Raw genomic sequence first — 125,317 nt, 5'->3', positions numbered from 1 at the left:
GCCGTCTTGGCTCAGTGGATAGAGCGTCAGCCTGTGGACTGAAGGGTTCCGGGTTCAATTCTGATCAAGGGCATATGCCTGGGTTTCGGGCTCAATCCCCAGTAGGGGGCGTGCAGGAGGTGGCCAATCAATGATTCTCTCTCATCTTTGATGTTTCCTAGCCCCCCCCCTCCCCCTCTCCCTCTCCCTTCCTCCCTGAAATCAATAAAAATATTAAAAAATAAAATCTAGGTGCTGTTACTAGATGAAGGGATGTTAATTGCAAGTGGTATCTATTGCATGGTCCTATCGCTTCTCGGCCTTTTGGCTAAGATCAAGTGTCTATTGCATGGTCCAAGACTGAAAATGCCATGACTCCCTGCCTAATCCAGGCCCTGATGGAGTCCATATTATAGAGAGTGACAGTAAAGACCCTTATGTGCCCCCTAACGGTTATAAGGAAGGGTTATTCAGTTTCATTCATCCAACAAGTGGATATTGAATGTATATAGTACACCAGAAACTTTGCCACCTGATGGAAATACAAATTCCAATAAAGTACAATCCTTGCCCTCAAAGAGCTCCTGTGGGCAAGAACATTAACACAAAATTACAAGTTACTGTCCTACATATTCTAAAAGAGGTATGTAGAAAGTGCTGTGTAACATTTGTCTTGAATTATACTGGTCATTGAATGTACTTTTCTAGATCAATTCTACACTTTTCTAGATAAATTCTGAACTTATTTTTTCTAGATAAATTCTGAACTCACAAAGTACACTTAAATCTATTTCAAAATAGCAAAAACCTAGTCTTTTTCATGAGAATTATATTAAATAAACAGCCAGGTTTTAGGACCTAAAGTTCAAAGTCTATACTGTCACATCCTTGTTTCACTGTCAATCATCATTTAAGATGAGATGCATGAATGGCATTCTAAGACTGTGTGAAAGTTGACCTTGAAAGTAGTTCTTTTTTTTTCTTCTCCAAACAAAATAATAAATGCCTCAGGGAGATAACTGTCACACAGTCTTTGCCACAAGCAGCCAACAATTTGCAATCCCATCTGCCATTCAAAATTCTACAGAACTCCCCAGGAAAGACTCCTCCGGTAGTGCCAGGTAAAAGTACAAGTGGGGAGCAGAGGGTCATGTCAGCAGAAGAAAAAGCCTGGATGGACTTAACTAACAAAAGTGATTCATTCCTCCTAAATGTGTAACACCTTCAGAAAGCACAGGAAGTCGAATGAAATATAATTTTAAAAAAAAGAGGACTTTGTTCATGAGTGAAATTTGAGAGTATTCCTAACATGAACTCAAATCTGTTTTCTTTTTCCCCTTGACTAGAAATTCATGCAAGGTAGAAAGTGAACATTTAAGAAAGTTTTTTAAAACATGGAAACTACTCTTTACTTTCATTCAAGAAACACTTATTGAGTACCTACAGTGTGCCCCATGTCACATCAGGCAATGTTTATGCACAAAAATGAATGTTTCACAGTACTTGTCCTTGCCTCACTGTCTATGGGGGGAGATAAGGACATAAAAAAAAATAGTTACCGCATTATGTCATTCATGCTACAACAGGCTTTTGCAATGTGCTGGTAGAAAGAGGGAGGAGGGTTATGTTTAAGTGGAGGCTTCAAAGGTGCCCTGTAGTTTACTATGCTGATGAGGTCAAGGAGGGTTCGTGCAGCAGAGAGAAAGAAATGAAGGTATGAAGAGTATGTCATGAATAGGGAACTTCAGGAAGCTCACAGGGGCAGAGGGAAGTCATTGACAGCTTTTGAACAAGGGAGTGACCTGATCAAAAGTTGTGCCTCTGAAAAAATCCTTCTGGCGATGTTATGGAGGATTAGACTGGAGAAGGGAAGAGTTTGGAAGTAGGAACACCAGCGAGGGAACTCCTGTGGGCTTTGGGACATGAGGACAGACTAATCGAAGGCAATGAGGCTGGAGCAATGAGGGCACGGTGATTAGCTGCTAATACAGCAGAAATGACAGGACCTGGGGATGGGTGGAACGAGGTGAAGGAGAGGGAAATGTCGGCATGATTCCCAAGCTGGGCTGGCTTCAAAAGGCATGTGGTCTGTGCAGTCTCCCAGGGTTCTACTGACGCCATAGCGAAATCATTAATTTTTGAACAATGGGTCCCCTATACTCAATTTCATTTTGCACTGTGCCCTACAAATCCTATAGCCAGTCCTGTTTCCAGGTTCCTGCCTTGAGCTAAGCGGTGGATCGCAGTGCCAATAATTGAAATTGGAAACAGATGAACACATTCTGTTTCATGAGGGGTGAATGAAGAGATGAGTTCCGTTTTATAACACATGTCCTATGGGTCCTCAAAGTAGGGGTATTCAGTAGGCTGTAAGAAATTGAATGTAAATTCCAAACAAGGTACAAGCTAGAGTTACAGATGGGGGGAGGACCAAGGCCAAGGGGGTGGAGACCCTGGATGTGGATGCAAGTGTGCAGAGGGAAAAGAAGCTAGAGAGAGAACCCCGGGGAGCAGCAAAGTTTGAGGGATCAGAGAAGGGAAAGAGAAATGGAAGAGGAGGAGTCAGAGTCCTGTGGGAATTGTGTCCTGGAAGCCAAGGAAACAGGACTCTCGGGAAGGAGGGAGTGACCCCGTATAACATACACTGCAAAGGGATCCAAGAGGATAATGCCCATTGCATTTGGCAACTACTGAGACCACTGGTGAGCTGGAAGGCATTCGAATAGGAAGAAGGAAAAAGCAGAGGCAACAGTAAGTGCAGATGATCCTTCCAAGAACCTGGCTCTGAAGGCATAGGGAGGAAAGGAGGAGAGTAGAAGGTATGTAGGACAAAGGCAGGTTTGTGTGTGAGGACACTATTCTTCGGTGAGATGAGGGCACACACTTCCGGGACAGAAGCCCAAAAGATAAAGGTGGGGATAAAGATGGACAAATTCATAGATGGAGTGGGCAGAAGGTGAATGTCATACATGCTCCCCTCTGCACATATACATGCAAAAACAACAACAAAAACCAACAACACATCTCATTTCCTTAGCAGTGTTGTTTACTACTGAGTGAGGTCAGAGGGGCAGGGGGGCTTTAGCCGAGTGTTGAAGGTGAGGAACTCTTGACCCTTTGGAAAGGACACTGACCAGGGCCAGGAATAACTGCCATGTAGCCAGGAGGGCTCAGCTGCTGTGACAGCCGAGGCCAGTCTGGGGAAGGAGGAAGAGCCATGCTTGCAATCTGTATGGATGAAAACCTGGATGGGGGGGAAAGTTTTGCCCTTTAATATTTTTCTTTTCATGAAGCTCTGAAGACCCGGCATTGCAACCGTAGAGCCCCCACAACAGCACCTGCTTTCTCGGCGCTCTTGGGGCTGCCCAGCCAGCACCTAGGATCCTGAGTGAGTCAGAGGCTGCAGCAGGGCAAGTGCTGATTTGGTGAATAATTAATGCATCGCCGAGACCTGAGGCTCCTGCCTCCCTTGGTGGAAAGCATGTTTATAAACTCATAAAGTAGCTTACTGTATGGTCTAATGATTAAACTTTCCTGGGCTCTACTTCATTACAGCTAAGTTAAAAACTGACCAGCTGGCCACATAAACCTTCCTGGGGTGATTAATTAGAAAACAAGCAAAATCTCCTAACAGTTAGGAACTAACTGGACTAACAACTCATTCCAAGCACTTTTGCCCAGGGCGGGGGGGGGGGGGGGGGGGGGCGCGGGGTCAGGAAACCTTAAGCCTTGACTCCATCCATGAAGGCAGCAGAATTGGGCCAATTCAGGGAAAAGGTACCTCTCTTCCCTCTCCAACCCCCAGGCGATGAGTGAGCTTCCATTTACCCCTGTTTAACCAGACCGGTCACACGTGGTGTCATTTGAGAGCCTTCATTAAAGGCCCTCTCCCACCTCATCACGGCCCACGTGGTGCTTTAGTTAAAACTGTGGGGAAGTGCGTCTCCTGAGAGACCTCCAGCTCCGTGGCTGAATCATCCGTGTCAAGGTGAGATGGGTAAAGGCGTCGCTTAACAAAATTGTCCTTGGAGAAATCGGAGAGCCATCGTCTAGATATAGGTAAGGAGTACATTTAAAAAAAACCGAACCAGATGGGTGGCCACCTGGGCAGGTCCTGGGTAAATGTGTGCGCAAAGGCAGCGTCGTGAAGGGCAGTTTCCTTCCCTCGTACGAAGACAGATATCCCGCCTGGCCCCAGCTCAGTGATACCAACACCAGACGGGTCTCTTCTTTCTCAGGAATTAGCCTGACAAGTCGACCCTTTGCAAAGGTTTAACCCGCCTTTCTCCAAAGCTCGGTGCCAGAGTTAGTACCCTTTGGGCACCTTTAGTGACTCACCCCTTCCAAATGTAAATTGCACAAGTGCGCGGGAGGTCCCGACCACCTCCCCTCCCCCCCAGGCCTGGCGACCTGAACACCCACCTCCGGGGCCAGCCCGCGCGCGGCGCACCCCCTGCGCACACCCGGGGCGCACACCCGGCGGCAGTCCCGTCGCCCCTCACAGGGCACTGGACGGGCCCAAATCCTGCAGCGACCGCAGGCGCGTCCTTTAAAACAAAAGCGCCCCCGAAGGGTGGGACCGCACCCCCTCCTGGCCGAGCAGTGGCCTCCCGCTGCCCGCCCCCTCCGCGGGCTCGCAAATTGCGCATGAGCACAGGCGCCTCCCTCGGTTCCTCCCGAGGCTAAACTTTCTAATTCCCTTCTTTGGCTGAGGCTGCCGGCCGCCGGGAGAGCGCTCGCACCGCCGGGTGAGCTGAACAAAGTGGCTGCGCGATTTCCCCCTCCCCACCCCCTACCCCCCGCCCCCCGCTTCCGTGGGAGAGGCAGGAAATGGAAGGGCCCCTCTCCTCTGTCTGAACGTTTGCCTTTTCCCCCCACTCCACCTCTCCATAAAGGACCACGGGAAGACAGGGCAGGCGGCTCGGTGATCGCTCCTCCGCCGGGTCCCCTCGGCTCAAGGGACTGGACATGGGGCTGCTCCAGGTGCTCGCTTTCGGTGTCTTAGGTAATTCCGAGGAAACGGTGGGGGAAGGGGTGGGCTTGGAGGTGGGCGACGAACACCCCCTGGCCGTTTGACCCAGCTCCCAGGGCGCCTGGGGGATCGGGAGGGGCTGGAGTGGAGTGGAAATCATCCCCTAGCCCAGGGTTAAATGCCAGCGCCCTCGGCGGCGGCGGCTGAAGACGGCGCACGAGGATCATCGCCGACCCGCATCCCCTGGGCTCCGGGTCCAGGGCTGCCGGTCCCGTGGCCGCTGCGCGGGACTTTACACCTTCGGCGCGTCCCTGCTGGGGCTCTCCACCGCGGGGCAGGCGCCCCGGGGTGGCAGGGCCAGCCGCGGAGGGCTCCCCGGGAACCCATTTCCCAGGAAAGTGCCCCAGCTGAGCGCAGGCTTCATCCTGGGAACAGATTGGGGCCATGTGGCTTTCATTACCGGCGCTGTCTGCCCCCGGCTGGCGCCAGGAACAGCTGGACGCGGAGCTTCCCCGGAATGGCGAAGCGTTGAAGCCGCTCCAAAGCCTCAGGGATTGTCCGCTCGCCCCTTGCTGGGGGAAAGCGGGGTCCCCCGCGAGCCCGTCACCTCGCCCCTCAAACCAGGGGTCTTTTCGCATGCACGCACACACAGGCACACACTCTTCTGTGACCCCACGATCACAGATTTCCGCGCGCGCGCACACTCGCACTCACTGCGAGGATGCACGGGCTGCCACGTGCACGCGGGTTCACACACACTCCAGCGCAGATGCCCGCTTCTCTGTGCCTAAGTCCAGTCACATCGAAGTGGTGGGTTTGCACATCTATCTTTTGTGCCCGGGGCAGGTCAGGGTGGACGCGATGCCCTTGGCCGCTGGACAAACCTGGGACCGTGTGTGTTTTATACGGCTCCTCTCTACGTCCCTGCCTTCCCCACGCTCACCTCTCCATTGTGTGTCTTTTCTATGCATTCTGCTTTCATCTAAACCTACTCTATCTCTGCCCCTGCTTGTTCCTTTTGCTCGGGCTCGCTGCCTACTCCGAATCCCCCACCCCACCTCTCCGCCCCCCCCATCTGCCCCTTCCGCAGCCGTGTTCGGAATCCGAGTGCGCGCTCAAGAACCGGAGTTTAGCTACGGCTGCGCGGAGGGCAGTTGCTACCCAGCCACCGGGGACCTTCTCATCGGCAGGGCACAGCGGCTTTCGGTGACCTCGACGTGCGGGCTGCACACGCCCGAGCCTTACTGCATCGTTAGCCACCTCCAGGTGAGGGCGGAGAGCCTCCAGTCGCTCTGCGCGCACCTCCTCCAGTCCAGACCAAAGGGGCTGGCCCCGGGGACTCCACATCCTGCCAGCGATCCAGATAGGAAGCCCGGCCAGCCAGGGAGGCCCCGGATTCGGCTGGTAGCTCACCCTTTAGCCCCATCTCAGTTTGCACAGTTGCATCCGCCAAACATTTCCTGCCGCCACCGCTGCCGGCACAGGCATGATAGAAAGGCAGAGCTGCAGGCAGACCTGGCCCCTGCCCGGCGCCCTAAACCCAGGGGTTCCAGGAGTGAGTGAGTGGTTTAATCTTTCCCCTTTGGAAAATGTGTATAAAAAGTGGTTTACCCTCTTCTTTTCTTTCTGCTTTTTTTAAATAATGAGTAGTGATTTGGGATTTTCTATTTTTCAAACCTTGCACTTGGATGAAGGATAGTCCAGCACTTGACAGACACCTTGTAAGGTCTCTTCAGTCATCGGCCCTGATTTCCTCGCCTCATTTGGCGCTGTTCTCCCACCTACCTTTATTAGCTATCAGGTTCAGATGCGTTCTTTTTCAAAATGCGCTGGTTGCCATGGTACCGTGAGGACCTGCATGAAATTTCGGGGTGTTTTCTGTTTCTAAAAGTAGAACCAGATTTTAGATGTCAGAAGTCACATTTTTACAAAATCAAAACCAATTTTTAAAAGAACCAATTATTCAAAGTGTAAACTATCCAGAATGAGAATCCCTTTCCTCGATTTTTAAAAAGGAGACTGATAGCTTTGGTCTCTGGAGCAAGGAGAAAGTGAGTCTCACAGGTGGGGCCAGTTCCAAGTCAATTGCTCTAATTTTGGTCGCTCCACCCACCTGTACACCGGCCCTCCAGGAGCAGGACAGAGGGTGGCATGCCTTACAGCTTAGATTCTTTAGGCTGGAGCCGCCTTTCCACAGCAGAAGGAGAGCCCATTCTGGAGACCTGATAAATTAAACCAAAGGAATGTGGTAAAGTGGATTCCACTCTGCTTCCAGGTTTGTGCAGAGATGTCTAGACTGCTTCCTCCTGATTAAAAGGGAGGCTATAATTAACCTTTTTGTAAGTTCTGGTAATTGTTCTTCAGTATTTGTGTCCTTGACTACAAGTTAATGAAGGCAAATGTTACTTTTTCTATTATTGGCATATCAATTTTACCTAGAATCTTATGCCAACACTTATCTCAGAGGCCTGGACATCCTGTACATGAGTCCCCCGATTCTGAAACCAGCTTTGACCAGAAGGAGAATTGGACCATTTGTGTTGAAAGCAAGTAGCGCTGGACTCTGGTTCACATGACTACCCAAGAAATGGTGGCGTGCTCTCCACATATCAGAGCCCAAAGAAAGAGCCTGGGTGTGCACTTTTCTCAGGCATCTAGTGGGCGTAAACTTAAATGAGTCAGGAAGCTTATGTGTTTTGTTCAGGGTCTTATTGCATTCCTCACTTCTGCGCTCCGTAAGTTAGTTCATTAGTGCATCTTGCCAGGCTCTAAATCCTTTTGGGAGGAAGGAGATAAATTGTAAAAGTACAGTCAGTTGATATTGTCCTCATAGGAACATCACCCTTGCTTAAATGTTATTTGTAAGATGTGTGTGTGGGTCTCTATAGATTTCAGTCTCGGCATCATTTCCAGACTTAAGGTTAATTTGCATTTCAGAAAAATTAGGTAGAGAGCAGAGCCCCGTGTGGAGAAGGGAACGGTTGAGTTTGGCGCTTGATGATTTGCGGTGCTGGAGGACAAAGGGGGGGTTTTTGAACTTTCCTGACCCAATGCCAGAGTGGCTGTGGCCCCCATTTTGGGGAGAAGCAAAGTGAGAAGAGAGCAGTTGAAAGCTGCTCTAAAACCTAAAGTATGCCTCAATTCCAGTCCAGGTCCACTTCGCTGTTCTTTGAGTTGGTCACAGTTTATAGTGCTCCCAACACAGTAGGGCAGCCTGGTACCCCCTCCCCAGATATGCTGAGAAGTTGGTAGCCTGCAGGCCACCGCTACTGGTTCACAGCTTGGGCAGAGTAGAAGCTAAGAAATCTTATTCTGTAGTTCCTAAAGCTTCTTCAATACCTCTGCCTAATACTTGGTTTCTGCCTGATGTAGGTTTTAGGAAATAAGGGCCAAATTGTGTGTTTTTCCCCCCTTTCATTTTCTGTTTGCTTTATGTTAGCAAAAATTCTCTGAGACCTCTTCTGCATCTTCCTTGAAGACTAAGCTCCTCTAGCTATTTACTGAGATTAAGCCTTAAGCCTAGAAATTTCATTTTAATTACATTAATAGCTGGTGGGAACAATGCTTTCTTTTACTTTTGACCTTGAATTTGCAAGAGAGGAGGACATTTTCAGGAGAATTTCATACTCAGTAAATTGAAGTGAAAGGCATGTGATATGTCATTTAAGTAATTGTGGCACATTCATTTTTCTGGAAGCGAGCAGGTTTGATTTTTGTATTGTGGGCTTGATTTTTATTGTGTCAGAGAGAGAGAGAGAGAGAGAGAGAGAGAGAGAGAGAGAGAGAGAGGAAGATTGTTTCCTAGACTCATGAAACTCATTTTGCTTTTCAGGAGGACAAAAAATGCTTCATTTGCAATTCTCAAGATCCTTATCATGAGACCCTCAATCCTGACAGTCATCTCATTGAAAATGTGGTCACTACATTTGCTCCAAACCGCCTTAAGATTTGGTGGCAATCTGAAAATGGTATGTGGCTGGTGTGGGAACAAGCCTGTGGAATGTGATTGAAAGGGGTTTCCAGACTCCTGGGTGTTTATAATGACGATGGTTCCTCTGTCCTGTGAGCACGGCCTTTGACAGATGTACTGCCCGAAGCAACTTCTCATGCACTTCCTACCAGAGAGCAGTCTTTCATGCTAGACCAAAGAAATTCACAGTCCTCATTCTGAGAGGGCCTTTGGGGCGCGTGTGCAAGTGCTGAGGAGGGCGTGGGAAGGCCCTGTACTGTCGCAGGCCCTTCTTCTTCCACAAACATGTAGCATCTTTCATTTTGATCAATCCCAAGCCCCCACCACTATCACCACCTTCCTTCTATCGAAAGAAAACTTAGTAATAGTGCTATGAATAAGCATTGGGTGTGGCTTTTCAAAGACTTGGTCGACATGAATATACCCAAGTCAGTTTCCCCAGTGAGTGTGTCCCTTTCAATCCTTTGTCCCTTCTTTGCCTTTTGGATTTTGGTTTAATAAATTCATCAGATATACTGTTATTATTGCCGTGGAATTAAGCCAAAATTAGTTTTGCATTTGTTTCAAGCTTGAATGTGAACTTTGGGGAATAGAGGTAGAGTTATGATGTTCGTAATTCATTAGATTTAAAAAATAAAATTATGAGAGCCCTAACTGGTTTGGCTCAGTGGATAGAGTGTCGGCCTGCGGACTGAAGGGTCCCAGGTTCGATTCAGGTCAAGGGCCATGTACCTTGGTTGCGGGCACATCCCCAGTAGGGAGTGTTCAGGAGGCAGCTGATCGATGTTTCTAACTCTCTATCCCTTTCCCTTCCTCTCTGTAACAAATCAATAAAATATATATTTTTAAAAAATATGAGAAAGGGCTTTCAGAAATGAACCTGAGCCTGGCCATAGAAAGCATGGACACTACTAGATCTCATTATCACATGCCCTACACCTGAGAAGTTGGTGGATGCTGGCAGTCATTCATGATTCTGTAAAGAAGAACTCCTAGTGGACTTCCTCATCATCCACTATAAAATCCCACATGCATTCTAGAAGATTGTTGGTTTCGGAGGAGGGTTGGCTATTCACTGGTTGGCCTTAGGACGCCATCGGTTACCAGATTGATTGAGATAGACTGGTCCGCAGAGAGCATGCATCAGTCAGAGCCTCGTTAATTCTGCTGGGAGGATGTCTTGGTTGATAGATCAGGGTGAAAGAAGTTTCTGTAAATCTGTTCCTGAATCACAAAGGACTTCTGGAATAGCACAAGCTCAGGAGTAGACTGAGCATTTCCTGACTGCTCTCGTTCTTCCAGTGAAATGGAGAGACAGGGGAAGGATGCCTGAGTGTTAGAATGGGCACCGTTCCCATTTTAGGTGATAGACAGTAAAATAGTTCATCAAGGTCAGCAAAGATCTCATTTGCTAACATTCCATCTGAAAGGAAATGTCCAGAGCAGGTGCTGTAGTTCTAGAGGACGGTTTTTCTTGGTAACATCAGGAGTTTAAAAATTTCTACAGTTTTTATTTTGTGTTGCAAGGGAGGCCAAATGCCACAGAGGAGATGTTTCTCAGTTAGATTCCTCTGTCGCTCTGGCACAAGATTAGATGACACGAGACTGATGGAACGTGGTCTTCAGAAAGCCAGACTATTGTTACTGTCCCCTGTCATCTCTCTGTTGTCTGATAGGTGACAAGGAAGGACTTCCTTTGTAAATGTGATTTTTATCTGTTTTCTGTCCAAAATGAGCTTTACATGAAGGCATTAAATGATCAGTTGTCAGGCATAGAATCAGGCTCGGCATATACAGCTACTTTTAACTTACCCTCCAAGGTGATCCATTCCCAGGTCTGACAGAAATCAGATACACTGTGGAAGATGACCTTGTTTCTTTTCTCCATGGATTTTTCTTCCCATATTAAAAAACAAAACAAAACAAAACAGCTGTAGTGCTTTATTAGGTTATAAATCTAAAATGGAATGTGCTTTTAGGCCACACATTGCAGCACATGGTCTTATGTTGCAGAAATGGCACCAGTCTTGTTGGTATTTATGTTATTTCGTTATCTCTTCACTTTGAACACATATTGTGAGTTTTTAAAAGCCTGGGGAGAGGGGAGACATGTGGTTACTTGGCTAACATTTCATCTGAAAGGAAATGTCCAGAACAGGTTTATAATGTGGTTCTTTTTAAGAATTTAGATAAAGTTAGTATAACTATCATGTTTTTCTTTAACCTCCCAACTAACGCATATCCATCCCAGTGACCTCTTTCCCCTCCCCCCAGTTGACATGGTAGAGTTTCAGCATGAGAGTTTATTTCAAAAGTCCTGCTGGTTTCCTGAAAATACACCAGCGCCAGTGCCATGATTCATTCTGACACATTCCTGTCTTCTTGCACTTAAGGCTTCTTTTGCTCTGGAAGGTGGACCCCCAAAGCTCTCTGAAGTGTAGGAAAGCTGGAAAGGTCTCCTTTCCCAAACAGGCAGGGTCCTAGGGCTGGGGTGGCAGGCCTTTTCCATCTCTGGAGTTCCAGTGGTTTTTCAGTGTGTGAAAGCCGCTCTGATGGACCCTCGGGGCCTGGTGCAAAGGCTCATGTGTTTGTGCAGGCTCTCCCCGGGAAAGGGGAGATGTTAGTATTTGTCTGGGCTCGTTTGTTTACTGGACGGACCCTTTGTCTCTTTGGCATTGTTTTCCAGCTGTGGAAATGCATCCAAAGCCTTCTCCATCAGGGCTGGGCTTTTCTAAGTTGGAGTATGACTAACATATGTGGTAGATTCATTTCTTTTCCTAGAGAAAAGGGAGCATTTGTGTTTCTTCTGAAGGCGGGTTGTGCCCTTGCACTTTAGACTGCAAGCCCAGTCCCTGCTGTGCACAGGAAGCGCCCCTCTCCTTCCCCTTGGAGAGCCTCTTGGCTTAGAGGGCTGGGGGGATGTTTCCTAAGAAAAGATGTCCTTGATGCAGCAGGAGGCACGCTGCCAGATGCCTTATTCCCGGGAACAGATTCCACATGCTGAGCTCCAGAAGGGTGTGTGGGAGATGGAGGATCCTCGGACTTGGGCTTTACCACCTGAATTTTTTTAAAAAAATATATTTTTATTGATTTCAGAGAGGAAGGGAGAGAGAGAGAGAGAGGTAGAAACATCAATGATGAGAGAGAATCACTGATCGGCTGCCACCTACTGGGGATCGAGCCCACAACTCGGGCATGTGCCCTGACCGGGAATCGAACCGTGACCTCCTCCTGGTTCATAGGTTGATGCTCAACCACTGAGCCACGCCAGCCGGGCGGGGCAGAGACTTATTGTCATCTTGTCTGCACCTTCAGGTTAAGGTAAAAGGCAAAGAGGCTTTCTGTGAGAAGCATAAAGATAACTTAATGGGCCCTGACTGGTTTGGCTCAGTGGATAGAGCGTCAGCCTGCGGACTGAAGGGTCCCAGGTTCGATTCCAGTCAAGGGCATGTACCTTGGTTGCGGGCACATCCCCAGTAGGAGGGTGTGCAGGAGGCAGCTGATCGATGTTTCTCTCTCATCAGTGTTTCTAACTCTCTATTCCTCTCCCTTCCTCTCTGTAAAAAATCAATAAAATGTATTTTTAAAAAATAACTTAATGGTCTCAATTGTTCACAGATGTGCCTGTTTACCTTGCTGTTTCCTTTTTATTTAAAAATATCTATAGGCGTGGAAAATGTAACCATCCAACTGGATCTGGAAGCAGAATTCCATTTTACTCATCTCATAATGACCTTCAAGGTAAGGAATCCATAACTTTCTCACAAATGACACGTGAAAGCACCGTATATCCCCACTTTCAAAACAGATGCCTGCTGCGAATTGACCTAAATGGGCCCTTAAATATGATTGTTGCTATAAATTGGGATAGTTGAGCAGGTTTTTAAACACGGGCATGAATAACTATGCTTAAATACTCTACACAGCAATAAGGAGAGAAAGCCACTATTCTAAGGTGCTCCCGCTGTAAACTTTTAACTAGGTATCTTTTTCTTTCCCCAGGGAGAGAGAGGCAGCTCTGACTCTCCCAACCGCAATAAAACATCTGGAGAGTAACTCCCTGATCGCTTGTGTTGGTGATTTAGTGCTGAGTTTGGTAACTGGAAAGGAAGTGTATTATCTTTCGTTTCCAAGGTTTTGCAGAATTTGTGGGAACAGTGTACAGTTCCTCATGAAATGTGCAGGCCTTCTTAAGCGCGGATTTTCTCATTCTTTTTCTTTTCGAGATGTAAAATGACTCCGGGACCAGGGAATGCCTCTGTACAAAGTCCCTTTGTTTCCTCCTCAGCAGCTGCCTGGAAATGACAGACTTCACATGGCTTAGAGTACATGTTGGTTCACACAAAACCCATAATTTACTTATTACTTCTCCGATTAAAATCACCTGTGAATAGTTTTCAGTGGGAGTCGGGGGCCTTATCTACCCCCCTCTCGGGTTCGGAGAAGGTGCCAGGGTAGATTGACCGTGTGGGCAGGTGGCCATGGAAGTCTCGCTTGTGTCCTCTACTGAAGCCGGGCAGGCGGGGGCAGGGGCGGGCGAGGAGGTCAGAATGTGACCGGGAGGTACTGGGCTGCTCATTCGCTGCTGTTACTGCTGACCCTTTACACTGTGACACCTGATATCGCGAGGGTGGGGAGGGCTTCCACTAAACACCTTCTTCACTTACTCCTTGTCCCTTCATTGATCACACACTCAACCTGGCAGTTGAAATGAACACTCAGCTATGCATGAGGGTATTGCCTTCATGTTATGTGACACCTGAGTATACTCAGTCATCTTTATTAATGTTTATGGTCCTATCTTTTACTTTGGAGGAGGCTTCTGTTTACATACATGGGTAGCTCTGAGATTTTTTTGTTATCTAAAAGTCCTTGGGGCACGTATTCTGTAGTTGAAACTCGTTCAAGTGAACCCAGTGGGCCAAGGATGAAATTCTGCACCACAGTGCAGAAGGTCAAATGGAGGAGGTGGTGATTTCATAACTGAGATGTGAAGAATGGGTGCAAGTTGTCAGACTTTATGAGAGAGAACTCATCCTTTTGGTTCTAGCTCGTGTGTAAACAGCAACATCTATGTGGCGCTGGACAAACTTGGGTGTGAATCCCCATTCTGCCCCTTCCTGGCATGTGTGGCCAGAGCTTTGGCTTCCCCCTTGGTAAAGTGGAACAGTAACAACACCTGTGTTATGAGGTTGTGTGACATACCCCTCTGTTCCGGTTATAGGGGTAATCTTGCTCCCCGGGCCCATCGTGGAAATGTGATCACTTGTATATGTGCTAACGCTTGGCACATAATTGCTCTAATTTACTGATAAGTGAATAAGTGAATGAAACCAGCCATCTTGTGTTTGTGAGAAACTGGTCCAGGCTTCATGGGATTTTGAAAAAAAAATTTTTTTAATTGATTTTTAGAGAGAGAGAGGAAGAGAGAGGGAGAAAGAGAGAGAAACATCGACATGAGTGAAACATCGAGCAACTGCCTCCTACACAACATCTACTGTAGATGGAGATCTGAAACCCGGGCATGTGCCCTGACCAGGAATCGAACTGGCACCCTTTCAGTGCACGGGCTGATGCCCAACCAACTGAGCCATCCTGGCCAGGGCTTTATAAAGGTAGAGGAGTTACTGCCTACCCAGAGCTTCCAGGCTTCTAGGGAAGAAACATACTTACAAATAACTTCTAATACAAGACAGAATATGCCAGCTGCCATAGCAGAAGTTCAGATCATGTACATTAGCATGGAGGCGTGGGAGAGTAACTTGAGCCTGGGATAGGAGAGAAAGCCTCATGGGGAGAGGACTGGGGCTGCCCTGGACCTGGGCCAGGGGGAATGAGCAGGATTTCAGTGGGAGGAGGTGGGAGCAAAGCCCTTCTGGGCAGAGGAAACAGCCTGAGAACAAGGCCCTGCTGGTGGGACTCTCCTGGCCAGGCTTGTTCAGCACGTACAGTGTCGATTTGCTGTGGGCCGTGAGGGGAGGAAGGGAAGTAAGATGACAGAAGGACCTCGATTCCTTGCTGAGGAATGTGAACTTCATAGGAAATAGGGAACAATTGACAAGGAATTGAGAACTGTGTTTCAGGGAGGGAGTCGAGCGGATATGTAAAGGAGAGCCTGGGACAATCTTGGGCTTCTTGTTGAGGTCATTGTTGAGGAAGGGCTGACTGACGAGAGGGCTGGTGTCCACACACAGGCTGTCTGTGACCCTCAGGTAGGAGGGAGCCGCCTCCTGCAGCCCAGAGGTCTTGGGAAGCATTCTGGGAAGCTTTCCTGATCACACATATCCCGTTGCCCCTGCTACTCCTGCCTCTGAGAATCATCGCCCAGAGGTGGAGCCCGTTTTCTAAGAAAGTCAGTTGGACCCCTTAGAATCAAAGGTCACTCAAACCATGACTTGGAGAAAGATGAGCTGAGCAGTGGAAGGAAGGGTAAGGAAAGGGCTGAATCAAAGATTACTCAGATCTCAACTAGAGGGTAGTGGCACTGTTAACAATGGTGAGGACAGGAAGCGTGTGAGGATGAAGAATACACGTCACTCTTAATCGTGTTTGCCATGGAGATGGCCGGTTGCTAAGCGGATTGCTAGCAACATTTATTTAGCATATACTCGGTGTGTTTTTGCCTATAGCCAGATGTTTTCAAACGCACAGCTCTCTTATTTAGTATAAATTCAGAGGCAACTGTGCAGCAGTGTGAGGCCTGAAGAGGTTGGTGACTAAGCAGAGAGCGTGGAAAGGCTTCCGTTCTGTAGGTGAAATGTGTTGTTCTCGTTTCCAGCAGCTTCTTAACTCCACAGGAAATTGGATAATCCGTCGGTGGCCCTTTGGGACTCAGAAATTTCCAGAAGGGAGGGAGAAGGAAGCCTCGCCAGGACTGGCTATGAGGCTTTTCCTCTCTGCTCCCTTATGACACAGACATCAGGCTGGTCTGTCCCCACACATCACCACCCAGGAGCTGTTCTCATGGGGAGTGTGCCCTGGTTCAGTTAGCCATTGGGGTTTCCCCCGTTACTTTAAAATTCTAATAAAGTATCATTTTTTTAATATTCCTGAATAGGTTAAAAAAAAAAAAAGGACTTGAACAACTAGTTGAATAAATTAAAGACTGTCAGAATGTGACCTTCATTATCGGACACTCGTCTCCTCTTATCCGTGGAAAAGACAACCAGGATTAAGAGAGGCAAGAGGAGGCCTGGGAATGTGCCTTTAGTTGTCGCCCAGATTTCTGTTGGGCATTGGTTTTAATTCAGAAGTGTCTGTCTGCAAGGTCCGCTTCACTTCCTCCATTGGAACCTGACTTCACGTCCCAGAATGCGCTTACATGTTCATCAGTGTTGAAGCCTTTGCCTACTTTCAATGCTCATTCTAATTCATCTCTTATTTCCGGTTGACCTTGTTCACCACACCCCCCTAAACCTCTGTCCTGCCTCAGTTTCCAGGATTTCTATCTTCTCTTTCCTTCTTCTCTAACATCCATTTTCAGTCTTCTATTATGCTACTGAGGCAGAAAGATAGGTTTGGTCTTCATTCAGCTTGGATTTGAATCTAAGCTCTGACGATAGCTAGCAAGTCAGTTGATATCTCTGAGCCTCAGTTTCCTCATCCATAAGACAAATGTGTTGTGAGGCCAAAGTAGTTCCCTAGGACTGCCATCCAAAGCACCACACACTGGGTGGCTTAGACTAGAGGTCGCCAACCGCTGGTCTGTGGACCACTGTGGTCCGTGAGGTCCGAAAGATTGGCAACCGCTATCTTAGACAACAGTCCCAGGTCAAGGTGTCAGCAGAGTTGGTTTCTTCTGTGGCCTTTTCTTTCCTTGACTTACAGATGGCTGTCTTCTCCTTGTGTCTGCACATGGCCTTACCTCTATACATGTCTGTAGCCTAATTTCTTCTTATAAGATCACCAGTCGCAGTGGATGAGGGCCTACTGTAATGGCCTCATTTCACGTTACTTATGCCTTTAAAGACCCTACCTCCAAGTACAGTCACAGTGTGAGATCCTGGGGGTTAGGTCTTCTTAAGAATTTTGGGAAGATACAATTCAGTCCATAACAGAAGGTTAAATGAAATAATTAAAGTTCAAAGCACCCCTCTCCTTCCTTGTCTAGCCCTTTGCTGATGGATTTTCCTGGAGCACTGCCCGGCTCTCTTTTATCTTGCTCATTTTTTGTTGTTGTTGTTTTGTTTTTAGAGGGAGAGAGAGAAACATGAACTGGCTGCCCCCTTCATTTCTCTTCCCCCTCCCCGCCCCCACCCTCACACCACCACCACCACCACCACCACCACCACCACCACCACCACCACCGGCATCAAGCCTGCAACCAGGCATGTGCCCTGACCAGGAATTCAACCAGCAACCTTTTGGTGCACAGGTCGACACTCAACCAACTGAGCCACACCGGCCAGGGCTTGCCCATTGCTTTGTGGGGAGAAATTATTTCTGTGGAGGTTTCAAATATTGTATGTATACAGTGTTTCCCAAATCCATGTTTCACGCTCCATCCTTGCAGCTGTGTGGCAGACCACTGTTTTCAATTGTCGAGTGGGCGTCGTCATGTGGATGCCTCACACGTCATTAGTCCAAAACGAAATGCTTTCACATCTCTTCTGTGTCTTTGTTATTAGCAGCACAGTCCCCACAGCTACTTAAGCTCAGGTGCCTGTGTTTCTTTCCTCTCCATCCCTTTGCACTGAAACCTAATTGATCCCCAAGTGCAATTCAGTATATTTTACTTTCACTACATTTTCAGTAGTCAATCCCATCCCTTTATCTGTATTCAAACTGTAAGGCTTGAGTTAAGACCTTCATCTTTTTTCTGTCTCTTGGTTTCCTTGTCTCATTTCATTTCCGTGTCCAGTATCTCTGCCACAGAGTTATTTTTCTGAAGTGCAATCTGATCAGTTCATTTTGTCCAGTTAAATCTGTTGCCCTTTTATTGCATAAAGATAAAGGAAACCCCTTAGCATGGCAAACAAATTCCTTCCTACTCTGCCCTCTTCACCCCTTTGAAGTGTACAGTTCAGTTGCATTAGGTATAGTCACAACCTTGTGTAAGTATCACCACTATCTATTTCCAGAACTTTTCATCACCCCAAATAGAAACTCTACCCATTAAGCAGTAACTCCTTATTGACCCCTCCCTACAACCCCTGGAAACCTCTAACCTATTTCTGTGTACTTGCCTATTCAAGACATTTCATGTAAGTGAAATATTTGTTCTTTTGTGCCTGGCTAATTTCACTTACTATAATGTTTTCAAGGCTCATTTGTGCTGTAGGAAATATCAGAATTTCAGTCCTTTTAATGGCCGAACAATATTCCATTGTATGTATATTGTTTTTATTTATTCATTTGTAGGTGAACATTTGAGTTGTTTCTACTTTTTGGCTGTTGTGAATAATGCTGCTATGAATGTTCATGTACACATACCGGTCCAAGTCCCTGTTTTCAGTTCTTTTGGGTGTATAGCTAAGGAGTGGATTCCCCAGATTCCTGAGTTAGTAATTCCTTCCTCTTGTTTTCCCAAAGCACACCACATGTGACTCTACTGTGGTGTTTGATGTATTGTGTTGTAAATGATTTATATCTATTTTGGTACCTCATTGGACCGTCTACAGCATATAGACCAGTGTGTGGTACTGAGCAGTAGTCATTACACAGCTGTTGAATAATTAAATGAAAGATGGAAAGAATAAGCACTCATACTAACCAGTCATCTTATGGGCCTGGTGACTAAATGTATCAAAACTTGTTGGCTATTAAGGCCTGTTTATAATCAGCTTCTAAAGAGAAACAGCTTACTAGTCTTGGTAGGGTGGGAGAAAGTGCAAAATTTAGAGGCTAGACACTTTCCTTGCAAGAAGAGGTTCCGTGGAACAGCTTGAAGTACTTGAAGTCCAGCTATTTATTGTCTGCAATACCAGCCACAAGCATTCATGGTTGTGGCACACAGTTGAGTGTTATTTTCATTTGAGATTAAAAAAAACAACAACAGAAAAACATCAAATGAGTCTTTCCCACCCTGCCTTTAGACATTCCGCCCAGCCGCGATGCTGATAGAACGATCGTCGGACTTTGGGAAAACCTGGGGCGTGTACAGATACTTCGCTTATGACTGTGAGAGCTCATTTCCGGGCGTCTCCACGGGCCCCATGAAGAACGTCGATGATATAATTTGTGATTCCCGATATTCTGACATTGAACCCTCAACAGAAGGAGAGGTTTGTTTGCCCTTTTTTGGTATTACATTCTACTTGCAAATCTAGTTTTTGATCATTGCAGAAATACCAATTACTCTTCTCTCTATTTTTAGGTGATATTTCGGGCTTTAGATCCTGCGTTCAAAATAGATGATCCTTATAGTCCAAGGATACAGAGTAAGCTTGTTTTCAGATAAAAGTTTGATGGAAAATAGCAATCATGGAAGAACTCTTAGCCAGAGCACTGCTACCCAGAATCTAAATATACAGTGCTAAATCCACCCTCTTCATTTCTTTTCTTCTCTGCACAACCCTACCAGAAACTCGAAATGGGCAGTAATCAAAGTCCTCGTGGATGGGTAATACATTTTGATAAGAGTAAAAGACTGATGTCATAATACTCAAGCAGTTATGCTTGTCCTAATACCTTACTTATTTTGCTCAGTGTAATATATGTTTACTAGTATGTGTGTGTGAGCACACACGCACACTCACATTAAGTTGCTGTAACGAAGTGTCCCAAAAATACAGTGGCTCAAGTAAATGGAAGGTTATTTCTCTCTGACAAAACCACCCAGAGGGATTTTCAGAGAAGAGGTGCTCAATTGCCACATGTAGGCTCACTACATAAAAGACAGACTGACATCCGGTTAAATCTGACTTGCAGATAAACAGTGAATTATTTTTTTCGTATAACTATGTCCTATGTAATATCTGTGACTAGCACAAGTATACCCCATAGTATAACTATGTCCCATGTGATATTTGGGACATATTTATACTAAAAAATGATGGCTTGTCTGAAATTCAATTTAACTGAGCATCTTGTGTCTTTATTGCTAAATCTGGGAACCCTAGCCAGTAGGTCACCCAGGTTCCCAGGTGCCTTCCGTCTTATTCTATCTGTCCGCATGGTTAGAACTGAACCAATGGCTTTGTCCCAACCTGTGGGAGGGGAAGAAGTGAAAGGCAAGTGACACAGAAGCTATTATCACTTCTGTTCACATCTCATTGGCCACAATTGGTCACATGACTATACTGCAGGCTATGCTGCAGAACAACTCTAGCTAGATGGCCATGCGCTCTCACACTCTTGACTAGGGCTTTTATGTCAAAGGGAGAAAAGAAAGAATAGCGAAATCAGAAGTCTCAGCCACGTTCAATATGTTCAATGAGGTGAGGGTTGTATTTCCATTTTACAGCTGAGTAAACTGAAGCTCAGAGAGAGAGGTGACATTAATGTCAGATCCTAAACCCCTAAGTTAGGACTCTCAGTTCAGAGCTCTTGGCAGCATTCAGTAACCATGCTTACGATTTTTTCAGAATTACCTTAAGATCTTTTGGGAGGCAGAATATGCACTAATTACAAGGATGGGCTTTGGAATGAGACAGATTTGGGTTTCAGTCCCAGTGCCAGTGTATTATAGCTTTGTGACCTAGGGCAAGTCATTTGCTTAAAACTTTTTAAAGCTTCTGTTTTTTTCATCTGTAAATGGAGAGAGTAATATTGACTTTAGGGTTGTTAGGGAGGGAAAATGAGTTCCTGTACATAAATCACCTACCAACATGCCTGACGCATAGAAAGTGTTCGGTAGGTTGAAGCTGCGCTGCTACTGTTGTTGCTGTCAGCGGTGGCTTAGGTCTTGTGTAGACCTGGTCCCCGGTCAGCATGAAAGGGGGGTATGGGGGGGGGCTCTGAGCTGCATACAGGCAGGTAGTGGGGCAGGGCAAGCCTTATCTCCCAGCTGGGCATGGCCTGTTTAACCACGCGGAGCCCCCAGCCTGAAGCACGGAGAAGGAGAATGGAAGCAGTCCAGGGGACATTGCCAGGAGACTGCTGTTTCCCCACTTAACTTAATTTCACTGTGGCCCAGACTGTCTCTGATCTGCAATTTGCTCTTTCATTCTGCTGTAAAACAAATATTTCGTGGCACGTCCAGCCCTGTGCGATTTCTGAGTGAGCTCTGTGAGGCCTGCCCTCCCTGCTCTCAAAGTCCAGCTGTGAGAAATGTCCGCCTGGGCTCCTATGACCCCTCACCCCACCCCCAGGCCCCAATGCCATGTCCCTAGAAGGACTCACGGTCTACTCCTTTTTAGGTGAAACTTGTGGGACTTGGGGAACGTGTTGCCATTATAATTCTGTTGTCTTCTGTTGTAAAATGGCATCAGAAAACCTATTTCTAGATCGAAGAAGCATCCATTTTAGCTGTTCATGCTTTTGATTTACTTTGTAATCAAGGGAACAATCGCTCTTTGGTTGTTTCTATTGTTGAGACCTTTGAGACTCACTTCACAAGTGATTTTTGCCTCTTGGAACAGCAGTCAATGCGAGACTCAGTTGTTGTAAAATATGGCAGGAGAGTGGAGGGGAGTGTATGGGCTTCCACAAAGATCAGTTCAAGGGTTTCTAAATACTCCAGCTGCTCTTCAAGTTTGTTGTTTGGCCTCGTCAATGGGCGCTTGTGCTCTTTCTATGTAGGAGCATTTGTGCAGGAGGAAATGTTGGCATTCATAAATTCCATTCGGTTCCTCTGTTTAGTTTTTGATTTTACAAAGAGCCCAACTTTAATGCATGGAGTCATGGACTTTCTCTTTACACCCATGGCTCCTCTATCGTTTCTATTGTAAGCTATGCATATATTATAAGTATTTAAAATTGTACTTAAGCTTTGAAAGTATCTGATGCGCTGGGCCAATTCCCTGTTGCCTTGTGTTGTAAATTAGAAGCCTGGGGGCGGGGAAATAAGGCTGCATCAGCAGAAATGAAAGTAAAGCTTAGGAGCAGTTTCAGGCTACAGAGCTAAGAAGGGGGGCAGATGGAACAATCAATCTGGTGGTGTCCACTGTAGCAAGAGCGACTTTAGTAATTAATGAAAACACTGATCAGAAGGTGGAATGGCTCTTGGTTTATAAAGTTACTGTAGAATGCAACTGGCTGCCCAGCTTCTGTAATCAGCATAGATCTATAGACCCAGGAAAAAGAAGATAAAATAAGAGAGATTGAGAAAAAAACCATTTGCCCCATCATGCTAATACTAAGCTCCTTTATCCTTCTGCCACTGTATTTTGTTGGTAAGTTTGTATTGTAAAACTAGGACAAAGAAACTTATAGATCGTCATGTTGCTTCAAAACTTGGTTGAGATATTCTGTACCTGGAATGTGGTTATCCTATAGTGTTAAATCTATTTTAGTAACTTGGAATACATCTAAATGGTGGGGAATTTCAGATAGTATTTACCTCTCCAGAAATAAATACAGAAATACAGGGTACGGGAAAAGTAGGTTTACAGTTGTGAGTACGCAAAACACAGAGTTTATACTTGTATTGTTATTTATTAACTAGAGGCCCAGTGCACAAATTCATGCCCGGGTGAGGTCCCTCGGCCTGTCTGGCGATCCAGGATGGCCAGGGGGAGGGACCGTGGGAGGTTGACTGGCATGGGAAGTTGGCTGTGGGAGAGCACTGATCACCAGGGGCCAGCTCCTCCGTTGAGCGTATGCATCATCAGTGTGCATCATAGCAACTGTGATCATCAGTGTGCATCATAGCAACTGGTCGTTCAGTCAACCGGTTGTAAAGGTCACTTTAGGCTTTTATATATATATATATATAGATTATTGTACTATTTCCTATATGAACAACTGCAAACCTACTTTTGCCCCACCCTGTATGTTTCTTCCTAACTACCTTACACTGATGTTAATGAGAAATTGGGTGCTTTGATAAACCCTTTCCCACCTGGATGGAATTTTCTGATTTTGAGACTGGCACTGGGTGCTACAGGAACCAGATGGCATTGCAGTAGTTAGATTACTGTGTGCCCGTGGGTTCTGACAGTCATGCCACCTCAGTCATAAATGTCTCCGCTCTTCCATTCTTCCCGAAACATCAATCTGCACACAAATCCGTCACAGAGTAAACTTTCTCATTAAACTAATGGGAAGGCTGTAGGCTGTCTGTCTTCCAGCGACTGTCCCATCGTGTTACACTTTACTATCATGATCATCGAGATCAGACAAGGAGGGTAAACTTGACACAAGCCATTTTAGTTTGTCATGCCTTGCGGAGAAGAGAAATGATGTGTAGCTGCAAAAGAAATCTTGCCTGTTTGATCAGACGTTTCATCTGCTTGGTGTCCTTCATAGATCTCTTAAAAATCACCAACTTGAGAATCAAGTTTGTGAAACTACATACTTTGGGAGATAACCTTTTGGATTCCAGGATGGAAATCCGGGAGAAGTACTACTATGCAGTTTATGATATGGTGGTTCGAGGAAATTGCTTCTGCTACGGCCATGCCAGCGAATGTGCCCCTGTGGATGGAGTCGACGAAGAGGTGGAAGGAATGGTAAGCAAATGCTCCGTGCGGGTTTCTGCTTACACAGGTGAATCTGAAGAAAATGGAAGCTGGACTTCCCATGAGCCTTTCACGTTTTCTAGGGGTTTTATTTTTTCCAGACTTACAATGAGGCCTTTGCAGCGTAGTTGATTTTCCCTTTGCTGACTTTCTTGGACTTTGAGGATGTGAGGACTGCTCATAGACACTGCATTCATTTTTGGAGATTGTTGCTACGGGCTGATACTACAGTAGATACTTTAATCAACAAATATTAAAATGTTCTCTAAATAACAATACACCTTCCTTTACTTTAGGGGAGGTTAAAAATCACAAGCATTCCAGTCTTTATGCTAGAAGGCAGAAATTGATCCCAGTCTAAAGAAACTGGAAATTTGAACCTAGAACCACAGAATATCATTTAGGAATTAAATGGACTTTGTTTCTTTATATCTTCTAGTTTCATCCTTTTCCCCTGTGTTCTTATATCATGTACTTTTAAAAACTGGGGATTTTGGTGATTTGCAAAATGGATTAAGATAGAGTGTTTTACCAGTTTTCTAAGTACAATTATAATTCTTGTAGACCCAGATGATGTTAAAGCCAGACAGGATTTATTAAACCAACTGTCCTTATTAGAGGAGAACAGGCACTGAGTTTGCCAGAGGGCCCTACATAAGTATGTGACAGATGGAGATTCAAACCGAGTCTGCCCCTGGGTCCCTTCCTTCCAGATGGAGGCTGGGTCTTGACGGCTTTCTGTTTGCCTTCTCAAAGCTTATTAGTCCCATCGAACAAGGTGCAGGGTTGAGTGCACTTGACCGTCTAAAACTTGTCTTCCCTTCACTCTCGTGAGAAGTTGTTGCATAAAGTTGACTTTTTAACGGAGCCTAGAGGGAGGACTTATCCTAATCTGGTTTCGACATCAGAGAACCCTGTCAAGATTATATTTACTTTCGCTGTAGCCTTTTGGGTGTGTAGCTAATGTCTTGCAGTCATGTCACTGTCATGCATCTCGCAATGCATTGGACTGTTTGTTCAGAAACTGTAGAGTCCTGTGGTATGTACTTTGGAGCTATTTTTCAGCCTGTGTGAAATCACCTTGTAATGACATGATATTAGTCTTCTGCTAACTGCATTCCTGTCAGAGTGGGTGCAGGGTGGACCTGTCTGTCCTGTTCCCGAATTCCATTCTGCAGAGACTAGTGTTAAGGTGAGATGCCCGCCTGCATACATGCCATTTGGTAGGCTAGGAGAACTTACGGTTTATGTGCCTTGCAGTGACACAATGCAAAATAGTGCATCATGGGCCCTCATAAAGCAAAATAATGTGTATGTTTTTTCTGAGTTTTTATATTTCCTTTCTTAAAGGAAAAAAAAATGTAAGAGGAAGAATGTAAATGTAAAATAATTGGTTGAAAAAAGTTTAAGTGCTGTGCCAGAAGTAAAAAAAACAAAACAAGCAAACAAATATCTTTCATACGGCATAAGTGGCAAAACTTGCAGTAATGTGAGTTGTTCCCAAGTGGTGTGTATAATTTAATTCTCCATTACAACTTTTGTTGATTTCTATCATAATACATTTTTTTAACTCATAAGTAACTACAGTGGGGCCTTGACTTACGAGTGTCCCAACTAACGAGTCTTTTGAGATACCAGCTGTCTCTCGGCTGATTTTTTGCATTGACTAGGTCTCGGAATCAATTAAACTCGTAAGTCAAGTCCCCACTGTAGTTTTTTGGTTTTTAAAATATTCTTAAGTTACTATTTTCCTTCATCTGGGTTTTTCCATTGATACTTTAATAAAATATGTATTGAGTTTCCATTATGTAGTAGGAACAGTTCCTAGAGACGAGTGCTATAGCCATCAACAAAATAGATGGAACTCACCGTGGGGAGGAACCAAATAAAAACAAACCCGCACTGTGGTGCACTAGAGCTTAGAAGTGGTATGAAAAGGGGTTTATATTTTCCATTGATGGTGGAAAAATCTAGCCATTGGCATACCTCTTACTCTGCTCTTTCCTGTTTTTACAACTTTCAAGGTTCATGGCCACTGCATGTGCAGGCATAATACCAAGGGCTTGAACTGTGAACTGTGCATGGACTTCTACCATGATTTACCGTGGAGACCAGCCGAAGGTCGAAACAGCCATGCCTGTAAAAGTAAGTCTCAGCCAGAGGGACATTTTGAGTCAATTCAGACACCAGTATCCATCTTTTGGTAAGAGAGAAGGTGATAGTACACTATTTTGAAAAAAGAAAAAAAAGAAAAGAAAAGTTACTACCCTTTTCCCAGCTTTACCCTGATACCCTTAGGAGACCAATATTCACCCAGTTAAATTAATAAATTACTATTTACTGAGCAGCACCTAGGTGTTTAGCAAATTCAGTAGAAGACGAAGATGTTGTCCCTGACATTGTACCTACCTGTTTTGAAGGCAAGATGCCCAGGAGAGAAAAATGAAAGAAAAGTCTGGCCTGGTAGATGATTAAGGTTGGGCCATGGAGTAGAATGTTTGGCCTTGTTTCTTTGCCAGCCCAGCTGCAGCCTCTGGTTTCCTTCCATCCATCCATCCATCCATCCATCCCAGTGGGATTCTCTGGGCAGAGGTGTTTGCACACCACCACCCTTCTAACCCCACACGCAGTGATTCCCATATACTGTCCTCCCCTCCGGAGCGTGTCTGCCTCTGCCCCCACTGAGAAGGGCTGTTCTAGAAGTTCGGAAAGCAGTGCGGGCTGGAGTGGTCCAGGTTTTGTTAGTAATACACCCCAGCTGTCCCTGGGTGAATAGTTAAGATTGTTTGGATCCGTGGTTCTTAACCTTGGCTGCACATTAGAATCACCTGGGAATCTTTTTAAAATCCTGATTTCTGGGCCTCATCCTCTGGAAATTCTGTTTCTTTGTTATGGGGTGGGGCTACAACATTAGTAACAAAGAAACAGAATTTCCGGAGGAATAGGCCCAGAAATCAGGATTTTAAAAAGATTCCCAGGTGATTCTAATGTGCAGCCAAGGTTGAGAACCACTGGTTTAGATAACAAGCAGAAGGGGAGGGGAGAAGGTGGGAGGGAGTTAAGATAAGGAGAACAACATTTAGCACAAGGCCCCAGGGACATCTGGTGACCACCACAGCATCTAGGCTGGGAAATGATTCGAAGGTTTTATTCAACCAATGTATCAAGGGCAACATTCTGCTGGGCACGGAGCAGACATCAGCAGATAAGACACCTTCTCTGTCTCCAGGACATGTGTGATGGGGAGAGATGAGGCTAGAACAGTGATGGCGAACCTTTTGAGCTCGGTGTGTCAGCATTTTGAAAAACCCTAACTTAACTCTGGAGCCGTGTCACATATAGAAATTTTTTGATATTTGCAACCATAGTAAAACAAAGACTTACATTTTTGATATTTATTTTATATATTTAAATGCCATTTAACAAAGAAAAATCAACCAAAAAAAAAATGAGTTCGCGTGTCACCTCTGACACGCGTGTCATAGGTTCGCCATCACTGGGCTAGAATGTAAAGCCCCGTGAGGGCCACGCTGAGTTAAGCTTCACTGTGAGATGATAAGAGGGATCCAGGGGGATTGTTGATCGTGAGAGTGAGAAGATTATGATGAAAGCCGGCTTGGACCAGGATGACTGCCGAGTAGGCTAGAGGAGGAACAGACTGCCCTGAAGCCGGCTAGCTGGCTGCTCAGCAGACCTCAGTTCTCACTAAGGAGCCTGGCCTGGGGTGGGGGTGAGAGTGGGGAGGAAGTGAATCAGGCCTTCAGACCATGTTCCTCAAAGCTGGCGGCCCGCACAGGCTGTGCCAGGAACATGTTGCCTAGAAAATCCTCTGGGGCGATTGACGTCTTCCCATCCCACCCCGAGCGGGACCCAAAGGGGCCCTCCAGGCAGTGACAGCCTTCCTGCCAAGAAGCCCCCACGGGGACTTTCCCCCAAAGGTTTTCAACGTTTTGTAGCCCATTGTCTTCCAAGGAGGGCAGGTTGTTGAGTTTCTTTCCTAAAGTCCACACTTTGAAGGTTCCAGCTTGACACGGGATTTCAGGTGACGCAGCGGTGGGTATGTCCTTTCCACCACAGCGCCTTCTGGCTTGTTGCTGTTTTGCCTGAACTTCATCCCTAGTTTCCACAATGAGGTTCCTTCCTGCCACCCCCACCCTCCATTGGTCAACAGACTTCAAAAGGCTTCACTTGACATTGGTCTTGTCACGCAGAGTGTAACTGCAACGAACATTCCAGCTCATGCCACTTTGACATGGCAGTCTTCTTGGCCACTGGGAACGTCAGTGGAGGAGTGTGTGACGACTGTCAGCACAACACAATGGGGCGCAGCTGTGAGCAGTGCAAACCCTTTTACTATCAGCACCCGGAGAGAGATGTCCGAGATCCTAACTTCTGTGAACGTAAGTGGGGACAGGCCTTGGGGTGGGGCCTGTCGGGCTCGGTTTGAACAGTGTGGTAGTCACCATCCTTCTGTAGGAACTCATCGTATGGGCATGAGACTCAGCCTTATTTTATCTGCTGCATAGGATGCCAGGAGTGGAATTTACTTGGTAGTAAAGTAAAGCCTTCTTTAGTCTATTTTTGTGACATTTGAAGGACAAGGGGAATATATGTACTTATACAAACACACGTTGTGTAACCTGGTGCTTTTCATTCTTGCTAGAATGTACCTGTGACCCGGCTGGCTCTCAGAATGAGGGAATCTGTGACAGTTACACGGATTTTTCTGCTGGGCTCATTGCTGGTCAGTGTCGGTGTAAATTATACGTGGAAGGAGAACATTGTGATATTTGCAAAGAAGGCTTCTATGGCTTAAGTGCCGAAGATCCATTTGGTTGCCAATGTAAGTACATTCATTTAAAAGTTTGGGAGTTCTCATGTGTGCATAAGTCCCAGACTCCTTTGCAATTCTAAATCCAGACTCCTGCTTCGGACTCGCTTGGTTTATGTTTCTTTACTTCGTTTTATCTTCAATAAAGCTTGCGCTTGCAATCCTCTGGGAACAATCCCTGGCGCGAATCCTTGTGACTCTGAGAGTGGTTACTGCTACTGTAAGCGTCTGGTGACAGGACAGCATTGTGACCAGTGTGTGGTAGGTAAAGCCTCATTGCATTGGGTGGGTAGTTTGTGAATATGACATGTTTTAATAGAGAATGCTTTTCCCTATTGTAGATTCTGTCATCACCCTTATATGTAAAGGTTACATGAGTAGATACTTCACAAAAGAGGAACTACTAAGGAATAAATTTTTTTTAATCCTCACCTGAGGAACATCAATGTGAGAGAGACACATCGACTACGAAGGAATAATTTTGACAAGCTGTTCACCATCACTCTCGGAATTGTAAAAGAAAACCTCAGTGAAATGCCATTTTTACAGACAAAATTAATACAAGTTTTAAAAAATGGGAGTGCTGACTAACACAGACAAAATGAAGGGCTGGTACTCATATGCTGCTGATAGAAATGCAAATTGGCTATAATTTTTGAAAATTTGGAGCTAAGTATCAATAGCCTGTAGAAATGCACATATTCTTTGACCCAGTAATCACACTTCTGGGTATTGATCCTAAAGAAAGAATCAGAAAATTGGACAAAGAGGGATTCACCAGAGGACTCATAGTATCTTTAAGATTATTTTTCTATTACAGTTGACATACAATATTATATTAATTTCAGGTGTATAACATAGTGATTAGATATTATGTATCTAATGAAGTGATCATCCAATAAATCATTGCATCTTTCATTAATCACAGCAAAAAACTTAGAAGCAACAGTGGGGAGAAATAGTTAAGTAAATTTGGGGGCTTCCATACAGTGTGATATTTGGTTGCCACTGAAAATAACCGCAACATGAGGAAATGCTTATGGTGGTATAAAAATAAAACAAAACAAAACCTCATGATATGAGTGGTATCTTGATTATGTAGAAAACAATTCATCAAGGAAAACAAAATCTGGCAGGAAATATACCCAAAAGTTCATCATCCTGAATTCCAGGTGGAATAATTATGAGAGTAATTTTTAAAAATCATCCTATATCTCTTACAACATTTTTGTGATTGCTTTTATAATTTGGGAGAAGAAATACTACTGAACCCAAGCTATATGATCACTAAATACGCATATTGCATATATCCTAGCATATTCTTAAAGTAAATTTCTGGAAGTCTGAATTAAATGGTGAGCCCGGTTTTTATCTGCTCATTAGGAAGCATGCATATGTTGAGGCATAAGAGTTCTTTACCCCTCTCTGGATTCTGTCCCATTTCTTTCCATCTCCAGTGGTTCCAGGACTCTGGGATCGCCTCACCTTTCAGTTGTGAAAATAGTCCTTGCTTTTTAGGCTATGTTTCCACATAAACAAATCCCTGAAAAACTTTCTTTATGGAGTTTATGACAGACCGAACTTAAGAAAAATTTAAAGGCCTGCCAAACATTTGCCAAAACTCTCTTACTGCCAGAGTAATTCTATTGAAGAAAATCGGCATCTTTGCTACCTTCTCGTGGCGATTGGCTATTTGCAGGGCAAAGAAACTACTCTCATCTGGGGCTATCGTGTGATTATGTGTAACCCTCTCTGACCCCTGTAACCTGCAGCCTGGGTGTCCTTATTTCAGAATACTTGTGCTCCTTTCTTTTGTAGACTTTCTTCTTTCCCGGTGCAAATGAACGCTCGGTGGAACAGCCAGAACACGCCATAACTTGTTTCTTGCTGAGTCTATTGTGTAGTTACAGGAACCCACCTTTAGATGTCTAATCTTTTGTTCTGCAGCCAGAGCACTGGGGCTTGAGCAACGATTTGGATGGATGTCGACCTTGTGACTGTGACTTTGGAGGAGCCCTGAACAGTAGGTGAGTGGGGCTGCACTTACACGGTCGTCCTCAGTCACCCCGGGAAGCCCTCCCGACCCCCAGGAGGAGTGACATCATCCTCTGAAGGAGATCTTCAGGAGTGTGTTCACCTTTGGTTTGAATGCCTGATCATTACTTTCCCTGTGGTCTCAGTGCTTTCAAAGACGTATTCGTTCCAAGAGTTAGCTTTGAAACCTTATAATACGTTTATGTTTCTTGGTTTGAATAGTGTTGATGTTCCTTGTTTTTGTGCTTTCCCTTTACAGTATTTTTTAAATGATGGAAACAGTGTATGCCCACTATACTAATAAAAGGGCAATGTGCTAATTAGACCAGATAGACCAGACGTCTTCTGGACGTCCTTCCAGACAAAGCCGCGGTGGCGGAGGCTGAGGCCGAGGCAGTTAGGGGCAATCAGTCTGGCAGGGGAGCAAGTTAGGGGCGATCAGGCAGGCAGGCAGGCAGGCAGAGGGGTTAGGGGCAATCAGGCAGGCAGGTAGACAGGCAGGCGAGTAGTTAGGAGCCAGTGGTCCTGGATTGCGAGAGGGATGTCCTACTGCCAGTTTAGGCCCAATCCCTGCACAAGGATTGGAGAGGGTGCAGGCCGAGCTGGGGGACCCCCCCCCCAACACCCCAATGCACAAATTTCATGCACTGGGCCTCTAGTAGTTCTAAAAAATTCAAACAATTCTGACAGCTATCCTGTCCTTTCTCTCCTCAAGTTCCATTACCTAGTAGTGCCACTGTTAACAGTTTCTTGTATTTCTGTAGACATCAATAATAGTGCTCAGAAAATGTGTTAAAAATTACAATTTCTTTCTTCTCATTTCTTTTAAAATAACATGTTAGGTTTTATTTTTTAAGAGACAAGTACAAAGAAAAAAAGCCCATGATTTCCCACTTCACGTTACTGACATTTTTTGAAAATCAAAGCAATAGATGTTATGTACACAATTGCACAACTTGCTTTTTTATCTAGAGATCTTTTTTCATATCAGCATGTGTTTATCTACCCCCATCATGTGAAAGTGCGATGATTTATTTACTTCCAGTCTTTTTGCTTTTTAAGTATGTTTCAGTGAATAGTCTTGTAGATATATTTTGATGAATGTAGATATAGCTATAGATTAGGCTCCTAATGATGGAACTTCGAAGTCAATGTGGATGTACATTTTTTATTTTAATAGAATGTCAGGTTGTTCTGCAGACAGATTGTGCTGATTTATTTTTCTACAAACCAGTTACAAAAGTACCCTTTTCTCTATTCCCACCAGCAGTTGGCATCATCATTTTATTTTTCACCAACCCATAAGATGAAAAATGAACTCCCATTTTGATTTGTGTAAAGAATCATTTCATTTTATTTTATTCAGCTTCCAAGCCTATTAATGAAAATGACATGTAATACCTTTTAGTTACTTAAATACATTGGTATTCCTTGAATAGAGGAGACATGAAGCTCTACCAGAAATTAATCATAATACACATTTGGCAAGATGTTGAATTTCTGGGCGTTTAATGAACCACCTTGGAGTCGAAGAGAGTTTTGGTCTCCGTTGGTTACAGGATCAGATTCAGAACATCTGGTAAAGATAGGGTGAGTGGCTGCTGAGAGAACAGGCAGATGTTTCCTTGGCCCTGAACTTTCCCAGAGAGAACATGCTGAATTCATTGAGCAAGCTTTATGTACTCATAAATTGACTCTTTTACAAGATTATTTCTCAACACCATGGAAGTCTGCTGGGAGGGAATGGGATTCCAGGCAGCAAGAGCGTGTTCTGTTTGGCCTGTGTTTGGGTCTGTCCTATTCCAGAACGCTTAGCAAACGCAGCACAGCGTGTATGTAGCCCTCTGGAACTCCGGTACTGGGTGTCTATTCTTCGAAAACCTCCAGAAGGGAGGAAGCAAGGATAATTCCATAAAAGCTGGAAGGAAAGACCAACTACTTGCCTGCTTATGGAACCACTTCTCTGGCTTTCCTTTGTGACTCCCAGAACATGCACTGATTCCTTTAGTGACTTATTCCTCAGTTCCAAACTGTCATCACACCTCGAACACTCCTCGAGTAGGTGAAAATGGCACCCATAATTTTCCAAATTATGTCATAAACTCAGGAATGTCCTATGTTCCTTTACCCTAAATGGTTTCTATTTCTTCCACTCCCTTCCTCTTTTTCTCTATTGTACACACGTTTCCTGTCTCTGAATCCACCCATACACAACCCCTGAGCTGCCCCTCCCGTCTCCTGCAAAAAAAAAATGTATACTAGTGAAAACCAGAGTGTGCTAATCAAGAGAGTTTGTGAAGCAGATGTTTTAGTGAAAATTTTAAGGCAGGTAATTTGATCTCTCTAACATGATTCATGAGGCACTCTATCTTTTGGCATGAGTGATGGGAAAAAGAACCTTTCGCGTTGCCTCTGGTCCTGCAGTGTTTTGTCGAGATCCTTTTCCAAGTTGGCTCCCAGGGGACTTTCTCTAAGGACCCTCGTGGGAGTGGTTGAGGCCCAGTCTTTGAAGCACAGGTTCCACTTGGAGAATGCTTGGGGCATAGCAGATTCTCAGGAAATACTTGCGAAATGAATGGTTTGTTGCAACCACTCATCAGTATCTTCTCTCTGATAATATTCCTTTACCTCACCTTGGACACATAGTAGGTATTGATTAAATGTCGATTGACTTAAAGAATTTGAGAAACAAAATATTTTTAAAATATAAAAACTACGTATGTGCCCCCGAGAAGAAGGCAGTATCTAAATGTGATCCCAAACATGCCTTAGTTACTTTGGCCAGGGACTGAACTAAGTGTAAAAATCATGTGAAGTGGAAAAACTTTTAAAACGTTTTGTATAATGAGCCAAAAGGATTCTTGGAGAACAATAAAAGCTTAGTAATCCGGGTCTATTATGTTGACAGCTAATCTGGACTTTTGAATATTTTTAAGCAGTAAGACCTAATTAATATGAATAATATAACCTAAGCCAGGTTAACGAAGTTTTGTCTACCAGATAACCTGCTTTAATGGATAAATAAGAATGGTTGCTAGGTAAATGCTACTTATAAATGCTTTAAAAAAAACTTTTAAAAATGTAAACACCTTTGTATCCTTCCTCAAAATCATTTCGTCAATTAATTTATGACTGATATCTGGCTTGAAGACTTCTAACTCCTAGACCGAAGTCCCCTGCCCTCACTTGGTCATTCAACAACACATTACTTCTGCATCTCTTTTCGCACTTATTTTAGTTGGCTATGTATTATAGCTGTTTGTATTCGAAAGGTCTCTTTAGACAGGAATTGCGTCTTTCTTGTTCTTGAATCTCCCTTTGTACCCAGCACAGTGGGCCTTGTAGGTGCTCAATAAATGAGGAAATGAACTTTCTTATACTTTGAAACAAGAGCAGAAATTAATATATGTTTTCATCAATATATTGAGTGGGCATCTAACCCTTTGTTAATTCTAGGTAGTTGGACATAAAAGGATCGCAGAGGACAGCTCCTTCCCCTTAAGAAAGTATCCTACTTTGGATAAAATGAGTAGTGCTGACTGCTAATCAATGTAGAACCAACTCTTATTTGTAATCAGAATGATGGAGGAGAAATCAGTGTTGAACCGTGGTGGTTCTCATGAATGATCTTGTTATACTTTCACTTTTCTCCCAGTTTCTCAGTAATAGAAAAAAGTTAAAACTGTACAGTCTTTGCTCTGCTCCACACTATTTAAATGAAATAGAATGTTCCTTCCAATTAAACAAGTTGCTAATTTCCGTATTTATGAGAAACTTTTGTTGACTAAAATGAAGATTTCGGTAGGGCCATGTTCCTATCTTAAGGCTCTAAAGGAAAATGTGTTTCCTGCTGACCAGAGTTGTTGGCAGAATTCAGTTGCTTTGGGATGAGGTTTCGTCTTCCTGCTGGCTCCCAGCTCCCAGAGGCTGCCCACATCCCTTGACTCATGGCCTTCTCCTTTCGTCCTCAAAGCCAACAACTGTGAGTCAAATGATTCTCATGTCACAACGTTTACCCGCTTTTCTGCTTTCTTCTTCCACTTGGAAGAACTCATGTGATTAGATTGGGCCCATCCCAAGGTCCTTAACCTTAATCACATCAGCAAAGTCCCTTGAGCTCTGTGAGGTAACATACCCACAGATTCTGGGGATCAGGCCATGGACATCTTTTGGAGTCATTAATCTCCTACCGTAAGTCCTGACTTATTTCATCTTATCTTACATCCTTATTCTACCTTACTGATCCAAATGAATTAAATCTGTATCTAGTTACGGGGAAATTTGTGGGGTTAACATACAAACTTTTAAATGTACCATTTCTATCCAATATGATTTTTCCTTGAACACAGGGAAGGATAATTACACGTAATAAATCTTTTGTCTCACTATGGAGGAGATAGCATTTGAGCTTGGCTTTTTTTTAAAAATTTTTTATTGATTACGTTATTACATATGTGTCCTTACCCCCCACATTACCCCCCACCCCACCCCCTCTTCTGAGCTTGGCTTTTTAAAAAATGAGTGAGATTTGAGGGGTGTAACAAGTGGGCAGGAAAGCCTTCTAGCTGTGAGGAAGAAGACTGCTGAAGGCACGGAGAGGGAGTGAGTGTGGCAAGGTCCAGATCTGGTCTGATCTTGACCATCTCTGCTCACATTCCTCCATTAGCCTCTTTGCTCCTGTCGTTCCTGTCCTCTGTCTGTCTGTCAAGATCCTCTGCGACCTTCAGAGCCACCTCTTTCATGATGCTGCCCTTAATCAGATGAGCAGTGCCTGCCTCTAAGCCCACAGTACTTAGCTTGTAGCTCTATATAGGTACTTAGAGCGTTTTTATTTGCTGTATTGGTCAATTGCTTTATTTTTTTAGTCTCCCAAATTAAAAGGTAATTTCTTTAAGGACAAGGACCATCCCCCCTCCCTCCCCATTTTCCTTTCTCATTATTTAGCCAGAAATAATGGACTTTACCAAGGAAGTAAGGATTGATTCAGAAGAACGTTGACAATGGACCAAAATGTGAGAGTATTAACACCAGCAAGCATAGCCTCCAGGACCAATATTTGCTCAGTAAATATTTGTGGAAGAGTATGAGGAGTGTGGCTGATCTGAAATTAAAAGGCGGGCACCAGAGAAAGAAGTGTGGGAAGATTGGTTTGGCAGTGTAGACAGGATGGACTGGGCAGGGGCAGAGAAGAGCTTAAGAGGTCAGTGTGGAAGGTTGCTAGAGTAGCAGGTATAGAAAGATGACATACTGGGCTAGGAGAGTGGCAGTGACAATGAGCAGAAACTGAGTGGAGAAACATCTTGAAATAAGACTTGGATATTGGGGATAAAGAAAAGGGAAGGTTATGTCTCACCTAAAACATCAGAAGAATTTTAAATCTGCTGACAGAAATAGCAGAGCTGAATGTAAGAAATCGGTGGGAGAGGCGACGAGCAGGTGGGGACAAGATGAATTAGAGATGACCGCTGGGCAAACCATGGAAATGTCCCGTTCATGGCTGGACGTGCACACCCAGAGCACGGCTGAATGAATGCCGAGAGCTGTAGGTGTGAGGGCCATCTGCTCTGGGGCAGGTAAAGCCACAAGAGTGAGTTCGCTAAGGAGTGAGTGTGGGATGGGAGTCGTGCCTCGCAGTGGCAACAGTTCAGGTCTGTGGACACAAAGAGGAGTGAGTGCCAGGGCTGCTGTTGAGGGAATTCCTTTCACCTGGTCGGGTTCTCCTGCGCTGTTTCTTCTTTAGAACTGGATGCAGGTAAGAGGCCACACCAGGGGTCTGCCCACTGGCCTTGTCCTCAGCTTTATTTGCTTATTTTCTAGTGATGGCATTGAAGACTCAGTTCTTTTCTTCGGGGGTTCGTGTTTTGGACATATGTTCCCTTGGTCATCAACTAGGCAGGAACTAAAGATTTTGTTTTGTCCATAGGAGGTAGCGTTTGGTGCCTGGGTTTTTGGCAGTGGCTTTTGTTGGTGGACTGGGCCAAAAGAGGGCTAGGTCCTAATTGGAACAAGCTTTTCTCCTCCGGGAATCGGCTACGGGACGTTAAGTGTTCATATTCCCGCAGGGTGAAAACGACTCACATGATATACAGAAGAAGACTTCGTTTGGACTTAGAGACTTGGTGTAAAATGAACTTTGGGATGAGAAAAAAAATAACGACGTCTGGGAATGGGTTTAAAGTAATCGTTTCAAACCACATGACTTTAATGAAGTAAAAATGAATGTGTATAATCTGGTTTTACCATGTACACAAAGTCATGGTACTAAGGAGAAAGACAGGCGTAGGCTGAGAACAAAAATGAATAAATTATAGTTCATCCCGAGGCCTTTATTACCTAAAAGGGTAATGGACTAATTTTTTTAAAATTGTATTATTACAGTAAATCTCCTATTCTTTTTCCGTTTGTTTGTTTTTAAAATTCAGAACTCCTGTCCTTCATGCATTTGTCTGTTGAGCAGGGGTTTGAGTGTGCTCAGCCCTGGGCCAGGCCCTACGGGGTGGCTGGGGTGAATAAGGCACAGACCAGGCCCTCAAGGAGTTTGCAGTCCAGGAGGGGGTTAGATAGGTCTGCCAATAATTATACTACAGAGAGAAGGCCATAAATGCCTTAACGGTACAGCCAAGGAATAATGGAAGCCTCAGGGAGCACCAGTGGAGAATGTAGGAGGAGGGAACCAAACAAAACTTCATGAAAGTTGAGCTGGGCTTTGAAAAATAAGTAGGATTTGAAGACACAGGGCCTCAACTTTAATGAACACCTGCCGTGTCACAGCTTTGCTGTAGATGTTGTAGATACATCCTTCCTTCTGCAAGGAGGTGGTGGCATGAAAGAGAAGGTGTTGCATTTGATGGAGTGGGATGAGGGTCAGGGAGTGCCACAGCAGGAGCCCTTGGTGAATCTGGAAAGAGTAGGTGGACCTTTGCCGGTGAGTCAGGGAGAAGGGCGTCCCAGGCTGGAAGAACAGCATAAGCAAAGGCAGGAGGTCCCGAGTCCCCCGGCACATTTGAGAGGTTGTAAGCAGCTCAGGGTGGGGGAGCGGAGGGGAGAGATGAGGCTGGAAAGGTAGAGATGGCAGATTGTGGAAGTCCCGTGGCACCTCCCCAGGCCACTGTAGCCAGGAAGTGGCAGCAGTTCATGCATCTTGGAGAGGTGCACTTGGGCAGCTCTGGGGCAGTGGCTTAGGTTGGGAAGTTGGAAGATTGGCAGCAAGGATACCAGTTAGAAGACCGTATTTGCTTTTCCTGTGAGTGAGAGAAGGAAGAAAGGCATGGAGCAGCCCATGGAAAGGGGAAGAGACGCACCAGATGCAGGAGGCGAATTCGCAGAAGCTGGTTCCTGACTGATATGAAGAAGGAATCCAGAGAGTAGTTTCCAGGTCTCTGACTTGGTTGACTCAGTGGTGGTGTTTCCCCGAGTAGAGAGCGTGGGAGGCATTGAGTGCTGTCCTTGTGAGTGCTGCCAGTCTCTGGGACAGCTAAGTCAGAACTGTCCTCCTAGGAGTTGGGTCTAAGGCCCAGGAGAGGGGTTGCAGCTGAAAATTAGGAAAGCAATCTAAGCAGCAAGAGAAGAAAAAAAAAATCTAAACAGGAACATTTGTTATATCTTATAGAAAACCCCAAGATGGTGTGGACAGGGCATAGTGAAGACAGGGCAGGGGAGGTAAACGTGGAAGACCAGGTCATGCGGAGCTTGGGATTAACCCCGGAAGATGGTTTTTCCAAGTACTTATTTTCCAAAGGAAATAAGAAAATCCCACCTGAATCTCGCACCCCACTTAGTGTTTAATGGCAGATGTACAACCACATCCAGTGGGTTCCCCTGTAAGAGGCGAGCGCGCTGACCCGCTCTGCTCCTTCCCAGCTGCTCCACGGAGTCGGGCCAGTGCATGTGTCGGCCCCACATGATCGGACGTCAGTGCAACGAAGTGGAGTCAGGCTACTACTTCACCACCTTGGATCACTACATCTACGAAGCAGAAGAAGCCAACTTTGGGCCCGTAAGTAGCGGGGTGCTTGGCAGGTCGGTGAAGCGGCGTTTGGAAGCAGTGACGGCGTGTACACATTTTGTCAACAAACCAGAAGTATTTTTCCGGTGAGCCCAAAGTAAGGATCAGGCCCATACGAACTTGGGAACAGTCATGTTTAAAGCCAAATAAATAGGTGGCTCGCAGACACCCCGAGACATTCACTAGTAAGGCCTGTGGTGTCTGCGGGTGATTCTGTGTGCGTTTTCTTCTTCCCATCTTCTTTCCACTTGCGCTGCACAGTTGCTGTTGATCTGCTGTATGAGTACTCAGAGAGGACATTGTTTCCATTTTCTGTTGCTGTGGAATAAGCCGTTAGCATGTCGTGGCTTAGCCGTGTGTCTGGCACTTTGGCTTGGGTGGCTGAAGCCGCTGGTGGCTGGCTGGGCGATTTTCTCTGCATGACCTCTCCATGCAGCTGTCTCACGCCTCCTCACAGCACGATGGAGGCAGGATAGTGAGACTTTTTACATGGCGCCTGGCTTCCAAGGAGGAGGAAACAGAACTATCAGGTCTCTTAAAGCCTGGGCCCCGAAGACCCAGTGTCATTTTCTTGCCTTTTTTTTGATCACCTCATAAGGCTAGACCAGATCTGAGGATGAGATAACGTAGGTCCTAAAGCCACACACACACACACACACACACAGGGAATGCAGGACTTCTTTGGAGATGACTAATCACAGGCACCATGTCACCCTGTGAACAAATCCAAATGTGTGTTGAGTTAAGCAGCTCAACTTGGTCAGTTCTCAGCCTCAGTGACAGTCACAGTGAACTCATCTGTAGTGAGCATTCCTGATTCTCTCGTTTCCTCACTTGTCCTTGGTGCTTGAAACAAATGTCAATGAGAAAGACAAATAGAAATAAATCCGCTAAATATTGGACTGACGTAGAAAATTGGGAAATGCCTTGTGACTCCTAGACTGGCTCACAGCAACATGTAGGATGTTCTCTTTCCTTCCTTTATGCTCATCCCACCGGTTATATCACAGAAGGTCTGTCTTAGGCCTTTGAGTCCCGCCTCCAATATCCCAAGACTACCTCAACCACAAAACTAAAAAGCCAATTTGCTGTTTATATATTAAACATTTTATAGGCTACTGGGAAAATGTGACTACAACAAATAGGCATAATAATACAGTTTTGCACCTTTGGGTGACTTCAGATTACTTTGTTATATTCCATTGAACTGCACGGCAAGTAAAGCATAAAGACTGTCTGCTTGTCCCCAGGGGGTCACCATCGTGGAGCGGCAGTACGTGCAGGACCGGATTCCCTCCTGGACCGGAGCGGGCTTCGTCCAAGTGCCTGAAGGGGCTTATTTGGAGTTTGTCATTGACAACATACCCTACTCCATGGAGTATGAAATCCTAATTCGCTACGAGCCACAGGTAAACCCCCCATGAATTATTGGGGATGGGGAGGATATTGGTAGAGAAGTCTTTCCTCTAATGGACACTGTTTTTGTGAAATTTGGAGGTTATACTGGAATAGAGGAGAACTTCTCTCTGACTTTCTAGCCTCCAGGGAAGTGAAAATGTACAGTTTTCTTGAATTCAATTTCAGGAGCATTTAGCAATCTCTCGTCAGGCACCTAACTTTGCTGAGAACTGAGGTGGCGGCAAGAGTGTACCAGGTCCTGTCCTTGCCCTCAGGGCCTGCACTTCCCAGGCACAGACACAGGCCCCTAACTGCAAGGTCAGAATGAGAGCCTCTCAGCTGGAGGCTGGGCCAGGGCTGCCTAGAAACAGACGCAGGCCTTGCCTTCAACATAGATGACATTCTGACACGAGGAAGTCCGGAATAGCGTGAGCAGCGGAGAGGAGAGTTTTGAGAGTCATCCCACATAGCTGGGTGTGAGGGAAATGGTCAGGCTGCTGGTGGGAAAGATGCTAGCACCAGTGAATGAACTTGGGCTCTCTATGAAGAGGAAGCTATTGAAGGTTTTGAGCAGGGGATTGCCATGATCTGACCTGTGTTTTAACGTGGGTGGGAAGGGACGCTGGGAGATGCAGGGAGAGCAGTTGGGGAGCTGTTTCAGGTCCAGGTGAAAAGGGATTAGGGCTGGAACGGGGGTGATAGCAGAGGAAGTGGTAAAGAGGGAAGAGAAACGCAAGCAAGAGTTCTCCAGTGAAACTTGGCAGAGGTCTGTATAAACAGGAGCAGTGGGCCAGGGACGATGGTCCTTTTGATTGGTTGTTTCTCCTTCTAGCTCCCTGACCAATGGGAAAAGGCTGTCATCACAGTGCAGCGACCCGGGAAGATTCCAACCAGCAGCCGGTGTGGTAACACAGTTCCTGATGACGACAACCAGGTGGTGTCCTTGTCGCCTGGGTCGAGGTCAGTGTGACAGCGGTTTGCAGCTCAATAGGACCAATATGCAAAGTAAATATTTTCTCCATTTTTCGGCATCGTGCCTTGTGCGTTGTACAGTTACCATGCCAGGGTGGAAGGCAAACACTGACTGTTGACTTGCTTGCTTCGGAAAGAGCTGCGTAGCGCTCTGACTGACCGACCGGATACTTAAAGGTTGACTTTTGTTGCTGTCTCTTGATCTGGGGCAGGTACGTCGTCCTCCCGCGCCCCGTGTGCTTTGAGAAGGGCGTGAACTACACAGTCAGGCTGGAGCTGCCCCAGTACACCACCTCCGATAGCGGTGTGGAGAGTCCCTACACGTTTATCGATTCAGTAAGTGCAGGGCTGTTTCCGACACGCGCAGGGAAGGCTGGGCGGGAAGTGCTCATCTTCCCCGGAGGGTTGGTGGAGGGGTCGTGCTGAGAGCCTAGGCACAGTCATCTTTCTACCTCCAAGGATGCTTTGCTTATTTATCTTAGTAACACCCCTCCTCTGGCCCTAGTTGAGTGGCTCAGTTGTTTGGGCATCATCCTGTGCACCCAAAGGTTGCTGGTTCGATTCCCCTTCAGGGCATATACCTGACTTGTGGATTTGATCCCAATCGGAGCACATGTGGAAGGAAACAGATCAGTGTTTCTCTCTCCCTTTCTCCCTTCCTCTCTCTAAGCATGTCCTCAATGAGGATTTAAAACAAAACAAAACAAAACAAAAACTCCACCCTCTGATTCTTTCTGAAAATATGAAATGTCTTAAAAATGACACTTCAGCCCTAACCGGTCTGGCTCAGTGGATAGAGCATTGGCCTGCGGACTGAAGGGTCCCGGGTTCGATTCCGGTCGGGGGCATGTACCTTGGTTGCGGGGACACGCCCAGTGGGGGGTGAGCAGGAGGCAGCTGATCGGTGTTTCTCTCCCATCGATGTTTCTGGCTCTCTATCCCTCTCCCTTCCTCTCTGTAAAAAAATCAATAAAAAATATTTTTTTTAAAAAATGACACTTCAAAAACCATCAATCTAAACTCTTTCTGGCAGGAAGATTTTAAGAACGGGAAGGCTTATGGAAAGAATGGAACTTTTCCTTTTCAAGAGTCAAAGGAGCATCTGGGTTTTCATGTTTACTTGCTTTCCCTGTGGCCGCGGGGCACCAGTGGACGACACTTTGCTGATCTCGTTTCTTCACAGCTTGTCCTCATGCCGTTCTGCCAGTCACTGGACATCTTCACCGTGGGCGGTTCAGGGGATGGGCCTGTCACCAACGGCGCCTGGGAAATCTTTCAGAGATACCGATGTCTGGAGAACAGCAGAAGCGTTGTGAAAACGCCGATGACTGACGTTTGCAGGAACATAATCTTTAGCATTTCTGCGCTGATACACCAGACAGGCTTGGGTAGGTGTTAGCACAGCTGCTTCTGCCCTTCTTTCTTGAGAGCCAAGAGTACACCTGGCATCGTGAGGTACGTGGGAAAGCACGCCGTATAGATACCTGTGAGGCAGTCAGCACAGGAAAAATCGTGTCTCAACATTTGTTCGCCTTTAGCCGGTTTGGCTCCCTGGCCCGGTTGGGGCACGTGCGGGAGGCAACCAGTCGATGTGTCTCTCTCACATCATTGTTTCTCTCTCTGTGTCCGTCCCCCTCCCTTCCACTGTCCCTAAAAATCAATGGAAAAATATCCTTGGTTGAGGATGGACAACAACAAAAAATAGTTGTATTTTTTTTTTAAAAGAATATTTCAGTGATAAAGCCCCATTGCAAATGCAATCAATATTCAAGACACACACGTGGGCGGCAGGAGGCTGCAGCGTGTCCACGGGCAGGGTGGGCCGCTGGGACGGGGTCAGAGGAGCAGTGCAGAACTGAAATTTGGTTTTCTCTTTGAAAGGTCGGACCATCTCCCAGAGGTCCCTGGGCCTTGGTCTTAAGGTCCTGTGATGTTTAAGCTTTGAAGGAGAGAAAACCTTAATGGCCTCTTCCTAGAAAAACGGCTTGTGTCTGCCAGCTCTGTGTGTCCTGTGGCTTCCCTCCTGCTCATCACAGGGATGAGATTGGTTTCCGTGGGAATTCTGAGTCAGCCCAGGGAGTCAGGGAGGAAGGACCAGAGAGAGCCCCAGGGAAGGGACAGGCCAAGTCGGAGCCGGGGGTGACAAGCTGCCCCCTTTGTGGGGGGGGCCGCCGCTGTGTCCCAGGTGGTGACCTCGGTTTCCCCTGCAGCTTGTGAGTGCGACCCGCAGGGCTCCTTAAGCTCCGTCTGCGACCCCAACGGGGGCCAGTGCCAGTGCCGGCCGAACGTGGTTGGAAGAACCTGCGACAGATGTGCTCCTGGAACCTTCGGCTTTGGCCCCAGTGGCTGCAAACGTAGGTTAACCTGACCGTAAGGTCCTCGTCCAGATGACCTGGCAAACCCTGGCGTGGTTGCCCCCCGCCTCGGAGGCACTGCTTCCCTCTGGGAGTCGGTCCCGGGCGCCCGTGGGCATCCTCGGGAGCTGACATGACGGGTGTGTTGGCACGGGATGAGTTTCTCAGGGTGCCTCCCCGCTTGCGTGTCTCTCCAGCATGCGACTGCGACCCGCAGGGGTCTGTCAGTGCTTTCTGCGACCCCGTCACTGGCCAGTGCCACTGCTTCCCGGGGGTGTACGCGCGGCAGTGTGACCGGTGCCTGCCCGGGTACTGGGGCTTCCCGAGCTGCCAGCCCTGCCAGTGCAACGGCCACGCCGACGACTGCGACGCGGTGACGGGGGAGTGCCTGAGCTGCCAGGACTACACCACGGGTCATCACTGCGAAAGGTACGTGGACGCGCCTCTGGGAAGTAAAGGGAACAGAGATCATGTTTGGCCGAGTCAACATCTTCGGGAAACCACAGAAGGAACCTCACCAGGCTCCAGATGGCTCGGTCGTTTCTGAACACGTCAGGATTTTCTAGGAACTCGGTCATTCGCCGAGTGCCTCTCTGGTTTACACCTTCTGTGTGCCAGGCAGGCATTGTCCGGGGCTGGGACGCGGCCGGCGGGCATCTGCCCTCTTGGAGGGGCGTCCTGGAGGCCGCCGTAGATCTGTGCGGAAATCACCTCTGTCCCAGCAGATTCTGGCGGAGGATGAGAATTGTGAAATGTTGATGCCTAACTTCAGGCAAACTGGAGACCCAATCCAAATGGGATGAGTCATTTGAAATAGCTGTGTGTTGTGTGTGTGTGTTCTAAAACATTTTATGTAGCGATAGTTTCCAGGAGACCGGCCCACATAAAATGTGCAAAAGTAGATCTGCTCTGCAGTCAGCAGATGTGAATGGGAGAGTTGTTACGGACGCAAAGCACTGCACTGGGTGTAATAGGCATGGGACGTAAACGTGCTTCTAATAACATTACAGCCCTGCGCGCTCGATAAGAAATAGTCCCTATGAGAGAATGACATGCTGACTTAACTGTTCATCACTAATTAAGAAAGGCAGACGTGCTATTAGAACCTGCCTTTTTTTTTAGTACTGGTCTTCACCCTCCATGTCAATAAATTTTCTCTTTTAATATCCGTCCACTCTATATGGGATTTTTGTTTTTAAAATTTCAGCAAGTCGCCTCAGTCAGTGCAAAAGTCGCTCATCACACGAAAGAGAAATTGTTAGTAAAAATGAATATGTGATTAACTTATGGCATGAAGGCGTGCATGGAAGCCAGTGTGTGGCTCTTGGCTCTGTGCTAGAGGATATTCAAGAATTGGTGGTTCCAGCGATTACTTCTTTGAGTAAAAATTACTCCTTCCAACCACAAAACTGTTGTAAAATGCTATAAGGAAAGAATTATACAAGATTGGAAGAAAGAAATTAGTATATTGGTGTCCTCTTTTGTTTTCTGCATTAAGTTTCCTATTATTTTTTCAATGGGAGATAGAAAATGAATTAGAGAAAATGAGACAGATGAGAAAATCAGATTATGAGGGGAGCACAGTCAACAAAGGTGGTGTCCACATGCCGATTCGCGATCAGCACACTGTGTAATGTCTTTGCAAGAGCATCCCGTGAGAATGGCTTGGTTTATATTTCCGACTGTTCTTGGATTTACTTGTAAAGCGTTTTGATTTCTTGCTGGACAACGAGAGAGTGTAGGAGGAGGAAAGATATTTAGCCCTAGTTTGGATGACAAAACTTTATTAAGTAATTTACTTCTTGCTTGAGCCGATTTCTCATCATTCTTTTCCTCTTCCAAGATAATTAGTATCAAGCCCATGAATTTAAAAAGAAGCTCCAGGCTCAGATTGTCCCCGACGTGGGAAGTGGAGGGGGAGCCAGGAAATGGACACTCCGTTTCTGTCATTATGTATTTGGGTTTATTTCACCTAGAAAGCTTTCTCAAAACCCAGTGTATGAAATTGCTCCACCACCACCAATTCCCCCAGCACATGGTTAATTTCCTTTGAACAGCTTTTCCCTTCTATTTCTTCATCTTCCCCCACTCCCGTTTAAAAAATAGTACCTCTGCCTCAAAAAAAGAGAAAAAAAAAATATATATATATGAAAAACAGACTGAATCGGAAATCCTTAGACCTGAGTTCCAGGCCCTGTCCTGCCTCTGACCTGCTTTATTACCTTGGAGGAGTGATCTCACTTTTCCAAGTATCCAGCTTTCTGTTCGTGAATAACTAGGTTGGATTGGATGATCTTCAAATTCCTTTACGCTCTTAGGTTATAGGAAGTAAGCAAGTAACCTAAACTCCATTCATATTGAGAAGCAGCATGACATAGTCCAAGAATTCTTGCTGAAAGCCAGGAGGCTGGATTCAAATCCTGGCTCGTTACTAACGAGTTGTGTAAGCCTTGCAAATCAGTTAACCGCCAAGGGCTCCTTATCTGCGAGGAGAGGAGATGGGACGTAGGAGTTGATAAATAACATTCCTCACCCCTGACCAACTTTGAAACCACCTGAGAGTGCAGCTAGAACGCTTCCTTATCAGCTCTGTTTCTGGTAAAGGCTGGGTTGCAGAACATCCACCGTGTGCTAGCTAGCATGTCACCCTCTCAGGCAGAGGCAGAGGCAGAGGCCGACAACCACAGGTCCCCCCACCCCTTCCTCAGACTCGGTGCAAGGAGGGAGCTGACCAGAATGCTCAGGGCAGGCGGGCCGCTGATGGGACAGTGGGGTGCACATGGGGAGATAAGACCTCACCTCTTTCCCTGGGAAGGAGGTAGGGAGGGTCCCGGTGAGGCCAGGGGTGGCACCCTAATGCAATGGCCCTGCAAGTGTGAAACCAGACCAGCAGTGTTGGGCATTACCTGGGACCACCTGAGTCAGAAACGGGAGAAGCCCACCAGTCTGAGTTATAACAAGCCCTTCCGGGGGATTCTGATTAGAACTAACATTTGAGAACCACTGTTCCATTGGGAAGTGTGTTCACAAACAGAGAATGCAGCTTCTAAGACGTTTTCTTGTAGCAGGTTTCTTACAAGTCTGGTTCAGGGCCCTCTCTCTTTTGTGACTGATGTAGGTGCTTGGCGGGTTACTATGGCGACCCCATCATTGGGTCAGGAGATCACTGCCGCCCTTGTCCCTGCCCAGACGGTCCCGACAGCGGACGCCAGTTTGCCAGTAGCTGCTATCAAGATCCTGTCACTTTACAGCTCGAGTGTGTCTGTAACCCTGGGTACATTGGTAAGTCATGTAGAAACTCCTGAAGGAAGAGAGGTGTCTTCTATGAGTTAGTTGTTAATGAAGGAAATAGATGAAGAATGAGCCCATCCTTCATTACCAGGGAAGGGAATCTGAAAAGATACTCTTTTCTTGTTTGGCACGTGCGATAGAGTTGTTGTTGAGTCTCGATGATGATAATGTTACAGTATCGAGCGGGAGAGCAAGCTCATTTGAATCCATAAACAAATCCCTGTGAACACTTTAATTTACATTTGACCTCTCCCTTCCCTTGGCCAGCTCCAAGCAGAAGACTCTCAAAGGAGTGATGTGGCCAATGGACGGACAGAAGGAAGAAAAGAATATCATGTAGGGGTTCCCCAGGGCACCGAGTCAGCCAACGCTAGATCCCTTCTTCTTGTTGGTTATACTTACATCATCTGTCAACACTCAAGGAGTGTAGCGAGTTGTGAAAATAAACTCCCTTTTATTTCACACTTGATCCCATGCTTTCAAATACTAGTTACCCTTATCCACAGCTCAGTAAACATTTACCTGTGGTTTCAGGATTTCTTCGGGAATTTGGTCGTCATGAAGGACCCCATTTTTCAGGTTGCTCAGGCAGGAGCAGTGATTTTTCAGGCAATACAATCCTTGGATTAGGATTTAACACCAAGCTAAGCGTTACCCGTTAGATCATTAATTTAGCTCCTAAGCTGCTCGATTCCTGGGCCGTGAGAAGCTAAAGGCCCCTGTGCCGGAACTCCTCCAGGTGTCCATGCCCCCTGTGGCCTCTGAGCCAGGCTGCAGCAGTGTTACTTACAGAAGCCTGGCTTTCCCCCCTAGGATGCGGGAGGGACCCCCGAGCTGGGTGATCAGTGCGGCGAGGAGCACAGCCTGGCCGACTCCCGGCAGGAATGTGGATGGACTGGGCCTTTGTGTCCGCAGGCTAAAGTATTGCGCTTGGTTTCATTGAACAATAGGCTCCAGATGCGAGGACTGTGCCCCGGGCTTCTTCGGCAATCCCTCTGATGTTGGAGGGGCGTGTCGGCCTTGCCACTGTCACCACAACATTGACACGACCGACCCAGACGCCTGTGACAGGGAGACTGGGAGGTGCCTCAGGTGCCTGTACCACACGGAAGGGGAGCACTGCCAGCGCTGCCGCTTCGGCTACTACGGGGACGCCCTCCAGCAGGACTGTCGGAGTAAGATGTGCATTCGTTGTGTCGCTTACTGGGAGGGTTTCCGCTTTCTTCTTCCTGGGGGATCCCCTTCTTCTGGTGTTTCTTTGCTTTGGGAATACACTTGTCCCTTGTTCAGAGAGGTAAAAGCCCTCGTTTGGCAAAAGAAAGATGAGCCTGATCTTTTTTTTTCTTTCTATCTTTTCTTTATACCCTCATTTCCTAGCAGAACTGAAGTCTCAAGGTATGACTCAGTACCTGAGAGAGACAACCAAGAGGAAAACCTGTGTAGCTGATCCATGCCATCCAATAAAGTGTATTGATTTTATCCAGGTGCTGCCCAGGAAGCTGCTGGTTGGCTAGGACTTGGAGATCCTCGATGCCCACTCTGGTCCATGCCTTGTCTGCCAGGGATGGACAGAGCCTCCGGGGTTGAGGAAAAGAAAGAACCACCTCTAACGCTTCTCTTTCAGAACTTTCTTATTTCTCTCTTACCGAGATCAGGGAGCATTGCCTGCTGTTCCTGTGCACAGCCCCAGGCCCCGTCTTTGTTTATGCAAACACGTGTGGAATGTTGAGGACCTGCAGGGCTGGATTCCTTCAAGTCTTACTAGCTTAAGGGCTCCTATCTGCTGTCTCACACATCCATTACTGCCAGCTCCCTGCCAAGAGTTTGAAATCATTAAATGTCTCAGTTCCCACGGCATATTTTTTTATTATTTCTAGTTAAATCCTCAATTTAACAGTGGTTCACCAGCAGCTTATTAAATGTGCTAGCATTTTGAAAATTCTGCTAGACAGAGCGTGCCGCGGTGCACGTCTGCCTGGGGAACGTCAGGACTGTGCAGAACAGAACATCCTCCGAACCTCTGAAGAGCAATAGCTGGAGTTCCTTGTGTGTTTGTGGTGTTTCTGGTTTTTTTACCACCTCCATTCTTTTCACTGCTTCTTTGCATTTCCAGGTTGCAGCCTGGAGAGGGAACGTCTTAGCCCTTGGGAGGTGGCTAGCTCACTTGCGTTGCCTGTGGAGTTTATGAACGTGACTGTGAGTCAGTCTGGTCGTGCTCTTTTCCAGAGTGTGTCTGCAACTCCCTGGGCACCGTGCAGGACTACTGTAACAGCTCCGACTGCCAGTGCGACAAAACCACCGGCCAGTGTCCGTGTCTTCCCAATGTGGTCGGGCAGAACTGTGACCGCTGTGCCCCCAATACCTGGCAGCTGGCCAGCGGGACTGGGTGTGACCCATGCAACTGTGATGCGGCTCATTCCTTCGGGCCGTCCTGTAATGAGGTGAGGTGCTGTGGGGGGCGGGCGGGGAGGCCTCAGGGCTGAGGAAAGATGCCTTTATGAATCCAGGGGACCGCTGTTTGGTGCCTTTGTCCCAGTTAGAGAGAGGAAGGCTCCTTCCCAGTGGCCCCGGCCTTTCTTGCTGCAGGACCCACAGCTTGGCAAACACAGCACAGACTGCCTGTCAGCCGTCACTTGTTCCCCTCGGCTGGGGCATCACCATACCTGGAGGCCCCATGTGATGCAGCCGTAGCCTTTTAATAGAGCCCCCCCCCCCCCCCGGCACCCACATTAGAAGGTCCCTGGCTGCTGGATCAGACTGCTTCCTTAGCCATATAGCCCTGGCAGCACTGTCAGAGCTGCTCAGGGACACACCCTCGGGAAGGAAAGGAGGGCTGCCCCGGCAGGTGAGCCCAGGGGCCTGTCCGTGAGGTGAAGAAGCATGTAAATGAGATGTGATGTGCTCGGGGCCTTTCCGACCTCAGCACAGGGGCAGCTAGCTGCTAGCCCCTGGCACCCGGGACAGAAGTAGGACTCCCTCTCCAGTCAGGGTGTGGAGGCCTCGGGCCAGCTGCTCAGTCCCATTCCCCTAACTGGCAGCCGGGAAAGAGAGTGTGACCATGTGCCCTGCAGCCCGCTGACAGAGACCTGTTTCTGGCTGCAGTTCACAGGGCAGTGCCAGTGCATGCCTGGCTTTGGGGGACGCACCTGCAGCGAGTGCCAGGAGCTCTTCTGGGGAGACCCCAACGTGGAGTGCCGAGGTAAGGCCGCGGCGTTCCCGGGCTGGCGTTTGCTCAGAGTGGAGGGAACAGCTTTGCGTAAACTCTAAAGTGCAGTGCAAATTAAGTTGTCGATACAAACTCTATGTTTAATGACAAAATGAATTCACGCTCATTGGTTTAAAAATCTAACAACCTGGCCCTGTGGAAGTGTGGGTAGTGAAAAATGGACCTGCTGTGTTCCTCCTTAAAATGCTTGTTTGTCTCTGCAGAGACACACACACACACACACACACACACACACACACACACACACACGTATCACAGATACACAAAATTCCTTCTTAAAATGCTTTTCTGCAAAATGCTTATAGCAGCCGTGTATTTCGATAAACTGGTAAACCCTCAGCATTTGTGCCATGTGCAGCGTCCCCGCGACGGGGAACTGCAGGGCACAGTCACGGGCGCCTTCTTGCACAGCAAGGCAAGCAGGACAGGAGCTCCAGGTCTGTCGATGTGAATAAAGCCCAGACTCCTACCAAAGCTTCTGGTAGAATAGGACTGGGAGAGAGAGCCTGACATCTTGTTAAGAAAAGAAACCTGTTAAAATCCTATGAATCATTAGGATTGCTCAAGTCTTATGCTGTGGCAATATATATTTTTTTGACCTGCCAGATTACTTTTCAGATATGGGAGTAAAAACATTTACAGAAAAGATTTTAAAAGATTGTGTCTGTTCTGTTTTCCTATTTGCTTTTCTTCCCTGTGTTTTAAGTTTACAACTATAGATAAACATCTTCCGTAGTTTCATACTTGTTCTTTGATATCTTTTCTTCGTTACATATCTGAAATTCTAGGTCCCTGTTGGACTCTAAATTTAAAAATTATCTTTTTCTTTCTTTTCTTTTTTTTAATTTACAGAATACTTTATTGGTTTCTGTAATCAAACCCAGGTAGATTAAGACCTTGCATATTTAATACAGTGTATTATCCCTGTACAAGTGGAAAAAAAATTGTTTAACGTATCAACTTTTTCTTTTTTGGGTGCAACCGTAGTGAGAAAGTTAGCAGTCCATTCAGTTTCCTCCTACCAAAGGTCACAAGCCCAGATACCATGTGTTCTTTAAGTCACCCACGGTTCCTGAACAGCAGGGACATTTCAAACAGTGGACAAGACCAGAACAAAGGGCATATGACTTGTGTCTCCAATTGAGGCTTAGCCAGAAGGACTTGGACCAACATCTTAAGTTAGGTTAGGGTTTGTTCCACAAAGGACATGATGTTTGCTGTGTCAACAAACAAGTGCTTTTTCATTCATCGGTCCTCGGCCCAGATGTTGGTTTTAATGGGAGCTGATTCTCTCACTACGATTCAATGCCCAGGACATGCCGCGCACCACGTGCGCCAAGATATCTCCTGCAAGGAAAACCCTGCTTGGAATCTGGTTTCCCCAGAGTTCTAACCGCTATTCTGCTACACCCCTCAATCTTGTAATGGCCCTAAGGTCCCAGCGGCTTGATTTCCCCCAGATAATGGCTCTATCATTGCTCATAGCCTGATTTTATTAGCATGTGTCACTGGGAAAATTGCGTTGGCTGCCAAAGCGTTCTGACCTTTCGCTCCATCTCAGCTCAGTTCACATAAAAAGCCTGTGACCGGAGCCAGAGTCCACCAGAGAATGGTCCATTTAGTACTTGGATCTTTACCCTTTATCTTTAAAGTCTTGGCTCTCAATCTGCCAGAAAAATGGTGGCGTAGGAACAGTATCAGTTTTATTTGGGTCAAAAGTTGATGATGCTTTGGAAACTTTGCAAAGAGCGAAAGCAACGAACTGTTTGCCAAACTCGTTGTCTTACCCAGAAAAAAGGTCAGTCCGTTACATAAGAAACTTGGGGCCCAGATGCCTCTGACACCCTGTGGAGGAAGCTCTTGGTTCACAAAGCGTCCAGCGGGAGTGAGAAGTGACTTAACCCCGGGCAGGCCCCGCCGCCGCGGAGCCCTGTGCCGGGAGGCAGTAGGAGCAGGACGAGGGCAGGGACCAAAAATGCAGAAGCGGATGGAGTCGGGGCTCTCCGTGCGCTGGGATGTCGTCACAAAGGGTAATGGGAGGACAAGAACTTGAAGGGACTGGCCCCCCACTGATCGGCAGGGACCAGAACGGTTATCGTTGGAAATCAGAGGGAACTATGAGAGAAGAATGCGACCCCTTTTCTCACATTACGTAGCGAATCGCCGAGTTGTCTTCAACTGCAGATCTTCCAGTCGAACAGGGCACGGATTTAGACTCTGTGGTGCCACCTCAGTCACAATAACCTTATAGAAAGCTGAGGCCCTCGCTAAGCATTCTCCTCGTGGGGAAGAAATGCCGTGACGTAAAAGACAAATCAGTAGAGGCTCCAGCATATAAATTGTTGAATGATCCTATTGTCCGGGCGGGTTGAGGCGCTTGGCCGATCGCGCCCAGTCTGAACAAGCCCACCACTGTGCTGGGGTGGAGGGAACGCGCCCGCCCTCGCTGACCGTGTCAGAGACGACCTCAGCCTGCAGCTCTGCGCGGCCCCTCGGAGTCCACGGGTCACACGAGGAATCTCTCTGTGGACTCGGAGCAAAGAGTCGCGCGTCTTGGGAAAGGCCCGTGTTCCTTCAACCCGGGCAAGCGGGAAATGTGGGCCAGAGGTGGGACGCTCTGGGCAGTGGCCGTCATGCTTGTGGCTCACTTCACATGGTTTTAGTAGAAAAATTAAGTCTGTTTCTTTGGCCGGGCATAAATTTTTAGAATGCTTGCATTCCTTTCTCAGCCTGGGATTCATTTACAACCCCTTTATTCTTTATTTATTGTCAGTGTGACTCAGGAAATCAGATTTAATTCGGTTCTTTAGAGAATCACCATACTCTTGTTAGGAGAGGGAAGGGTTGTCTTACATAATTCTGGTCACAGGGCATGGTCCCTGAAGAGCTGGGCTGTGCCAGAGGCAGGCAAACCATGGCCATGTGCCAAGTACAGCTAACTGTCTGTCAGTCAGGTTTCATTGGGCAGAGCTGTGCCCATGTGCTACGAATTGTCCAGCGCTGCCTTCACGCTGCAATGCCAGAGCTGAATAGTGTGACGGAGACCAACTGGCCTGCAAAGACTAAATATTTACTATCTGGGCCTTGATAGAAAAAGTTTGCTTACCCCTGGACCAGACGGCCAGCTTCCTTCTGCAGGTGAAGTCGTAGTCACTCTCCAATTTTCATTCCAAAACCGAAGTTATATTACTGAGGCTAAAACGGAGGCGGGGCTGACAGAGGGAGAGGAGGATGTAAAGCAAAAACCAACACATTTAAGAGATTGAAAATTTTAGATTTCCTGCCCTTACAGTAGAATGGAAATGCCGAGGTAAAGTGTCAGTAAGCCTTTGGGCATGATACCTGGAGTCCCATGTCACTTTGGGACAAGGCGGCTGGCAGAAAAGAATGGACCTGTTTCCTGGTGGTTGGATGTAGCACCTTCCCTGGCCCTGGTGGGTTTGTTTCGGAAGGAAAGGTCGAGAACCAACACAGCCCTAAGCGCGGCCCACTCGGCCTGCAGGGCGTGGACACACGAGACAAGCTGCCACCTGAACCGAGGCGCTTGCAGGCTCTCTGGGGAAACGGGGCAAAGTCGTGCAATGGCAGGAGCAAGAAACCTGTGGCAGAGACCTTTTTACCTGTCAGAGAGGCAAGACCAGCAGGAGCTAAAGTCGTCGGGGAAGGTTTCATAGAAAAGGTCAGCTCTAGTCATTTACGGAGCATTTGCCGTGTGCTGAGCACTTTTAGGGATATGGGATGCAAATTCTTGATTTTATCCTTAAAACAATTTGTGAGTGAAATGTAATCTCCGTTTCACAGTCTAGAGCTCTCTCAGGCTCAGAGAGGTTAAGTGATTTGCCCAAAGACAAATGCAAGTGAGGACCTGCTGTGATATTTAGAGAGAGAGAATTGTTGCTCTGGCTAAAGGACCGTAAGGACAGCATGTAGCAGCAAGACTGGGGTGGGAGGGGTGCCCTCAGGAAACGGTTTCACTGGACAGAGTCATGGAGAGATTCGGTTTCACCAGATTGTGAAAAGCCTTGTATACCAAGCCATTGAGGCGGACTTCCTTCAGTGGGCAGAGGAGGGCTGGAGAAGTGAGGAAGGATATAAAAAGCAGAAAGATTATACCTACTGACAAAGAGGTCCATTGGTTGTTTCCCATTCTCGCATTGACTTACTAGGGGTTTTTCCCCCCCAGGCCTCAGTATCTATTAAATGGTGCAATACTCTTCATTTACCTACCTTTCAGAGAGCCTGTTTGAAATGATAAGAAAACAGTAAAAGTGGAGGAAATCTACTGACCCCATCACCAAGAATATATTTACAGAGGAAGGTGGAATTCTTATGGCCCATTAAAAATGACTGTCTCATTTTTGAAGTGCTATTCTTCATCATCCTGCGTTGTTCACTTTTGCTATACACTCTCTCCTCCTTTCCAAGAGGAAGTTTTTGATCCTCTGCCCCCAAATCCCATTTCTTAAAGCAAGGCTGAGCTACAGGGCCCACCTGGTCGCCTCTCGCTTTCCCTCGAGAGAGGAGAAAATCCGCTGGCGCTCATCCGAGATGGTCTGCACTGCTGCAATGTTATAGGTGCCCGTGAGTGTAAGAGATGACTGGAGGGTCTCCTTCATAGTTTGTGTCCGTGAAGTTTTAAATTGTCAGGTGAGAACCAACCTTTCCACTTCAGTCAAAAAATACTCTTGGGGTGTCTTTTTACCCGGTTGGAGAAGCAATTCTGGAACAACAGGCAGGGAAGGAAGCACACGTCCTCAGGAGCATTAGCCGTTTCCCAGCTGCAATTTGAAATTAAAACCTTATGCATGTTAGACATTTGGTATCTTTTCAGAGAGAGATCAGAATCAGTTTTTCATTGATGAAACTGCAATCCAGCCATCTGTGAAATTTGACTCTCTACTTTTCAATTGAAGGAAAGGAATGTTGATCAGTTCAGCCGAACTGGTCCTTGCCTACTGGAAATAGCTGAATTCCTGCCTGCCCTTCAGAATACTGCTCTTAAAGGGACAGGATCCAGAGATCGGCAGGAACAAGAATAGGTGTCACCAAAATTAGATGGCGTATGGGAAAAGAACGTGGCTGCTTTTTTCAAGTTATGTAGTTAATTGCCAAAAATGTCCAGTGAAATCATTTGTTGAACAGGATTTTAGACCTCCTGTTGCCACCTTGTTAGCAATATGTTCATGGAAAGACTTAAACCATAGCCAGGTATCCTCCTTATGGGGAAAAAACATCGTTATGTAAAAGACAAATGAGGAAAACCTTAATGGAAGTGCACTTGCCTTTATTTTTTTAAATCCTCACCCAAGGATATGTATATTTTTTTTAGTTGATTTTTAAAGAGACAGGAAAAGAGAAACATCAAAGTGAGAAACGTTAATCAGTTGCCTCCCTAACACGCCCCAACCGGGGATCTAGTCCACAACCTAGGTATGTTCCCTGACCAGGAGCAGAGCTCGCAACCTTTTGGTGCCCGGGCCAACACTCTAACCACTGGGCAACACCGGCCAGGGCTATGACCACTCTTTTTTCTCTTCATCCAATGGAAATGTGATCAAGAAACACTTTGAGCAGGAGACCACCTGGTGCTTACACGGACACAGAAGGTAATAGTAATAAAAGGCATTTACTGAGTGCCTACTGTGAGTCAGCCCTCCCCGGAAGCACTTTAGAATTAAGTTATCTCATCCTGAAAGCAATCCTATGAGTTAGGTATACTCATGGCTCCTTTTTTACAGATAAAGAAACTGTGACTCAGTTTCCTTGCCACCCAGGGTCACATTGCTGGGGTGTGGGGATGGCAGGGTTCACAACCAGGCAGTGGAGCCCACAGGCTGTGCTCTGGCCACGACACTGTACTGCGCAAACTTGCCACTCCAGCACTTGGGTATAGTTGGCTAAAAAGGCAATGAAAACAACCAATAATATAAGGCAGGATGTAGGGAGAGTCAGATGCAAGGTCCCAGGCCGCAAACACATCTCTCTGGGTTTGGAGGATAGAGGTGCTGTGAGCAGCTCTCAGGACGTCAGTGAGACTGGGTCTAGACCAGTGATGGTGAACCTATGACACGGGTGTCAGAGGTGACATGCGAACTCATTTTTTTGGTTGATTTTTCTTTGTTAAATGGCATTTAAATATATAAAATAAATATCAAAAACGTAAGTTTTTGTTTTACTATGGTTGCAAATATTAAAAAATGTCTACATGTGACACGGCACCAGAGTTAAGTTAGGGTTTTTCAAAATGCTGACATGCCGAGCTCAAAAGGTTCGCCATCATTGGACGCTAGGCAGTGGTTCTCAACCTGTGGGTCGTGACCATCGGAAAACACATATAGTATATCATATATTTACATTACGATTCGTAACAGTAGCAAAATTATAGTTATGAAGTAGCAGCGAAAATAATTTTATGGTTGGGGGTCACCACAACATGAGGAACTGTATTAAAGGGTCGCAGCATTAGGAAGGTTGAGAACCACTGCTAGAGGATGTTTCAATTAGGGAGTCTTTCAGAGGCAAGTCATAGCTTTGGCCCAAGAAGATTTTATAAAGGCATCTGAGAGAGTATGGGTGTGTTGTGCTGTGGTCACCGTTGACATTTTAGGAGGATTATTTTCTTTTATAGAGGCGTATAAATGTCCCTCGAATGCCTGTACCAGAAATGAGGTCAGGGCCTCATTTGGCAAAGACAACAACTCCAGTTTGCAAGTTAACCCTGTGCTCGGTGCTGAGAATGGAAATAGGGCCCTGGAATCCTGTCTAGTTATGGAAATAAGACATTCGGGTTGCTTTTCATTAATCCACACCTTTTCCCAGAAAGGATTTAAGGCCAGAGATCAGATGTGTGCACAGGTTTTTTGTTATTTAAATTCTATGCAAATACTCGGAAATGTCAAGTGTTGACACAAAAATAAGCGTTTCACCTGAGATTTGAGACTGTAAGCCAGGGGTCAGTGGCACAGGCGTTGTGACGAGTAATCTCAGCCACCGTCCACTGGCCAGGCCCACCAGTCTTCCTCGGCACCATCAGGCTCTGCCTAAGGTGCAGCCCTCCCAGCCAGGGAAAGGTGCAACTGGAGTGGCTTCCATCACTGACCTCTCAAGAGCCTGTGCTGTGAGTAGTCATCACAGTGGCAGCTCCCACAAGTTAGATTGTACTTAGTAGAAAGCCTGTGAACTAGATTCTTAGGATTCCCGTGATTTGTTTCAGATTTAGTTTCCTTTTTATCGAGTTCATTGCATTTCGCCAAGTATTCACCATTCTGTTTCGTTACCAGGTAGGGCGAGGTGTTAGGAGCTGCTCTTCCGTGTTGTATCTTAGGCCAGATGCCTCCTGGCATCAGGAAGTCACCTGACTTGTCTGTCCTGATAGGGTCTAAGGAAGTCCCAGTAAGAGGGAGGCAGAGGCAGGACAGAGCCTAAGAGCACAGACTCTTGAGTTGCAAAGGGCTAAATCTGAACCCCAGTTCAGCCATTTCCTTGCTGTAAGACCTGAGGCAGGTCACCCAACCCACAGGGTTATTGTGAGGGTTCAATGTGACAATGCATGTAAACCATTTCTACAGAGCCCACACAGTAAGCATAACCTTAAAAAATGTGGCAGCAAACCCGTTGCAAAAAAGCCATAATCTACTTTTAAAACTTCTCCACAGAGGGACCGATTTCAAATTATCATGGGAGAGGGCAAAGAAGTGATTCAACACAATGCACCAAGGCCTACCAGGGGTGGAAAGCAGTGGCCACTACCCCCCACTGCACACACAGCTACAATTCATTGGGCATAACTGTCCTTTTTAAATACAGCTTCCGCCCGGCCGGTGTAGCTCAGTGGTTGAGCATTGATCTAATCACATGCCTGGATTACGGACTTGATCCCCAGAAGGGTCTTGCAGGAGGCAACCAATCAATGATTCTCTCTCATTGATGTCTCTCTCTCTCTATCTCCCTCCCTCTCTGAAACCAATAAAAATATATTTAATACTAAAGGCAAAAACAAAGTGCACTATTTACTGTTATGTTACAAAGTGGTCAGCAAGGACTGAGGTAATGCAGGTTTTGGAGGACGCCGCTGCGGTCTCTCCAGGAAAGCTATGGTCATGGATGATTGCCGCTGTGACGGTGACTGAGGGTTCTGAATGCCAAACCTCGTCCCTGGGGTCTGTGACCTAGTAGATCAGCTAGCACTGCTCTTTCCCTTCTAGCCTGTGACTGTGACCCCCGGGGTATTGAGACGCCACAGTGTGACCAGTCCACCGGCCAGTGTGTCTGCGTCGAGGGTGTCGAGGGTCCGCGCTGTGACAAGTGCACTCGAGGGTACTCGGGGGTCTTCCCTGACTGCACACCCTGCCACCAGTGCTTTGCTGTTTGGGACGTGATCATCGCTGAGTTGACCAACAGGACCCAGAAGTTCCTGGAGAAAGCCAAGGCCTTGAAGATCAGTGGTGTGATCGGGCCTTACCAGGAGACTGTGGACTCGGTGGAGAAGAAAGTCAATGAGATCAGAGACATCCTGGCCCAGAACCCAGCTGCGGAGCCGCTGAAAAACATTGGCAGTCTCTTTGAGGAAGCAGAGTAAGTAGTGAATGAGCGTGCGTGAGAGGTCAGTGTTGTTTCAGAGCTGGCTTGGCGTGGGGCTTCCATCAGAGGCACGGCTAGTCCTGTGAGTGAAAGCAGATGCTGGGCCATTCACTTCCCGGCAGTCTCTACTCTGGGCCTTGGGTGTGTGCACGTTGGCACATCACTGGGGACCCAAACTGTGGAAGCTGCAGTATAGAACGTGCATGTGATACTCAGCGTTCCTCCTTGCAAATGGTGCTCTAAGGCAGCTGCACGGCAAGAACACTGGTTTCGGAGACAAAGGACCCCTGAGGAGTCAGCCCGGTTACTTGCTAGGCTGTGAATTTGAATGACTCACCTGTTCCTGAGCTGCTTTTCTCCTCTGTGGAGGAGGGAAGAATAATGTTTGCCTTTACCTTACAGAGTAGCAAAAAGAGTGATCTCTGAAATGGTTAATGTAATTGCAGAAATCATTATAAATATACATCATTTTATATGTTTTGCAACTACCAGGGAAATTCCATTGCCACAGATAAGACTGTTATTTCCGCTGCCCAGCCTTTGGTCCCCTGGAACAGTGCTTCATTCATCCAATTATAACAATTCCCTGCAGTGAAAGATCCTCCTCGTAGCCCTCTGGGTAATCACCTCTCTGACGGGGAGTTTATTTTGCCGGTGGAAGCAGAGAGCTGCGTGGTGCCAACTCCGCAGGGTCCATGCTTCTCCTCGCCATCTCTCTCCCGCTCTGAAACGTTCCAACTACCTCTGCCAAAAAGGACCCCCAAAACCAGCACAGTAAGATCTGGGCTGAGGAACAAAACAGGAAAGGGCAGGAAGCATTTGTTTCCCCAAATGCTGTTTTTTTTTACTGCAGATTTCACCATTTGGTGAGAGCAAAGGGAATGTTTCATAGCTAAATCCTATACATTGAAGTGATTTTACATTAGGACAAAACGACAGTAACGTTTTTTTTTATGGGACTTTAATCAGCATCGCTAAGAAGCCAGATGGACTTTTCATCTCGCCGCTACCTGTGAGTAGCAGGCAGGGAACAGCTGACGTTAGCTCATGGACCTGGTAGAAGGTCCTTCCTAGGCCTTCTACATTCAAAGTCCCTTGATGTCAAACCTCAGGTTTTGTGTCCAAGACCATGTGGTTGACCGGGCTGTTAGGAAATGTCCATGTGGGGCGGTAATGCCTTTACTGAGGAATTTTGCCTCGGGAAAAGGCTGGAGCAGCCCAGCCTCCTAACGTAGCGATGGGTTTTAGAAGGCTGTGTGCTGAGTGCAAGCCCATTAGGAAATGATTCTTGGCCTTGGTCTCATGCAGCTGAGGAAGAACGAAAAACGGTGGTGCCCTTCAGCCTGTCAGAGGAGCGTTCACATTCCCGAAGCAGCTGTTTTACCCTCACTAGTCAATTCACGGATAGATTGTAAGCACCTCGGGGAAACTGGTTTCATGAATCTTTTCTCAACACAATATACAAGGATGCAAGTTTCAGGTTCCAAAGTGGCATTATTTAAAAATGTGCAATGTTAGATTTTTAACTGTCACATTGTATGAGACTTACGAAATAAAAGCCTTCTGCCAATCAGCAGATTGGTAGTAAGAGCAAAGACTGAAAAACTGTAATAGCCTGGGGGAAACAGTCATTGGGCTTATAAAATGTAATTGAACCTAACAAATCCATTTAAGTGCTTTTTCTCTGAATTGGGCTATGGCATCTCAGCCTTAAATTCCATTATTTTCTAATGGCCCCCAACCTTTCAGCATCTCTACATTTTCCCAGTTTTTCATACTATTATATCCCTGAAAAGACAATTATATTCAATTGGTGACTCAGTAATACCCAGCGCTAAGCTCGTCTCCTCAAAGATTACCTTTTTTGTGATGTATGTGCACGTACACTGTTTATATATAAGTAGGTGCGTCACGTACAGCTTTGAAGCTGTGAAGATACAGAATGAAATGCTGTGAAAGCTAAATGTTGATCATATTTCATTCTCCGTAGATACTGCCTTCTTTCTCCTGTCAAACGAAAGGGTTGCTTGTTGGTGGAAGGAGGAGGCTCCTTCGCTGGGCCCTTGCCTAAGGGGGGGCCGTGTGGAAGGCAGGGTGGCTCCTGCTGTCTCCCTGTGGGCTCTGGGGCTTTTGTCCTGCATGTCCCATCTTGAAGGAGGTCCCTGAGGTTGGATCAGAGCATTTCCGGGGGTTGGCTGGGAGGCATACTTCTACGCTTGGAGTCCCTTAGTCTCTCGAGTTTGAGAGACTGTATGGACTTGAAGCTGCTCACCCACTGAACTGGGACTCCTCACTCTGGGCACGTGCTCATGTTACAGCAGAGGTTCGGCACCCTTCACATGGCCCACCCGCCACCGCACAGCTCAGCGGTGCTTCTGTTTTCCTTCAAAGTCCTTGAAGAAAGAAAACTGTTGGATGTCATACAGTCTCTTAACGATAAGGGGAATAAAACCAGAATTTAGAAATAAATTGTTACCAACTCCTGACCTGGTTTGAAATCACCGTATTAGAAAATGTAAAAAGGTTTATTTTACTTGGATAAACTTACCCTTCTCTTTGCAGGAAACTAACCAAAGATGTTACGGAAAAGATGGCTCAAGTAGAAGTGAAATTATCTGACACAGATTCACAAAGAAACAGCACAGCCCAAGAACTGGACTCTCTCCAGGCAGAAGCAGAGAGCCTGGACACCACAGTGAAAGAACTTGCTGAGCAACTGGAATTCATCAAAAACTCAGATATTCGAGGTGAGAGTTTTCCGTGCAAGCACGCAATCCTGGACAGGGATTTAACCCTCTGTGAAACCTCTTTCATACAGTACTTCCAGAAAAAAAAAAAAAATTAAGCGCCTTCTAACAATGTTAAAGCTTTTCCTCATTGTCTCTGAACCAAATGAGGACTGAAGTCTCCATTTTACAAATGTGGGACCTGGGCCACAGAGAGACTGAGGCCCAGCAGAGGTCCCAGGGAGTACACAGCGGTCGCTTCATTAGAATGGCATTCGTTTCCTGATTTTTTTCAGTTAGTGGTTTAACCTCCTGGGCTTCTCTTGGAAAGAGGCTCTGGAGTAGTTAAGAAATTAAGTTGATACTTAAGAATGTTGGTTAGTCAGGAAATAATTTTGGCCAGTCCTTCATTTACTGTTGTCATCGTATGGTCTAAATAGGACCACCCCCAAAAAAGCAAAAGGAAGTAGAAATATGTCAAGTCACACTATCCATGCTGTTTAATACGTGATCACTTATTGTTGGGCTGGGTCCTTAATAAAGCCCCACCCCCAAAAAAGCAAAAGGAAGTAGAAATATGTCAAGTCACACTATCCATGCTGTTTAATACGTGATCACTTATTGTTGGGCTGGGTCCTTAAAGCCAAGACAGCCCTGCTTTATGTATACAGGACTAGCCCTGCGAGTGCATCTGACTGAGAAAGGGGGAAATTAGTGGGAAACGTAATCTGCAGGCTGCCTGGCGCCAGCTGTTTAGAAAGACCTGGATGCTGCCTGTATAGAAGCAATTCAGCGGGGTGACTTAATTTTTCATTCAGATGTTCAGCGTCCTCCAGAGCCAGAGTAGGAGGCTTAATGAAACAGTCTATTCATTGACCATGACAGAAAAGTTATCTTTCTCAATGAAGATTTTATTTCTTGCATTTTATAACAAACCATACAGTACCTTTAGGCTGGAAGACACCACAGATAGACATTGCTTAATGAGATTGAGTACAAGGGGATTCACTGTGGGCAATTGGATTTCGTGCCCTAGGCGCCCTGGATAGCATCACCAAGTATTTCCAGATGTCCCTAGAGGCAGAGAAGAGGGTGAACGCCTCCACCACAGACCCCAACAGCACGGTGGAGCAGTCGGAGCTCACCAGAGAAAGCGTGGAACACTTGATGATGGAGCAGGAGTCCCAGTTCCGGGAAAAACAAGAGGAGCAGGCCCGTCTTCTGGACGAACTGGCAGGCAAACTGCAAAGTCTAGACCTTTCAGCCGCTGCCGAAATGGTAAGGGTTAGGGGCGTGGCCTCAAAGCCGTGGTGCTACCAGAGGAGGAAAGCACCCTGCTTAGTCTTTGATATTGTTCTCTTTGCAAAGGAACCAGGAGGGCCCATCTCTGAGCACCAGTGTGGGCGCCATGACTGAACCAGATTAAAGCAAGGCTCTGCTTCGAATCTTCCTTCTCTCCAAGGGGTCTCTCTGTGGAACACCCAGAGAACCAGGCCTGCGCTCACGTACTGTGACTTATTTAAACTTGATCCTTTTCATGCTGTAGACATTTCTTTTTTACTTGGTTCTGATTTGAAGTGCAAACTCCATTTCGGTAGAGCAATTCAGAATCATTCTGGGATTTCCTAAAAAAAAAAAAATTTAGAGGGAGCTAAAGAATTTTTTCCATGGGTGTTCATTAAAATGTTCCTTTGTTCCAGTAACTTTACCTGGTGAAGATTAACCCTGAGACCCGCCTAGAAAGATTGCATTTTCCAGAAGCTTTTAAACAGTAACTCTGGAGCCAAATGAAATTGAGTAGTGACTTTGATGAAAATCAGGCTGAAGGCCAAAAAAAGCCAAAGGGAGCCTGTTTCTTCCTCCTGATTCCTTATTGTTTTTCATGGATGAGTAGCTATCAGAGAATTTGGAGGGTACTTTTTGTACAGACTTTTATTTCCTAAGGCTTATGCTCTCTTAGCTTAGAAATAGGGTCAGTGAAGAGAGGAAGGTAAGTGCCTAGAAAGCTGTGAGAGCTCAGACCATTTGTTTTGTCTTAGTGATGGTCCCCTTTCCTCCATGCCTGTCCCCCCCCCCCACCCCTTCTCTGAAATGGACAAAAACACTGTGCTGTAGTGTGACTAATTTAATTGATGTCTACAATATATACTCATTATTTCATCTAGTGCAAACAGGGACTAAGTAATCCTGTCACTATTTAATAGAAAACGGAGGCCTAGAGCAATGTGTAAATTGCACCTAGTGGGAGACAAAGTTGTTATATGTAAGCATGAAATGCCAGTTCTTTCGATCTTCTTTGCTTTCAGTATTCCTTACAAATTCTAATAAAAACCCACTAATCACAAAAAATCCGCAAACTAAAATGAAAAGCAGCTAAGCATGCTAAAGGATGTTTGCTTTGCATCAGAGAAAGTTTCTTGGGAGTGGGTGGCGGTGGCAGGCTCCTCTGGCCATCTGAATGGGCACCCTTCCCTGTGCTGGCTTTTCCACGTGGTGAGCTAGCTACCTAGGGATTAGCCAGCCTCTTCTGGTCTCTCATGGTATGTGTTGGTCTTAGTTAATTATTCTATGAGAACTCCATACCGCCACTTCCTGTCCAGGGAGATTTTTGTACCTTTGTGTTTTTTCAAGTGCCTTCAGTTCTTTGTCTTTGTGTCTCTTTAGCTAGACCCGTGCTGGTTTTCCATGCCTGCCCTGTCTGTTGAAATAAAACAGATCTAATGTGCTGTCAGATTGTTTTTAGAAAGCATCTCTGAGATCTTATGCTGCTCTGCTTAAAGCTGTGCTCGGTAGCACACAGAATAAATTTTATTTCTGCAGTTTTTTATGTGCTGTAAACCAGATACATGAAAGATTCATTTTGAGAGACAATGGGGTTGTAATTATCACAAAATTATTAAAGAGTTGATTTTATTTATTAAAAAAACTTTCTTACCTCTTAAAAAGAATACTTTCTGCCCTGGGCAGTGTGGCTCAGTTGGTTGGAGCGTTCTCCCATACACTGAAAGATCACGGGTTTGATTCCCAGTCAGGGCACATACCTAGGTTGCGGTTCAATCCCGTGAAGGTGTGCATGAGAGACAACTGAAACATTCGTTTCCCACATCAATGTTTCCGACTCCTCCCTCTCACCTCCCCTCTATCTTTAAAATTAATTTCCTTGTTTGGGAATATTCTGTTAACTGCTTTTCCCTGCAGTAAATCTTTTGCTTCTTTTTAGACCAAGCATTTTCTACGAAAGCTCTAAATACAATGTTCTTCCTTCTCAGCCCTTTACATCATATAGCAAACTTGTAATTTACCAAGTTGCCATGTCTATGCCATGACCAAGCTCTGATCTTTGGAGATTTTTGGTAGATAAGGAAGGAGGAAAGTCTATGGAGTGTTGCTTATTTGGAAGAGTTACATCCATCTTGGTTTCTAGTTTTCTCTCCCTCTCACATCTGGAATGTTCCCCCATGTCCCCTGCTTAAATCCTACCAGCGAATATCCTTCCCAACCACAACAACTATAGTCCTCAGTAGTCTCTCCTCTGCCTGCTGTCCTTCGTACTTAACTGCATCTGACCTATTCTTGGCTGCTTTATGATCCTGTCTTCCTAACTAGATGAGAAGCTACTAAAAGGCTAGGTAACAGGCCTTTTGTGTCAACCTGTTCACCAGGACATTTAACATGGCACGAGTTTACAGAAGGTTCTCAATACCTGGGTTTTTGTGTGCTCTTCTTTTAATCAAACTAGTTAGAGTACAGGGGTAGCATTCAGTGGCTCTCGGATTGGCGGGCTTCAATCTGAGAGAGCAGATAACGTTTGCACCCTGCACAGAGCCCAGCTGGTATTCCAGTTCATTAGGGCAGAAGGTACTGATGAGGGTCATAAATTTTTGTTGTTTCCTTGCAAAAAAAGCAGGTTAGTTTATTCCCTAAACTCTCTGTTCCTCTCTCCATCCTGCACCCTCGCTGAGGACCACCTACAGACTCTCTGGGGCCACCCAGGCCCTGCCCAGCTGTTACGCTGCAGCACACTCACTGTCTGAACCTCACTCTCTTGGCTTGTTGCAGACCTGTGGCACGCCTCCAGGGGCCTCCTGCTCCGAGACGGAATGTGGTGGCCCCAACTGCAGAACTGACGAAGGACAGAAGAAGTGCGGGGGGCCTGGCTGTGGTGGTCTGGTCACTGCTGCACACAGCGCCTGGCAGAAGGCCATGGACTTTGACCGAGACATCCTGAGTGCCCTGGCTGAGGTGGAACAGCTCTCCAAGATGGTAATTCAGCGGACAGCCTCGGTCTTTACTGTTTGTTTGCTTTCAGTGTGGAGTGGAAGGTCTGAAAAGGAGAAACCAATTCAAAGTGCTGACTATTAAAAAAAAAAAGGGCATTTCACACCACGTATGAAAGTGCAAGTTTTTGCAAGATCAGGGAAATAGATATTTAAGAATTTGCTTTCTTCTCATGACAATAATGTGAGATAACCATGTTACTTACCATGGGTGCAGGGTTATGAATACATCCAGCTGCACTACAAAAATTCTCTACTAAGCAACCAAGCATTTATTCTTCTGAAGTGATACATGAAGTCTTAAGTTCATATCAACTGAAGTATGTATGTGGGTACCTGAGAAAAAGACTAAGGAACATTTATAGGCCACCAAATGTTTTGAAGGAGTTAAAAACAACTAGGAAAAAATTAAGATGCTGGCCCTACCTACATGAGAATACTATATAGGAATCTTATACCAAGTATTCAGTATATAATACGGTTAAATGGGAGATACTTGTTTCAAAAAGTCATGATTCCAAATGCTAGTTTTTCAACATCATTTTTTGGACCGTTTATAAAATTCTAGTTTGCTTAGAAAGAATGAAGTTGTTCCCTGGGTAATTTATTCCTCATGTTTAGGTCTCTGAAGCGAAACTAAGGGCAGATGAGGCAAAACAGAATGCTCAAGATGTTCTGTTGAAAACCAATGCTACCAAAGAAAAAGTGGACCAGAGCAATGAGGACCTGCGAAATCTGATCAAGCAGATCAGAGACTTTTTGATGCGTAAGGAATTTTTTCATTTTACTTTTAGATATTTCTTCCTATCTTGGAATATAAAAGTATTCTATAAGAGTATGTGTTTGGGAGGCCATAATTCAAATCTGCAGAGAAAATCAGTTTCTGGTGGGAAATAAGATTTCCAAATTTAAAAATGTTTCCATTTCTTAAGTTTATCTATGTGTATGTCAATAATCTTGTCTGATTTTAGGCAGATACAGACACACCTGATACCCAAGTAGCAAATCAAAAAGTGAGAGCAAATCATACACTGTAAGAACTGAATTTGAAAATTGTTAGCGATTACATATAACGTCATTAGAACCTTAACTTGAAATAGTTTATTTTGGCATTGCCCCCAAAGCCTTGTAATGCTTTTATTTACAGGATATTAGACCTATGGTTAGACAGTTCTGTACCTTAAGTGTTTTGTAAAGAAAATCTTGAGAATTTGTGGTCTAGCACGTAAGTATTGCTGTCAATTTGAGGGTTATCAGTAAGTATAGTTTTGGCTACAAGTTACAGAAAACTCTCAACGGAAATGGAATTAATAAAAAAAGATGTATAACATAACTTCAATAGTAGGATAGCTCTATGGTTCAAAGACCCATGTACTTTTTATCTTTTCTGCTCTACCATTTTAAGCACATCAGCTTTGTTCTCAGCCTCGCTGCTCATTGGTTACAAGGTGGCTGCCAAAGTTTCAGACTTCATATAAAGACACTGTGATATCTAATGGAAGACAAGACCACCTGTCCCTTTTGTAGCATCTTTTTTAAAGGAATAAAGTATTCACCAGAACCCTCTGAGCAGTCATCTCCATAAATCTCACTGGCCAGAAATGAGTCCCATGCATAATGGTCACTGGCAAATGGAATGGAACTACCATATTTGTTTGGCAGACTCATTAGAATTTATGTGAACATGGCTCACTCATAGGGTTGCCAGGCTTTGGAACCAACTGAAGGGCACAAAACACACACAATCAGGATTTAATAACTCTGACTTGATAAGCTTACCTTACCTTAGAGGTAGGTGCTCGAACCAAATCAGTATTTTGTTAGCAAGGAAGAAGGGGAAATGGCTAATAAAGAAAGCTAACAGTACTTACTAAAGATACCGCATGGAATATTCTGTAGAAGTTTTCATTCAATGACATATTTTCCTATACTTAAAATCTTAGGGGTCCATTTTTATGTTTAGTTTTTTAAAAGGGTTAAAGCTTAACCTGTTGTTTTTTTTACCTCTTTTCACATTTGACATTTGAAATTCCTTGGCTTCTGATAGATATGCCAGGCTGATTCTCTTGCTTCTTTGTCTGGATTTTTTTCTTTCTGTAGTTTCCTGAATCCACATCAATTACTAGGAATAGCAAGTATTTATATTTGCATTTATAGTAGTTTCCTACCTAATTTTTCAACCTCAATTGAAATTTTTCATTGCCTGTTAGGATCAAGTCCCATCTTTCTACCCTGGCCTCTGTATCTTCTACAATCTTAATCATTCACACCACTCAACTTTCACATATCACTCTGCCCACACTTCAAAGATGTCCTTTCTTCTTTCAAATACTGTTATCTTCCAAAACCTGATGGGCTCCTCAATCTCCACAAAGACCTCCCTGACTCCCAGACCGCAGCACATTCGTTATCCTTTGTTGTCTGCATTACTTTCTCACGTGTACAGATCTGATCTCCCGACACAAAGAGATTATAAAATCTTAAACAGGAAGTTTTGTCTTGGTACCATAGTAGATGACCATTAAGTGGTTGAATAAGTGAACCATATATGATTTTCATCTCTTTACGGGAACATCTTTGCTTTTAACAGAGGATGGTGCCGATTTGGACAGCATTGAAGCAGTTGCTAATGAAGTATTGAAAATGGAGATGCCTAGCACCCCAGAGCAGTTACAGAACTTGACTGAAGATATTCGTGAACGAGTTGAAAGCCTTTCTCAAGTGGAGGTTATTCTACAGCAAAGTGCTGCTGACGTTGCCAGGGCTGAGATGCTGCTAGAAGAAGCTAAAAGAGCCAGGTATCTGAAGACACTAACAGCATCTGGGGCGGCTTACTCTGTGTGTCTAGGCTGGAGTAAAAGAAGTAATTAACCAACAGAAATTTCTGAGTCTCTCTGGGTCATTTCAGGAAGGCTGCTCTTTAAATGTTTTTTTCTGGAAGAAGTACTCTTTTCATGTTCACATATAATACAGTCTCATTCTTTTACTCAGCAAAAGTGCAACAAGCGTTAAAGTCACTGCAGACATGGTAAAGGAAGCTCTGGAAGAAGCAGAAAAGGCCCAGATCGCAGCAGAGAAGGCAATTAAACAAGCAGATGAAGACATCCAAGGGACCCAGAACCTGCTAACTTCGGTAAGATACCAGTCATTATTATATGTAGGTGAAAGCACTCGCATGTACTCTTTTATCCAAAAGGGCCTTTGATACTTAGGAAATCCTTATAATTGAACATTAAGGATTCCTTTCACTTGAATAAAAATCTGAACTATTTCCTTAGCACAGATGCTAACAGTGACGTGTTTTCAAAGACGAAAAAGGACTCTGACAACACTGGAACATTAAGCCCCCTTCATATTCACTTCCCCAAAAAGCTTAAAATAAGTTTCCTGTTCCTTCAAGAGATCCCATAGAGTCCATTCCGCAGTATGAAGTATGGTATTAATTTCAAGGTCCATTGTTAGAAAACCCCTGCTATTATGAAGCAGCCCCAAAGCAACTACATGGTTAACACCCATCTTAAGATTTATGAGGTGATCATTAGTAAAATTCTACTAGTTTTGAAAAGGACTGGAAAGCAACAAAGTGTCAAAATGACAGTTTCCAATGTCCATTCTAGAGGAACCTAAGAGATCTTAACATAAACAATCTTGTGTTCAAAATGCATGGGAAACATGTTTTATAAGTAAAACTAGAGGCCTGGTGCATGAAATTCATGCGGGGGGGGGGGGTCCCCTCAGCTTGGGGGGGTCCCCTCAGCCTGGCCTGTGCCTTCTCCCTCTTGCAGTCCGGGACCCCTCGGGGGGTGGGGATCGGGCCGGCAGACATCCCCCACGCAGTCTCGGGGCTCTTCACTCCCTACCACCTGCCACTGCACTCACCAGCCGTGAGCCCGGCTTCTGGCTGAGCAGCCCTCCCCCTGTGGGAGTGCATTGACCACCAGGGGGCAGCTCCTACTTTCAGCATCTGCCCCCTGGTGGTCAGTGCACATCATAGTAACTGGTCGTTACGCTGTTTGATCAATTTTCATGTTAGGGTTTTATTATATACAATACTCTTAGAGACAACCAGATAACAAAGAATTTTTCACATGCATTTAATGCTTTATTGTAAAAATCCTCTCAAAGTAATACAAACATAGTTCTTTTTTAATCAGTTCTCTAAGCAAATTTTTCCTTCCAATTTTAGGAATGTTCATTTTTTATAAAACCAGGTGAAGGAAGTTGGTGACTCACCTAATCCTTCCCCATTTTTAAGATTAGATGCTCCTAGTACTACCAGCCATCTCAGGCTAACCGCCCTTAATGATTATTAATACCTGGGAGATGGTTTATTCAAACTGCCTTCCTGCCATTAGTTGATACAAACCTCTATTGCTCTCAGTTAAGACAGGCCCGGCAGTTTAGCCGCCACTTCCTCTTAAACTGTGAGCACCAATAAAGCCTTTTCTTGAGGCTACATGTTCAAATTTAGAAAATTATGTTCTAACACTATAATTATTTTTCAGTATGATAACATGAACAATATTTCAATTTTTTTTTAAATTACTGTTTTGAAAAGCAAGTTAAAATATTAATCAAATTTTAGGTGAGTTGTATTTGCCTTAATGATGCATGTTAATAAGGGAATGGGGGGGACAATAAGTGTTTTAGGTTAGTGGCAAGAAATTAAGACAACTATGCTAATGAAAAGCTTGTCAGAACCAATTCACTCATCTATCTATGTGAGGCTAATGTGCTGAGTGTCCAAACGTCCCACCGGTCACTATGAGGTGCACTGACTACCAGAGGGCAGATGCTCAGCACAGGAGCTGCTGAGCTGCAGTGGTTCTTGGGTGACGCACCCCAGAACCAGAGAGGAGGGATCCCGATTCCTCACCCGGTTGCGCGATTCCACCTTCGGCTGTGGATTATGTTGTTGCTGAGGCACTGTCAGCCCCGAATCTGGTTTACTGCACACTTGCATTTGTGTTCCACACCCTGTACGACAGCAACTTTGCAGAGTGCCCTCTCGCACGCCAGGACCCCTCAGGGGGTGTCAGAGTTGGTTTCAGCCCATAACCTGCAGGTCAGGCCGAGGGACCCTACCGGCCGGAGGGACCCTGCTCACTCCGCAGACACTGGGGAGGGACCACAGGAGGTTGGCTCCAAGGCGTGTCCAACCTGTCTTGCCCAGTCGCACCAGCCACCTTCTAATTAATTTTCTTTCAATGTGCAGGAATCTGTGCACCGGGTCGCTAGTAAAACTATAAAGCTTATCTCCTATGCATTATAACTACTCTAAGAATTTTATTTTTATTTTTAACTTTTTAAAAAAATAATTCTTTATTGTTCAGATTATTACAGTTGTTCCTCTTTTTTACCCCCCATAGCTCCCCTTCACCCGGTTCCCACCCATTGCCCTCATCCATAGGTGTAAGACTTTTGTCCAATCTCTTACTCTACCCCCCACACCATTTCCCCCCCGAGAATTGTCAGTCCACTCCCTTTCTATGCCCCTGATTCTATTATATTTACCAGTTTATTCTGTTCTTCAGATTTTTTTATTCGATTTTTAGATTCACTTGTTGATATGTATTTGTTGTCACTTTGTTCATAATTTTTATCTTTACCTTTTTCTTCCTCTTCTTAGAGAATACCCTTCAGCATTTCATATAATACTGGTTTGGTGGTGATGAACTCCATTAGCTTTTTCTTGTCTGTGAAGCTCTTTATCATTCAGAATTGAAGGTCAGATAGCTTTGCTGGGTAGAGTAATCTTGGTTGTAGGTTCTTGCTATTCATCACTTTGACTATTTCTTGCCACTTCCTTCTGGCCTGCATAGTTTCTGTTGAGGAATCAACTGATAGTCGTATGGGTACTCCCTTGTAGGTAATTAACTGTTTTTCTCTTGCGGCTTTTAATATTGTCTTTTGCCCTTGGCATTTCAATTATGAGGTGTCTTGGTGTGGTCCTCTTTAGATTCCTCTTGTTTGGGGTTCTCTGCGCTTTCTGGACTTGTAGGTCTATTTCTTTCACCAGGGAGGGGAAGTTTTCTGTCATTATTTCTTCAAATAGGTTTTCAATATCTTGCTCTCTCTCTTTTTCTGGCACCCCCATAATTCAGATGTTGGTACGCTTGAAGTGGTCCCAGAGGCTCCTCACACTATCTTCACATTTTTGGATTTATTTTTTTTTGCTTTTCCGGTTGGTTGTTTTTTGCTTCTTTATATTTCAAATCTTTTGACTTGATCCTCTCTTCTGCTGTTGGATCTCTGTATATTATTCTTTACTTCAGTCACTGTATGCTTAATTTCTGATTGGTCCTTTTTTTTTTTAAATATATTTTTTATTGATTTTTTACAGAGAGGAAGGGAGAGAGATAGAGAGTTAGAAACATCGATGAGAGAGAAACATCGATCAGCTGCCTCCTGCACATCTCCCACTGGGGATATGCCCGCAACCCAGGTACATGCCCTTGACCGGAATCGAACCTGGGACCCTTCAGTCCGCAGGCCAACGCTCTATCCACTGAGCCAAACCGGTTTCGGCTGATTGGTCCTTTTTCATATCCCTGAGGGTCTCACTAAATTTCTCAGAGGTTTCTAGAAGATTCTTGAGTAACCTTATAACCATGGTTTTGAACTCTATATCCAGTATTTTGCTTTCATCCATTTCTTTCATTTGTGACTTCTTTGTCGCTGCATTTTGGCTGCTTCCCTGTGTTTGTTTCTATGTCCTGGTTAGCTGCTAAGTCTCCTTGAGTTGATAGACTAGCCTTGTGTGGTTGGTATCCTATAGGGCCCAGTGGCTCAGCCTCCCCAGTCACCTGAGGTGGATGCTCTTGGTGCACCCCTTTGTGGGATGTTTGCGCAGTCCTGTTGTAGTTAGCCCTTGATTGCTGTTGGTATCACTGGGAGGAATTGACCTCCAGGCCAACTGGCTGTGGTGACCAGCTGTGTCTACACTGGAAGATCTGTTGTGCAGGAGACACCCTTATGGGGCAGGACTTGCTTCAGTAGGGCTTTGGTGCTCACTGAGTCTGCCCTTGAGTGTGTCTCTTATGGATGTGAAGAGTTGTAATCCATTATCATCTCCAAGGAGGTGCAAGGTCAGCCACTGTCTGGGGCCACCCAGCAGGAGCTACAGAGACATCTGCAGATGCCTCCTTTTTGTATGGGGTTTGGAAGTGCCCAGACGAGGCCCAGCTGTGAAGCAAGGCCATTGCTGCTGCCAGGTAGTGGACCTTCTTTTGTAATCTCTAGAGTTCTCTGACCCAGCTGCAGTTTGTTTTAGGCGAAAGAACAGGCTATTCATATGCAAAAGCCGATGCACACAGCTTGGGTGGGTTGTAAATTGGGTGGGGTGGGGTCTCTGGGAATCACCAGGGCAGAGCAAACAGCAATGGCTGCCCTGAACTGGAGAAGTCCCTGGTTCTCCGCGCCCCACACAGGAACAATGATTACTGCAAGCACCTCTAAGAGTAAGCCGCCCTCACGTTTCTGCCCCAATGCCAGACAGTCTAGTTTCTCCCCGTGTGTCTGGGTCCCCCCAAGTCTCGCCTGTAACTGGAGTTCAAAGCAAGTGGGAGCTTGTATCTCCCTCCCAGTTTAAAGAACAGCACATCCGCCCTAACAGGTTTGGCTCAGTGGATACAGCGTCGGCCTGCAGACTGAAGAGTCCCAGGTTCGATTCCGGTAAAGGGCATGTACCTTGGTTGCAGGCACATCCCCAGTAGGGGGTGTGCAGGAGGCAGCTGATAGATGTTTCTCTCTCATCGATGTTTCTAACTTCTCTATCCCTCTCCCTTCCTCTGTAAAAAAATAAAATATATTTTAAAAAATAAAAAAAATAAAAATAATACAATAAAGAACAGCACATCGCCGAAACCGGTTTGGCTCAGTGGATAGAGCGTCGGCTTGCGGACTGAAGGGTCCCAGGTTCGATTCCGGTCAGGGGCATGTGCCTGGGTTGCGGGCACATCCCCAGTGGGAGATGCGCAGGAGGCAGCTGATCGATGTTTCTCTCTCATCGATGTTTCTAACTATCTCTCTCCCTTCCTCTCTGTAAAAAATCAATAAAATATTAAAAAAAAAAAAAAGAACAGCACATCCAGGTGCCAGCACTTTCCGCGTCTCTGCACCTCTTACCGGTCTCAATGCACTTTCTTCACTTCTCTAGTTGTAGAATTTCCACTCAGCCAGCTTTCCCGCGGTTCTGGGTGGTAGTTGTTCTGCCGTTTAGTTGTAATTTTGATGTGGTTGTGAGAGGCAGCATATATAGGTGATTACCTATGCCGCCATCTTGGTTTATCCGCCTCTAAGAATTTTTCTAAGTTGATTAATAGATAAACTTTTAGGTTAAGAATCATTTGGTTTGAAATACAAATTTTAGTTTCACTATGGCATTATTATTACTCAGAGATAATCCTATGGAAATAGACCCATCCTTAAGAATCATTTCTAAGAAAAAGGGAGTGCTGAGTGAAACTGGTTTTTCTATCTATCATGGGCCAGATTGCTTACTTTTGGCTTGTCTTAAAAAAAAATTTAAAAAAATCAATGTTTATTCATTATACTTTGAAAAGAAATCAAATGTGGATTTTTCGCCCGTTGCCCAGATGATGTGTTTCCCCTAACTTTATTTACAGCTCCCATTTCCCAATCCTATCAGTAATTGTGCAGTCTTAACATTCCTGGTCTCTATGTCTTCAGTAATTAACTTTACAGGTAGTTTCTGAAGTGCCATAAACTCCATTACTAGAGTTTCCTTTCAAGTTGATAGAAAAAAATAAAGGTGACTGGAAGTTATAATTTCCCCACAAACATCTGGCAGTTTATGTGGAAATCCCTCTTCTCACATCTGTTTATTTGTGCTCATTGGCCAACATTTACAGATGTCCTTAAAGTGCTTCTCAACACATCAAGCTGCCTGGGGTGGTTCTTACCCTAAGGAGAAACTTCATGTGCATTTCAGCCTAGATCACCAGAAGTACCAAAGAATATAGTTAACACATTGTATGCGGGAAACGTATTTATACGTTTTACGTTGACTGGTAGTAGAGCGTGGGACACGTATTAATATGTTTTTTATAGACTAGCGGTAGAATGCAGGTAACGTATAAATACGTTTATTTTTATACTTTTTTATTGCTCTAAAGGGATGCTAACATGCAGATATACGAATTCCAAAGGACAAAATTTGGGTCTCTAACACATACAATGGTAAATTATGTATGTACTTCCAGGTATAACGGTAATCAATCTATTCAACTGCAAAAATGGCCCACGCCACCTGTTAAACCGCGATAAAATGTGTTAACATGAGATGTGTCAAACACCATTTAAAGTTGGGCACTTTACTATGCTTCCTTAAATTTATATTTTCTTTTTAATAATTACTTCTTTTCGTCTAGAAAAAGATGGCATAGCAGTCTTTTAAATCTTCCTAGTAACTTATGTTCATAGCACTTCCTACCACCTCTTAGGTTAATGGCTTGCTGAATGACTGACATTGTATTTTTAGATTGAGTCTGAAACAGCAGCTTCTGAGGAAACCTTATTCAACGCCTCCCAGCGCATCAGCGAGCTGGAAAGGAATATGGAGGAACTTAAGCGGAAGGCAGCGCAGAACTCTGGGGAGGCAGAATACATTGAAAAAGTAGTCTATGCTGTGAAACAGAGTGCCGAAGACGTTAAAAAGGCAAGTACATCTCTGTCGCTTCATGGCTGTGTTGGTCAAGGAGCAACTAGTCTCACTGCCTTCCTTGGTATTAAGGAACACAGCCCTAATATGGTTAGTCATCAGAAACTTCCAAATGACCTGTCCCAACACAGCAGTCTTTAAAGACACAGATGGAAAAGAATGGAAGTGGATACGAAAAGTATCCAATAAGCGTGACCTAGATCCTCAAATCCAGACGTAGACAGGGTTTGGAAAAATGAAATTAACGTAGGGGTGGAAGTCTTAAAACAAGCATATTGAGCATCTATTTCTGTATTTCAATCAGGAAGATCTTTATGGCATACAGCAATTACCTGGCCACTTGAGAAATCATTAAAGAGTTCACAACAGAGACCAGCTAGTAGGAGGGGAACCAACATCTCACCCCTTCCACACTCATTTTGAATTAAACCCTCCTTCTCGTGCTTCTCACTGGAAGGTACTCTAATTTTGCAGAGAAAATCTCACATGACCCAATTTTTTCACCAAGAAGCCAAGTAATTTATTTCTAAATTGCCTGGGTTTTATTTCCAAGGAACCCTTTTAAACTTTTGGGGAGAATGTTCACACTGTAGGGAGTTATAACTAAAATTAATTTCAAGACTTTTCTTGAAATTACTTTGGCTTTGGGGTGGGAACTTGTGTCTCCCTCCCAGTTTGAAGAAGAGCACATCCAGGTGCCAGCTCTTACCGGTCTCAATGCTCTTTCTTCACTTCTCTAGTTGTAGAATTTACACTCTACCCTATACCTCTTGGGTCAGGGAAAAGAACAAAACAATAAGAAAATTTCACTTCCACGTCTTTCTTTTCCACTCGTTTCCTGCAGTTCTGAGAGCATAAATTTCCCAAATAATCTTCTTACAGATCATTTTGCATACATGACATTGATTACAATAAATAGGAACAAAACCCCTTGGCGTGAAATTCCTATTAACAATGGTTATTGTTCAAAGTGTTTCTCAAAAGAATCACTTGTAACCATCTTTCCAAACCTACACCAATTTCTCCTCTCAACCACCCACATATGCTATCATCTCACCCTTCCTTTAATTAAACCTGTCTTTTCCCCAATTTCTTAGTAACAAGTCTCTACAAACCCTAAATTAGTCAAGAATCCAGATGGCCCGCCTTCCATTTCTTCAAAATGAGCCCTTTTTGAAATTTAAATGTTTAGATCTCAGCACATCTACTTTTGAGAAACTCCTACTCTCTCTACAATGTCTCCATAGAAAAGTGCTAATCAGCAGGAGAGGGCTTAGCCCTAGAGACCTGTTAAAACTCCAAAATATTTTTAAAAGTTATGGCAATATTGTATGTAATTCCACTGTTTCAAGATTAAGTTTTCAATTGTTTACCACTGAATAGCTTGAAGCCTGAGCCCCCCTGGATGGGGGCCCTTAATCCAGAATGCTTGCTGTCCAAGCTAATACCTATGTGACCCAAGCTTGCCACAATTACACTACTGTTCTTATATGTAATTACTGACACTAACATTATCACTTTGTTGTGTCTAAATGTGGGACTGTAGACTCTGGATGGTGAACTTGATGAAAAATATAAGAAAGTAGAAAATTTAATTGCCAAAAAAACCGAAGAGTCGGCTGATGCCAGAAGGAAAGCTGAAATGCTACAAAATGAAGCAAAAACACTTTTGGCTCAAGCAAACAGCAAGCTTCAGCTCCTGAAAGGTAGGTCTGTTCACCTAGGTTCATGCTTTCACAAAGCATTTTTAAATAAATACATTAATAGTTTTTTATTTAAAAGGTGAAAATCCATTCACTTTGTCTCAGGCACTTAATAAAACCTTATAAGCAAAGATAATTATTAGGTTTTGAGATCATCACAGTATAAATTGCTCAGACTTTTTCTTTTTCTCTCACAGATTTAGAAAGAAAATATGAGGACAATCAAAAATATTTAGAAGATAAAGCTCAAGAATTAGAAAGACTAGAAGGAGAAGTCCGTTCACTCCTGAAGGATATAAGCCAGAAAGTTACTATTTACAGCACCTGCTTGTAATGAAGGAGGAAGGGCTATAAGACAGCTGAGGTGACCAAAGTAAAATAACTACATTTAAAAACTGACTTACTGATCTTCAAAGTAAAACTCATGGCCTATTTAATGTTCTTAATCACCACATTTTGTATGGAGTTTAATAAAGTATAGTGCTTTTGTATAAATATGTTTAGTATATTTCTTAAATTGTTACTTTTACTGATTTTAGTGTTCATGAATCCCTTGAACAAAGAATGTTATTTTCACTGTAAAGATGGATTTATAAACAAGTTGATTGCCTCCATGGAGCCCAATGTCTGTTGTCTATAAACAAGCTATTAGTAAGTCAATATCCTCCATAAATCCACCCCAACCACCTCCCAGGCTAGAGCTGGAGCTACTTGCACCATTTCAGTGGTTGCTTAGCTGCTCCAATCTCCAAAACTCCCACAGTATTCCTTGCTCTAGGAAAAAGAACAAAAAGCAATTTTTAGAAAACTCTGGCTTTTAGGTATTACCACCTAGAACAGGTTCGGGGTTGCTCTGGGGAAGGTTTAAATTAAAGCGGGCCAGAGTTTAGAAAGTACAGAATGAGACCGAAATTTCTCAGCTTTTATATTGTATTTTAACTCACAAACTACAGATTCTTTGCTAAGATCTGTAGGTGAGGCCAAAACAATCATATGACAAAGAAAATAACGGGAATACAATTGTCAAGCCTTTGTCAACTTTATAGCTGAGCTAGCTGGGTAACAGGCCAAGCCCTGGTTTTCTCACACATTCTTCAACCACCATTCTGTGTACTACTTACCCACCCACACAGCTAACACAGCTGCATTTGAAGCTGGGCCTGAACAAAAGTTATGTAAACAGCTGTAATTTAAACAATAAGGCAACTTCCCTTTGGTGCGAGGCAGTTATTTGTCACTTTAAGAAAGTGGTCATACCGCATCACCTACTAGAGAAACTATTTTTCCCCTATGTATTTTAAAATAGACACTGTCACTACTTCCCCCATACAGCTAACCAACCAAAGATCTCACATTGAAACTACGAATTTTAATCAGCTTAATGAACTGGACAATGAGCTCAGCCCCACCTTTCACAAGCCAAGAAAGTATTTCAAACTTATAAAACAAATTTTAAATGTTCACTTACTGTTTACTCAGGCCCACCCCAATAAATTTGCATTCCCATATTGAATGGGAATCTTTAAAGTTGAATTTAACTATTACTTTGTGTCTCTCTATAGCTAGGACTTCATATTAAATTGTATTTCAGTATTCTCTAATTAGAAACTTTTTTCCCTAGAGTTTGAGGTTTAAATAAACTACAGATTTGTTCACATAATATTGGGATTTCAAAAAAATGGCAAATAGCATATATCTGACCAACACTCTTGCTGATAACTGCAAACTCTACACAAAATGTGTTTTTCCACCCTAAAGATATTAGAGATTAACCAAGCAGGCAGAGGGGAGTTGACACTGAAGAAAGATCAACATTGTATGAAATTCCCATTTTTAACAATTTTTCACTTGAGGGGAGATCCCAATAAGTGGCAACTTTTAGGCAGAAGCCAAGTTTTACTGGTTCAAGACTAGGAGGACAGAATTTAGGGCAACCAAAGTAGCTGAAATATGAAGGAGGGAAACACCAGAAAAGCAAGAGGCACAGGAGAGGACCCCCAAATTGTGCCCAATCTCTGGCTGACCAGATAACTATACATGCAATGAACAGTCAGTCGGGTGAAGGTAAAACACCCGAATAGAGATCTCGGGCAGCTGTCCCCCACAAAGACAAATTTGGAGTAGAGTTCAGCCAAGTTAACTGCCCACTGAAACAAAAAATCACTATTTTTAAGTATGTAACAGAATCCAGAATCTTTACATAGTATCATTCATAAGAATCGTGTACAATCCAGGATCACTGGACCTAAGAAAAAGGAAAACATGACCCATATATAATATGATTAAAACCTGAAAAATACTAAAGTTTCTCTTTTTAGCTATGATCAACTGATGGTATTGCATTCTATACAGCTTTCTGCTGATAAATTATATTCTCCCAACGTTTCCTTAAGACTAATATAACCTTTAAATTTTAATCAAATGAATATCTAGTTTGCCTATTCCTAGTATTTGAAGACAGCTTATTTTCCTCTTTAAATTCATGCTATCCCAAATTGGAGAACTATTTAATCTAAAATGATTCTTAAATTTAGCAAAAGCCTATTTGTCATTTAACACCATTAAATATTTCAAGAAAGGCCATCTTAAATATTTACCAATAAATAAAATTTTATAACTTTAAAGAAACAGTTTACACTTTAAAGAAACAGTCATTTACCCAGCCAAGAACACAATGAAAATCTACATAGGAAAAGACACATTAAAGATTCGCTTACATTGTTTCTCCAAAAGTACAAGCTAAACAGTTTGTAGGTATCACCAAAAAAGGTGGAAGGGTAATGACCTTTTAAATGTCTTAATACTACAATGTGGGGGAAAGGTACATCAAGTTTGTAAGAGCTACTAGTGGCCTGGTGCACGAAATTTGTGCACAGGGGTGAGGGTGGGGGTGGTCCCTCAGCCGGCCTGCACCATCTCCAATCTGGGACCCCTCAGGGGATGTCTGACTGCCAGTTTAGGGATCAGGCCTAAACCGACAGTGGGACATCCCTCTTGCAATCCAGGACTGCTGGCTCCTAACAGCTCGCCTGCCTGGCTAAACACCCCTAACCACTCTGCCTGCTGGCCTGATAACCCCCAACTGCCTCCGCCTGCTGGCCTGCTCGTCCCCAACTGCCCCCCCCTCACCACCACCAGCCTGCTTGACCTCAACTGCAACCCCCTGCTGGCCTGTTCGCCCCCAACTGCCCCTCCTCCGCTGGCCTGCTTACCCCCAACTCCCCCCACCCTGCTGACCTGCTCACCCCTAACAGCCCCCTTGCCGGCCTGATTGCCCCCAATTGCCGCCCCCTCCACCAGCCTGATCGCCCCCAACTGCCACCCCTTCTAGCCAGCCTGCTCGGCCCTAACCACCACCATGGCTTTGTCCAGAAGGTCTCCCAGTCTAATTAGCATATTACCCCTTTATTAGTATAGATAATAAAGAAAATAAGCCCTGGTCAGGTGGCACAGTCAGTTGGAGTGTTGTCATATATACCAAAATATTGCCAGTTTGATTCCCTGTCAGGGCACATACCTAGATCGCGGGTTCAATCCCAGGTCAGGGTGCATATTGGAGGCAACTGATCAATGTTTCCTTCTCTCTCTCTAAAAATAAAAAATTACAAACATATCCTTGGGTGAGAATTTAAAACAAAAAATTAAGCTTACAATGGAATACAGTATGGATGGACCTGGAGATTTATTATGCTAAACAAAATAAGCCAGTCGGAGAAAGACAAGTATCACATGATCTCACTTATATGTGGAATCTAATGAACAAAATAAACTGATGAACTAAATAGGTCCAGAGACATGAATGTATGGAACAGACTGACAGAACTCAGAATGAAGGGGTGATGGGGATGGAAAGAGGTAAACCGAAGAAATTATATGCATAGTCCATGGACATAAACAATAGGGCAGTGAAGGCCAGGGGTGGGGCAGGAGCCAGGTGGAGGGGGGTAAAGGTTAGGGAGAGAGTGAATGGAAGACATCTATAATAATCTCAACAATAAAAATAAATTTTTTAAAAAAGTAGTAAGAATGCACAAGAAGTAGTCATAAAAGAACTCAGATTATCTTGATATCCACTCAATAAATGAATATTTAAGAAATGTTTATTTTCATATCTTCATTCCCCATTATAATACATGAGTGGCTATTTAACATTTGAATACCTCCTAAATATGGTTAACTATATACTTCAGACTACAGACTTCGATGGTAGTTTAAAAATCTAAACACATAAATTCTACCTCTAAACTGCAAGAATTTCGGTATTAAATAAACCAAGTGAGAGACAATCATTTTTTATTTACATGAGTTCAGTTTATACATATTTAAATCTTATTTTAATGACTGACTCTTATGTCCAATACTGAAAACCAAGTTTAAAATAACTTGATCACCTTGCTTCAAACATACTTTCACATACCATACTCCAGCTCCATCCATGTAATAAGTAAATCCAACTTTACTATACCAGGGATAAAAGCTAGTTAACAAATTCACTGAGGTTGAACCTTATACAAACAGCATGGAAATATGCGTTAAAAAATCTTCCAGAGTGCTACTATAAGTAGCATTTCTTTTGCAATATTAATGTACTAAAGCAAAATATTAAATTTATTTAAAATGTAGCTATGACATTATTCCATTCTGTTCAAACCTGTTAAATACCTTCCAAAAGTTTCATAATTCAGTCCTAGAATTTCTTGGAGCTGTGAGCATATCCTGTTCAGAAATGTGATCTCTTAAACACTCTCAGGAAATTTCAGAAAAATATAATCTTCAAATTTAAAAGTTGATTGGTTTGCCAAATGATGCAGCCAGGTTTGCTTCTCTAAAAGCTTCTGATAAGGTCTGCAAGAGGAGAAATTTAATATTAAAAATCAAGGACTTATGTCAGAAGAAAATAGAGTAGCTATTAATTCCGTTATGTTGTTAATAATTACCGGATGTGCATGACAGACTCTAGCTATATCTTCACAGGATGCTCCATATTCCAATGCAAGAGCAGCTTCATTTACCATTTCACCAGCACCCTTTAAAGTAGTAAGACAAAAGTAATTTTATTTCCATGGCAAAAACAACTACACACTAAAGGAAGATGAGTTGTAAGAGCAGTTAACTAACTTCTTCCACTCACTCAGGAAAAGCTTAACAGAAAAAGGTGGCACAGAAGTCAAGAACTTGGACTCTGGATTCAAATTATATCACTTACTACCTCAACTACTCACAGACTACTTCATTACATTTATTTGCCTCAAAAATGGGAATAGCAAATTCCTACCTCATAGAGTTATGAAAATTGAAGTTAATACATGTATTTAGGAAAGATTACAGAGTAGGAATTCAAATGTTCTACTTTCATTACTGTTACATCAGATACCTAGGGGGAGGGCATGCTTCAGATTTAGTGGTAGGGAAAGGTAACACAAGCTGAGACGCGAACAATAAAGGAGCCAATCACACAAAGTAGAGGCAGAGCATTCTAAGCAAAGGGTATTACTATAAACACAAAGTTCTAACCAGGAAAAAAATTTGACCTCTTATGAAATCAAGAGAAAGTCCAAAAAGGAAAAGTAGAAAGAGATGAAGCAGAAAGGTAGGCAGGATCAGATTCAGGGAGGATTTGTAAGTCTTCAGTTGAAAAGAAACTTGGTGAGTTTGAAGCAGGCATATGGTGCATGTTTTAAAAGAATAATTAGCCCAGCCAGCATGGCTCAGTGGTTGAGTGTTGACCTATGAACCAGGAAGTCACAGTTCGATTCCCGGTCAGGGCACATGCTCAAGTTGCTGGCTCAATCCCCAGTGTGGGGTGTGCAGGAGGCAGTAGATCAATGATTCTCTCTCATCCTTGATGTCCCTATCTCTCTCTCCCTCTCCCTTCCTCTCTGACATCAATAAAAATATATTTTTAAAAGAAAGACTGTTCTAAAAGAATAATCATGGCTGCAGTGTGGAAAGTATATGATACGGTGGGCAAAACTGTGAGGGTGATGCTGGTACCTTGCTAGAAATGGTGCACAAAGAAGCCATATTCAAACTTTACTGGTAAATACAACCTCAGAATGTAAACACTTGGTGGTTTTAAATCAATCTACTAAATAGCAATGCTTTCCAAAAACCCTAATGAAATTTCTGGTTTTACAATACTCACTGGTCCTAGAATATGTGCTCCCAATACTCTGTCTGTTGATTTGTGCCCAAGAATCTTCACCATGCCATCTGTGTCAGCATTTGTCTTAGCTCTGCTGTTAGCAGCAAATGGGAATTTCCCAATTTTGTACTCAATACCCTGTGAAAGACAGAAAAATGACAACCTACATAAACTCTGAAAAAGTTTATTCCCATTGGTGAAACCATCCACCATTTGTTCAGAAAATAAATGCCAAGAAAGTAATTTTTCACAGAACATACAGAAGGAAATACCAAAAGACTTGTTAATGAGATATATTTTGGTATAAACACAAGCAAATGCCAATTTCAATCCATCTGTGTATATGTCAAAGCCAAAATGAAAAGCTCTAGAATTACTAGTTTTGGAATTCAGGCAAGTAAATGATCTCCTTCATGATACTAAGGGAAAAATATATAAACTAAAAGTATAATGTTCTACATAGTAATTAAAACACATTAATATATTAATAACTCTCAGCCACCAGTAGCATAACTCAATTCACACACACTGGAGTAAAGCTACCCTAGTGCAGTATTACCTCTTCCTTCAACTGCTCTTCTGATTTGCCAACCCAAGCCACTTCAGGGTGTGTGTAAATCACTGATGGTACACAATTGTAGTCAATGTGCACAGCACCACCAGCCATTCCTTCAACACAGATAATGCCTTCATCCTCTGCTTTGTGAGCCAGCATTGGACCAGCCACCACATCACCAATAGCATAGATACTACAACACAGATCAAAAGAAAGAGTAAACTTCTGAAAGCACAGATACTTATGCCATGTTCACAAAATCTTAAGTTCTAGTTATTAAGTCACCCAAAAATATATTAAATTCAGCTCTTTAAATATCAAAGTTTGGGTTCTAATTTTCAGTAATGAAATTAATTATTTTGCTTTCACATATAATTTACTATTTTTCCCCAAAGCCAATGCAATTTTAAAAAATATTTTTTATTGATTTTTAACAGAGAGGAAGGGAGAGGGATAGAGAGTTAGAAACATCGATGACAGAGAAACATCGATCAGCTGCCTCCTGCACAGCCCCCACTGGGGATGTGCCCGCAACCCAGGTACATGCTCCTGACCAGAATCGAACCTGGGACCCCTCGGTCCACAGGCCGACGCTCTATCCACTGAGCCAAATCAGCATTTTTAAGCATGACAGAAGTCTTATTTTCAAAGTAGTGTTTGACATAAACTTCAAAATTATTGAAAATGCAGTTAATTATGCAACTTACTTTGGAATTTTAGTCTGGAATCTGGAATTGATTGGAATTCTACCTCTAGGGTCTAGTTCGATGCCAAGCTCTTCTAGACCCAAATTCTGCGTAAAAGGTCGTCGGCCAATGCAAACCAAGAGTACATCACAAGTGATAACTTCAGCTTTACCACCAGCAGCAGCTTCAATACTAGATAATGAACAGTGTTACAACTGTTAAACACACTTCTACATAAATAGCTGATAGACTTGGAAATTTTAAGACCAGACAGTTCTCAAGTATTGATGACACTTCTAATAGTGTAAGTTTATTTTATTATAATTATGACACAGGGTCAGACGATGAAAAAATATACATATTCCCTTGAGGTCTATCATTAAAATCTTAAAAAAAACAGACAGTATAACACAGGTTAAGAAAATAGATCTTATAGTAAAAAAGATCCAAGTATAAGCAGTGACTCTGACACTAATTGTGTGACCATAGGCAAGTTATTAAGTTATAAAAGTGTTTAATAAATAGAGTGCCAGGCACATAGTAAATCTAGTTAATAATGATTTCCCTACATACCAGTCTAAAAATATTGAATTCATTTTACTGAGTCTTGTGAGCTTAAATTTTCTGAATGTATACTATGAAAAAGAATCTACACTAATCATTGTAACAATGATTACAATGAGAACACTGAATTATTTTCTACCATCTTCTTAATTATGAATTTCAATAGACTGATTTAACAATACTGAGTTATACTAAGCAATAAAATGGTTTTATATTATAAAATAACCTAAAATTATAAAATACTGAAAGGTTGATAATTTTTCTTAAAGAAAAAGATGAGGATATCATCAAAATCAAATGTAGCATACTTACGAAACATCAATGTTTCCATCTGACTTCTTGGTAGCCCCAGTAACTTTTGTATTCAATTTAAATTTAAATCCTTGCTTTTGAAGGATGCGTTGAAAGTTTTTAGATATCTCCATATCAATTCCAATTCCACCAACATGACCCAAAAATTCAACTGCTGTCACATCTGCACCAAGTCTTTGCCAAACCGAACCCTGCAAATAACAATAAAAAAATCATGAATAAAGATTTCTAGAGCAAATGTTTACTGAATTATCTTAAATAATTTATTACAAGATTATTTTCTTTGTTATTATGTTCCTATTAGAGGCTCTGAGCTTTAACACTGTGGTATTTATAACTTTATATATTCACTCTATTCACTCAACGTTTATTGAACACCTACCATATGCTAGGCTTATATCCCGGTAGAGGAGAAAAATAAATAAAATTCATAAAGAAGATGGTAAAGTGCTATGAGAAAAATAAAGGAGGAAGTAGAGCTAGGACTATTGAAAGGAAAGGAATTGCAATTTTATTTTATTTATTTATTTTTTTAAATATATTTTATTGATTTTTTACAGAGAGGAACGGAGAGAGATAGTTAGAAACATCGATGAGAGAGAAACATCGATCAGCTGCCTCCCGCACATCCCCCACTGGGGAAGTGCCCGCAACCCAGGTACATGCCCCCAACCGGAATCGAACCGGGGACCTTTCAGTCCGCAGGCCGACGCTCCATCCGCTGAGCCAAACCAGCTTTGGCAGGAATTGCAATTTTAAATAGTATGACTGGAGAAGGCTTCACTAGCAGTGACATTTGCCCAAAGACTGGAAGAGAAGGAATGAACTATACAGGCAACTGGTCCAGAGAGGAACAAGTGAGAAGAAAGGCCCCATGAGGGGGAAGAAGTACCTCCTAATGCTACTAATTTCTAACGCTTGAGAAATATTAATACTACCTCTTAATGCTATTAATTTCTAACGCTTAAAAAATATTTTATTTTCTCAATAGAGAAATGTTTACTTTTTCATTGAAGTTATAATTTAAACTTAATGCTGGTTTTTTAAAGAAAATTTTAAGCCCTAACCTGTTTCGCTCAGTGAATAGAGCGTTGGCCTGTGGACTGAAAGGTCCCAGGTTCAATTCCGGTCAAGGGCACATGCCCGGGTTGCAGGCTTGATCCCCAGTAGGGGGCATGCAGGAGGCAGCCAATCAATGATTCTCCATCATCATTAATGTTTTTCTCTCTCTCTCTCCTCCCCTCCCTTCCTCTCTGAAATCAATAAAAATATCTACACTAATAAAAGAGAAACATGCAAATTGGTGTCACTCTGCTATGCCCACCAGCCAATCAGGATGAGTATGCAAATTAACCCAACAAAGATGGCAGTTAATTTGCATATGAAGGCTCGGAGCGAAGACTGGACAACTGAAGACTAAAGAGGCTTGGCTTCTCTGCTGTGGCCGGAGCAAAGGCCTGGGTCCCGGGTTCCAGAGGAAAACCAGTGCCAGCAGCCAGGGGAAGGAAGGCCTATTGAGCGAATTTCTTTGTGCAATGGGCCTCTAGTTATTTTATAAAAAGAACATTTTAACAATTGTAACTTCTGAATAATTATATGTAAAACAAGCAAGAGGACGTAAATAACAAGCATATATAACGATTAACTCAAAATAGATCCGGAACCTAAATGTAAAACATAGAACTATAAAACTTCTAGTTTGTGATCTTGAGTAACACTAATACTTCTTAGCTACTACAACAAAAGCACAATCCATAAAAGGGAAAAAATGTATAGAAAGTAACATCTTACAAAATTAAAAACTCTTCAAAAGACAATATTAAGAACACAAAAGAGGCCGAAACTGGTTTGGCTCAGTGGATGGAGCGTCAGCCTGCAGACTGAGGGGTCCCGGGTTCGATTCTGGTCAGGGGCATGTACCTGGGTTGCGGGAATGTCCCCAGTGGGAGATGTGCAGGAGGCAGCTGATCAATGTTTCTCTCTCGTCGATGTTTCTGGCTCTCTATCTCTCTCCCTTCCTCTCTGTGGAAAATCAATGAAATATATTTAAAAGAAAAAAAAAAAGAAAAAGAAAAGAACACAAAAGAGGACAATGACATCAGCATCACAGAGTGAGTTGGTTTTTGCCCTTAAAGTTACAAGTTGGACAACTATAATTCAACAAATGATTGATTCCCTGCTCAACACACAAACATGTCTGAGAGATCCATGCATCAAGCCAATGAAGGTGGATGTAGTAGAACGAGCATGGAAGGTAGGAGGGAGAAAAACAGACTGGGCTGCAGATGCAGTTGAGTGTCTGCCACAGCCCCAGCTTATGCAGCAGAAGTCAGGCTGCAGCCCTAGCACGGTAGTCCATAGGGCCAGGGGGGCAGAAGCACCATCCCGGCCTGAGTGGCCAGCACCCATTTCAGTTTAACCCGGTGACAAGGGTGGACATGCAGTGCAGCGGTGTGACAGCAGTAGACTAGTGCCCACCATTACTATCAAGCCGCGCCCCCCAACCCATCATGACAGAACCCAATAGAGGCAGCAGAGGTGCCTCAGCACAGCTTGGTTGACAGCCTCTAGTTACAAGGAGCCAGCAGCTCGAGGCCCAGAGCCCCATCACCAGCCATACCCCATTACAGTGATAATACCCTAAAGCCAAGGCAACCTGGACAGAGAGAGGATACCTACCTCCAGAGGTAATACTAGTACAAGGCATTTTTCTAGAGACCAAGACCACACCAACCCACCAAGATCTCTGAGGTGCCAGGTAAGGTAAGAAAAAATAAAAACCACTATAGCACCATCTTCTGGACAATAAAAGACAGACCTCAACTTAACCTGTTAAATTGTTAAGAACAGAACAGATCTAAAAAAGAAAATTCACTACCGCAAATGACCAGGCAGAGAAGCAATCAATCCATCAAGTACCATAAATATCAAGGTAACAGGGTAGGTCAGAATGAAAATGAGAAGTCCCCAGAAACCAAACTCAGAGACATGGAAGACTGTGATTTAAATGACAGAATTCAAGACTGCAGTTATGAAAAAAACTAAGTAAGATACAAGAAAACATAGAAAAGCACTTCAATGAGCTCAGGAATAAAATCAACAACAAAAAAGGAGTACTGAAATAAGAGAGTGAAACTATCTATACCAGTGGTTCTCAACCTTCCTAATGCCGTGAACCTTTAATACAGTTCCTCATGTTGTGGTGACCCCCAACCATAAAATTATTTTTGTTGCTACTTCATAACTGTAATTTTGCTAGTTATGAATCGTAATGTAAATATCTGATATGCAGGATGTATTTAGGCGACTCTTGTGAAAGGGTCATTTGACCCCCAAAGGGGCTGTGACCCACAGGTTGAGAACCGCTGATCTATACTAATAAAAGGGTAATATGCTAATTAGACCGGGAGACCTTCCAGACAAAGCCATGGTGGCAGGGCTGAGGCAGAGGCAGTTGGAGCGATCAGGCCAGAAGGGAAGGGCAGTTGGGGGTGATCAGGCCAGTTGGGAGGGGGGGTGTGGTTGGGGGGGCCATAGGGGGCAAGCAGGCCAGCAGAGGGGCAGGGGCAATCAGGCAGGCAAGCAGGTGAGCAGTTAGGAGCCAGCGGTCCCGGACTGTGAGAGGGATGTCTGACTGCCGGTTTAGGCCTGATCCCACAGGGCCTAAACCGGCAATTAGACATCCCCCAAGGGGTCCCAGATTTGAGAGGGTGCAGGCTGGGCTGAGGGATACCCCCCCATGCACGAATTTCATGCACCAGGCCACTAGTCCTATATAATAAAAGGGTAATATGAAAATAGACCAAATGGCAGGACAACCAACCAACCAAAGGGTAATATGCTAATGATATGGTAAGGCTGCTTAACCGCTCGCTATGACGTGCACTGACCACCAGGGGATAGATGCTCCAAACGGTAGGTTAGCTTGCTGCTGGGGCCTGGCCAATCAGGATTGAGCAAGATGGGCCGGACATGCCCTGGAGCTCTCCTGTAGTCCCTCCCAGGCCTGAACATGCACTGGTGGGGTCCTTCAGCCTGGAAGGCACCCTCTCACGATCCAGGACCCCTCGGGGAATGTCGGAGAGCCAGTTTCAGCCTGATCCCACAGGCCACTCCCCTTGGGAGGGTGTCAGATGCAGGGCTCATGGCTGGTGAGCGCTGCTGTGGCAGCACGAGCCTCTCGTGATCAGGACTGATTGGGCACGTGTCCACAGCAGGCACAGTGGGGCCGGGGTAAGGAGGAGCGGCAGGTAGGTGCTCCAGGCGGTGTTGGACTGCGGGTTTTGGTCCGATCCCTACAGGCCACCAAGAGGGACCCCACCTGTGCACGAATTCGTGCACCGGGCCTCTGGTAAAAAATAACCAAACAGAAATTCTGGAGCTGAAGAACTCAATAACTGAGACAAAAAATGTTTTAGCCTGGAAGATGGTGGCATAGGTAAACACCTGAAATTGCTGCCTCGCACAACCACTTCAAAAATACAACTAAAAGACAAAATGGACATCATCCAGAACCACAGGAAGGCTGGCTGAGTAGAAATTCTACAACTAGAAGGAAAGAGAAAAGCACACTGAGACTCAGAGAAGGTGCAGAAGTAAAGTGCAGAGGTACGGAGGCGCACACGGAAAGGGCTGGCAACTGAGGATGCGGTTGTCTTTTTCAATCGGGAGGGAGACACACGCTCCCGACTGCTCTGAACTCCAGTTCCGGCTGAGTCTCTGGGGACCCAGACTCATACGGGGAGAAACTGGACTGTCTGGCATCGGGCAGAACTCGAGGGCAGCTTTCTCTCAGAGGTGCTTGCAGCAATTACCGGGACACTGAGACTTGGGGCCCCTTAGGGTAGGACTGAGGATCAGCCATAGCTGTTTGCTCCGCCCTGTTGATTCCCTGAGACCCCGCTCCACCCAAGCTGTGCACAGAGGCTTCTGCATATGGATGACCTGGCCCTTTGCAATCTGAAAATTACCTAACAAACTGCAGCTGGGTCAGAGAAAACCAGACCATACAAAATAAGGCCCAAGGCCCCACAGCAGCTTGCATTGCTTCACAGCTGGGCCTCATCTGGCACCTCCATACCCCAAACAAAGAAGAGGAATCTGCAGATCTCTCTGTAGCTCCTGCTGGGTGGCCTCAGGTAGAGGCTAAATTAGCACCTCCTTAGAGATCCAAGAGCCAGTGTACCCAGTGGTCAGAGTGGGACCATCCAGATTACAACTCCTCAGATCCATTAGGGACACACTCGGGGCAGACTCAGTGAGCACCAAAGCCCCACTGAAGCAAGTCTTAACCCAGAAGGGTGTCTCCAGCACAGAAGTTCTCCCACCATAGACACAGCTGATTCTCACAGCCAACTGGCCTGGAGGTCAATTCCTCCCAGTGATACCAACAACAATCAAGGCTTAACTACAACAAGACTGTGCACACAGCCCCCAAAGGGGTGCACCAAGAGTATCCACCTCAGGTAATTGGGGAGGCTGAACCACTGGGCCCTATAGGACACCTAGCACAGAAAGCCACTCTATCAACACAGGGAAGCAGCCAAAATGCGGAGACAAAGAAGTCACAAATGACAGAAATGGAGGAAAGCAAACTACTGGATATAGAGTTCAAAACCACGGTTATAAGGTTACTCAAGAATTTTCTAGAAACCGATACATTTAGTAAAACCCTCAAGGATATGAAAAAGGACCAGTGAAAAATTATTAAGCATACACTGACTGAAATAAAGAATAATATACAAAGATTAAACAGCAGACAAGAGGATCCCAAGAATCAAGTCAAAGATTTGAAATACAAAGAAGCAAAAAACACCTAACTGGAAAAACAAAAAGAAAAAAAAATCCAAAAATATGAAGATAGTGTAAGGAGTCTCTGGGACAGCTTCAAGCGTATCAACATCAGAATTATAGGGGTGCCAGAAAAAGAGAGAGAGCAAGATATTGAAAACCTATTTTAAGAAGTAATGACAGAAAACTGCCCCTACCTGGTGAAAGAAATAGACTTACAAGTCCAGGAAGCGCAGAGAACCCCAAACAAAAGGAATCCAAAGAGGACCACACCAAGACACATCATAATTAAAATGCCAAGAGCAAAAGACAAAGAGAGAATCTTAAAAGCAGCAAGAGAAAAACAGTTACCTACAAGGGAGTACCCATACAATTGTCAGCTGATTTCTCAACAGAAACTTTTCAGGCCAGAAGGGAGTGACAAGAAATATTCAAAGTGATGAATACCAAGAACCTACAACCAAGATTACTTTATCCAGCAAAGCTATCATTCATAATTGAAGGTCAGATAAAGAGCTTCACAGATAAGAAAAAGCTAAAAGAGTTCAACACCAACAAACCAGTATTATATGAAATGCTGAAAGGTATCCTTTAAGAAGAGGAAGAAGAAGAAAAAGGTAAAGATAAAAATTATGAACAACAAATACATATCTATCAACAAGTGAATCTAAAAATCAAGTGAATAAAAAATCTGACGAACAGAATAAACTGGTGAATAGAATAGAAACAGGGGCATAGAAAGGGAGTGGACTGACAATTCTTGGGGGGAAAGGGGTGCGGGGGGGTGCGGGAAGAGACTGGACAAAAATCACACCTATGGATGAGGACGTGGGGGGGGGGTGGTAAGGACAGGAGGGGTGGGAACTGGGTGGAGGGGAGCAATGGGCGGAAAAAGCGGAACAACTGTAATAATCGAACAATAAAGATTTATTTTTAAAAAAATAAAATAATGTTTTAGCCTGGAAAACAACAGACCAGATGGAAGAGAGAATTAGCAAGCTTGAAGACAGAAACCTAGAAATGACTCAGGTGGAAGAAGAGAGAGAAGTGAAAGTTTAAAAAAAAAATCAAAGAGCAATATGAGAACTACCTGACTCCATTAAAAAGATCAACATAAGAATAATGGGTATACCAGAAGGAGAATTGAGGGAGAAGGAAACAGAGAGCCTATCCAAACAAACAATAAGAACTTCCCAAACCTATCTATGGAAAGAGCTGGACCCTCCAATTCAACAAGCTAAAAGAACACCTAATTATCTCAATGCAAAAAGGCCTTCTCCAGGACACATTATATAAAAACTGTCAAAAGTTAACGACAAAATTTTTAAGGCAGCCAGGGGAAAAAAGACTGCAACCTACAAAGGAAACCACATAAATTATTATGAACTAGAGGCCCAGTGCACGAAATTTGTGCACAGGTAGAGTCCCTAGGCCTGGCCTGCAATCAGGGCCAATCTTCCCCAGCTGCCGGCAGCCGGCCCGATCCCCTGCCGCTGCCGCTGCCGCCACCACCACCGCCAGTCACCCTCTGTGTGTGGTATGACCTATGGGGCGATGCGGCCCCAGCGCTGCGCATGTCAGCCACCACACCCCTCCTCCGGGTTCCTGGTTCCCCACTGGGCGATCAGAGTCTGCTGGCTGGGGGGAGGAACCGAGAGGTTGACTGGCAGGCCCGAATTGAGGCCTACGGGTTGGGGGTTAGGGTTAGAGCTCTTGCAATGAGTGCCCCCAGTAGTCAGTGCACATCATAGCCAACTGGTCGCTCCTATTGAGATTTGAGATTTATGACCAAGAATTTATACAAGCATTAATCTGCAGGGTGTGTGTTTTTCTCCTGGTGTAGTCAATAGCCTGGATATAGCATAAAGAAGGCAGGACCAGAGTTTTGTCAAGCAGGTATGACAGCAAGGCAAAGGACTCAAGAACAGCTGTAAGAAATAGTTAAAGTGATATACTATGGAATCTTAAGCTGAGCTTGAAAGCAGTCAAAACAGGAAAGGGAAGATAGCAAAAATGAAGAGGGATCTATGGACTAGAAAACCTGATAGAGTTAAAATGCCTGTTTACTAGGAATAACAGAGTAAGAGAGGAAAGGAGGTTATGGTTAGAGAATAAAATGTCTAATTTGTGATTTTTAGAAGTAAAGCAATTCTTGATGATTACAAAGTAAAACGGCCATGGAAAAGAAAACTGAAACTGAGGGAAGAGATCACTAGAAATATAAGAAAGTTGCCAGATGGACAAAAGGGAGAACAATGCAGAAGGTATGAAACTTCATGGTATTCAGAGAACTGCAAGTAGTTTGACATTTCTAACACGGAAGTGTAGAGGGACTGAGATGAGGATGGAGAGGAAGGAAAGAGCCAGAGCATGTAAGTCACAGTCTCTGTCTGAAATACAATTTTCTCAGAATAAGAGCTGCCTTCTCAAAGGCTGAATGGTCTGAAGGGCTGTCAGATTTAAATGGCTGAAGGATTGTCAAGATTTTTTAACAATTAGTCAAATTTTAGGAAATAGGAAGGGTGGAAGATACAGGGAAACAAATCTCAAAATAAAAGAGAATGTTCTAATGACTAACAATTACATTACAATAAGTTGTCTTGAAAACTCTTTACAACTAGAAGTATTTAAGTAAATTTCAATGCCGATCTGCCTGCGACATTATACAAAGAATCAAATAGGAGACCTTTAAGTCGCTTCCAACACCATGAGATAATATGAGACAGAAAAGACATCACTTACCAATTCTACACCAATTACTCCTGCACCAATAACTACCATCTTCTCTGGAACTTTTTTTAAAGATAAAGCACCTGTAGATGACACTATTGTATCTTCATCAATCTATTTTAAAAAAAAAAGATACAATCAAAATTATTTGGAAAACTTAAGAGATTTATAAACTGTGATCTCACACAATATAATCACTAAAAATACTAAGTCATTTATTTGTTTCAAGGTATCTTGACTTCTAACCATATACTCAACTAAAAATTAAAATACTTAAAATCTTAGCATTCAGCATGTCAAAACAAAAATGATCTACTTTAACTTAAGACTGAATTCAAATATATCTTAATGTAAAGTGTTCTATTTCTGGTCAAAATCACTGCAGAATAAAGACAGGCAACTTCCCAAAATTGAATGACTATCAACAAACAGTATTTCAGTAAGAAATCTCTCAAAGTTCATAAATAGCATGAATAAAGTAGTTTATAAAATATACTTCCAAAGGAAGGTCTTGACAATTATAATAAACAAATACCGTGATTCCAGGGAAAGGAGTAACTTCTGAACCTGTGGCTATAAGAATGTTCTTTGTGTCAATAACTTGAGTGCTGCCATCAGCTTTCGTAGCAGTGACCTGGTTCTTGCCAGTTATCTTTCCATATCCATTTACATGAACAACCTTTATAAAATATATATAAATTCACAAAGTTTAAAATAAATTTTTTGACAAAAAAACATGAATAACAGCAAAAAAATTATTCTATTAAATAATTTATACAATACAGAATGCTTCCTTACTTAGGAATGCTACACATGGAGCAGAAAAAAATTTGTTATGCATTTCAGGTTAGCATATTGTTTTAAATTAAGTAACTATCCTCCAGCAGCCAAGTTCTAATAGTATCACTCTATCAGCATAAAGCAATGTTTAATGTGTATATAAAATAAAGCAAAAATGCGATATTCAACACACTGACCTTGTTCTGTTTAAATAAGTGGGCAATTCCACCTGTTAAAGCTTTTACTGCAGTACTCTTCTGCTCCATCATCTTCTCTAAATTCAAGCGAACTTCAGACACTGTAATTTGTTAAATAAATCTTTAGTACTTAGCTAAATTTTGAAGCAACATATGATATTTTTCACTAATCACGGTATGGAAAATTTCAACCTAATGCTTATAAAACTGTATGTAAGACAGTATTAACATTTTAAGATTTAATAACTGATATAATAGTCCTAGCTGGCAAAAGGCTAACAGCATCATATCATAGTAACATAACTTATCAAATACTATTAAAAAAATCCGCCTTTGGGGAAAATGCAGTCCAAAATAAAATATTTCCCACTGTGACAACATATTCTCCAAACACCTTATGATCATCATAAGTCTGGAAGAGATTTAAGTAGAAATGGCACAGGAAAACATTACCTGAAATCCTATATAATAAAAGCTTAATATGCAAATTGACTGAACGGCAGAACGACCGGTCATTATGATGCGCACTGACCACTAAGGGGCAGATGCTCAATGCAGAAGCTGTCCCCTGCTGGTCAGTGCACTCCCACAGGGGGAGCACTGGTCAGCCAGAAGCTGGGCTCACAGCTGGTGAGTAGGCGGGCGGTAAGGAGCGAGGGGTCCTGGACCGTGAGAGCCACAGACTGCAAGAGGTATTGGGCCTAAGCCAGGAGGTGGACATCCCCTGAGGGCTCCTGGACTGCGAGAGGGCACAGGCCGGGCACAGGGACCCCCTCCACCCCCCACCTCCAGGGAACAAATCTCAAGCACTGGGCCTCTAGTTTTAAATAAAAGGAAATGCTAAATTTCATGAAACAAAAACTAATAAAAACATACATGAGAAAACTTCAAATATAGAGAGCTTAATATAAAAGTTCAATCACTAATTTAATTCAGAAGAGAACTCTGAAAAGCAACAATGTAAGAGGATAAAGAGAAGCTCAACTCATAGAACTTTAGAAGGCTATCTTTAAAATGAGCTCATGCAACCAACATATACCAGAGATGAGAAAGCAAAGACCCTGAGAGATTTGATTTACCTAAGGTCACAGAGCTAGAACATGAATCTTTGTCTACAATGCACGTCTCTTGACTAACCCTGTCTCTTCTTTTCTTAGTGGGTAAGGAAAATGGGTTTTGATTCCACTTTTCATCTAGTTTAATACAGTATTTGCTCTAATGTATATTCACCACCTCTATACCCAAGGGATTGCCTATGTTATATCCCATTCTTTCAAAAGCCTACTGCTACAAAGAAACGAAGGAAAAAACAGTCCTCCAATGTGTGTTTAAGCCCTTTCTAGAACAGACTACCCTTTTGATGTATCTGTCAACAACAATAATTGGAGAGAAAGAATGAAATAACAGACCCAAAACAATGGCAGAAGAAAAACCACATTAAAATTTTATGAAATGTCCTTTTCCACTATGCCACATCCCTCCCTCTCCTCTGCTCTTCCAATACCAACAATTAAGCTAGACCTTTCTTCTTTCACCTGCCCATAGCACTCAGGAATCCAGCAGCCACCACCGTGACTTCCAGGTTTCAGAAAAATGAAAACTGACTCTTCACACACACACACTTATTCACACACATACTGAGTGGGCTGCTTGCAAAAGCTGACAGAGGAACAGAAGATGTCATGGCAGAAATCTGGATTAAGCCGTCTTTCGTAAGTAAATCTTTCTATATTTTTAAGATCTTTTTCTCACTCTTCCCTCCCTAAACATTTATTACACATGTATCAAACACACATAAGTCTTTAGTCAGAAAAGTCATGTATGGTTGCTAATATCACTAAATATGGAAAGTATACTTACCTTCAATTCCCCTAGATGCAAAATCTTTTCCATGGGCCATGTGGTAATAATGAGAGTTATTTAATAAAGCCTAAAGGATATAAGACAAAAATTATCAAAATTTCAAAAGCAGAATAAAAAAGCACTTATGAAATGACAGTCTGTACAAGAAGTAGTACACCAAGTCAATTTCTATAATTAATCTAAGACAAACAATAATGACATGAAAAATGTTTAACAAATAAGAATAAAAAACAAATTACTTTCTTTAGAAACAAAGGCATTAAATACACATTTCAGGGTGTTTGCTCCGTTTCATGACATGAAAAGTACAGGCTTGTTTACTAAATACATAAAGTAACAAAGAATTTACTACCTACTATCTGTTTCATTGGTAAAGGAAAGCTAAAGAGGAAAAAAAAGTAACATAAGTCTGACTGATTGGAAAGGCTAGGTATTCTGAGACAAGGAAGCTATTTTAAGAATGTATGGCAGACTGGTAACAGCACTCTAAATTTACAACTAAAAAAAGTGGTTTTTATCACCCATGGATTGTTTATTTTTTAATGACTAATATTCTAGTCTAAACATATCTAATTGGTGGCCAATGAAGAAAATTTCTGCTCTGTACAAAAATGTATGCTCACCTTAGAAGGAATACAACCAACATTCAAGCATGTTCCACCAAGCGTTTCATTTTTCTCAATGCAGACTGTCTACAACCAAAAAAAAACACATTACGTATTTAACAGCACATAAGCTGCAATGTTCCACTTTCCTAAAATTCCAAGTATATCTCTCTTCCTCCTTCTACAAAACGAGCTACTCAAGCTGTGTTTGTGAGAATAAAGTATATTCTTTTACTAGGGGCCCGGTGCACGAAATTCATGTGTGTGGGGGGGAGTGTCCCTCAGCCCAGTCTGCCCCCTCTCACATACTGAGAGCCCTCAGGCGTTGACCCCCATCACCCTCCAATCGCAGGATCAGTCCCTTGCACAGGCCTGACGCCTCTGACAGAGGCGTCAGACCTGGGCAGGGGACCCTCATTTCCCCCCATCACTGGTTCTGCCCCCAGCCCAGGCCTGATGCCTCTGGCCCAGGCATCAGGCCTGGGCAGGGGACCCCCAGACCCCTCCGATTGCTGGCTCTGCCCCTTGCCCAGGCCTGATGCCTCAGCCAGAGGCGTAGACCCCCATCACCCTCCGATCACCTGATCGGCCCCTTGCCCAGGCCTGACGCCTCCACCAGAGGTGTCAGGCTTGGACAGGGGACTCCCATCTCCCCCCGATCACTGGCTCTGACCCCCGCCCAGGCCTGAGGCCTCTGGCCCAGGAATCATGTGTGGGCAGGGGACCCCCATCTCCCTCTGATCGCTTGCTCCACCCCCCGCCCAAGCCTGACACCTCTGACCCAGGCTTCAGGCCTGGGCAAGGGGACCATCATATCCCCCCAATCCCTGGCTCCGCCCCCCCACCCAGGCCTGATGCCTCCGCCAGAGGAGTTGACCCTCATCACCCTCCGATCACCAATCACCGGATGGGCCCCTTGATCAGGCCTGAGGCCTCCGGCAGAGGTATCAGGCCTGGGCAGGGGACCCCCAGCTCCCCGCGGTTGCAGGCTCCACCCCTGCCCAGGCCTAACGCCTCTGGCTGAGGCGTCCGGCTCGGGCAGTGGGGACCCGCAGCTGCAGCAGCCCCGCGATCATGGGCTCCGCTTTAGGCCCAGGCAAGGGACCCCTAGCTCCTGGGACTGCCAGCCTCGACCGTGCCCAGCTCCCATCGCTGGCTCCACCCCTACTTCCTGCTATCACTGGCCAGGGCGGCAAAGGCGCCTGATTCTCCGATCATGGCTGGGGGGCAGGGCAAAGGCAGCCCCAGGGCCGCCTTTGCCCTGCCCCCCAGCTCTTAGCTCCCCCCTGGGTTTCCGATCACTGTCAGTGGCAGGGGGCTTCTTCCTGCTTTCCCTTTCGCCTCCCTGCATTGTGCCTACATATGCAAATTAACCGCCATCTTGTTGGCAGTTAACTGCCAATCTTAGTTGGCAGTTAACTGCCAATCATAGTTGGCAATTAATTTGCATATAGCCCTGATTAGCCAATGAAAAGGGTATCGCTGTACGCCAATTACCATTTTTCTCTTTTATTAGTGTAGATAACTTATCATTTGAATACCAAACTCAAGCTAACCCACCAGAAGTGAATTATTCTTAGAGACATTTTTGTTTAATATTACTAAATACATACGTTTAGCTCTAGTACTGTACCTTTCAAAGCGTGATTAAAAGCCAAAATGAAAAGAATTGGGGGAAGGGAAAAAATAATGGACTTCACTTTCCACCCCTCATGAGAATACTCCAACTAATGAACCCTCTCTCCATTAGCTTCAGGTTAAAAATGATGTACAGAATTAAGAAATTATTTACCATTATTAGCTACCTGGAAAGTTTTTAAAAAAATATTTTTATTGATTTCAGAGAGGAAGGGAGAGGGAGAGATAGATAGAAACATTAATAATGAGAGAGAATCATTGATCGGCTGCCTCCTATACGCCCCATACAGGGGATCGAGCTCACAACCCAGGCATGGACCCTGACCGGGAAGTGAACTATGACCTCCTGATTCACAAGTCGACGCTCAACCACTGAGCCATGCCATTTGGGCTGCAAAGTATTTTGTGAATATGATCAACTATTCCCAAATAAAAATGAATCAAAACCCAGTTTTAGTCTAACCCTTACCTTGAAGCCTAACTGGGCAGCTTTAATAGCAGCAACGTATCCTCCAGGACCAGAACCTACCACTGTTACATCAGCTTCAACTACAATAAAAAGAAATTGATATAAAACAGTAAATTGCTTAATGTTGACCAAAATCAGTGCATAAAAAAACAACAACCTGATATTTTAAACCTCCAAGAAAGTATATATAATCAGCATTTTCTACACAGTACTATTTTATTCCCAGGTACTTGGTGTTCCTTGATGTAACTGAAAATAGCATAGATTTTTATATTTCATTTTCCATTTGTTCATTATGAATTTTGTATCTACTGACTTTGCTATATTCCACACTTTTATTTCATGATAATGAGCCGGCATTAAGTGACACAGGAATACACACATCTATGTAAAGAGCCTGAACTTCGGAATCTGACATAACTGTCTTCAAATCTCAGCTCTGACACTTATTAGTTGTGTGACCAAGTGACTTAATTTTTCTGTAATAAACAACAGTGCCTTAAATTATTGATGTTAGGATTGAATAAGGAAATACCTTAGTACTGTCAATAAATATAAGACTGATTATCCCTTTCAGATTCTTAACTTCTGAGATATCAGGGAAGAGAGAATCAGCTTTCCTATAACACATAGCAAATGTTTTAAACTGAATTTGAATACTGAAAATTTTTACATAGTTTAAGATAATAAGCTAACCAGAGCATTCAATTAACTTTTCTGGATATTTACCAAATAAAGATAAAAGTTAAGAATTAACTCTGAGCAGCAGCCGTAGGAATTTAATAATTGTAATACAAATGTACAAAGTATGTCCAATTATCCCCATTCTCCTCAATCCAACTTTTAAAAGTTAGGAGAGTCTCCCTCCCTTCTCCCCTTCCACTAATCTTACAACCCCAATTACTGTAGCACTTAGCAGTTTTTACCTTTTTTAATAACATGCTTTCACATATATTAACATGTTTAACTCTCAGAACTTCCTATGAGGAAGGTAAGGATGACATATGGCTAACACTTCACAGACAAAGAAGCACAAGGTTCAGAGAAGTCAATTGCCCAAGATCATATAGCAAGCAAGGGGCAGAGACAAAATTAAGCTTTTTGTCTCTACTTCCAATGGTCTTTCCACTACTCAATACTATTCCTTTCCTCAGTTTCAAGGATCATAAACTAAAATCCCCATGAGCAATATCAAGCTTTAGAATTACTAGCTATTTTCCTCATCTGCAAAATAAAGACCACAAAATATCTACCTCGTAGGGTCAGAACACAGAATAATGTATGTCAACAGGTTAGAATAGACCTGGAAGATAAATAAAAAGCATTCCCTACATTGTAGCTATATTTTGACCTACAAAGAAGGCAATTTTAATGTCTTACCATCCCCTTCTCCTACAAAACATACAACCCTGAGGGGGTAGGAGTGCTATTATCATTCAAAAAACCTTAGCTGGCCCTGAACAGAATCATAGAACCTGTGTTGGAAGATAACTGATTAGTTATCAATTCTAGCAAAGGACAACTGCAGGGTGGGACACTGTCCTAGGGTGATCTTTCCAACCCTAGCATATCAGTGGTCCTGCAATTTGGACACTCTGACCTTCCTTCCCTAGGGATAACATGTAGGCCTCAGTTGTATTTCAGCCTCAGGCCCAGGAAAGCAGCAAAACCAGACCAGCAAAGCCAAGGCTGACCAGGTCCTGAGGTCAGCCTTGGCTTTGCTGGTCTGGTTTTGCATTCAATAATGACCCACTGCCCTTGTGCTGACCAACCAATCAGTGAAGACCCTGACCCAGTAAAGACACACCTGGAAAGCTGCTGAATAGTCTAAAGCAGCGGTCGCCAACCAGTGGTCCACGGACTGGTGTGCATGAGGTCTGAAGGTTGGCGATGGCTGGTCTCAAGATCTCCACCCTTAAAACCCGTAGGATACAGGAGCCAGCAGCGCCCTCCCTCCCCTCTCCTCCAGACTCATGCCTTCCCCATACTCCCTCCACTTCCCCTCCCCTTGACCTTTCTCACTTCTAAGCTATAAGAGCCCTTCCTTCCTTTGCCTCTATAACTTAATTCCTAAGTCCATTTCTTTTACAAAATTACTTCTTCTACCTCTTTGATTTTATAAATAAACTAGAAGCCCAGTGCATGAAATTCGTGTACAGGTGTGGTCCCTAGGCCTGGCTGGTGATAGAAGTGCAAGCGTCCAGCATGGAAGGGCAGGTCCCAGCTGACCTCTGGGCAGCACCTGGGCCCCCGGGCACCCCTCTCTGCCTGAGTCACGGTGCCCGAGTCCCCATGCAGAGATGCAGTGAGTGCGGCCAGACTCCGTGGGCCAGGGCACAGCGTGGGCCTCTGGGCCGCCCAGCAGCATCGTACAGGAAGCCGAGTGGGGCAGCACGCTCTCTCCCAGCCAACCACCCAGACCGGCTCCTGCGTGAACTGACGGGAGCTTGACCAGCCCCTGCAGACCCGGCAGCTGCGGTCCAGCTCACCCAGAAGAGGCCGCGCGGGTGCAGGGCGGGCTCCTCGTGGGCACCCGGCACCTGAGTGCAGGGACTTCCCTAACAGGAGAGCCCTGGCGTCCCGGGGAGGGTAGCAGGAGCAGTGAGAGCAAGCTTGGCGGACACCCCACATTCTCACCTCCATCCCCATCACCCCCACCCCCAGGTAGCCGGCAAGAGGTGATCAGGACCTGCCAGCCACTGGTCACCATCTGCAGGGTGATCGGTAGGGGCCGGGTCCCCCACTGTCTGTGGGACGATCGATCGAGGCTGGGCTGCTGGGCTCCCTCAGCGCCTGGGAGCCAGGCAGCGCCCCGCTTCCCCACTGGTCACCCTCTGCAGGGCGATCAGTGGGGCAATTGCCCCGCCTTGGCCTGGTGCCACCTGCTCACCTGCTCCACCATCACCCCCCCACTCTATCCACTGAGCCAAACCGGCTAAAGCAAGGAAGCTTCTTCACTTTCAGAAAGAAATCAATAAATATTTATAAATGTCTACCCTATGTGAAAACATCACTACCTTCAATAACCTTACATTATAACTAGGAGAAACAGGCACATATCAAAGTGTAGATAAATCAAAATTATTTTTAAAAAGAAAATAGAAATAGAAAGAGATATCATAAGGCAGTAAACATTAATTACCAAATTCACTAAATGAGTATAAAGCAACTTGGTAAGGTTAATTTGTTGTTGTATTGCAGAGGGAGGGTTTCTGTTTTTAAATTGCCAATGCCCTTAAACTTCAGTCTATTTCAGTCTATACTTGTCACTACCCAAAATTGCTCTAAAATCCTGAATTCTAATACTTCATTTTCCGATTAAAACCCTACAACCGCCTCGACAATAAAGGAGAAATATAGTAAATGAAAAAAGGATTTGAAGTAAACTGAAGTTCAAATATGAGCTCTACCACCTCTTAATTTCTTAGGCAAATTATTTAATCTCTCTGGGTTTTGATGTAACATAGGGCTAATAATGACAGTTAATACCAGCATCCCAGGGTTGTAAGATCAGAGATAATGCTTGTCAAGACCCTGGGAGGATGCCAGGCTTATAAGGCACTCAATAAATGTTTCTTCCCTTCTCAGGTCCACCTCCCAACTTTAGTCTCGGAGCCTCCACTGTCATTCCCACCATCGATAACACCCCACACACCACTATTCCAGTGTTACTCCCTGCTAAAACCCAATTTGGACCTTATTCTCCTATTTTTTTCATTGGTTTTCCTGTCTCTTGTTGGATAAGGTCCAAGTTCCTAAATACAGCATACAAATTTCTTCAGGAACTATTTCTCCAGCCTCATCTTCCATCACATTCTGCTTACCCACTAATATCAAGCAGTTGAAGCTTCAGCAACAGTGAATTACTGATAGTGTACACCCACGGAATTAAGCTGGTTCACTGCCGGGAGCCAGTCCATGCTTGCTGTTTCAAGGGACCTGGCATATATGGCATACTGTTCTTAATATGTTTGCTCACCTTCTTGGCGCTGTGTTTTAACCAAGGTCACCTCTCCAAGAAAGGTTGTTTCCCCCGGTAGGGATTTTTCCCTGAAGTTAGGGAGGGGATAAAACCCCTCAACTAAGTGCAAGGCAGGTAATTAATCACTTTAACTACAAACAATCATGCTTAAGCTACATAATCTTTACTCCCTGGAATGGAGATAAGAAACGCCCTAACCTTTGTAATAGAGATTGATAGGATTGAATCAACTGGTATAAATACAGATGTAACAAGACAGAAAGAGACAGAACTCAGAACACAGAACTAAGAAGAGAGAACCTACAGACAGAAGAACTTCGCTGGAGAGAACATGGCAAAAGATCCTGGACAGAAACTGGCCTCAGAACCTAGAGACAGAACCTAGCGAGGGAACATGGCTACAGAACCTCGCTGGAGATCCGAACAGGGACCCCAGAACTTGGCTGGAGAGAACATGGCAAAGAAAGAAGACTCTTCGCCGACTCCGTCCACACCTTTGGGGACCCCTGGACATGCTGGGGTTGGACCCCGGCAGTTCACCTACCTATATTCAATCCCAGCTACCTTGAAATAAGTCCTGACAGCATGCATTTCACATTACAAACAGTACTCTAAGCTCTTGGCCTACCTATAAACTACATAGCCACGGTTCTTACAGTCTAACTAGTGGCCCAGTGCATGATATTAGTGCATGCGGGAGGGTGGGGGTGGAGGGGTCCCTCAGGCTGGCCTGCATCCTGGTGGTCAGCACATGTCATAGTGAGCTGTCAAACTCCCAGTGGAATGACCACCTGAAGGAACCGGCAGTCAGACATCTCTCTCACAATCCGGGACAGCCAGCTCCTAACTGCTCACCTGCCTGACTACCTGATCGCCCCTAACCACTCTGCCTGCCAGCCTGCTCGCGCCCCACCCCTCCCACCGGCTTTCTCACCCCCAACCGGACCCCCCCGCCCGCCAGCCTGCTTGACCCCAACTGCCCACCCCCGCCAACCTGATAGCCCCCAACTGCCCCCCCTGCCGGCCTGCTCGCCCCCAACTTCCCCTCCCCACTGACCTGATTACACCCAATTCCTCCCCCCGCCAGCCTGCTTGCCCCAACTGCCCCCCCTTTGGCCTGCGAGCCCCCAACTGCCCCCCCTGCCAGCCTGATCACCCCCAACTGTCCCCCCGCTCCTGGCTTGATCACCCCTAACTGCCTCTGCCTCGGCCCCGCCACCATGGCTTTGTCCAGAAGGACATCCTCAAGGTCTCCAGGTCTAATTATCATATTACACTTTTATTAGTATAGATCAGCGGTTCTCAACCTGTGGGTCGCGACCCCTTTTGCGGTCGAACGACCCTTTCACAGGGATCACCTAATACCATCCTGCGTATCAGATATTTACATTATGATTGATAACAGTAGTAACATTACAGTTATGAAGTAGCAAAGAAAATAATTTTTATTGTTGGTTCACAACACGAGGAACTGTATTTAAAGGGCCAGAAGGCTGAGAACCACTGGTACAGATGAAAGAAAAAGAATTATTATAAACACTCCAATCTGCAACCAGAATGATCTTTAAAAACAAATCTAATCATATTATTCCCCTGCTTAAAACATGTCAATGACTTCCAAATACTTAAAGAGTTAGGATCTTTCATAATCTGGGAAAATCAACTCACCAACATCTTCAACATATTTCAGCCACACGGGCCCTTTTCAAGTTCCTCAAATGCTCTATGCTCCTCACATCAAAATATTCCAACATGCTGCTCCTTCTTCCTGGAACACCCCCTCCCACACCCACGACCACCTTTTCAGATACCAAAATTATTTCCTTAGGAAAGAATTCTGTGAACATTCCCAATCCATATGTAGATTTCATAGCTTCCTATGCTTAGCCTGTAGAGTCCTTATCACAAGTATAATTAATTAATTATCTGTTGGATGTTTGTCTTCCCCAAATAGATTGGAAACTATAAAAGCTGCATCTTGCCTGTCTTGTTCAATGCTATATTCCAGCAACTGGCCCCAATAACTAGCACAGAGTAGATTTCAATTTGTTGAAATAACAAATAAATATGTACTGAGTTATATACTATACCATTTTAAGTCCTAAACAAAGGGTCACAGTCCTTGCCATTAAATACTCCAGATGAATAGAAATATGTAAGTAAAAATGCTTGTTACTTCATCCAATCAAAGATTTATACACGTATCCATGCAGGTACTAAGGGATTTATCATTTACTCAAAGTCGAGAGATCACTAAACTGATTCATGAAGGCTCAGTTACCCCATTCCATTAAAATCTAAGTTCCTGCTCCCAACTGCCTGGTAAATAGAAGTCACTGAATAATCTTTGTTGAATGATTCCAAGAGTGCAGAATTAGCCATGAAGTCTTTAATTGCATGCTTTGGAAATAAAAAACCTAGCATTTCTACTGATGTATGAGTATAAAATAAGTAATACTCCCACTTAACAAAAGAGACAAAGGGTGTATGCCAATTATAACTCAAAAAAACTGAAAGAAAAAAAAAAGGACAAAGGGAATAATGGTCAAACCTATTTTCCCACCATCAAATTAGTATTTTTTAAAGGATTTCTTGACCTGTTCAAAGCTAGGATAAATTACACACTGTTGGTTACTGGTGACAGAATCCTCCCCCTGCTCTTTCTTCTAGGAATAAAATCTCCAAAATGATAACAATTTGATAACAGTTAAAGATACAGAATAAAGTTATTTTACAGAATACAGCGAGACTGATGGTCACAGTTTCCCTCAGCTAATGATTGTACAATGAAACTCTAAGATATGATGTACAAGCTTACTTATAATCATATGGGTGAGTCCAGTAAATGTCAAAACAGTTAATTTCAAATAATCAATATCCTTGGTACTCAGAGACCCATTAGCTTCCTGTTTTAAATGCTTTAAAAAAATAAAATACATATCCTTTATAGAAACTTCAAAAATATAAAAAAGTATAAAGAAAATACCCATAACCCACAGCTTCCTTTCAGGCACATCCTCCTAGTCATTAAAATGTGCTTTTAATAAGACCATCAAGATTTTCATTCAGGATTTGAAAAAAGTCATCTCACCATTCTAAACAGTGTTAAATAATCAACACAATCTGACCAGTGGACAGAATGAACTTTTAAATGTAAATATATAAAACTAGCGGCCCGGTGCACAAATTCGTGCACCAGTGGGGTCCCTCGGCCTGGCCTGTGGGATCAGGGCCAAACAGGCTCTCCAACATCCCCCTAGGGGTCCCAGATTGTGAGAGGGTGCAGGCCAGGCCGAAGGACCCCACAGGTGCACGACTGGGGCCAGGGAGGGATGCAGGAGGTTGGCCAACCAGGGAGGGGCCGCAGGAGGGCTCCAAGGCGTGTCCAGCCCATCTTGCTCAGTCCCGATCAGCCGGACCCCAGCAGCAAGCTAACCTACCAGTCCAAGCGTCTGCCCCCTGGTGGTCAATGCACGTAATAGCAACTTGTCGACTGGACACAGCATATTAAGCTTTTATTATATAGGATCACACCCTCCCCCCCAGTTCAAAACCTTTCAGTGGTTTCCCATCACATTTGGAGTAAAATCCAAACTCCTTGGCCTGGCTTACAAAACCCTCCATGATGTAATCTCTACCTACCTCTCTGATTTTACATTCTATGGGTCTGTGCTCCTGCCTTCTTGCAAATCCTTAAACCTCACAATCGAATTCTCACCTGAGACCCTTCTCACTGTTTCCCTTTGCCTGAAATAATGTTCTCACTCCCTCACTTCACAAGGGCACTTGCTCAGACATATCTCCTCAGAAAGGCCTGACACCTCATCTAAAATAGTCTCTTTTCCTCCCAATTACCTGCTTTAAGCTTCCATCACTTCCCAAAATATTTATGTCACTTGTGTATTATTTATATCTCATGGAACTGGACTGTAAGTTTCATAAGAATAGGGCTTTGTCTTGTTCACCATCTAGAACACACTAGGCGCTCAGAAAACATTTAAGTGAATAAATCTATGAACAATTTTGAGGGGAAACTGTTTGACTAAGTACTTACGTGGCTGATCTGCGTAAGTTCTCAGAGGCACTACAGAAACTCCCTGTAGGCCGTGAGGTATTCGACTGAAATGGCCTCTCTGGAAGAAAAAAAGAAAATGTCCCTATTATGTAAGCAAAGAACTACTGAAGGTCGATGAAAAATAATGATTTCAAGCAAACGCATTTATTACTGTATCTTCCATTGCCACCCAGAGGTTACTTACCAATTTCTCCTCTTTGATAATAGCAATTATTTAAAGTCCTCAGCCTCAGGTTACCACATTATCTTTGTATTGTCAATATTCAAATAGCTCATGTTCAGCCTAATAAAAAATGTTACTCAAGTGTTACTTTTTACTAAAGTGTCAGAAAGCGTGGCTCATTTACGTCAGGGACCATTTTCAGGTGAATATTAACGTTCTTAAAGCTCTAACCTCAGTATCTGCATAATCTACGTGATGGCAATCCTTTTGCTTGTAACTATTGCTTCCTAACTCAAATCTACCATGTCCCATCTATGGAGATGTTCCCGAACCGTCAGCTAAAAACAGAAAATTAGATGCGGTGATTTCGGAAAACGTACTAAGTAGCGCATTCGCCTTCAAGAGCTGCTGCAGTTTTACAAACGTCACCGTAATCTCCACAACCATCTCCAAATAGGGATGCCGACTGTTTCCTAGAAAGAGTGAAGCGCCAAGAAACAAACCCAATACCTCCCAGCGCAGCAGGCAAACCGCGGCAGTGCCAAAACCTACACGGAACCTCGTGATGTGCCCTATTCCGAGGCCATTCTCGCACCTGTGGGCAGGAAGGCAGCCCAGAGGGCAGCCTGGACGTCAGCCGGGCCCCGGCCCCCACGGAGTGTCTGACTCCCAGCGTGTTAACTTTCGGGGAACACAGGCTACTCAGGGTCTCCATCACAGCACTCAGCCACGACCCCCCACATACACAATCTGGCTGTGAGGGTCTGAGGATTAAAGGGAAAGCTGTCGCGGCGACAACCTGCTGCAATTAAGAATACGCCCCTAGACGGCAAAGAACATGAATCCGCTGAAAGCTGCAAGCACGGAAGAGACTTCGGAGGCATTCCTGGGGTCCCCCAAGTCTGACTGGCGCCCAGGTAACCTGACCACTGCGGAGAGCTGCGCCACCGGGAGCCGAGGTTAGGGAAGGGTAGGAGATGGGACGGGCCAGACCGACCGACCGTAAGGCACAAGGGCACGTTCGGCTTCCTCCTCCAAGGTGCAGAGGCCTTTGTGCAACCGTATGCCCCACGGCCCTGGCCTGGGAGCGGAGAGCCTGTGACTGCGGACTGTCCGACAGCCGGCGGGGCCTCGGCCTCCGGGGCGGGGTGGGGCCGCCGGGACAGAACCAGTTCAGGGCCGGGCGGCAGGGGGTCCCACTCAGGCCGCCCGCCTCCCCCGCTCCCAACGGTTAGGCGGCGTCTCGGCCCCGTCAGCGCGCCCCTCGGTGCCTCTGGCTCAGCACGACCCTACCCAGCGGGCCCTCACCTTGGCCAAGGAACAGTATACCCGGCTCCAGCTCTGCATTTTGCCGCCGTACTTTCCCTTCCGCCGCCGCTTTCACCTCCGCCAAGCCCCTCCGCCGCCTCGCCAAGGTCTCCCCGCCCTGCGCATGCACGAGCGCAGTGACGTCATTGGCTGGGAGCCGCGCGATTGGCCAGCGCGGCCGGACCCACGGGAACAGCCGTTTCCTTCAGGCTCGGCGTGCGACACTGTCGTAAGGAGCGTCGTGCTTTGTGGCTACGGGATCAGTGGGGGTGGGGATAAAAAGTGTGGGGAATTGCAAGGCGATCTGCTGGGAAGGCGAGATAAATACACGGGCGAGACCGACCTTTGTCTGACAAGCTCCCGATTGTGTCCGGCGAGGGAATCTGAGCACTCTCCAGGCATTCCCTCTCTTCATCTTCACACCACAATGCATCGGGTTTCGACCTTTTCCATCTCGTGGCACACGCAAACTCATTATAAAATTCTGCAACTCGCCAGAAATTAACTATAGTGTTTATTCATTCACGCTGGACCACTGTTGTTGTGTTCGCTGTTGTCATTTAAAAACGAAAAATTGACAGTCTAAGGGAAAAGAGGTCAGTGCCCCTAGGCAGTCAGGTGCTACGTGTTTTAAAAGTGAGGGCACACCGGTTGAAAATCACTGACATAACTGCGAGTGTTTCGACTTCTCGGGTGAGGCCCGGAGAGTTTTTAAACAATACCCCTGAGATCTCTCAAGGGAGAGAAGACTGTAGTTTTGAGGTCGAAGCCTTCGGTCTGAACCACAGCTTTATAACGCCCCCTCCCCGCCCCCAAGCCCACATCCAGTGCCACGTGAGGGATGTGGCCACAGCCTGGCTTCCCCAGCCTCTGGCTCCGAGCACGCTAACCGCTAACCGGCGATCTGTAGAAAACCTACCCCTTCAGCTGGCAAACACAGCGCCCTGGGGGAGTGAGGAAGAACGGGTGGGGTGGTTGATGGGATTTTAGGTTTTCATAAGAAAGAAAAACGTTGTGTTCAAGAGGTCTAAGGTCCGATTCTTGCTTTGCGTGAACTATACAGTGTGGGTAAAAGTTACTTCTACATTTCTGGAAGGTTAGTGCCCCTGCACTGTGGATTTAAACACTAATCCAAACTTACTCCTTACCTAACGATGCTCAGTGTTAGGGGAAAAGACGTGAATGATATCCAGTGTCCATTCTCCCTGCTCTTTCCTCAGTACACAGCATGTTGGTCATCACAACCATTTTCATGACTTTAGCACCCGTCTGTATGTACGGATAACTCCTAGTTTCTCATCTCCAGTCTCTACTTCTCTCCTGATCTCCAATTCCATATTTCCAACTGTCTGCTGTACTCGTCCAACGGGGTGGTTCTGTCGGCACTTCCGTTTCAAATATCTGATTGGTCCCTGTTTTTGTTGACTGTTCCTAGAAGCAGACACACAGACAGCATTTGAGTGCCAGTGAGTTTTTCCAGGAGACAAACTAGCTCAAATGGTCTCAGAGTTATTGCTATACAGACCTCTCCCTTGGATATTTTGTGGTTTTAATGAAGCAAGTACTTTATTTCCTAATCATCTCCTTTGTTCCTGATAAATTGCATATTCTTAAGTGACGCTTAAACAACACCAAAATTGTATCAAAATGCTAATCAAACATTTGTGGTTGATTGAGTAGGTAATAGTGAGTCACAGTATAAGTAAACTGAGAGTCAAAAGCCACCAGTACTACCTGCCCTGGAGGAGGACAGTGTTCTCTCATGTCGTTCATTCTGGTAACTTCTGAAAAAGCAGGCAACTTCAAGAAGGAAATGTATATGTTGGGGCAGAGATGAAGGAATTTGCCATTAAGCTTCAAGAAATGATTCCAAATACAAGCCACAACCCAGGCATGTGCCCTGACCAGGAATGGAACCGGTGATCTCTTGGTTCCTGGGTCGATGCTCAACAACTGAACCACTATCAGTTGGGCTGGACCTTGTTTTTTATTTTATTTTATTTTATTTTATTTTTTACAGAGAGGAAGGGAGAGGGACAGAGAGCCAGAAACATCGATGAGAGAGAAACATCGATCAGCTGCCTCCTGCACACCCCCCAGTGGGGATGTGCCCGCAACCAAGGCACATGCCCCTGACCAGAATCGAACCCGGGACTCCCCAGTCCGCAGGCCGACACTCAATCCACTGAGCCAAACCAGTCAGGGGTGGACCTTGTCCTTAACATGACAGGGTGTGAAAAGGGACAGCGAGGCAGGGTTACAAATTCACTTGATGTACTGGGATTAGGTGAAGCGTGGATGAGAGAGATGTTACTTCTCTTGAAATATAGATATCCCTATGATTAAGCGGGTTCTCTGTTATACAAAAGAACATAATCCTCGTCTGCACAAATCAGGTATTTCTTTGATTCCTGTCCACAGGCCAATCAGTATTTTCTTCATTTATTTATTAGAGTCAAAAAGAAAGATGCTCAGAGGTAATTTCTGCAATTCATCCTTTCTGCATTTCCTAAAGAACTGCAAAATTTCTCTGTGTCAAAGGTATTACACTTTGTTATTTTTCTAACAAAAATGAGCCTTAGTTGTTAGCTAAAACATGCTTCCATCAAACATTTTTCTGGAAGGATGTGCAGCCAGTTCTTTTAAATTCATATTTTTTCAAAGACAATAACAAAACTCCTAAAAATGCCAAAATTCCATCCCAATGTAGCAATTAATCAACAAATCAAGCAGTACCCACAGTTGTATACAATGCTGTAAGAAATAGAAAAACTCATTATTATTTTTAATTTTTATGGAAAATTTTAAACACACAAAATAAAAATGTATATAGTATAATGAACCCCATATGTCCATCACCCAGCTTCAACAATTATCAACTCATGACCAATATTGTTTCACCCACATCACTACCCACTTCCCTCCTCCTGTTTTATTTTTAAGCAAAACGCCAGGAGTCATATTTTTTCATTCATGACTATTTTAGTATGTATCTCTAAAATATAAAGATATTTAAAAATAAGAATTTAAAAAAATGGAACATAAAATGAACTCCTCAAATATCCAGTCACTGTTCAAATTTCCATTTAGGATTTGTCATTATGAACAGTGTTATTTGCAGAGGTCTCCATACATGTCAGTCACTGTGCCAAACATTTTACAACCAGGTGCAACTTAATCTTCACGATGCCACCGTGAAGCAGCTAATATTATGCTACATTTCACAGCTGAAAAACTAAGGCGTTAACAATTTGGCTCTTGTCCACTGCCTTCAGAAGGTGTATAAGAATAGTGATAGAAACAACCTGCAAACACAGAAAGCAGGAACAATTACAATAGATTACTGACCGATTACTGACATGTGCACCTAAGGTTTTAAAAAAGAGGAAATCTGTGTGTCCTGAAGAGGGCTGAAAAACACACACACACACACACACACACACACACACACACACACACACACACACAAACATCCTGGTAAACATAGGTCTGAGAATCCATAATATAAACTATTAAGACTTTCTGGCCACTTTGTAAAGTATCTGATTATCTAGCCACTATGCTGTACAGCTGAAACTAATACAAAATAATATTGAACATAAACTGTAATTCAAAAACGTAAAAAGGAACAGCTGAAATTAATTTTAGTATTAAATTTTATTTAGCATTCCCCCGACACCCACCCACCAAAAGGGTTACTGAGCTCTGGTAGAAAGGTGAATTCCGAAGGAAAATCATCTCAAGATACAGTTGAGGTGTGTCACCAAGAAATTTCAAGGGCTTGCAAATGACCAAAACCCGTTGGGTTTACGTGACTGCAATATGTGCTACAACCAACAGGTGGCAGCAACATGCAAACAATATTAAACGTCACTAATTCTCTGCTTGATCTCATCAGTGACAACCCTGTCTTCAATTCTCAATTGCTCAACTAGGTTTCAGCAGATCTCCCAGTGCTCCTGCCGTTATAACTGTGATTTGGGGAACACAGAAGAAATAAAAGAGCCTGTAGAACAGTGTTTCTCAAATATGTTCTGGAGATGCCCCTGCGCGCCTTTTACGTTGGCATCACTAGAAGCCTCGCTAAAATGCTGATTTTAAAGACAGTACAAGAAAAGTGTGTAAAAGATTTTATTAATAATATCTTGTATTGATTAATGTTTAAATGATAATAACCTGGATATATTGGATTAACTTTTTTAAATGTGGCTACTAGAACATTTAAAGTTGCATGTGTAGCTTACATCTGTCTCATATTTGTGACTCCCATAATGGTTTATATTTTTATAGAACCTCTCTGCTTCAAAGGCTAAAAATACAGCATGTGACTCAAGTCTGACCAATCAGAGCAATACATTTCCAGGCAATAGTGATTGGTTCAGGGACTTAGGACACAATTAGAAAGCAAAACAGCCGAAACCGGTTTGGCTCAGTGGATAGAGCATCGGCCTGTGGACTGGAAGGTCGCAGGTTCGATTCCGGTCAAGGGCATGTACCTGGGTCCCCGGTGGGGGATGTGCAGGAGGCAGCTGGTCGATGTTTCTCTCTCATTGATGTTTCTGACTCTCTATCTCTCTCCCTTCCTCTCTGTAAAATATCAATAAAAATATATTAAAAAAAAAGAAGAAAGCAAAACAAACTCTTGATTGCTCCTTTTTTTTTTCTTATTCAACCAGTTTGTCTGCTCTATCCCCAGCGCCTAGAACAGTGCCTGGTGTGAGAAAATGTTCACCTGTCCGAATTCAAAGGACGGACTCGGAGACAGAAATATGGTGAAAACAAGACTTTTAATAATAGTCTCAAGAGTGGTGTCCTTTGTTGCAAGCACACTGGAATTAGCTAGCAAGGCACTATTTATCCCAAGCATGTCAAACCTGCGGCCTCAGGAGCTGCATGCCTTATTTATTTGGCCCGCGTTAGCCTTTGAGTTTGACATGCTTGATACTGCGCAAGAGTCCCCCCTCCAGTTCCTCATTGGCTGAGTACTATGGAGTTTACAACCTGTCCCGAATGTCACCTAGGTTTTATTGTCTCCTATTGGGTTATTTTAAAAAACTGGGTTGAGGCCTTTTTTAGTTGCCTCCACCTCTCTTTGTCTAGGGCAGCGGTTCTCAACCTGTGGGTCGAGACCCCTTTGGGGTCGAACGACCCTTTCACAGGGGTCGCCTAAGACCATTGGAAAACACATATATAATTACATATTGTTTTTGTGATTAATCACTATGCTCTAATTATGTTCAATTTGTAACAATGAAAATACATTCTGCATATCAGATATTTACATGACGATTCCTAACAGTAGCAAAATTACAGTTAAGAAGTAGCAACGAAAATAATTTTATGGTTGGGGGTCACCACAACATGAGGAACTGTATTAAAGGGTCGCAGCATTAGGAAGGTTGAGAACCACTGGTCTAGGGCAGTGGTCGGCAAACTCATTAGTCAACAGAGCCAAATATCAACAGTACAACGATTGAAATTTCTTTTGAGAGCCAAATTTTTTAAACTTAAACTATATAGGTAGGTACATTGTTATTAACTTAATGAGGGTACTCCTAAGGCTTAGGAAGAGCCACACTCAAGGGGCCAAAGAGCTGCATGTGGCTCGAGAGCCGAAGTTTGCCGACCACGGGTGGAATCTTCCTGGAACATGTGCTTTCAAACCACCTGCACAGGCTCTCATACCCTCTCCCCACCTCCCACATCCTGTTTGTTCTGGGGAAATTCAGTAATGACTGGCCACATGCTGTTTCTTTTCTATGAAGATGAATCATAGAGCATGTCTTCTACACTGACATATAATAGACACTCAATACATGTTACTTGACCAAGTGAATAATGAAAGCTAAGAGCTAAACATTTTGTGTGTATAGTATTTCAGAAATACTCTTTAAGCTTTTTTTAGGTAGTGTTCCCTCCCCTCCCTCTTCCTCATCGCTTCCACTCACGTTCCTCCTTTCTGTCATTTCTTCCTTTTCTGCTTTCAAGGAAAAAAATTAAATCAGATTAATTTAGAGTGGTTCCCAACTAGGAAACAGGAAGAAATGGAAGTGACATCCAGAATCACTTATACCCCTTTATATCTGTCCACTGTAATTAGAAAAAAATTTTCCAGATTTGTGGAAAGAGAATAAAAGTCAAGAGTCAAGAAAAGACCAGAGATTAAAAGTTACATAAGGTATAGCACCTTATGTAAAACTACTATTAAAATGTAGTTTTATGCTTACTACGAAGTTTATATTTTGTTAAAAAAGGATCAATAAGCATTCATCCAAAAGTATAATTATTGTCCTATCATACATTTAAATACACAAAGTCTTAATAGGAAAAAAAAACAAACCACAAAGATGTTTTTAAAAGAAGCAAGAGTCCTGAATTTTTTCCTTCTGAGTCAATCTTGGCTAAAGGATATTCAAAACAAATGAGAAATTTCTGTACTTTTTCCAGTGAAAACTCAAGAATGGGCTTAGAAAACAGATGAGCAAACGGGCAATCCTTGGACCACACCCAGCCCATAGAGCTGTTTTCCAAAAATCCAAATTTTGAGATTCTTTTCAGTCTACATTTCCCAAGGCAGCAGTCAGCTGGAGCTGAGTTGTTCCTCTCTTCCGGGAGTGATTGTTGAACGTTAAAATCTGACCAGGTCTCACTGGTTTATATTTGTCTTACCCTGGGCCCCCTTCCTTTATTTGCATCATTTGCTTGGTTCTTGTTAAGTTTTCAAGTTTGAAATCCCAGTCTTAAGCCAGAAATCAAAATTTCCTAGTTTAATACCACACCGAAGTCAGGCCTGTATTCAGCCAGGACATAGTAGGGTAGATATATCTATTGTTTATGCCATACCGAATTTTTGGACTGGAACCAGGATTCTTTGTCCGCCGGAATCGAAGGTCGAGTCCACGGACAGAAAGTGGTATAGCAAAGATGGAGATTTACTGAAGAACAAGTACAGACTCCCACGTAGGGAGGGGGGAAGAGTCCCACAGAAGGGACTCCCAAGTAGGGAGCCGGAAAAGGATCCCACTGAGTTCTTTTCCACCATGGCTTATAAAGGCTGCAGTTCCTGTGTCCTGATATCCCCTCTGATTGGTCAATATTCCCCTTTGAATTGGTTGCTATAGTGATTCCTAAGCTCAAAGGTCAAACCTCACATGGAACATGTGAGGCTCTCCTCCATCATTGTTCTCCAAATTCCTTCTGGGCTTTCTTCCTCCCCTTTTATTTATTTATTTTTTAAGGTTTATCTTCTTTTTAAAAAAATATATTTTATTGATTTTTTACAGAGAGGAAGGGAGAGGGAGAGGAATACAGAGTTAGAAACATCGATGAGAGAGAAACATCAATTCAGCTGCCTCTTGCACATCCCCCACTGGGGATGTGCCCGCAACCCAGGTACATGCCCTTGACCGGAATCGAACCTGGGACCCTTCAGTCCGCAGGCCTACGCTCTATCCGCTGAGCCAAACCTGTTAGGGCTCTTCCTCCTTCTTTATTTTGTAAATATAGACCTTCCTTGGCTACTTCCAGTTCCCTTGTCTTATGGAAATATACCTGTTGCTGCTTCCTTGTCTTATGGAGATGTAACTGCACCTGGCTTCCTTGTGTTATGGAAATGTACCTTCTCCCAGAATGCAGCCCCACACTTTCCCATGGACCCCAATTCTAAGAAATCCCTAAGCCTGCCTATGTTACCCCAAAATTCCTGCTTCACAATCATCATTCAGATTTGATAGTGCCCATATTGTACCTGTTGTTAAATATTTTAAATAAAATTCTACTGATCAAATTCTTAAGTCAGAAATACATATGTATTTTTTAATTTGACAGTTATTTCAGTTGGTATTATGGATATTCAAGTAAATTAAAAATGTTTTTATGTAATGGAGACAAAGAATTCAGACTTATAGGCAAAGAGTTTGAATCCTGTTAGATTTGGCTAAAAAAAACCAACAAACTGTGGATGAGTAAAATATATTTATTAAATGGAAAAATGTGAATAGCAATACCAGCCCTCCAATTGCTTGAGCCCGAAACCTAGGAGATAGTCTTGATCCCTTATTACCTCTCTACTTTTAATCCCTCAGAATGCCTTGATAAATCCAGCTCCAACCATAACTCAAATTCACTCACCAACCAGGCCCACCTTAAGCCATTCTCCCTCACTTCTTACCTGGAGTGCTATAAAGACTACCATATATTCTCTATGCTTCCATTCTTCTCCCCTCTCCAATTCATTCACAAATCAGCACCAAGAATGACTTTCTTCAAACACAAATTTGATCAGATTAGTCCTTTGCATAAAAATCCTTCCCTGGTTTCCCATTGTCCTTAGAATAAAGTCAATGTCAGACTATTTACTGTGGCCCTGAATGATGTCACCCAAACATTTCAGACCTCTGCCATTCACTCAACACTCTTCAACTCTTTGTCTCCTTTCACTTCCTCAACAAGCCCATTCCTGCTCAAGGGTCTTTGCACAGGCTGTGGCCTCTAGCTGGAACTCTCTTTCCCCCACTGTTACCATGGTTGGCTTCTCATCTTCCAGGCTTGGCTTAAATAATACTTTCTCAGAGGAGCTTTCCCTGACCACCACCCTTTGAAAAGTATGATTCCCTATTGCACTGTATTGCAGGCACCCTGTTTTCTCTGTAGAATGTGTGCCAATTTGCAGTTATTATATTTGTAGGTTTCCTTGTTTCTCTCTGTCTTATTCACTTAACTGTAAGCTCCAAGAGTCTTGGACCTTAACTATCTTGTTCATCTCTTCAACTTCTAGTTCAAGACCTGGCTCATAGAAAGCACTCATTAAGTGGACAAATAAATGAAAGCCTGTTAACCTCTCTGCATCCCCTTTCTGCCCAGGAGATTGTAAACTCTTTTAGGGTGGCAACTCTAACTTGTTATCAATACTTCTATCCCAGAGCTTAGGCTATAATACCCAATAAATAGTTGCTGAATTAAAATAAAACATAGGAAAATATGAGAAGAATCTATATGGGAGGCAATGGAGAATGAACTAGAAAGGTGGAAGGGGGAGTAAAAAGTGGAGGGCACAGGCCATTACTTAATTACTAGGGAGACTCCCCTTGTATTGCTTTTGCCTTTCCTGGGCACTATTAGGTATTAGCTTATAAGTGCTCCCAGATCCACACAAAACTAGCAGAGTGACAGACTCGGGGAGGCTACGTGGACATTTATTGCAGTTACAACAGATCTCAATGAAAAGATGATCCCATAGAGCTAAAACCTGTGCTAATTCTAGAACATGAAAACCTACAACACCTTATCAAAGAGAAGACTTGTGGAAGCACAAATTTCTCTTGGTAACTGTGACAATTGTTTCTTTCAACTTTATGGCCCTGTGATGTTTGCCCTACATTTTGTAAACTCAGATCTTCACCTAGGCAGGAACAATTTAAACTTCCCGAACTCTCCCAACCTCCTACCTCCATGCAATTATTCTTTTTAGTTTAGAAAAGGTCTCCAGCCTACGGGAAGATCTCTAGATGTTTTACCTATGTAAATATCTAGTTCAGTTTTATTTGCATAAATGTACAAAGATGTATGTTCAAGAATACTCTCTGAAGTGTTGCATTTAATAGCAATTCTCTCAATGTACACAGAGAGGGCTGGTGCATCCATATTATGTTAAACCAGGGCACATCATGTGGTTGCAGGCTCACTACCCAATGGGGGCTGTACTGGAGGCAGCCAATCAATGATTCTCTCTCATCATTGATATATCTATCTCTCTCTTCCTCTCCCTTCCTGTCTGAAATCAATAGAAACATATATATTAAAAAGGTTCTCTGTTTTTCTTTAACCTTTACCATTTTAATTATGATGTGTCCTGGTGTAGGTCTCTTTGGATTCATCTTGGTTAGGACTCTATGTACTTCCTGGACATGTGAGTCTTTTTCCTTCACCAGGTTAGGGAAGTTTTTCAGTCATTATTTCTTCAGATAGGTTCTTGATTCCTTGTTCTTTCTCTTCTCCTTCTGGTACCTATATGATGTGGACATTGTTTTACTTCATGTTGTCCCAAAGGTCCCTTAACACATTAAGTGCCCTATCAGTCACCGATGATGGACACTATACTTCCATCCAGAAGACAAAACAGGCTGGGTGCTTAATGTGTTAAATTATCCTCATTATTTATTTTTTTTTCTTCTTGCTGTGCTGAATGGGTGTTTTTTTCTGCCTTGTCTTCCAAATCACTGATGCAGTTCTCTGCTTCATCCAACCTATTGTTTATTCTTTCCAGTGTATTCTTCATTTCAGATATCATATTTTTTTTATCTAACTAGTTCTTTTTATGGTTTCTATGTCCTTTTTCAAGCTGTTTTAGTTCTCACTAAGTTCCTTGTAGTTCTCACTAATTTTCTTGAACATCCTTATTACCATTTTTGATAAGTTGCTTGCTCTTATAAGTTCATTTAGCTCTTTTTCTGGAGATTTCTCTTGCTCTTTTATTTTGGGCATATTCTTTGTCTCCCTATTTTTGCTTCCTCTCTGTATTTATTTCTATGTATTAAGTAGATCTTCTGTGACTCCCGGTTTGAATAGGGTGGCCTTATGTGAGGCAGTCTCCTTTTTCACCTGTGCAGGTTGCTCCAGGAATGTTCCTTGTGTAGGTCATGTGGGCCATCCTGTTGTCATTGAATCTTTTTTTTTTTAACATATATTTTTATTGACATTTCATAGAGAGGAAAGGAGAGAGAGAGTTAAAAACATGGTTGAGAGAGAAACATCGATCAGCTGCCTCCTGCATACCCCATACTGGGGATGTGCCCCCAACCAAGGTACATGCCCTTGACCGGAATCAAACCTGGGACCGTTCAGTCCGCAGGCCAGTGTTCCATCCACTGAGCCAAACCAGTTAGGACTGTAATTGAATCTTTATTACTATTGGCCCATTTGTGTGTTGGATCTTCCCTTGGGCTGGGTGACCTTGAGGCTTAACCCCAACCACAGCATGCTAGCTGCTGTGCTAAGCTGCCTCAGCAGGGTCTGGTGCCTGCCAAGATCTTCCTTTGGATATGCTGCTTTTGAAGGTTATTGGATCCTGCTCTGATGTTGCCCAAAGCTGGCCACTAGGTGTGTTGATTCTGGGCCTCTGGGAGGGACTCTGGTGCAGGCCAATGTCAGGTGCTGCCTGTGACTTGCCCTGGACAATTTGTTTGGAGCTATAAAGTGACCTTCAGTTTTTGACAGCCTCTGCTGGGACTGCGTCTGTGAAGGAAGGACCAAGGTGTGCACCAAAGCTGGCTATTACCAGCACCAGGCCAAAGGGTAAGTCAGCAAAAGTTCCAAATTACCCTGAGATTCACCTCCAGCTGCCGGCTGCCTTTTAGGCTAAATCGCTGAATGAGCCTCTGCCAGTATTCAAGTTGCATGAGGTAAGTTCTCAGTGAGTAACCAGGTGGGGTGAGTGGTGCTCACCAGATTAATACAGGTTCAAATTCAATGCCAGTGCTGGGTGTGAGTCCACTCAACAAAAGTCCCAGGTTATACCAAGACTAGCTGCCACACAACTTTGGAAGCTCGCACAACTTTGTGGTGAGGCAGGGTCTCAGGGTGAGGCCAGTTGAGTTTATTAGGTCCAATCAGACCAAGATTTGGCCGTGTGAAGGGAGGGCTCTGCGTGTGCAAATGGCCCCTATCCCAGAGCCACACAACTCAGTCTTTCCCAGATTCTGCTGGGAGGAGCTCTAGCTCAGCAGGGTGGGGCCTCAGGGAGTAGAGAGGTTAGGGCTAATGGATATCCCATGAGGGGGAGCTGCTGGTCAGGCTTTGGGGCAGGTTGGGTGTGTAGCCCCTGCCGCAGGGCCACACAACTCAGTCTATTCCACTTCAGAGCTTTTTTAAAAAAGCTGGTGCTTGGGCCCAACCCCCAGTGAGTCCATCAGTCATCTGGTGCCTGGGCATTGATATTTTTTAAATCTCTGTAGGTCGGTGGTTCTCAACCTTGGCTGCACATGAGAATCACCTGGGAATCTTTTAAAAATCCTGATTCCTGGGCCGCGTCCTCCGGAAATTCTGTTTCTTTGTTATGGGGTGGGGCCACAACATCAGTAACAAAAAAACAGAATTTCCGGAGGATGAGGCCCAGAAATCAGGATTTTACAAAGATTCCCAGGTGATTCTCATGTGCAGCCAAGGTTGAGAGCCACTGCTGTGGGTGATGCAATACTAGTAAGTTCAAATTGTCTGGGGATACATTTTGCAGCTGATGGCTCCAGGGTCTATCAAAATGCCACCCTTCTCTGAAGCAAACATTCCCCCTAGCCTTCTCAAGATCCTCTAATGTCCCTCGTGGTCTGGCCAGAACCGTCTCTCCTAAGCTTAATGACACCAAAGTCTGGGCCTCTAGCTGAGAGCTTGCTCGGGCATTTGAACAGATTCCAGTCAGCTTCTTTTTTTTCCCCCCAGTCGGCTTCTTAATAAATCACTAGCTCTGCCTGTGTCCTCCTGTTATGCCTTTGTATGATGTGGCAAGACTCCAGATCCGGGCAAGAATTCTTTCTATTTAAACTTACCCTCTTGGCAGGCCTGGGATGTAAGCCAGGTGGGTCTACATTCAATCAGTAACAACATTTCTAACTTCAGGATCTGCTAAGGAATATAGCCTCGAACAGTGCACTCTCCAGTGTCCAGCAAAAGTCTGACTGATATTTTAATCAAAGTTCAAGGCCTATATGCAAATCCACCCTCTCATCTAGATTCCATAGCTGTCTAGATTCTATCCCTGCTTGGAGCCACCAGAGAGTGCCACACCTGCTCTTCATTACTTTAGATTGCTATACAAACATCACTATGATGGTAACATTTAATAAGATGGCCTTGGATTTTTCTGGCGAGTTAGTAAAAGGAATAGCTACAGGAATTCCTGCTCTCAATTTTCAGTGAAACTACATTTGAAGACAATAACATTATCTTTTTCTCGGTGGACAAAGTACCAACTATTTTGCTCATTTTACTCGATCAGAAAACATTCATTAAGCACCTCCTTTGGACACATAGGTACTGGCCATACATAGATAAATCAGGTAAGTGTCTACATTTCCAAGAATTCACAGACTATGTATAGAAAACAGACATAAGCAAAAAAAAAAAAAAAACCAAAAAAAAGCAGGGGGTGGGGGTGGGGTTGGCAGGGGAGAAAACAAACATAAACAAATCATTGCAATAGAAGAGTTTAGTGCAAGGTGCAAAAACAGGTCCAATTTCAGCTTGGGCTGGCAATTGGAGAAGGAGGCCTGAAGGCATGAAACAGGTTAAGCATGGTCTCTCCTAGCAGAAGGTTCCCATTTCAATTTTAGAAAACTCATTCTGAAAGCAGCAAGGAGGTAAATTTGTTTAACAAGACATCGAATCGCACTCAAGATGACCCAAGCACTGTTCTTGGTGTTTACATGGAGTAACTCGTTTAATTCCCATAACAATTCTTAGAGATAGAAACTATAATCGTCCTAGATTTACACACAAGGAAATAAATACACAGAGATTCTGCAGCTTGATTGAAGTTGTATGGCTATTAAGGAACAAAGCCAAGATTTAGACCCAGACCATTTGGCTCCAGAGTCCATGCACTTTGCCATTCTGCTACACTGCCTCAGGGACAGAGACAGCTGGGAGGGGAGGCAGGCGGACCAGTTGTAAAGCTGATGTAATAGTCTAGGTCAGTGGTTCTCAACCTTCCTAATGCCGCCACCCTTTAATACAGCTCCTCATGTTGTGGTGACCCCCAAATTCATTGTTACAAATTGAACATAATTAAAGCATAGTGATTCATCACAAAAACAATATGTAATTATAGATGTGTTTTCCGATGGTCTTAGGCGACCCCTGTGAAAGGGTCGTTCGACCCCCAAAGGGGTCGCGACCCACAAGTTGAGAACCGCTGGTCTAGGTGAAATGGTATCTTGTATTTAGGAGGTGAAAATAACAGAAAAATAGACTGATACTCACTCCCTGATATCAAGCTTGGGGAACTAGATAAATTATTTAAACTTCTGAGTTTAGGAATGCTAGAGGTATGAATTTTAACTATGTAGGCCAAAAAGAAGAAAAAATGGGAAATCTATACTAATAAAAGCCTATGTGGTCATCTCGTCCTCACACCGTGATGTGATGCCCTCACTCTGTAACAATCCATCACCAGGAGGCTGCATGTGTGGCAAGGTGCGTGTGGGTGGGTGGGGACTTGACACTGCATGTGCAGCACAGAGGCCGGTCCCATGGCTCTGCACGTGATGTCAGGGGTCCCTCAGCTCCTCACGGCGTGGAGGCAGGTCCTGGTGGCTCTGTGCGGAGCCACGGAGGCGGGTGTCAGCAGCTCCGTGCAGCGACACTGGGGCAGGACCCCCGGCTCCAGCCTACCTCTTGGGGCAATCCATCAAGGAGTCCCGGATGGGTGGGCATGGCCTACCTCTTTGGGGAGATCTATCTCGGGGCTCCCGCACTGTGAGAGGGCACAGGCCAGGCTGGGGAACACCCCTCCCCAAGTGCACGAATTTCATACACCGGGCCACTAGTGACATTTATAAAACATTTATGTTCTGGGTGTTATGCCCAGATTTCAGGATCCCCAAGAGACCACACCAGGGAGCCAGCCGTGTCCGATGCAAAAGCAAAGAGTCTTTTATTCAAACCCAGGCTTGGCTCCCCTACCCTCCTTACTGACGCAGCAGCAAGTGGCAGAGAGAGCTAGCCCGGTGGGAAGAGGGTTTTTATAGTAAGGGGAGGAGAGAGGACTGTGGGCCCTGCCAATTGGCCAGGCGCAAGTCGGTGCCTCGTTACACAGGATGTGGTCGTATCTATGGTGCACACTTCCCTTGATTATCATTGGTTAGTTTAAAGAAATCCTAGGTGTGGCTAGCAGAGGTTTGGGCTTCTTCCAGAAAGGAGCTCTTTGCTGAGCACATGGCTCTGCCCCAAAATGGAGGATTCGGGGCAAGATGGAGGGCATAGCCCTCGCCCTTTCACTGGGCACTCTAAATAGTCATAGAGCTACCTATCATATTTAATTCTTATAACTCTAAGAGGTAGGTATTAAATACAAGAAAACTGAGGTTCAGAGATGTTAAGTAAGGTCACACAATATGTTGGACATTTGCTGGGTTGGGCTGCCTGGATTTCTAAGAGAACCCTGATTTTCTTTGAGGGAATCAGCCCTCGCATTGCATGTAGCACGATTCCAGGTACCTGCCTCCCAGCGAGTCAAGGAGTTGTGCCATTCCTCTTTCTGGCTGATGGTATAGTCAAAGGGTGGACAGCTGTCCAGAGCTGGTTTTGGTTGACTGAAAGCAAGAAATTCTAAATGAAACACACAGTAAGTGGCAAAGCCAAAATTCAAAGCCCAGTTCGTCAAATGTCCTATCCATCCTTTTCCACTACACCATGCTCCTCCCATGGTCTCTGCAAATTGTTCATCACACATTTGATATGAGAGCCTTTTAAAAAAATATATTTTTTAATTGATTTTGGAGAGGAACAGGGAGAGAGAGAGAGAGAGAGAGAGAGAGAGAGAGAGAGAGAACATTAATGATGAGAGAGAATCATTGATTGTCTGCCTCCTGCACACCCCACACTAGGGATCGAGCCCACAACTCAGGCATGTGCCCTGACTGGTTCGTAGGTTGATACTCAACCACTGAGCCACACTGACCGGACAATATGAGAGCCTTCCCCCTCCCCCTCCCAAAAAAATATGTATATTTTTATTGATTTCAGAGAGGAAGGGAGAGGGAGAGAAAGATAGAAACATCAATGATGAGGCAGCTGGCAGTGACCTGAACCAGGAATGGAATAGTGCAGATAGTGAGAAATACTGGAATTTTCTACTTTTGTAGCATAGCAGGAAAAATAAAGAAAAATAATCCCCAAGGCTGTTCAATTTTAATATTTACTTTAAAAGGTTTGACCTTAAAAATGTCATTAGTGCAAATGTGAAGAAATACACAGAATTTTAAAACACTTTGTGTAACCCAAAATAGGTTAGTGAGTTATCGTATAGTGAAGGTAAACTGAAATTAATAATTGAGGTCAAAGTATCTTAAATTGCAGGAATTGATTTAGATTCACTGTATGCACTGACAAAATTAATCCTGTAGCTCACCCACTCCGTGTGTTTTTATTTTTTTTAAGATATATTTTTTTATTGATTTGAAAGAGAGGAAGGAGAAAGGGAGAGGGAGAGAAAGATAGAAACATCAACAATAAGAGAGAATCGTTGCTTGGCTGCTTTCTGCATGTCCCCTACTGGAGATGGCGCCCAGAACTTAAGCATGTGCCCTGACCAGGAATCAAACAGTGACCTCCTGATTCATGGGTCAATGCTCAACCACTGAGCCACACCAGCCAGGCCCATTCCACTGGGTTTTTTTGTGTGTGTTGTGAGAATAGCAGGCAATGAACTCACAAGTGCCAGGGTATGTATGCACTCCATGACCCAAAATGAAGAGAACTATACACCTGATCCTTGGACACCAATGCCTTGTTCAGTTGAAGATTCATGTATAACTTTTGACTCCCCCAAATTTAACTACTAATAGCCTGATGTTTACTAATGCTGGTGGTCTTGATCCAGAACCTAGAAGGGTTCAGGAATCTGGAGAAGGTGCTGTGTGTAAATTAACTAAGAGTCCAGAGACGAAACATAATTTTGAAAGACATTTGGGGGGGGCAGAGGAGCTTGGCTAAAGAAACCAAGTTCTCCAAGTTTTCTTTGTCTCAGGACTCCTTGCTATTTATTAACACAATTTGTCCTAAGGCAAGGTAGATATACACGTCAAAGGGTAGGTTTAGTATACAGAATCCATTGTTAGATTGGGGAAAAACTGCCTACGGCTGTTTAGATGTTTGGCCAGTAGGAGGCAATAAAATGTAGAT

General features: G+C 44.3%; 2 protein-coding genes and 1 long non-coding RNA gene across 5 annotated transcripts in view; 2 read left to right on the top strand and 1 right to left on the bottom strand.

Annotated features, from left to right (window-relative positions):
* Positions 1–4,580: 4,580 nt before the first annotated feature.
* LAMB1 (laminin subunit beta 1) lies at positions 4,581–77,056 on the top strand. Of its 3 annotated transcripts, none has more exons than XM_059712817.1 (34): positions 4,581–4,727; positions 4,871–4,984; positions 6,042–6,217; positions 8,784–8,919; positions 12,589–12,662; positions 18,956–19,144; positions 19,237–19,300; positions 23,271–23,473; positions 25,507–25,627; positions 27,694–27,882; positions 28,146–28,325; positions 28,462–28,574; positions 30,261–30,340; positions 38,208–38,343; positions 39,603–39,761; positions 40,583–40,710; positions 40,935–41,058; positions 41,906–42,110; positions 42,933–43,076; positions 43,274–43,505; positions 46,195–46,358; positions 47,318–47,542; positions 48,594–48,808; positions 49,470–49,566; positions 57,798–58,167; positions 60,736–60,920; positions 61,936–62,177; positions 64,959–65,162; positions 65,798–65,942; positions 67,767–67,974; positions 68,168–68,309; positions 74,679–74,855; positions 76,405–76,564; positions 76,759–77,056. In XM_059712817.1, exons 2-34 carry the CDS (start codon positions 4,948–4,950, stop codon positions 76,893–76,895), a joined length of 5,361 nt encoding a protein of 1,786 aa, XP_059568800.1. In that variant the 5' UTR covers positions 4,581–4,727; positions 4,871–4,947; the 3' UTR covers positions 76,896–77,056. The 3 variants fall into 3 exon arrangements, with proteins under 3 accessions (XP_059568800.1, XP_059568802.1, XP_059568801.1); XM_059712818.1 differs by having other exon boundaries at positions 4,623–4,727; positions 4,875–4,984; XM_059712819.1 differs by lacking the exons at positions 76,405–76,564; positions 76,759–77,056 and adding an exon at positions 75,956–76,365 and having other exon boundaries at positions 4,621–4,727; positions 4,875–4,984.
* Positions 77,057–80,643: 3,587 nt separating this feature from the next.
* Positions 80,644–108,574, bottom strand: DLD (dihydrolipoamide dehydrogenase). Its single transcript, XM_059712816.1, has 14 exons — positions 108,425–108,574; positions 106,933–107,011; positions 98,897–98,976; positions 96,808–96,876; positions 96,182–96,251; positions 94,322–94,422; positions 93,880–94,023; positions 93,357–93,458; positions 84,825–85,015; positions 83,970–84,140; positions 83,266–83,455; positions 82,707–82,844; positions 81,499–81,588; positions 80,644–81,406 (listed from the first exon to the last, which is right to left on the bottom strand). The coding sequence occupies exons 1-14, from the start codon at positions 108,461–108,463 to the stop codon at positions 81,341–81,343; spliced, it is 1,530 nt and encodes a 509-aa protein (XP_059568799.1). The 5' UTR covers positions 108,464–108,574; the 3' UTR covers positions 80,644–81,340.
* A 10,762-nt stretch (positions 108,575–119,336) lies between these two features.
* The window catches only part of LOC132211531 (uncharacterized), a 14,594-nt gene continuing 8,613 nt past the window's right edge, over positions 119,337–125,317 (top strand). Inside the window, exon 1 of the long non-coding RNA XR_009447466.1 lies at positions 119,337–119,823. This is a non-coding gene — a long non-coding RNA (uncharacterized LOC132211531). The remainder of the gene's footprint in view (positions 119,824–125,317) is intronic.

Source organism: Myotis daubentonii, chromosome 10 (genome assembly GCF_963259705.1).
Source record: "Myotis daubentonii chromosome 10, mMyoDau2.1, whole genome shotgun sequence".
NCBI lineage: Eukaryota > Metazoa > Chordata > Mammalia > Chiroptera > Vespertilionidae > Myotis > Myotis daubentonii.
This window is presented reverse-complemented; position numbering and strand designations above follow the sequence as displayed.

Coding starts and splice junctions, on each gene's coding strand:
- LAMB1 (XM_059712817.1), top strand. CDS start 4,948: ATGGGGCTGCTCCAGGTGCTCGCTTTCGGTGTCTTAG. Junction 6,218..8,783: donor GCATCGTTAGCCACCTCCAG/GTGAGGGCGGAG, acceptor TTTGCTTTTCAG/GAGGACAAAAAATGCTTCAT. Junction 43,077..43,273: donor TGGCCCCAGTGGCTGCAAAC/GTAGGTTAACCT, acceptor GTGTCTCTCCAG/CATGCGACTGCGACCCGCAG.
- DLD (XM_059712816.1), bottom strand. CDS start 108,463: ATGCAGAGCTGGAGCCGGGTATACTGTTCCTTGGCCAAG. Junction 107,012..108,424: donor TATACTGTTCCTTGGCCAAG/GTGAGGGCCCGC, acceptor TTTTTCTTCCAG/AGAGGCCATTTCAGTCGAAT. Junction 94,024..94,321: donor ACTTATTTAAACAGAACAAG/GTCAGTGTGTTG, acceptor TATTTTATAAAG/GTTGTTCATGTAAATGGATA.